This window comes from Oncorhynchus tshawytscha, linkage group LG22 (assembly GCF_018296145.1).
Source record: "Oncorhynchus tshawytscha isolate Ot180627B linkage group LG22, Otsh_v2.0, whole genome shotgun sequence".
NCBI lineage: Eukaryota > Metazoa > Chordata > Actinopteri > Salmoniformes > Salmonidae > Oncorhynchus > Oncorhynchus tshawytscha.
In genome coordinates this window covers 5,999,001-6,143,179 of record NC_056450.1, presented here as the reverse complement: position 1 = coordinate 6,143,179, position 144,179 = coordinate 5,999,001, and the positions used below count along the sequence as shown (strand labels likewise).

The following is a 144,179-nucleotide window of genomic DNA, read 5'->3' as shown; positions in this document are numbered from 1 at the left end:
CGTGGACTCGAATATGTTCCGGCCAGCCTCAGAGAGCAACATCAACCACTCGGTGAGTGAGTTTACAAAGAAGTGCAATGGAGATGTTGTATCCACTGTGACTATTAAAACCAACCCTAACCAGAAACAGTGGTTGGATGGCGGCATTCGCGCAAAACTGAAAGCGCAATCCACCGCATTTAACCATGGAAAGAGGTCTGGAAATATAGCTGAATATAATCAGTGGTTATCCCTCCAAAAGGCAATCAAACAAGCTAAATGCCGGTACAGGGAAAAAGTGGAGTCGCAATTTTCAACGGCTCAGGCACGTATGGTATGGTAGGGTCTAAGAGGAAATCATGAACTACAAAAAGATGAACGGCCACACATCGACATCAACGTCATGCTTCTAGACAAACTAAACACCTTCTTTGCTCGCTTTGTGGATAATACATTGCCACCGTCGCAGCTCGCTAACAAGGACTGCGTTTAAACGTGTTAACCCTCTCAAGGCTGCTGGCCCCGACCGCATCCCTAGCATCCTCAGAGCATGTGCAGACCAGCTGGCTGATGTGTTTACAGACATATTCAATCACTCCCTATCCTAGTCTGTTGTTCCCACATGGTTCAAGATGGCTACCATTGTTCCTGTACCCAAGAAGGCAAAGATAACTGAACTACATGACCACAGAAGTGAGTGCTACTATGTAGCACTCACTTCTGTCATCATGAAGTGCTTTGTGAGGCTAGTCAAGGATCATATCACCTCCACCTTACTGGCCACCCTAGACCCACTTCAGTTTGCATACTGCCCCAACCTGTCCACAGATGACGCAATCGCCATCACACTGCCTTATCCCATCTGGACAAAAGGAATACCTATGTAAGAATGCTGTTCACGTACTACAGCTCAGCATTCAACACCATAGTACCCTCCAAGCTCATCATCATCAAGCTGGAGGCCCTGGGTCTCAACCCCGCCCTGTGCAATTGGGTCCTCGACTTTGACGGGCCACCCCCAGGTGGTGAAGTTAGGAAACAACATCTCCGCTTCGCTGACCCTCAACACTGGGGCCCCACAAGGGTGCATGCTCAGCCCTCTCCTGTACTCCCACTCTGCGTGTGGTGCCAGGAAAATAACCTCTCACTCAACGTCAACAAAACAAAGGAGATGATTGTGGACTTCAGGAAACAGCAAAGGGAGCACCCTCCTATCCACATCGAAGGGACAGCAGTGGAGAAGGTGGAACGTTTTAAGTTCCTTGGTGTACACATCACTGAAATGGTCCACCCACACAAACAGCGTGGTGAAGAAGGCACAACAGTGCCTCTTCAACCTCAGGAGGCTTAAGAAATGTGGCTTGTCCCCAAAAACCCTGACAAACCGCAAGGCTCTCCAGAAGGTAGTGAGGTCTGCACAACGCATCACCGGGGTCAAACTACCTGCCCTCCAGGACACCTACTCCACCCGATGTCACAGGAAGGACAAAAAGATCATCAAGGACAACAACCACCCGAGCCACTGCTTGTTCACAACACTATCATCCAGAAGGGGAGGTCAGTACAGGTGCATCATAGTGGGGACCGAGAGATTGAAAAACAGCTTCTATTTCAAGGCCATCAGACTGCTAAACAGCAATCACAAACTCAGAGAGGCTGTTGCCTAAATGGAGACCCAATCACTGAACACTTTAATAAATGGATCACTAGTCACTTTAAACAATTCCACTTTAAATAATGCCACTTTATTATTTTTACCTTTATTTAACTAGGCAAGTCAGTTAAGAACAAATTCTTATTTTCAATGATGGCCTAGGAACAGTGGGTTAACTGCCTGTTCAGGGGCAGAACGACAGATTTGTACCTTGTCAGCTCGGGGGTTTGAACTTGCAACCTTCCGGTTACTAGTACAACGCTCTAGGCTACCCTGCCGCCCCAATAGTGTTTACATATTGCTCATATCACATGTATATACTGTATTTTATATAATCTATTGCACCTTGCCTATGCCGCTCGGCCATCGCTCATCCATATACATATTCTCATTCACCAAGCATTTAGCATTCTATGCACCAAGCATTTAGCTAGAATTTTTGCATCACAACCCTGAAGTGTAAGAGTCCTCCAATTTTTTAAATGGACTGGATCTTTATATACAGTTGGGCAAAAAAGTATTTAGTCAGCCACCAATTGTGCAAGTTCTCCCACTTAAAAAGATGAGGCCTGTAATTTTCATCATAGGTGCACTTCAACTGTGACAGACAAAATGAGAAGAAAAAAATCCAGAAAATCACATTGTAGGATTTTATATGAATTTATTTGCAAATTATGGTGGAAAATAAGTATTTGGTCAATAACAAAAGTTTCAATACTTTGTTATATACCCTTTGTTGGCAATGACAGAGGTCAAACGTTTTCTGTAAGTCTTCACAAGGTTTTCACACACTGTTGCTGGTATTTTGAACCATTCCTCCATGTAGATCTCTTCTAGAGCAGTGATGTTTTGGGGCTGTTGCTGGGCAACACGGACTTTCAACTCCCTCCAAAGATTTTATATGGGGTTGAGATCTGGAGACTGGCTAGGCCACTCCAGGACCTTGAAATGCTTCTTACGAAGCCACTCCTTCGTTGCCCGGGCGGTGTGTTTGGGATCATTGTCATGCTGAAAGACCCAGCCACATTTCATCTTCAATGCCCTTGCTGGATGGAGGTTTTCACTCAAAATCTCACTATACATGGCCCCATTCATTCTTTCCTTTACACGGATCAGTCGTCCTGGTCCCTTTGCAGAAAAACAGCCCCAAAGCATGATGTTTCCACCCCCATGCTTCACAGTAGGTATGGTGTTCTTTGGATGCAACTCAGCATTCTTTGTCCTCCAAACACGACGAGTTGAGTTTTACCAAAAAGTTATATTTTGGTTTCATCTGACCATATGACATTCTCCCAATCTTCTTCTGGATCATCCAAATGCTCTCTAGCAAACTTCAGATGGGCCTGGGCATGTACTTGCTTAAGTAGGGGGACACGTCTGGCACTGCAGGATTTGAGTCCCTGGCGGCGTAGTGTGTTACTGATGGTAGGCTTTGTTAATTTGGTCCCAGCTCTCTGCAGGTCATTCACTAGGTCCCCCCGTGTGGTTCTGGCATTTTTGCTCACCGTTCTTGTGATCATTTTGACCCCATGGGGTGAGATCTTGCGTGGAGCCACAGATCGAGGGAGATTATCAGTGGTCTTGTATGTCTTCCATTTCCTAATAATTGCTCCCACAGTTGATTTCTTCAAACCAAGCTGCTTATCTATTGCAGATTCAGTCTTCCCAGCCTGGTGCAGGTCTACAATTTTGTTTCTGGTGTCCTTTGACAGCTCTTTGGTCTTGGCCATAGTGGAGTGTGACTGTTTGAGGTTGTGGACAGGTGTCTTTTATATTGATAACAAGTTCAAACAGGTGCCATTAATACAGGTAATGAGTGGAGGACAGAGGAGCCTCTTAAAGAAGAAGTTACAGGTCTGTGAGAGCCAGAAATCTTGCTTGTTTGTAGGTGACCAAATACTTATTTTCCACCATAATTTGCAAATAAATTTATAATAAATCCTAAAAAAAGGAAATTCTCATTCTGTCTGTCATAGTTGAAGTGTACCTATGATGAAAATTACAGGCCTCTCTCATCTTTTTAAGTGGGAGAACTTGCACATTTGGTGGCTGACTAAATACTTTTCCCCACCGGAGAGACCGGGATCCATCCTTCGAAAAGAGCACACAGTGCCACCACAGAACAGAAGCAGATCAACTGCCAAATGCATTTCCATCGCTCTCACCTTAATTTGTATTATATATATCCATTAAAAAATATATACACTGGCGTTCAGAAGTTTGGGGTCACTTAGAAATGTCCTTGCAATTTTTTTAACATCAAATTGATCAGAACTGCAGTGTGGACATAGTCATTTTCAATATTAACTATTGTTACTGGAAATGGCTGCTTTTTAATGGAATATTTACATAGGCATACAGAGGCCCATTATCAACAACCATCACTCCTGTATTCCAAATGGCACATTGTGTTAGCTAATCCAAATGTATCATTTAACCCTTTTGCAATTAAGTTAGCACAGGAGCACTTTTGCAATTAAGTTAGCACAGTTGAAAACTGTTGTGCTGATTAAAGATCCAATGAAACTGGCCTTCTTTAGACTAGTTGAGTATCTGGAGAATCAGCATTTGTGGCTCAAAATGGCCAGAAACAAATGTTTTTTTCTGAAACTCGTCAGCCTATTCTTGTTCTGAGAAATGAATGCTATTCCATGTGAGAAATTGCCAAGAAACTGAAGATCTCGTACAGCGCTGTGTACTACTCCCTTCACAGAACAGCGCACACTGGCACTAACCAGAATAGAAAGAGGAGTGGGAGGCCCCAGTGCACAACTGAGCAAGAGGACATTAGAGTGTCTAGTATGAGAAACTGACGCCTCACAAGTCCTCAACTGGCAGCTTCATTAAATAGTACCCGCAAAATACCAGTCTCAATGATTACAGTGAAGAGGGATGCTGGCCTTCTAGGCAGAATTTCAAAGAAAAAGCCATATCTTAGACTGGCCAATAAAAAGAAAAGATTAAGATGGGCAAAAGAACAAGAAGGCCAGCATCACGGAGTCGCCTCTTCACTGTTGACGTTGAGACTGGTGTTTTGCGGGTACTATTTAATGACTACTCCATTCTCATAGAGGAGTAGTCTTTGTGTCTTTACAATTGGTTATAAATATGCAGTTTATCTACTATGAGAGCTACGTGTTTCCCTTTGTCTCTTTTCCTTGAAAATTAAATACAGAACTTTGCGCTGTTCCTTAGGGAACTGATCATTCATGCCTATTTTCATGCCAGCAAATCTTTTACCCAGGCTTTTAACCATTATTCTGTCTTTAAAGAAAGCACATTTGGCAATGATTGGGAGTTCATGAATTTGTTTTTTTAGCATAAACTGGGAATATGATATTTTTGACTGATACAATGATTGTCTGTTTCATATCTGCAAAGTAGTTAAAACGCTGTCAGTTCCACTTTAATGCGGCATTTTGAGAATTTTGCGCAATGAGCCATGTGCATTCTTTTAAAATAGACTCTTTATCATCTGGAGTAAAAACAGAGTGTTTTTTCACAGTGCCCATCCACTCAAATGAACCCATTGTGTCTCTAAAATCCCAGCCTCTATGCAGGGAGTTACTAACAGAGAAGTGAAGCGAGTGACTCCAGCTGTGCCTAGCAAATGCTTGTGAAATATGGTGTGTCAACTCCACTGAGACCTGCCAAGAACTGTCTGGGTTTGTTTCGTATGAAACTGGCTATGTGCTTCCAAATGAACCCAAATCTTTGTTTTCTGTTGCCATGGGCACCATGGGATCGTTTTGGAATTTTCCTGTGGTTTCGACGTCAGAGGGAGGATTCCTAATGGTAATTACTGAGAATGTGTGGTGTGGAATAGGGGGAGACGGATAGAGTGGGAATGAGCGTGCAAGAAGGAGAGAAAGTGAAATGAGAAAGAATTTGAGTGAATAAAGAGTTTGTAGAAATAGAAGGAGAAAGACAGAGAGGGGATTGTAATGTATGTGTGTGCCTGCGTGCTGTGCATACTGTATGTCCTTGTCCTTATAGCTTGTCCTCCAGGGCCCAGTGTCTCACTCTCCATCACCACCCTGTCATAGCTCCCACCCTATAGACCTCACCCCAGTTATATGTCTTCACATTACTGACTCATTACGGCAGGACGAAATCGGATGTCATTGTTTACAATAGGACAGTACTGCCAATTCCACCAGGGAAGCGGCAGACGGCATGGGCGCCAAAAGTAAAAATATCTCTTTTGACGTTGACTGTGGCGGCAAAACCAAATCAGATGTTAGCCCCTGTGACTATTCTTAACTAAAACAATACAACAGTGAGTCATTTATATTTAGAAATATCATATAGCATCTAGCTAAGAAATATTGTGGTTCAAAGTGCTGTATTTATTCTGTTTTTAATTTTTTGACACCCACTGTGCACATATGTCAATTCCACATCTATTCCACGTTGATTCAATGTAATTTCATTGAAATGACGCAGAAACAATGTATTCAACCAGTGTGTGCCCACTGGGAAGCTAGCATGTTTTTCAAACTAGCTAGGCCACCAGTTTTCATGCAGCGCTACAAGAGGCTATATCAGTCCAGTAATACAGGACTAGTAAAGGCCCAGTGCACTCCTTTTGTGAATAACTGTTATTTTATTAGGATTTTTCATGGGGTGCTGCAGCACCCTCAGCACCGCTACTTCCCGGGGCTATGATGCCATCTGATCAGACTTAATTTGAGTCTGTAATGTGAGCGCAGCATTAGCACTCAGTTACAGATTCGCGCCACCCGGCATAGGTCACCCCACCTTCTCACACTCATCCCAACCCAGAGACCCCCACCCTCCAACCATCCAGACCTGGACAATAGCTGCTGTAATTTGCTCAACAGGAATCCAGGAGTCATCTTTACAGTCAGCCTGCAAGCTGATGCATTGAGCCCACCACCAGGAAACCTGAAAAAACACCCTTCACACACACACCCACGATGTCAGGTAGGTTTACACGAGGTGAGTGATGTGATGTCTGTGGTGCACCATTCACCCTCAGAGGAATGTTGAGCACACCTGATAATTGTTTGCAGCCATCTGCACAGTCTTATGAATCAGATGAGCTTTTCTTATGTCATGCTACATTACAAGTCCATCCATGTGACATGCACTTTATGTTGTCGTTTATCAACATGACACAGCCTGTTGGAGCTAGTTGATCTAAGGGGCTTTGTGTGGTTCATGGGAGTTTCTGGGAAAGGTCTATTGTCAGTTGTAATTTTCAGGGGTGAGAGATGTCCTGCCAAGTCACATTGAGAGACTGACCCTGGGTCGGCTAGTCTCTCCAGTGGCTGGCTTTAGATATAAGACCCTCTGTGGGTGTTCCTTGAACGGGATGGGCATGGCTAGAACAGAGCCTTACAGACCATCTAACAATCCTGCTCAGTCAGAGCCTAAGAGGAAACTCATTCTTACTCCAGTGAAAAAGGGCTCTCTGAAGATGGGCCAAAGCCAGAACTCAATGGGGCCAATCACGGCCAGATCACAAGGCTCATCTGAGGACAGTCCAAATAACTCTTCCCAGAATTTAAAAGTAAAAGTGCAAACCGGCAAACCCACTCCTCCCTTTAACAGAATGACTCAAATCACCGTAGCCTCGTCTACACCTTGCGCTAAGATGTGAGTTTCGTGATCTGATCAATATAATCCAATCATTATCTGATCAAGGTTTGTTGCGTCTACACATTGTATTAAAATGTGTATCTTGTCTGTCCACTGTGTCCGCATTGTAACAAGATTAGCTGGTGCCTCCCTATATGCAAATTATTTTACAGTTATACTTGTTTATTTTAAGACAATTACTGATGCCATAAGTTAATGGTGCTACCCGTCAATGATTTTAGAGATAGGTATATGTGTCCAAATGTTTATTGATTGAAAGCATTTTAAAAATTGCACAATAAGAACTTGTTGTCTCTCAAATACATCATTACAATTGTTGGCTAGCTGGCTAGTGAATTTGATCCATATTAGCATATATCATGTCTAAGTCCAAACACCTCAAAACACAAAATGGTATCAAGAACAAGATACCACAACAGTAGCTGAAACGAGCCATGTACGATTACCCACGTGGCAGCTTCTTTTCATTGTTGCCAGCTATCTGACCGTTCACAAACACACTGCCTTTTACCCCTGCGTGCACATTGTGGCTCAAAATGATCGTGAAGTTGTCAGGCAACCCTATCTATACCCCTGCTTCCCAAAGTTCTTTTCAAAAGGTATGATTAATTCATAATGTGAAACAATATGGTGCCACAGTAGCCTACAGTTAAGTTATCCTACATTTACCTCACATTTTGGTCATTTAGCTAATGCTTTTATCCAGAGTGACCTAGTCACGAAAGTTGTCCTTTGGTTTCACAGGAACCATTAAGTAGCACTTTTTACATCCTGTTTATGAAGGACCATAAACTATTGAGTTTACTGACGTTATGTTGAGAATAGAGATACCGCTAGTCTTGCATCACCATATTCCCAAGTCCCATCAACCAGGAAGCTTCATACAGAGGCTAAGGCCAGGATTAAATCCGTCTTGCGTTAGATCCTAGTTATAGCATGCTTGACATTGAAAGTTAATTTCCAATTGAGCCGACATTTGCAGCGTTTAGCTTGAAAGCGACCTCTGCGAACGCGGTTACATTGCCTTTAAAAGTTGCACTGTCTACAAGGGCAATCGGATTGACTCCTGGCCTAAGATAACACTGTGTTATCCAAGATTGTGAAAAAGAGGACTCATTTTGAAAGTAGGGTTAGCAGGGTGGTTTGCTTATGAGATGGAACACTGAAGATAAGACAGACAAGCTCCAACAGGATGGGCCACATTGAGACAGTTATCCCTATCTGCATTAGCCCCCATCAACATCTCTGTGTCCCAAGCCGGTGTGGCACCAGGGAGGACCAGGCAAGACTCTGCAGGCACAGCCTTACAACTGGATGAGCTTGGAATGCTAACATTAGCAAACCATACAAATACCATGAGGTCTGGGTGGCTGTGCCTTTGGAAAATATAACTCACATTATGGCTCACTGCATTTGGATCAAACAGTCCATTATTTTATAACCACCACACCAAAAGGGAATATCTACTGTACATAGGGTACTTTCTCAAACGGTCTAAAACAGAGTTTCTCATGGTTCTAACTACACACATGCCTCCAAGAGAGGCAAAGATAGTTGTTTTAAATTTGTAAGGAATTCTTTCTTGACTTAATTTCCTGCCTCATGCTCCTTCCTGATTCTCTGGGACAGAAATACCTTCTACTGGGATGAGAGGAAGAGACAATAATCCCACAGGCAGCATAAAGAAAGTGATCTTTATTTTATCGGCTTTGTAGGAGAGGCTTGTTAGTTCATGGCCTCTTATATTAGGTATATCCAAACACTGCTATACTATTGATGGTACTATGTGTAAATACTGTAGGTGCCTGTGTGTACACTACTAAGATAGCCACAAGGGGAGAGTGTGCGAGAAAGAGAGAGCTAGATAGAGAGAGAGAGCTCACCCTTACCACCCTTATCTTTGCATTGTTCTTATGCTCTGAGAATGAATGGGGCAGTATCAATTTACTACCAAAGGAACGGCATCTGAGAAAAAAAAACACCTTTAAGACTTTTCTCTTGTTGGGAGCCAATTGCAGCTTTCCATATCTCAGTGGGGAATGTCCCGGGTAAAATTACAGGGGGTCTCTTCCGGATATGTTTACAACAAGATTAGAGTTGCCTTTGTTCCTGCATGTCTGCACAGGGCTAGGCTAATTGTTCTTTTGTTTAGCTTGTCTGGAACTCATATCCTCAGATAGGTGGAGGACAATTAGGTCCATGTCCAGTTCTTTACATAATCTCATGTGGTATACTTATAATGAGGGGTTTAACTGGTCTACTCCGTTTCATTTTTCATTATTTTTTTATAAAATAAGTTTATATTTTGGGTTCTGATGTTTAAGACAGTTGAACAAAGCTCATGTGAATAAGTTATATTATTCAAGAATCAATGGCTATAGCTATATATAATTGATTTAAAAAAAGGTCCAAAAATGGAGGTATCAATCCTGAATTGCCCCTTTAACTGTCTGTGTGGTTTGTGATGCGACTCATGCCCCTGCCAGTTTGCATGTGATTCCAGGTTTTCAAGGTATGCCAGTGAGGAAATTGAGAAACCCTGTATATGGAGTGGAACACAAATACATTACAGTTCACACACAAGCAGTTTATATAATATATTTTCATATTTGGGCACAGAATTAATCACAAATATGTAAAAACAGAAAATGTTTCTGATCACCATCTTTCTGTCTTTACCATTCCATACTTATTCTGTGACATTACAATTAAAGAGATGGCAATCTCAAATTACCAAGGGATTTTAAAAGGAAAAGCTACAAACTGAGGCAAACAAAAATAGTACCATCTCACTCACATTTGAAGAAGTGTACTTTAGAGTTTCACTTTTGAGAGAGAAAAGCCAGACATGAGGACAAAGGAGTATGAAAAGTGCTTTTGGGGCATAGAGGAGAGAGGGAGGGAACTTGGGCAGAGGGGAGTTTCTAGTGGGAGGGACTGTGGGGGCCTGCAGGGTTATATAGTTAGAACGGCTTCCTCTCTGCCCCTGCTCTGTGTGTCTGTGTGCTCCGGTTTCTGCTGGCCCACTCTTAACTCTCTGTGCCTCTCTCAGTCTCTCTTGCTCCAACGAAAATGAGTGTCAAACGAAGCAGCGTCAGGGGACCTGGTAGTGGGTACAGCCAATCCATCACTCGCAGCTCTGCTGCTCCTGCCTACCGGGCCGCCAGCACCTATGGTGGAGCTGGGGGTCAGGGGACCCGCATCTCCTCTGTGTCCTACTCAGGTGTGCGCAGCGGGATGGGAGGGATGGGGATGGGAGGCTCCGGGGGCTCCATGTCCAGCAGCATCCAGGTGAGCACCAGCGGGGACACAGCCGACATCATGGGCAATGAGAAGTTTGCCATGCAGAACCTCAACGACCGTCTGGCCTCTTACCTGGAGATGGTGAGGAACCTGGAGCAGGCCAATGGCAAACTGGAGCTGAAGATCAGGGAGGCCATGGAGAAGAGAGGCCCAGACGTCAACGACTACAGCCGCTACAACGCCATCTTGGATGACCTGAGGAAGAAGGTGAGAGGGCTGTGGGAGGAAGGAAGGTACTATTGGCTAATATTAGAAATGCTGGAGAATCTATACTATAGAGCTTTAGGGAAGTAATGTGTCTTTCAAATGCAAGTTCACTGTCCTAGAATGGCTGACCCAATGGATAAGAGTGTAACAGAGTGTCAGAATGTAGTTTGGGAGTGAAAGAGGGAACACAGTGGCCCTACTTCATTTCCTTGTCAGATTATTCCCCTTGGTAGTAAAAACCCAGGTCAGCTGGTTTGTTCATTAGAGCCGTGCTGATCAGTGATGGCAGTGTGCCAGCATCTCCAGGCAGAAGGCCAAAGGCAGACATAAAGCAATAAGAAGGGTAATTCCAAGGGGTTCTGCTGACTTTCGACATGGCCAGAGTTCTGGGTCCAGCTAGCTTTTTTGGGACACAGAGATGGCTAGCAATAAAAGGATTATCGATGATATACTGACAAGTTTCCCCATGAAAGCAAGGATAGTTGTTACAGTTTAAGATAAAGTTCAAGAGGTTGTTTTTATATTGTCTCTCTGCTTTGGTGAGTGTATAAACGTTAAATGGAAATACAATTCACTAGTATCGATGAGAGAGAAGGGAACTCACACCTTATAGTACTATTTGATGGTGTGGTCCTTACTTTTAGGGTGGAGCATGGTAATGAGTTTTGGAGTCAATGTGTGCCATTAAAAAGTTGTCCATCTAACCGTCTAAGTCATTCCAATCCCATTCATCTGATAGTGTTACATTCATATATATCCTGAAAAATTGACATATGGGTTTGTAATGCCTTTATGTGTGTACACTGTGGGGAAATTAAGAACATTCTGTGAGTCATCCAACTGTAAATGAGAGCTGATGATACTTCAAAATAGGCTAATTATCTGGGTGGAAAAACTGTTATAAAACAAATTATAGGCCTAATGCATTTGCAACAAGTTACTGTTGTACTTTAGAGTATACAGCAAATCCTTAATACTATATTTCATTTTTTATAAAAAATGTAAAAAAAGCTCTTTCCATTGGATTCTGGAAGATTCCAGTCATCGGCCATTTGGACCTTGCTGAAGCAACATGCCAAAGTAACAACCCAAAGTGACAGAGTAGCTATGCAAAATATGGAGATTATATGGTAGATGCCAGATACCAATAGCGAAAGACAAAATGCAAATAGGACAGACTATCACCACAGCATTCCTATTACTTTGTCCCTTTGAAAAAAAATCTGAATAAGGACACTGAACTCAGCCTTGAAAAAAATAAATGGTAAAAGCAACATGGTTTAAATATTTGTTTAGTCTCCTGCTCTTGTTTTGGCTCTCATTATGAAGCCTTGCATAAAGGGTTAGGGGAGGAAGGGAGTTAGGGCTGATGTTTGCCTTGCTATTAATGCTTGCCTTTGTTGGCTTTACCAACTGCCCATGGTATCTAATTGACCCCCAACTCCATAGATTAGAGTCCCAACAGGTTTATTTTTCTTTGTCATGATACCAGGATGTGGTTGCTAGTTCAAATGTTCATCCTTCAAAAAACAAGGCTTATCTTGCCAGGAACAACAGGATATCCAACCCAGTAACCATCCCGCCATCCCCCACACACACACGCACCAACCTCCCACCTGATGCAAATCCACTGCCTTCTTCCTGGCACGTCAACTAGCTCACCAGCAGCTTTGCTGTTTGTTAATGATTGCCCAGATTGTGTAACCTGCACGCATCCATCCCCACCCTTATCTACTGTACCATGGAGAGCAAACACTGTGGCTGTGGGGTAGCTGGCCTTCCCTGATCCTGGCTGCCATGGGCTTTCGGAATTCCCACACCTGCCTTTTCACTTTGATACTCATTACAGAAAAGTATTGAAACTGTTGTGAAAAAAATGTAAATAAAAGTGTGTTGACTTTAACTCATTCCTCTCTGTCATTGGTAGGTGTTTGATGCCACAAAAGACAACGCCCGTCTGTGTCTTCAGATCGACAATGCACGCTTGGCTGCTGATGACTTCAGGGTGAAGTAAGTAATGCTTAGTAGAGCACAAAACTATCAGCCAGTTGCTGGCACACCTTAATTAACGACAGCATGATGAACATCCAATGAAAACAAAACAAAGACAGTTGATGTGCCACATTATCTGCATACCCTCCATACTATTAGTGACACTTTAGAGAATATTCCACCGTAGCTCTCCAGGTCACTTTATCGGATGCTATTTTCTGTGTGTCTTGCAGGTTCGAGTCCGAGCTGTCCATCCGGCAGTCTGTTGAAGCTGACATTGTTGGCCTGAGGAAGGTCATTGATGACACCAACATGGGCCGCATGAACCTGGAGAGCGAGATCGAATCTCTAAAGGAGGAGCTCATCTTCCTGAAGAAGAACCACGACAACGTAAGCTCTTGACCCAACCACCAAACCAACATAATACACATGACCCAACCTCACCTCTCTTGCAAACCCAAATGTATATTTACCATATTCCTTGTCAATGGTTTAGCAAGAGTAAGACCTAGCATGCCTACATAGGAGACAAAGTCAACCTTACTGTATAAACAGGGGTGTTGTGTGTGAGATCTTTTGGATTTAGCAATGGAGCGGTAAGTGCGGCGCAACCATAGGATTTACCCAGGGGGCCCTTGAGTACCCAAACAAACGGCCTAAACATGGATGCTGACTTCAGTCTTGAAAACAAATTGCTTAATGAATGTTAACGTTGTTGTCCATTTGGCCAAACAGGAGGTGATGGAGATGCGTAACATGATCTCCCAGTCTGGAGTGCAGGTGGATGTGGATGCTCCTAAGGGACAGGACCTGGCCGCTATCATGGCTGAGGTCCGGGCCAAGTATGAGAAGGAGGCCCTGAAGAACCAGGAGGAGCTCAAAGCATGGCACGAAACACGGGTAACACCTAGCAGCTAAATCATTTGAAAACAGCCACAGAAATGCCCTCTTAACCAATGATTTTTAAACTGACATCTATATCCTCTATCCCTTCCAGATCACAGAGGTGCAGTCTGTGGTGTCACAGAACACAGAGGCCCTGCAGGGCGCACACACAGAGATCAATGACCTCCGCAGACAGCTACAGACACTGGAGATTGAGCTGGACTCACAGAAAAGCTTGGTAAAGATCCCTCAATAACACTATACTCACCCAGCCAGTGTGTACAAAATACATCACGGCATCAATGCCATTGGTTAAGTTCATGTTAATTTACAAGTCCAACCATCTGTCCTGAATGTCTTCCTCTTTCTAACAGAAAGGTTCTCTGGAGGGAACCCTGCGCGACACAGAGATGCGCTACAACATGGAGATGGAATCCTTGAACAACATCCTCGTGGGTCTGGAGTCTGAGCTGACCAACCTCCGCTCCAACATCCAGCAGCAGACACAGGAGTACGAGCACCTGCTCAACATCAAGATGAAGCTGGAGGCGGAGATCGCCACATACAGAAGACTGCTGGACGGAGGAGACTTCAAGTGAGTAAGACAGAGGGTGTACTTCCAACCAATGAAGTAGACCTGAGAAAGATAATGAGGTTTGTTGTCAGCCAAGAGCCTATTAGGGTAAATGGTAATCTAAAGAGCCCTTTTCTATCTTGGAAGCACAAGTAGCCATATTGAAACCAGGTTTCTGTTGGCTGACAGTTGTGAAACTATCTCCCTCTCTCAAGGCTCCAGGATGCTCTGGAGGACCAGCGGACAGTGAAGACCAAGGTGATGACCGTCACACAGACTCTGGTGGATGGGAAAGTTGTCTCCTCCAGCACAGAGACCAAGGAGAGGAAACAGTGAGACCACACCCATCGTTCCCCGTCATCCTTAACGTACAACACCAATCGACACCTCATAAGCATACGATAACATCTAGCTGGATATAAGAAGAAAGCTATCTCATCATTGTATTTATTTCATCATTGTTTCTTTTGCTTTTGGGTCTTGTGTTTTTTTTATCTTACGCATGTAAGAATACATACGTTTAAGTTCAGAATTGAGAAATTTGGGACAAAGTTGGTTTAACCAATGTTTTAGACCTTTAAATTAGCAATTGGATGAAGTAAAATATCTGTATATCTATTAACTTTCTTTTTCTACCATTGTCATCTTACTTTTCTTTCTGTCCAATTGAATTTGCCTGATGTGATGTACCTTCATTGTACAATAAAATTTTACCGGAATCTTGAGTATTGTCTTTCAATGGCTGTGCACTCCTTTGAACATTTTACTCCAAACATGCACTATTGCTGCATAATAGAACAAACAGCTTTTCGAGGTTACCACTTTTCATCATGGATTGTGGTTCATGTCAAAATAGCAACTTTACTACAACAAATTGAAACTAATAACAAATGCATATTGAGCAGAGAAGGACAATTATTTACACAGATCATAAAGGTGGATGTCATATTTGCTCTAATCTTCTTCTATAGGTTAACTACTGATAGTGCTTTACAAAAGATCACATAGATCAAATATTACTTTAACCTATTTTTTTAACCTTTATTTAACTAGGCAAGTCAGTTAAGAACAAATTCTTATTTTCAATGACGGCCTAGGAACAGTGGGTTAACTGCCTGTTCAGGGGCAGAACAACAGATTTGTACCTTGTCAGCTCGGGGATATGAACTTGCAACCTTTCGGTTACTAGTCCAACGCTCGAACCACTATGGGTTAGCTATGATAGTGCATTGCCTCGCCATCGTCCATGGTGGATTCTACGGCTGGCTTGGGTCCACCATGCTCCAGCTTCCATCGGTCCTCAAGGGGTCTTCTGAACCACTCATCTGCTGTTAGCATCGGAAGCTCTATGGTGAGAAACATCTCGGGTCCTGGGGCCATAACCATGTGTTATTCTGGGGCACGAGTACAGGACATTACTAGGCGGCTTCCTACCATACTACAACAACTGCCGTGGGCTGACTGTCATAATCCATGCGGGCTGAAACAACATTAAGAGAACTAGCTCAGAACTGCTGAAACTGGATTTTAAAGAATTGATTCTAGCTCTGAAAGACACCAGAAAGCGGCTGATTATTTCAGAACCTGTGCCAACGCTGGGCCGCTGCAACGAAAGATTCAGAAGGCTACTGGCATTACTGCATGGATTGGTGATAATCCTAGTTGAATTCATGGTGTGTTTTGGTCAAATCAAATCACCATGTGTTCTCAAACTCACTCCAATATTGAAATGTAGTTGATGGTATTTTTTTTTATTTTTACCTTTATTTAACCAGGCAAGTCAGTTAAGAACAAATTCTTATTTTCAATGACGGCCTAGGAACAGTGGGTTAACTGCCTGTTCGGGGGCAGAACGACAGATTTTTACCTTGTCAGCTCGGGGGTTTGAACTTGCAACCTTCCGGTTACTAGTCCAAAGCTCTAACCACTAGGCTACACTGCCGCCCCTATAGTTTTCAAACTCGATAGTACGAATATTTTTAAATAACTGTCTTTTGGGCGGGTGAATAAAGGTTTAAATCTCATTGATCAACATCTCAACCAAATATTACCAACATTTCCACTTTGAAATGACAGTGTGCGCAGTGGGTTGTCAGCAGTAATCATGCTCCTGTGAACCTTACCTAAACTGTTAGCACAGACTGTTCGCCATAGTATGAAGCCCACTGTGAGCAGTCCACCCTTCACTATCAGCTCAAATATATACTGAACAAAAATGTAAATGCAACAATTTCAAATGATCCCTCAGGTGAAGAAGCCGGATGTGGAGATCCTGGGCTGGCGTGGTTACACGTGGTCTGTGGTTGTGAGGCCGGTTGGACGTACTGCCAAATTCTCTAAAACTACATAGGAGGTGGCTTTTGGTAAAGAAATGAACATTTAATTATCTGGCAACAGCTCTGGTGGACATTTCAGCAGTCGGCATTCCAATTGCACGCATCCTCAACTTGAGACATCTGTGGCTATGTGTTGTGTGACAAAACTGCACATTTTGGAGTGGCCTGTTATTGCCCCCAGCACAAGGTGCACCTGTGTAATGATCATGCTGTTTAATCATCTTCTTGATATGCCACACTTGTCATGTGGATGGATTTCTTGGCAAAGGAGAAATGCTAACGAACAGGGACATAAACAAATGTGCTTTTTGTGCATATGGATAATTTCTGGGAACTTTTATTTCAGCTCATGAAACATGGGACCAACACATGTTGCATTTATATTTTTGTTTACGGATGCTACAGAAATCTACAGAAATCTGCTATAAAGTAGCATCCACATCTATTGGATGTAGTGATCATAATATTGGCCCCATATCTAGGAAAACCAAAGTTCCTAAGGCTGAGCCTAACATAGTGTATAGGAGATCATACAAGAGGTTTTGTAGTGATTTCTATGTGGTGTGTAATGAGGATGCTGCACTTCACGCATTTATGAAATTGCTTATACCAGTTACTAATAATGTACCTATTAACCCTATCAGCTTTGAGACCCCAGCAAATAACAAACAAAAAATGTTTTAATTAAAAAATATATATATATATTTCTTTAAATCGGCTTTTTGTATAGAGTGAATTCGGAAAGTATTCAGGCCCCTTGACTTTTTCCACATTTTGTTACGTTACAGCCTTATTATAAAATTGATACAATTATTATTTTCCCTCATCAATCTATGCACAATACCCCATAATGACAAAGTGAAAACAGGTTTTAGACATTTTTGACCATTTGCTATGAGATTCAATATTGAGCTTAGATGCATCCTGTTTCTGTTGATCAACCTTGAGATGTTTCTACAATTTGATTGGAGTCCACATGTGGTAAATTCAATTGATTGGCCATGATGGCCATGATGACAGTGCATGTCAGAGCAAAAACCAAGTCATGAGGTCGAAGGAATTGTCTATACACCGAGACAGAATTGTGTCGAGGCACAGATCTTGGTACGGGTACCAAAAAATGTCTGCAGCATTGAAGCTCCCCAAGAACACAGTGGCCTCCATCATTCTTAAAATGGATGAAGTTTGCAACCACCAAGACTCTTCCTAGAGCTGGCCTACCAGGCCAAACTAAGCAATCAGGGGAGAAGGGCCTTGGTCAAGGAGGTGACCAAGAACCAGATGGTCACTCTGATAAAAGCTCCAGAGTTCATCTGTGGAGATGGGAGAACCTTCCAGAAGGACAACCATCTCTGCAGCACTCCACCAATCATTTGTGGTAGAGTGGCCAGGCTCTTCAGTAAAAAGGCACCTGACAGACAGCCCGCTTGGAATTAGCCAAAAGGCACCTAAAGGACTCTCAGACCATGAGAAACAATATTCTCTATGGACAATTCCGTCGACCTCATGGCTTGGATTTTGCTCTGATCTTACTGTGAAATGCTTACTTAAAAGCCCTTGAACCAATTATGCATATTTTTTTATAGTAGGAAAATATTTTCTGAAAAAATGTGCTAAAACAAAAGTTAAAAAAGTAAACACAATAACATTAACAATGCTATATACAGGGGGTATCGACTCAATGTGCGGGGGTACAGGTTAGTCGAGGTAATTTAAATAATATGTACATGTAGGTAGGGGCAAAGTGACAAATCATAGATAATAAACAGCGAGTAGCAGCAGCGTAAAAAAGGGGGTCAATGCCAATAGTCCGGGTAGCCATTAATTTGATTAACTGTTTAGCAGTCTTATGTCTTGGGGGTAGAAGCTATTAATAAGGAGCCTTTTGGACCTAAACTTGGCGCTCCGGTACCGCTTGCCGTGCGGTAGCAGAAAGAACAGTGTACGACTTGGTTGGCTGGAGTCTGACCATTTGTAGGGCCTTCCTCTGACACCGCCTGGTATGGAGTTCCTGGATGGCAGGAAGCTTGGCCCCAGTGGTGTAATAGACAGTATATAGGGGTTTGGTCCATCTACCCCTACCTCTCCAGTATCCCTGCACATTGTAAGTATGGTATTAACACTGACCCGGGAACTGACCCTCATGTCTTTTTGTTCTACTTTACTTTATTTTATAGAACTACTGATATTGACTACTGCATTGTTGAGAAAGCGCTTGCAAGAAAGGCATTTCATTGTGTACTTGTGAACGTGACAATAAAACATGAAATTTAAGAACTGTCAGGTCCTGTTCAACATCAAGATAGGGCCGGAGAGTGAGATCGCACTGTACAGGAGGCTGCTGGATGGAGGGTAAAACATGGAGAGATGACAGGTGGAGCTTCATGACCAGCTGGGTATTGATATTTTGTTTGCTTGCTTTTTTATGAGGCATAGGAAGCATCATATTTGCTACTTAGATACAAGGGCTCAGGTCTGGGCCCGTCTGGGCCTGTACAAGGGCTCAGGTCTGGGCCCGGTTCCGCGATAGCGCCTGAATTTAGGCTTGCAAGTGTTTTAACAATGCATCTTTCCTACGACGGCTGAATATACGTTTCTCAAAACATCATGCCGAGAGAACGTTCGCTAAGTGCGTCGTTGAGGCATGTGTCGAACAGTAGCAATGCGTGGGTAAAAAGCACTGGGGAAACCAGGGAAAAAAAGCTATTTTACAACCCGTGTTGTGATAATTGTGTTGTTTGCTTTGTAACCTGTTAGTTCATATACCTTGCAACTGTGATATACTGTAATAGGCCTAAGGCAGAGAGAATAAAAAGACAGTGGCAGAATTCAACCACACCTCTTTGTTACATCACAAAACAACATTATCTAGTTTAGTCCACAAAGCATATTGCATGTAACAAACAGTTACATGACCTACAGCATGGTCAATCTTATGAATTTTTCAGACGACTAAACAACTATTGATTTAGAACACTGGAGAGTTAACAGGATCTCATAACTTTTGGGGAAAAAATATTTATTTTTGATTTCGTATTCTATCATATATGTTTGGCTTTCAGAAAAACATATTGGTCAAGTGTTTTTTTTTTTTGCATTTCCAACATGTTAGGTGCATAATCCAAACAGGGTGGAACCTAACAAGGTGAACATTTGGAGCCTGAATTAGCCATAGTGCTGTGAGTGAACAAGATTGAGCTAGTATAATGGTGAACATTTTTAACAGGATTTTAACTTCACTAACATTTTGAAATTTGGTTAATTTTCTTTACTAAAAAATAAAACAAATTTAATTTGAGTGGGACATACTGACTGACAACATGAAACATGGAAAATTAGATGTGTTAATACTGAAAAATAATATAAACTCAACATGTAAATTGTTGGTCCCATGTTTCATGACCTGAAATAAAAGATCCCAGAATTTTTTCCATATGCACAAAAATATGATTTCTCTAAAATGTGTTTACATCCCTGTTAGTGAACATTTCTCATTTGCCAAGATAATCCAGCCACCTGACAGGTGTGGCATATCAAGAAGTTGATTAAACAGCATGATCATTACACGGGAGCACCTTGTGGGGACAATAAAAGGCTACTCTAAAATGTGCAGTTTTGTCACACAATACAATGCCACAGATGTCATGACTCAAGTTTTGAGGAAGTGTGCAATTGGCATGCTGACTGCAGGAATGCCCACCAGAGCTGTTGCCAGATAATTTAATGTTAATTTCTCTACCATAAGCCGCATCCAAAGTCATTTCGAGAATTTGGCAGTAAGTCCAACTGGCCTCACCATGCCAGCCCAGGACATCCACATCCGGCCTCTTCAACTGTGTGATCGTCTGAGACCAGCCAACAGCTGATGAAACTGAGGAGTATTTCGGTCTGGAATAAAGCGCTTTTGTGGGGAAAAACTCATTCTGATTGGCTGGGCCTGGCTCCCCAGTGGGTGGGCCTAGCTCCCAAGTGGGTGGGCCTATTCCCTCCTCGGCCCACCCAAAGCGATGCACCTGCCCAGTCATGTGAAATCCATAGATTAGGGCCTAATGTATTTATTTCAATTGACCGATTTCCTTTTATGTGACCGACCACCTTGATTCGGTCTTATGTAGCAACATTTGAAATGGTGTTTTTTACATTGGATAAAAGCAGAGACACAGAGTTACAAACGGGTACAGTATATTATATACTGCATTTGAGGAACAATGGGAAATTAATTCTGCTTTGAAAGTTGACAAACTTGTAACCTCACTTTTGAGAAAATTTCCTAGTTTCCTGAAAAGGATCACATATGAACTGTAACGCAGTAAAATTGTTGAAATTGTTGCATGTTGTATTTATATTTTTGTTCAGTATATGTATGTACCTTTGCACCATTGTTTTCCCACCAAAGAAATTATGACACTTCTTGACTGTGGTGACATTTTTGAAAGGGGTAGTTTTCTTAAATAAATCTTAAATAAAATAATAAATACAATAATCATGAAAAAAATAACTTAAATGTAATAATTTCACTATAAAATAATAACAAATTTGAAATATTATTTTAAGGCGTATATTTCTCATGGAATAACACCCAGGGACATGGCAAAAATGCCTACATCCACTGAAAAAAATGCACATTTTCCTTGCAAGATCTATATTTTGTATTTTTAAGGTAAAAGGACAGCCTTTTGGAATACACATTTTACACTAAATAAGAAGAGATATTTCCTGGGGACAGAAAAGGCACCACATTGTAGGAATGACCCAGCTGCCTCCACTATTCCTGCGTCATTTCAACTTCAACATTTTAAACATCATCAAAACACTTATGCTTAGTCTAATACAGTGACAACTAAAATATTCCAAAAACAATTTAGTCCGATCAATGTACGCTAAATATAATGTGGCTTTCCATTGTTCTGATTTCTGTGAGTGTGTGTAAGTAGAAAAAAACATGTTGACTCACCCTACTTGCAGAGAAACACCAATGACATCCTCCTTTTTTTCATGTTGTTGAAATGATCTATGACTGTCATACAGTACACACTATTAGTTTTTGTTGTCCTGGACTACCTGGCTATAATGCTTGCCTAACTTACTTTCATTTGCAGCTAGTTAACATTAGTGTCACGCCCTGACCTTGGAAAGCCTTTTAATGTCTCTATTTGGTTTGGTCAGGGTCAGGGTGTGATTTGGGGTGGGCATTCTATGTTTTGTTTTTCTATGATTGTATTTCAATGTTTTGGCCGGGTATGGTTCTCAATCAGGGACAGCCGTCTATCGTTGTAGCCCTAAGGGGTAGCCCTTTACCCTCCTTTTTGTGGGAAGTTGTCTTTGTTTGTTGGCACTATAGCCTTTAGCTTCATGGCCGTTTTTTGTGTGGTTTATTGTTTTTTTGTCGCCGTCATTCTTAAATAAAGTAAAATGTACGCTCACCACGCTGCACCTTGGTCCTCATCATTCGACAGCCGTGACAATTAGCCTATTGGCCCTTCCCTAAATTAGCCATTGATGGAGATAGGGATTTGGACTTGTAGTTTTACTTCAATTCTCCGTACTAGCTAATGATTATAACGGTAAATCTGATTCAACCATGAATTCCTACATTGTGTGCCCGGCCTGAGAGGATGGAAGTTCAATATGTAGCTATACGTAGTATTTTTCTCTTGGTACATTTTTGGGGGAAGCCTGGCTTCCCTTGGCATCCATCAGTGGCGGTCGGTGCCATTTTGAGATGAGGGAGGACAATTCTTTTTTTAATGTGTATGGCCTTTATTTCTATTACAGCATTTGGATGACTGTCATTCATATTCCATTCACCTAGTTCAATGTAACGTTGATAGGTTCAGACTACTACATTATACTCAAATTTTCCCTATACCCATTATGAGGTTGCTACGTAGAACCTAGCCTATGAATGAAAGTTGACAACGTAGGTGCACAGGTCGAGAGAAAGATTTGAGGTGATAGACAGTGACACGTGGACAGACAGTTACACAATCAATACCGCCTTGCACACACTTGTCTGCATCTAGCTGATCTAAGGTGTAATCATTAGTTACAAACAAAAGTTTTCTATTGGACAAATTCAGGTATGTTTATCCCCATTTTGTTCCATTTAAGAAACGTTTTTTAACAGAATCGGTGGAATGAATACATCTCCTGATCACATGCAAACAGTTCACTTCCGTAGGCACATACAAACAGCTCATTATATTTCTTCTCCTCTCACCTTTTCCCTTTACTTGTGGACTTCCCTGTAGAACACATCAGCTGTCTGTGACCAGGCAAAAAAACCTTTCCAAGCCAAACCATCATATCATAACCGCTACATCGTCGTCGCCATATTAGCTTAAGTAATGTCATAGTAAACATAGCGAATAGAACTAACGTAGCTAATAGTGCAGCATACAGTCAGTAAGCAGTTACTAACGATCCACTTAGCTGTTCAACGAGTGGTCTGAGGCAGGCGTTAGATTCCAAACATTTTCAAGTGCAATGTTAATAACGATGGTCTTGGGAAACGGCTCTGAGATTAAATGATGCGCCTACAAAGGTTATTTTGGAAAACTGAGCCCTGATATGGAAAGTGATATGACTGTTTTAGTTACAGTATCCAATGGATCTTTGTTTTCATCTGTGCTTTAAAAATTACGTTTTTGTTGAGAAAAAAACTACAAAATATTTCTGAACAAAGACTGTGGTTGTCACCCAGACACTGATGGATGGAAAAGATAACTACCCAGTCAAGAAACATCTTCTCTCTCATCATTATCATCCTCATCATGACACACCATAACACTCGTAGAATAACAGTTCATTGTTCAAAAATGATAAGAGACAATTACAATAAACAATGCACTGGCTGTCTGTGTGTGTGTGTGTCATATTTCATTTAGTGTAACATGTATAGTACATTATGAAAAGTCTGTTTGTTTCCTCTAAATGCATACAGAAGACCTGCAAAGTTGATGTGAGGTGAAAAGCGATATTACTCAAGCAACAAACTTAAAATCTCACAAAATTTTATAGAGCTGCATAAATAATTGTCCCCATGTCACTTCATCTAGCTCTGTTCCCAGTCTAGACAAAAAAAAAAAATTCTCATGAAATCTCTGTTTATTCTTCATTTTGACCCAAAGTTCTCTATATAACCCCCGACTGCTGGCCTGGGCCTCAATTCCCATGCCATTTCACATTATTACTCACAGTGCACTCTTGCTTTGGTTTATTTTCCTTCACATTAGCTAGTCTGCATATTGTTTGTTTTAAGTACCATTGACCTCATTTGGTCTCTATGGTGATCCCCTTGTATTGGTTAGTTCGAATATTGTTCAAATAAGAAGAAAAAAAACTAGACCAAAATATCAAGCAAAGGTTGAGAGGTTATTACACCTAAAATATTGTTGCCCAAATCATGATTATCTTATCTCTTCCTGCATTCCAGTTATGTAAAAGATGTGTAAAAGTCAGTCTGCTGATGGTGGTTCCTCCTCTCTACCTGACCATGCGCTGGCTAGTGTTGTATAGCTGTCCTCCACACACATACAGATATATTTTGTTAGAGCCAGAGATCTCCAGCCGCCTTGCATTAGAGGGATGAAAGCAAAGCAGCGGGTGTATCAGGGAGACAGAGCATTCCAAACTGATTCCAGATGGGGCGTGCAGAATATCTATACTGCATACCTGCCATTCCTCTGCATCGCTGGGCTCCACTGGACTCTCTGGCCAGGAGATTAGCCATGCAGTTTATCACAAGTGAGCCCTTTAGGTCCAAATAGATCATCCACACTATTATTCTGTCTCTCATCCCATCCAATTCAAAGGAATACACAGGAATGTTTCATGGAGTTTTTCCTTGGAGGAAGTAGGCCAAATATATTCATACATCAAATTGTGTTTTTACAGAATTCTATTATAGCGTAGGAGGGAGAATGTCTTTGGCTTCACTCTGGGTGGAACAAACAGCAAACTTATCGAAAAGGGAGAGACAGGCAAAGACTAAACAGCGCAAAGTAATTGGCCAGTTATTTCAGCCTATTTTATAACTTCATTCAGAGTACATAAACAACCCTGCAGCACCAGATGACAAACAGTCACTTCAGAATAACAGACTTCAAGCATGAGTCATATACATTTTTGGTCAAAGGTTGCTAATAACCACTCTTCTCTACCAGACACATCTGTAGGGTGTGGCCTCTGCTCAGAGTCAGAATGGGCAGCGTTTCCTCCCAGACTGCTCAGAGAGAGGGGAAAGACGGGGAAGGAAACGGGTGGATTAAGTAAGAACAGAACTGGGAAAGAGGCCACTGCCCAGCTAGCTGCCGGTCTCTTCCTCCATTTCATTTTTCTATTTCTAATGCATGGAGAGCTGGAAATGTCAGGCGAACCGCACAAAGACGTGTTTTGGCTGCTTTGTTAGTGCATGAGTCACTCAGTCTGGTCACAGTGGTCTGTCCCAGTGGAAAGTCCAACCAGGGAAGTCAACGACCAGTCACAGACAGCCACACAGTATAGTACAACTAACATGATTACCCCTTTTGGCTAAAAATACAAAGAATCCAAACTTCTACTTCTTGCTGTAAGATGTCAATGTGCATGATCTCTTCCAGTAAATCTGTGAGGAGTTACCATGAAAACAGATCTGGTAGTAAAATTCATTTTGAAATAAACTCAGAAATGATTCACAAACTATCACGAAATGAAACTAAAGAAATGTGAACTTGTTATTCTATGCCAGTACCAATGTAAGCACGGAATCTAAATCCCAACCTTGGCATTCGTTGAATGAGTAACTACCACAGCTTCCAGAATTGAAGGTAAATGATTAAAACATGTGGTAATGGTGTCTGGCTACAGTAGCTCAGGGTCCTTTAGTTCCTTGTGTGCAACAAATACTATACTTTTCCATGTGAATACCATGTAGAGAAAGGAAATTTATAACAGGAAGGGAGAGTCGATATTTACAGTGAACAAAGGTCCACCCACCCACACCTTCACACCTGCTGAGTTCATCAACAGATCTTTCCACCAACATGAAAGGCCCATGGACACGACAGGTTCACTGTGTCAACCTGTTCTGGACAAGACATTGGAAAACAAATTCCAGCTAGTTTCCGTTATGAGTGGAAAACATAGTCTTGGGTAGTCCTGTCCACCCCATTTACATTCCTTTGTATCTGGGCACTGAGACAGAGGTACAAGTCAGACCACAGGAATGTAGGGAGTGGAGACCAAGTCATGGGGTTAAATGTCAACAGTACTTTGATGATTAGGTCAGACATTCCCTCAGAGTCCTGTCCACAGCCCTGTCTGAGTGCTAATGGTCTAGGAATCCATCTTAGAGACAACTCTCCCCCCTATTTGTTATATGGGTATATTTGTTGTGAAGGTCCTTGGTCTTCAGGACATTATGTCAATACTTTGTCTTGACATCACTCTAGTAACATGTTGGATGTTAAGTGAGCTCTTCTTTCATGGAGCTCCATTACCAAAGGCATTTGTTACAGACCAATGTTTTCCAGTCAGTACCCCCAACAGCACACTTTTGTTGTAACCCCAGACAAACAAACTCATTGGGGGTCTTGATGATTAGTTGACATATTGAATCAGATCTGGGGCTACAACAGAAATGGAGGACTGGTGTTCAGAGGATAGGGTTTGTGTTTATTGACTGACTTTACTGACGACATTAGTGTACATCCATCAGGTTGGCATGAGGTTTGATTTACTCAGAGGCAATGGGGTCATTTAAGGCATAACAATCCTGTTTTTGCCCAGTTGCTGTGGCAACCATCACAGAAAACTTGCTTTGTAACAAATATTAAGTCAAAGTTGTCATACACATGGGATACATTATTTGTTTACAGAGCAAGTTTTTTGGGAATGTTGCCAGAGAAACAGGGCAAACACACTCATGGCTTCTGAGTAAACCATCTTTATGCTATAAAATAGATAAGTAGCATTCTACATAAGCATTAGCTGTGAGAAATGGCCGCCATCTCTGGCCTGGAAACCTGTCATCAAGGTGTGCGACTGTCACCACACAGCTTTAACGGAGACCACAGTGAGGACAGGATCATCAAGGGACTGTCACCATCATCACACCCCTCTACTGGCCAGGCCCTAGACATGGCTGGTCACAGCACTTTACACAGCAGTCATGCAGAACTGCTGCTTTAATCCTAGCTACTTCCCACTCCTCAGGAATGGTGACCCACATAGGATTCCCCGTTACCAATCCACAACAAAACATATTGCTGTTGGAATGCCTTGGCTTATATCCTGGTTATAATTTCAGATCACTTCCCGTATTTGCTGATAACAGCCATTGGACCATTTCAGAATACCACGGGAAAAAAGTGTTTAATTACATACATAATTACCAGCAGGCTATGTATAAATATAATTTCATGCTTGCTTAATCACTTTTCTTATCTGAGTATTAAATCAGAAATTCCCAGCATGACAGCTCTGACTATGAAACAAGACAGGAGCAGCCCAGGCCAAGTTGCAATCGTGCAACTGTGTTCCCCCCCTTTGGACTAGTTGGCTTTTGGCCTCCCATTCCAGTCAGATATGACCAAAAAAGGGTACTTTCTGCTACTGCTGGGAATCAGGCAATATCTCTCGCCTACACAGCAGTGGAAAAATGACTCAGTAGTTGTGGGGCAGAGTGGAGGAATGTTGCAAACTGCTACTTGACATTAGCACTAAAACGCTTGAAATATTATACCAAGGGTCTCACAGAAGCCAGGAATGATTTACCTGACTGTAAGAAACATGTTATCTGACAGTGATATCTGTTGAATTATCATATTGTTTTACACTGTATTATCTGCTTGATCATTATGCATTTTGATGGGCCAGATTACTGTAGCGTCTGAGGTGTCTCGGTGTGGAGCTTTGCAACTCACTGCCTTCAGGATTGTCTGAAGGCGCAACAGGAAAATATCATAGCTCTGTCCTTGTTGTTGAATGCTCTTTGGTCTGGCATCTGTCTGGAGATAATACTGTATGTCTGAGCCAGGAGACGTGGGTGTGTGTGTGTGTGTGTGTTTCTCACAGGTAAGACTGACTCACAGATGAAAGATATTGTTGCGTAGAAACCTGAAGTGGGTGGTCAGCAGAGATAGATGGGATGGGCTGAGGGAAACTGAGGGTTGGTATGTGGAATTGGAGACAAGTGGAAGTAATAAGAATAAAAAGTACATTTGAATGACACTAAGTGGCAGTGTTTTCACAACTAATGCCGGCTTGCCTGAGGTTGATGCCGTGCAGGTGTTTGTACACATGCATATACACACACACTGTCATTCAAATAAACACATACAAGAACACACACATACATATAATAGTGCCAGACATGCACACAAATATATATTTTTAGTTCACCTTTATTTAACAAGGTAAGCTAGTTGAGAACAAGTTCTCATTTACAACTGCGACCTGGCCAAGAAAGCAAAGCAGTGCAACACAAACACAAACACCGAGTTACATGGAATAAACACGCGTACAGTCAATTACACAATATTTTTTAAAAAGTCTATATACAGTGTGTGCAAATGGCATGAGGTGGTATGGCAATAAATAGGCCACAGTAGCAAAGTAATTACAATTTAACAGATTAACACTGGAGGGATAGATGAGTAGATGATGGTGTGTAAGTAGTGATATTGGTGTGCAAAAGAGCAGCAAAGTAAATAAAAACAATATGGGGATGAGGTAGGTAGATTGGGTGGGCTATTTACAGATGGACTGTGTACAGCTGCAGCAATCGGTTAGCAGATGTTTAAAGTTAGTGAGGGAAATGTAAGTCTCCAGCTTCAGTGATTTTTGCAATTCGTTCCAGTCACTAGCAGCAGAGAACTGGAAGGAAAGGCGGCCAAATACACCTGTTGGAGCGTGTGCTACGGGTGGGTGTTGTTATTGTGACCAGTGAGCTGAGATAAGGTGGAGATTTACCTAGCATAGAATTGTAGATGACCTGGAACAAGTGGGTCTGCCGATGAATATGTTTATTATTTTAAATGTTATTTTACCTTTATTTAACTAGGCAAGATCAGTTAAGAACAAATTCTTATTTTCAATGACGGCCTAGGAACAGTGGGTTAACTGCCTGTTCAGGGGCAGAACGACAGATTTGTACCTTGTCAGCTAGGCTACCCTGCCGCCCCAATATGTAGTGAGGGCCAGCCGACTAGAGCATACAGGTCGCAATGGTGGGTGGTATAAGGCACTTTGGTAACAAAACGGATGGCACGGTGATAGACTGCATCCAAGTAGAGTATTGGAAGCTATTTTGTAGATGATGTCGCCAAAGTCGAGGATCGGTAGGATAGTCAGTTTTTGTTTGGCGGCATGAGTGAAGGAGGCCTTGTTGCAAAATAGAAAGCCGATTCTAGATTTGATATGAGTCTGGAAGGAGAGTTTACAGTCTAGCCAGACACCTAGGCATTTGTAGTTGTCCACGTATTCTAGGTCAGAACCGTCCAGAGTAGTGATGCTAGTCAGGCGGGCGGGTGCGGGCAGAGAACGGTTGAAAAGCATGCATTTGGTTTTGCTAGCGTTTAAGAGCAGTTGGAGGCCACGGAAGGAGTGTTGTATGGCATTGAAACTCATTTGGAGGTTAGTTAACACAGTGTCCAAAGAAGGGCCAGATGTATACAGAATGGTGTTGTCTGCGTAGAGGTGGATCAGGGAATCACCCACAGCAAGAGTGATATCGTTGATAAATATACAGAGAAAAGAGTCAGCCCGATAATTGAACCCTCCGATTTTACACACTGAACTGATTTTACACACTGAAGTAGTTGGTGAACCAGGCGAGGCAGTCATTTGAGAAACCAAGGCTATTGAGTCTGCCAATAAGAATACGGTGATTGACAGAGTCGAAAGCCTTGGCCAGGATGATGAAGATGGCTGCACAGTACTGTCTTTTATCGATGACGGTTATGATATCGTTTAGTACCTTGAGCGTGGCTGAGGTGCACCCGTGACCAGCTCAGAAAATGGATTGCACAGCGGAGAAGGTACGGTGGGATCTGAAATGGTCAGTTTATTAACTTGGCTTTTAAGGACTTTAGAAAGGCAGGGCAGGATGGATATAAGTCTGTAACAGTTTGGGTCGAGAGTGTCACCTCGTTTGAAGAGGGGGATGACCGCGGCAGCTTTCCAATCTTTAGGGATCTCGGACGAAATGAAAGAGAGAGGTTGAACAGACTGGTAAATAGGGGTTGCAACAATGGCGGCAGATCATTTTAGAAAGAGAGGGTCCAGATTGTCTAGCCCAGCTGATTTGTACAGGTCCAGGTTTTCCTGCTCTTTCAGAACATCTGCGATCTGGATTTGGGTGAAGGAGAAGCTGGGGAGGCTCGGGCAAGTAGCTAAGAGGGGTGCGGAGCTGTTGGGCGGGGTAGCCAGCAGGAAAGCATGCCAGCCATAAAGAAATGCTTATTGAAATCATGGATTTATCGGTGGTGACCGTGTCGCCTAGCCTCAGTGCAGTAGGCAGCTGGGAGGAGGTGCTCTTGTTCTTCATGGACTTCACAGTGTCCCAAAACGTTTTGGCGTTAGAGCTACAGGATGCAAATTTCTGTTTGAAAAAGCTAGCCTTTGCTTTCCTGACTGACTGTGTGTATTGGTTCCTGACATCCCTGAAAAGTTGCATATCGCGGGGAATATTCGATGCTAGTGCAGTCCGCCACAGGATGTTTTTGTGCTGGTCAAGGGCAGTCAGATCTGGAATGAACCAAGGGCTATAGCTGTTCTGAATTCTACATTTTTTGAAAGGGGCATGCTTATTTAAGATGGTGAGGAAATTACTTTTAAAGAACGACCAGGCATCCTCTACTGACGGGATGAGGTCAATATCCTTCCAGGATATCTGGGCCAGGTCGATTAGAGAGGCCTGCTCGCAGAAGTGTTTTAGGGAGCGTTTGACAGTGATGAGGGGTGGTCGTTTGACCGCGGACCCATAGTGGATGCAGAATGAGGCAGTGATCGCTGAGATCCTGATTGAAAACAGCAGAGGTGTATTTGGAGGGCAAGTTGGTCAGGATAATATCTATGAGGGTGCCCATGTTTACAGATTTAGGGTTGTACCTGGTGGATTCCTTGATAATTTGTATGAGATTGAGAGCATCTAGCTTAGATTGTAGGACTGCTGGGGTGTTAAGCATATCCCAGTTTAGGTCACCTAACAGAACGAACACTGAAGATAGATGGGGGGGCAATCAATTCACATATGGTGTCCAGTGCACAGCTAGGAGCTGAGGGGGTTCTATAACAGGCGGCAACAGTGAGAGACTTATTTCTGGAGAGATTCATTTTTTAAATTAGAAGCTCGAACTGTTTGGGTATAGACCTGGAAAGTATGACGGCACTTTGCAAGCTAACTCCTCCCCCTTTGGCAGTTCTATCTTGACAGAAAATGTTGTAGTTGGCTATGGAAATATCAGCATTTTTGGTGGCCTTCCTAAGCCAGGATTCAGACACGGCAAGGACATCGGGGTTGGCGGAGTATGCTAAAGCAGTGAGTAAAACAAATTAGGAGGCTTCTGATGTTAACATGCATGAAACCAAGGCTTTTTCAATTACAGAAGTCAACAAATGAGAGTGCCTGGGGATACGCAGGGCCTGGGTTAGCCTCCACATCACCACAAGAACAGAGGAGGAGAAGGATGAGGTTACGGCTAAAGGATAGCAAAACTGGTTGGGTACAGAGAATAAAAGGAGCAGATGGGTGTGGTAGAATAGATTCAGGGTATAATGTGCAGACAGGGGTATGGTGGGGTGCGGTGGAGGTAAGCCCAGGCACAGAGTGATGATAGAGGTTGCATCTTTGGACATGCTGGTTATACTGGGTGAGGTCACCGCATGTGTGGGAGGTGGGACAAAGGAGGTATCTAAGGCATGTACAGTGGGACTAGAGGCTCCGCAGTAAACTAAAACAATGATAATTATCCTAAACAACAGTATACAAGGCATATTGACATTTGAGAGCGACATAAAGTGAGGCATAAAGCAATCACAGGTGTTGATTGGGAGAGCTAGCTAAGTCAGCAACGGGTAAGACAACAACAGCTAATGAGCTAAGTCAACAACAACAGGTAAAATGGCGATGAATGGGCAGGGAGGGTCGGTTAACTACACACAGGGCCTGAGTTCAGGGCTATGGCGACAGATAAACAAAGGTAAACAAAGTGGAGTACCGTGATAAATGAACAGTCCAGCAGGCATCAGCTATGTAGCTAAGTGATCATAGGGTCCAGTGTACAGCAACAGATGAAACAGGGAAACCGCTAGGTAGTCGTTACTACGCTAGCACGCGGGAAACACAGCGTTTAAAGTTAGCAGTCCGGGGTAAGTAGAAGCGTCTGCTCCGTCATCCGGCAAAGGCTGGTTGAAGGCACAGCTGATGGAATTACGTCCGCGGACCAGTCGTGGTGGTACAGCGGGGCGCCGTGTCGACAAAGGGACTGGGCCAGATGGCGAAAGAGGTATTGTAGTTGTGGGAATTTTGTTTGCTAGCCAGGAGATGTGCCTGGCTCAGGGCTAGCGTCAGGGCTTGGTCACTCAGTTGAAGATAGCTAGCTGTAATGATCAATGGTCCAGGGGTTTACGGCAGGAATCTGGCATTGTCATGGAGAAAAACAGTCCGAGGCTTGCAGGTATTATCCAGGCTAAAAAAACGTCTGGTGCATGAGCAGAGGGTAAAGGCCGCTAGCAGTGGCTAACAATGACTAAAAGGCTAGTAACTTAGCTAATTAACTGGCTACCTTCTGATGAAAGTTTTGGCTATAGGGTCTAAAAAAAAACAGCGGACCCGTGTCATATTGAGGTAGGGTTACCGGAAGGTATATTTAAATTTAAAAATAGAAAAGAGAGATTGAAAAATAAATTGGAATATATACAAAAAATACAAAAATACAAAAAGTAAACGAGAGGACAACAAACCACGTCTGCACTGCTACGCCATCTTGGATTGGAATACAGTTGGCATTGCTGTTATGATTTTAGTTGTCATTGATGTCCTTTGTTTTAAATGTATTATTTAATTTAAAAAAAATGGCATTATTGTTTGCTGGTTTCTTCTGTCTTTTCCTTTTTTTCATTATCTTGGTTGCTGATGCTTTGGGGGGGGTGGAGAATGTAATTAATTGTATATTTTTTTCTACCTGGGGGCGGGGGACTGTGGGAGGGGTCTCGAATGTTTGAGGGACAGCTATTGGGGAACTGTGGGGGGGATCTTGGAGGGTTCGGGTTAACGTTTTTTGGCCTGGTGGTAGATCGGTCAACATGCCCTTGAGCAGGGCATTGACCCTGGATGCTTCTGTGTGTCGCTCTGAATGGGAATCTGTTGGATGACTGGTATGATGTAGTTATTGAGCGGCTTCACTGCAAGTATATTGTATGTTTCGAATATTCAATAAATATTTTTTTTTAAAGGCTGCCTCACAGAAGACAGGACACACAGACATAACAGGAGGGCTTTCTCACACTCACACATATTATGTGCACGCAGCACAGGACAAACAGTCATAGTGAAGGAATATGAGAATGCTGCTAAGGCTTAAACCTGGACATGACAGAACAGTGTCAACTGACACGGTACGAATTCAACCGATACCATTTCAGTTGCACTTTCACTGCTCACTTAACCCTGATGTTACGTAAGAGGACTAGACCTCCTCCCAGGGCTTCTCCGGCTAACTTATCAAACGCCAGCCCAGCTAAACGCTCTTATGAAAACCGGAAAAAGAGACTTGACAGTTTGGTAGGATCAGGATGTTTAAACCATATCTGGTCTGTTTATACAAAACATGCCCTGTGGGAACAAAACAGGTCATTTTTTTAGAGCTGACATCAGGTATTTAATTAAATGCACAACAGTAACATGAACCATTGTTCCATTTTCATTTCCCCACCTATAAGAATCAGAGGATATTTGCCAATCATCAGGACCCAGTTTTTCATAAGTTATCTGATCGGATTTCAGCAATATAATACAGTATATACATATGAGATGAGTAAAGCAGTATGTAAACATTATTTAAACATTATTAAAGTGGCCAGTGATTCCAAGTCCGTATATAGTGCAGCAGCCTCTAAGGTGCAGGGTTGTGTAACCGGCTGGAAGCCGGCTAGTGATGGGTATTTAACAGTCTGATGGCCTTGAGATAAAAGTCTCTCGGGTGCTGTAGGTGTCCTGCAGGGCAGGTAGTTTGCTCCCGGTGATGCGTTGGGCAGACCGCACCACCCTCTAGAGAGCCCTGCGGTTGCGGGTGGTGCAGGTGCCAGGCAGTGATACAGACCGACAGGATGCTCTCAATTGTGCATCTGTAAAAGTTTGAGAGGGATTTTGGGGCCAAGCCAAATTTCTTGAGACTCCTCATTCTATGCATTTAATTCTATCCGATAGACGAAATCCAGATCTAATTTATTTAAATTTGCCCCTGGATAGGGATAAGGATTTGGTAATCCAATCTGACATTTAACAATTGTGGTCAGTTGTTATATATATATATATTGTGTTAAATAAATGCATCTACTTACTTATAAGAAGTGACATACAGTGCCTTGCGAAAGTATTCGGCCCCCTTGAACTTTGCGACCTTTTGCCACATTTCAGGCTTCAAACATAAAGATATAAAACTGTATTTTTTTGTGAAGAATCAACAACAAGTGGGACACAATCATGAAGTGGAACGACATTTATTGGATATTTCAAACTTTTTTAACAAATCAAAAACTGAAAAATTGGGCGGGCAAAATTATTCAGCCCCCTTAAGTTAATACTTTGTAGCGCCACCTTTTGCTGCGATTACAGCTGTAAGTCGCTTGGGGTATGTCTCTATCAGTTTTGCACATCGAGAGACTGAAATTTTTTCCCATTCCTCCTTGCAAAACAGCTCGAGCTCAGTGAGGTTGGATGGAGAGCATTTGTGAACAGCAGTTTTCAGTTCTTTCCACAGATTCTCGATTGGATTCAGGTCTGGACTTTGACTTGGCCATTCTAACACCTGGATATGTTTATTTTTGAACCATTCCATTGTAGATTTTGCTTTATGTTTTGGATCATTGTCTTGTTGGAAGACAAATCTCCGTCCCAGTCTCAGGTCTTTTGCAGACTCCATCAGGTTTTCTTCCAGAATGGTCCTGTATTTGGCTCCATCCATCTTCCCATCAATTTTAACCATCTTCCCTGTCCCTGCTGAAGAAAAGCAGGCCCAAACCATGATGCTGCCAGCGCCATGTTTGACAGTGGGGATGGTGTGTTCAGGGTGATGAGCTGTGTTGCTTTTACGCCAAACATAACGTTTTGCATTGTTGCCAAAAAGTTCAATTTTGGTTTCATCTGACCAGAGCACCTTCTTCTACATGTTTGGTGTGTCTCCCATGTTGCTTGTGGCAAACTTTAAACAACACTTTTTATGGATATCTTTAAGAAATGGCTTTCTTCTTGCCACTCTTCCATAAAGGCCAGATTTGTGCAATATACGACTGATTGTTGTCCTATGGACAGTCTCCCACCTCAGCTGTAGATCTCTGCAGTTCATCCAGAGTGATCATGGGCCTCTTGGCTGCATCTCTGATCAGTCTTCTCCTTGTATGAGCTGAAAGTTTAGAGGGACGGCCAGGTCTTGGTAGATTTGCAGTGGTCTGATACTCCTTCCATTTCAATATTATCGCTTGCACAGTGCTCCTTGGGATGTTTAAAGCTTGGGAAATCTTTTTGTATCCAAATCCGGCTTTAAACTTCTTCACAACAGTATCTCGGACCTGCCTGGTGTGTTCCTTGTTCTTCATGATGCTCTCTGCGCTTTTAACGGACCTCTGAGACTATCACAGTGCAGGTGCATTTATACGGAGACTTGATTACACACAGGTGGATTGTATTTATCATCATTAGTCATTTAGGTCAACATTGGATCATTCAGAGATCCTCACTGAACTTCTGGAGAGAGTTTGCTGCACTGAAAGTAAAGGGGCTGAATAATTTTGCACGCCCAATTTTTCAGTTTTTGATTTGTTAAAAAGTTTGAAATATCCAATAAATGTCGTTCCACTTCATGATTGTGTCCCACTTGTTGTTGATTCTTCACAAAAAAATACAGTTTTATATCTTTATGTTTGAAGCCTGAAATGTGGCAAAAGGTCGCAAAGTTCAAGGGGGCCGAATACTTTCGCAAGGCACTGTATATTATATATATATATATATATTCAGGCTCTACTATTAATCAAGGTACGTTTATTCATATAGTATACTCATCACTGTTTCCTTATGACAGTGTAGAAGTAGTACCACTACCTGTCCAGTAGATGAAAAGGTGTAGGCCTGTTCAAACCACTGAAAATCCTGATTCTGTGATCTTGATATTGTGGTATCTGGATCAGAATGATCCTATTAGATTATGTTTTGGGGGAATAAAATGCTAAAAACAAAAAAACAGCCAGATTAATCTGATCTGATCCTGGATCACAAAAAAGAAGATTACAAAATATTCTGATCCAGATTTAATAAATGGAAAAACTGGGCTCCAGATGATGATGATGCATAAAATATACCATGAGGGTGATATTATGACCTTAAGTGGGCCCTACATTTTGAAGCCTGCTATGTATCTGGCACAACAGGCACATATTATCTCCTGAATGTAGACATTACTGCTGAGATAACACATTCATCATCAAGGCCCAGACAGGCCAGGCAGACACACCAAGAAATACTAGCTACCTTGAGCTGAGCATTGTGTAATTTAAAAGTTGGCTCAATGCTCATTGAGTTGGCTCTGTGCCCATCAACACAGACTGGGATGAATTCTCAAGGATTCAGATAATTAAGAGAATTGACTCAAACTACCAAAGCTGACAAAACTACTAACAACAAAATAATGAAAACTGGCTGCAGTTTTGAATGGACCCAGATCACTATTCCCTCACATGGTATTGGTGAGGATATCAGCCAACAACACTCTCTCAACAAAACAATACTTCATCATAGTGATGTCATTTTCAGGGTTCACATGTGAACATGTATGGATGGCTCCTACAAGTAGTCTTAAGACTTCAACTACTGTTCAATGTAATAATACTTTGCTCAAAGACCCTCCTGTGCTGTAGCCTATGTTGCTACAGTAGCAACGAATGGGGGAATGACAGCCACTTCTCTTGGGAGAGTTTGAGATAGTCCGTATCAATCACGTGTGAGTGACAAAAACAAACCCAGGACAGTAATGGAGTCCTGTATCTTAGATTCCCAACCTAGATTCCTCTGTCTCCCCTCATCGGTGTTCATCAGTGAGGATGAGGGGAGTTAAGATTTCTGTGAGCCAGGCATCTGTAAAACCTCAAGAGACTAGTTTGCCTGCCAAGAGTAACAGTGGGAGAAGGGAGGGTGTCATTAAAACTGAGCTTAAATATTGTGATTAACTGCCACTCCTGCACACGCTTGAACAGTTTCAGATGGAGCGTGATCCACAGCAAACATCCAACTTAGCTCTGTAAAATCATATTCAACTCAATCACCAGGCTTTTACTCAACTCTTGTTTACAGAGCAAGGGGTGTGAGAGAACAGATCTTTACTCAATCATGCGGTTCGTCTGCACACCTTTTGCGATGTTGACAGGCCTGCCTTTTGTGGTGCTCGAGCGGTGATGTTAGTGCAAATAGCAGAGTCCAATTCAGTACAGCTGCACGGCCGCTGCAGTTATGGCTTTACCGATCTTCCCCAGGTTTAGTGCATCTTCTGGCCTATCCAATGTCTTCTTACAGGTCACTCTGACATCTGCGATTGCATATTTTCTCAAGACAACACAAACACAGCTTGACAAGTCATAAGGATAAATTGTTTTTAACTTGACTTCTCTCAATTAAATAGTACAATAAACAAATTGTGTGCTCTTCCAAACCTCTAAAAGCACTTAACTAAGTCCAGCAAATCCAGCATGGTCAGTGTGGTTCTTTCTAAAGAGACAGTGTTCAAGTCAATCTTTTGATGATGTAATGAACTTGAGCCACATTCCTTCTGATTTCTGTGCAAAAACATCTAATAAAATGATCCTGTCAATAACCACTGAATAATCTTGAGTGAACCTGGCCACGCTGTTCCCGAGGAAGATCATCTTGGATGCACAATTATGACTTGTTAAGCTTTTAGTGGAATTCATTCATTTTGGCTATTACATGCCAATTACACATTTAGAGTGAAACACAGCCTCCTTTACAAATAGTTGATTCTACAGGCTCATTGCTAAAAATATTGATATTACTGATATGGCTTAATATTAAAATAACATCTGGAAACTGATAAGGTGAGACTATAACAACTGAGCTGGTGGTGTTGCACTGTGAAGCCAATCAGCAGAACCCATGGACCGTAATAAATATCATAATATAATGTCATTGCTAAAGGGCGTCGGAACTGTGCGGAATACACATATATCTGGAGGGCTTTAGAGCACCTTTAGAGGTGGAGGTGAGAGCGAAATGAGACATCTGTTTTACTACCAAATCTATGGAACTGTGCACTCAATGTCCTTGAACAAGTCCAATTTGTTATTATTAATAGTTTGAGAAGTGTTCGATTGTCCATGGTACTGTATCTGTCTGTACACACAGGCAACACATTGATAGAGTACGACTAATCATAATGAGATGCTGTTGAAACATGCAAACAAAGTACTTACAGTAGTCAATTGGCAGGTGCTGTCTGTTGCTTTTCAGTGGACCAAGAGAACAATCCAAAAACAAAAAGGACAAGAACACACTTGCACTGACAAGAATCTAAAACCAAAAATGATTTTCCAATATGAAGAATGTTCTGAAATATTTGTCTATTATCCCATCTAGCCTATTCTTTAGAAATGGTACCCACATGTTGTACACAATACAGTATACTGCTGGTAGTATACAAAAACAAATCTGTCATCAATTATCCCCTCCTCCCCCCGATCTCTCTCACACACACACACACAAAGAAACCACATTGAAAATATTTCCAGGAAGACAGGTCAGCACCAGAAAAACTATCTAAAGGAGCAGGCAACACAGAGCAAAGAAGCAATGCTCCACTAGCTTAGCTCAACCAACCACTGACTGACTGGCATCCATGTCCCTGTGCTGGAACAAGGACCCTGTGATAGAAGAGAGAGCATGAGCTCGACTCACTGGTTTTCCACTCTGTCATACACCAGCAGCTTCTAGCTTAGCAACATACAATGGTGCAGTCAAACTAAATCAGCCCAATAATTAGTCGGACCTCACAATGTTGCATTGACTTATGATTTAATAAGCAACACTCACATAGACACCCATTCACAATCAGACCAGGATTTCCTGTCTTGTCATTGAGTAGAAACTCTGACGTTCACCAGTGTTTTCCACAGTAATGGAGATCAAGGCATAAACAAATACAGTACATTTGATATACTGTACACATATGTTTAAAATACTTTGGCCTTGGACAAACATAACAAATATCGATAAACACACATAAAGACGTCAATAATGCAGTTTTGCAAGGGAGGGTTAAAAATGAGCTTTCCTCATTTTGTCTTCTACTACAACAGCTGTATCTTTTCACTTGACAGAAAGAAAGTACATCATGAGATATTTGTCCAGCACAACCTAATGGCCATATGTCAAACTAGCACGTTAAGTCAAACAAAATTAGATAACCTTAGTCTTCCATTTATTTCATTACAAAGTCATATCACAGTTACATTGTACTCCAATGTCTAAAGGCTACTGTGTGGAATGCATGTGGGAGCCACTGGTTTCAAAACACTGATTGAAGTGTTTTGGAGATACTAAGTATTTCAGGCCTTGGTGACCAAGGAAATGAGAGAGGGAGTTAAGACCGCACCTTGGCCCTAACAACTGGCTTGTGTGACACTCTACACCCGCTGTCACCCACCCAACAGGGCCGGCCCTATAGCCTTTTGTGGGCCCTAGGCGAGATTTGATATTGGACATTTTAGTGCCCCCCCTCCCCATTTTGACGGCAAAGAGAAAATGTTTTATGTTAAAGTTAATTTCCTGTAATTCGACACATGTTGCTATGGGGAATAGAGAAGTTTTGCAATTTTGAAACAAATTTCATGTAATTCTACTAAGTTTGCCACGGGGCAGAGAAAACATTGAAATGAAATTGTGAGCCTTAACAAAAACATTTATCACAAAACAAATGTTTTATAGCCTAACTAGATGATAGGCTATAAAGGCCAGGGGGAAGTTGTGTAATTTAAAAGTAAACTCAGCGATATGATGTAGATGCAAAAAGCAAACAGTATAGTGGGGTCAATCTCCGCAACAACTAAGAGTGTTGCAGTGCAAGGTTCAACTTGTCCTCTGTTTAGGTGCCTTGGCTACCACGCTGTGATGATAGGCCCTGCTTTACTTAAGTTGCAAGACATTGCAAGCCAAGAAATTGCGAGACACAGCATTCCATTGCGAGATACAGCTTTTGATTGCTGATAGATGGGCCTAGTGCACGGTTCTGACTGTCTGCCTGATGGCCGGCCTGCCTATACTGTCCCCCTCCCCCTCTCTAGCGTGTGTTTGTGTTCTCCTAAGTACAGCAACTAATCAGTCTCCTCCGTTCCAAAAATAGTGAATCTTACCAGTCTAATCTTGACACTCAGAAATGGGCGCTGACATCGGGCGGCGAATTGCAAGGATTTGAGGAATCAATTATTTTGGAGTCGACTTCACCACTACGTCCTCGTTGTTAACAGAAAAAACTAATGTCAGAGAAAGGCAAGCGACAGCAGTGAAGTCCTGTATGGCAATACTTTGAGTAGTTAATTGAGAAGGAAATGCAAACTTTGCGAGCTGGAAGTGAGGTACAGTAATGGTAGTACAGGTGCAATGCTTAACCATCTGAAAGGGAAGCACCGTGAGACCAAACCGTTGCTGGCAGCAGCTGCATTGTGAATTCATGTGGGATTTTATGCATTTTATGCTGTTTAATCATTAAGAAAAATGTTCAATTTGTCACATCCCTACCCTGGGCACACAAGTTTAGATCGCTGGCTAGACTCATTTACCAATCTTAATTGTTAGCTGACATAACTAATTGAGTGACTGACATAACAAGAGAGAATGTCTGCTGATGCACAGCCACATTTTTAAATTGCACCTTGTGTATTCTACTATTCTAACTCTCAACAGTAAGCGGAGACCCCACTGAGTTCCTAAAACAGATATTTGTAAAAAAGTTTTATAACTTTTTGGTCGGGGGCCAGGGGCCCTAAGCGACCATCAATATTAGTGTCATCGTGCAATGGAATTAACAGTGAACATGCGTACAAAATGTTAAATTGGACAACAGATCCCCTTCTCATAATTTAATTTTGAGAACCTCGCTTCAATTCCGTTAACTAGGCTTACACCTCCCCCCAGTGGTGATTAGTGACCTACACCATTGCAATGCAGCCCTGTAGGTGGACACGTTGCGAAACATGCACGCGGAAACTTGCGTGCCCACGTCTCCGGGATCCAGGGCAGGCTGTCGATCTCCAACATGGCGGCGTTAGGTGAGGATTATGTTAGCTAAATTCTGCATGGGCCGGGTGTGGCAAGCATGGAGATATGCATTGAGTAGCATCGACTAAACATTTTAGAAAGGGATGGACTCACCTTTTGAAATACATACTTTCTCCGGGTGTTTCAGAATTACGTGCTCTGTGTCAGGGCTGTATCACGATCGACGCTGCAGGGTGGGAGTGGGCATGGGACGGAGGGACCGAGTAAACATCGCACTTACAGTTTTTTTTCCCTCCAGGAAGAGGATCTGGTCATAGACCACAGGAATGACCATGCGTCTTCATAGATATTATTTGTTTGAGACTACGATAGTTGCTACTGTGCCGACAGTGCGTTATCTGCAGGTAGTTAGTTACCTGTAGACGCTTGACATCTACACTATATATAACGAAGTATGCGGACACACCTTCAAATTAGTGGATTCGGCTATTTTAGCCACACCCGTTGCTGACAGGTGTATAACATCGCGCTTACAGCCATGCATTCTCCATAGACATTGATAGTAGAATGGTCTTACTGGAGAGCTCAGTGACTTCAAACGTAGCACTGTCATAGAATGCCACCTTGCCAAAAAAGTCAGTTTGTCAAAAGTCTGCCCTGCTAGAGCTGCTCCGTCAACTGTAAGTGTAGTTATGGTGAAGGGGAAACGTCTAGGAGCAACAAAGGCTCAACTGCAAAGTGGTAGGCCACAGAAGCTCACAGAACGGGACCGCCGAGTGCTGAAGCACGTAGCGCAATTTTTTTTGTCTGTCCTTCGTTGCAACACTCACAACCAAATTTCAAACTGTCTCTGGAAGCAACGTCAGAACAAGAACTGTTCTTTGGGAGCTTCATGAAATGGGTTTCCATGGCCAAAATTACCATGCGTGTAATGCCAAGCATCGGCTGGAGTGGCGTAAAGCTCGCCGCCATAGGACTCTGGAGCAGTGGAAATGCGTTCTCTGGAGTGATAAATCATGCTGCACCATCTGGCAGAGAACACTACCTGCCCGAATGCATAGTGCCCACTGTAAAGTTTGGTGGAGGAGGAGTAATGGTCTGGTGCTGTTTTTCATGGTTCGGGTTAGGCCCCTTAGTTCCAGTGACGTTAAATATTAACGCTACAGCATACAATGACATTCTAGACGATTCTGTGCTTCCAACTTTGTGGCAACAGTTTGGGGAAGGCCCTTTCCTGTTTCAGTATGCCCCTGTGCACAGAGCGAGGTCCATACAGAAATTGTTTGTTGAGATTGGTGTGGAAGAAGTTGACTGGCCTGCACAGAGCCCTGACCTGAACCCCACCGAACACTTTTGGGATGAATTGGAATGCCGACTGCGATCCAGGCCTAATCGCCCAATATCGGTACCCGACTTCACTAATGCTCTTGTGGCTGAATGGAAGCAAGTCCCCGCAGCAATGTTCCAACATCTAGTGGAAAGCCTTCCCAGAAGAGTGGAGGCTGTTATAGCAACAAAGGGGGATCAACTCCATGTTAATGCTCATGATTTTGGAATGAGATGTTCAACGAGTAGGTGTACACATACTTTTGGTCATGTAGTATATGTAAACAAGGGAGTTGACAGCTGACCTACGTTGACAGTGTCTGGGGCATGCACAGTAGACCAGGGTGAGGTATTTATGTTTTGTGGGGTGTGTCAACATCTGATGGAGGAGGGGAAGGGGATGTCGGTATGGTAAATCAAATGGGGACCCTTGTGCATCATGGCCTCATTTCATGCCATTGTGAGCTCTCTGCAAGTCTGTAAAGGGAACATCCACACAGCACTGAAATGGTCTGACTGTGAACCATATGGCCGGCTTGGAATGACCCTTAAAAATCAGGGAAATGTTAGTCTTGCAGGCTTATAATTTTTCCTTCACTGACTCACTACTAAGGGACCGTCATCGACCCAGTGCAACATCCCCAAACACTTTTGCCTGATTCACACTATAGGCACAAAAGCAAGCCGGCTTGGTTACGCAGCCACCGTCGTTGCTGGAATCATATTGGAAAGGACAGTGTGACTGTGAAAATAAAATATCCAAGCCAGCACAGTAAGGTTTTGGTTCGGCCCTTTGGTATGAATCAGGCAATTGAACCAGGAGAGTGTGCATATATGATGCATTAGGTCTATGTTGGTCTGTTAGGCTATGAAGCAGGCACTCTGATAGCAGTAATACAATTTTCCCATCACAGTCAGTCTTGTCAGAGGCTTGTCAGAGAGCTGTTTGACCATGATGGTAAATGTTTCCCTCTACTCACAGCAGCTAAGAAGAAGGGGAATAAGAAGGTGAAGACCCTATCTCTGACTGACTTCCTTGCTGATGACAAGGGGGGCAATGCTCCCACAAGTTACGCTCCCACCAAGCCCGCTAGCAGCTGGGCAGACGAGACCGATGACCTGGAAACAGAGGGTGAGATACTTCAGAAAAATAAACAATCGCCATACATATTTTCTCCTATTTAGGCCTATATGTTGAGTGTTTATTCAACCAGGATAATGTTGGCTACTGTAATTATTTTAGGCCCAATCCTGTTTTGTGATATTCACTTCTGGTGTCAGTGCACTTGTGTTTGGTATTCATAGTCAACGTGTCAACAGCTGCTGACACATCTTATTGTTAGGATCCGTACATACAGTACCGAGCAGGGTGACCTTAAAGAGGCAATTTGCAGTTCAAACAACAACAAAAGGGACACCCTGCCACTGTTTTGTTAAATAGCTACGGGATGGGGCTGGATAAATGTAACCACTCTTAAATTCATAGACTGCTATGGATGCAAGGACTCATCATCCATGAGATCAAAATTATAGATCAAATCTAATTTTATGTCACATGCGCTGAATACAACAGTGAAATGATTACTTACAAGCCCTTAACTAACAATGCAGTTTTAAGAAAAAAAAGTGTTAATTGAAAAATAGCAGCAGTTAAACAACAATAGCGAGGCTATATACAGGGGGTATCAGTACAGAGTCAATGAGCAGGGACACCGTTTAATTGAGGTAATATGTACACTACCGTTCAAAAGTTTGGGGTCTCTTATTAATGTCTTTGTTTTCCATGAAAACATACATGAAATTAGTTGCAAAAGGATAGGAAATAGTCAAGACGATGACAAGGTCATAAATAATGATTTTTAATTGAAATAATAGTGTCCTTCAAACTTTGCTTTTGTCAAAGAATCCTCCATTTACAGCAATTACAGCCTTGCAGAGACCTTTGGCATTCTACAGTGGCTTGCGAAAATATTCACCCCCCTTGGCATTTTCCTATTTTGTTGCCTTTACAATCTGGAATTAAAATTGATTTTTGGGGGGTTTATATCATTTGATTTACACAACATGCCTACCACTTTGAAGATGCTGCAAGTCCTTTGGGGTATGTCTCTATAAGCTTGGCACATCTAGCCACTGGGATTTTTGCCTATTCTTCAAGGCAAAATTGTTCCAGCTTCAAGTTGGACAGGTTCCGCTGGTGTACAGCAATCTTTAAATCATACCACAGATTCTCAATTGGATTGAGGTCTGGGCTTTGACTAGGCCATTCCAAGGCATTTAAATGTTTCTCCTTAAACCACAAGTGTTGTTTTAGCACTATGCTTAGGGTCATTGTCCTGCTGGAAGGTGAACCTCTGGTCTTAGTCTCAAATCTCTGGAAGACTGAAACAGGTCTCCCTCAAGAATTTCCCTGTATTTAGCGCCATCCATCATTCCTTCAATTCTGACCAGTTTCCCAGGCCCTGCCGATGAAAAACATCCCCACAACATGATGCTGCCACCACGATGCTTCACTGTGGGGATGGTGTTCTCGGGTTGATGAGAGGTGTTGGGTTTGCACCAGACATAGCATTTTCCTTGATGGCCAAAACGCTACATTTTTGTCTCATCTGACTAGAGTACCTTCTGCCATATGTTTGGGGAGTCTCCCACATGCCTTTTGGCGAACACCAAACATGTTTGCTTATTTTTTTCTTTAAGCAATGGCTTTTTTCTAGCCACTCTCCCGTAAAGCTCAGCTCTGTGGCGTGTACGGCGTAAAGTGGTCCTATGGACAGATACTCCAATCTCTGCTGTGGAGCTTTGCAGCTCCTTCAGGGTTATCTTTGGTCTCTTTGTTGCCTCTGATTATGGCCTCCTTGCCTGGTCCATGAGTTTTGGTGGGCGGCCCTCTCTTGGCAGGTTTGTTCTTTTTTGTGCCTTATTCTTTCCATTTTTTTATAATGGATTTAGTGGTCCTCCGTGGGATGTTCGCAGGTTTGGATATTTTTTTATAAACCAACCCTTGTCTGTACTTATCCACAACTTTGTGCCTGACCTGTTTGGAGAGCTCCTTGGTCTTCATGGTGCCACTTTCTTGGTGTTGCAGACTCTGGGGCCTTTCAGAACAGGTGTGTGTATATATACTGAGATCATGTGACAGATCATGTGACACTTAGATTGCACACAGGTGGACTTTATTTAACTAATTATGTGACTTCTGAAGGTAATCGGTTGCACCAGATCTTATTTAGGGGTTTCATAGCAGAGAGGGTGAGTACATATGCACGCACCACTTTTCCATTTAAAAAAATAAATGAAACAAATTGAAACATTATTTTTTAAATTTCACTTCACCAATTTGGTCTATTTTGTGTATGTCTATTACATGAATCCAAATAAAAATCAATTTAAATTACAGGTTGTAATGCAACAAAATAGGAAAAATGCCAAGGGCGATGAGTACTTTAGCAAGGCACTGTAGTTTTCAATTTGTTGAGGTAATCTGAAGAGATTTCACCCCATGCTTTCTGAAGCACCACCCACAAGTTGGATTGACTTGATGGGCACTTCTTACGTACCATACGATCAAGCTGCTCCCACAACAGCTCAATAGGGTTGAGATCCGGTGACTGTGCTGGCCAATACATTATAGACAGAATACCAGCTGACTGCTTCTTCCCTAAATAGTTCTTGCTTAGTTTGGAGCTGTGCTTTGGGTCATTGTCCTGTTGTAGGAGGAAATTGGCTCCAATTAAGCGCCGTCCACATGGTATGGCATTGCGTTGCAAAATGGAGTGATAGCCTTCCTTTTTCAAGTTCCCTTTTACCCTGTACAAATATCCCACTTTACCACCACCAAAGCATTTCAGACCATCACATTGCCTCCACCATGCTCGACAGTGTTTACAATGGAGTAAAATAAACTTATATTTGGGGTTCTGGTCGGGTATGATAGTTGAACTAAGCTCAATTCTTAATTAAGAATCAATGGGTATATATGTGGACATCCCTTCAAATTAGTGGATTTGGCTATTTCAGCCACACCTGTTGCTGACCGGTGTATAAAATCTAGCACACCGCCATGCAATTGCTATAGACAAACATTGACAGTAGAATGGCCCGTACTGAAGAGCTCAGTGACTTTTAACGTGGCACCGTCATAGGATTCTACCTTTCCAACAGTCAGTTTGTAAAAATTCTGCCCTGCTAGAGCTGTCCGGTCAACTGTAAGTGCTGTTTTTGTGAAGTGGAAGTGTATAGGAGCCTCGTCTAGGAGCTGCCACACAAGCTCACAGAACTAGAATGCCGATTGCTGAAGTGCATAGCACGTACAAATCATCTGTCCTCAGTTGCAACACTCACTACCGAGTTCCAAACTGCCTCTGGAAGCAACGCCAGCACAGAACTGTTCTTCAGGAGCTTCATGAAATGGGTTTCCATGGCCTAGCAGCCGCACAATGCCAAGTGTCGGCTTGAGTGGTGTAAAGCTCACCTCCATGGCAGCCAATCAGTCTGTCCATTTGTATGTCTGATTCTTGAGATCAGAGATTTAAGAGTTTTTATGTATTAATGACCCTTATCCTGTTTAGAAGCAAACCCTTTTGATGTGAAGGTGGATGCTGTATATAACTATTTTTAGTTCTGTCTTTTTGACTAAATGTACTTTTTGAGAAGGCTTTTTTTTCTGCCTCGGGCCGCTCGTAAACTGTAGCCTACACCTTTTTGCCGAGTCAGGAGCGTCTGTCTGCACGCTAGGCCTGCTACGCGAGCGCAGGTGCGCACTGAAGGCTAGGATAGGAGAAGCGGTTGCCAGATTGGAAAATCTGATGCACTTTGGGAAAATCTACGTCGTTCTGCACAACGTCTACTGGTTGTTGCACACCTGTGCTGAAAGAGCAATAAAAATCTGGCATTATGTATCTGTTACTGTACTTGCTCTTTACTTAATGACATCCTGGATTAAATAGGATGAATGATCAATGGGTGAGTGACGGGACCATCATGTCAATACCACCAGGTTCTCTCTCTGCTATTGCATTTGTACACATTTTTTTTTTTAGAAAGGATTGGATGAGTAAAGGAGGACGGGTTGCAATTTTTGTGAAATCCAAGTTTAACACTTGAAATTCTGTCGATTACCAAACCCAAACATTTGGAATTTCTTTGGGTTAAAGTGAACGTTTACAAGGACTCCCACATCTCTGTACTCGGCTGCTACAGACTGCCCTCGGCTTTGGGAGATGCAAGTAACTCTCTTTCTGATGTCCTACACAAGCTAAATGACTCTGAATTCATTCTTTTAGGAGGTTTGCACTTTTGAACTGGGACATGATTACATCTGTATCGGACTCTTTTAAAGAACTGTGTGACTCTCTGAATCGCAATCAATTAATCAATGCGCCTACAAGACCGAGTCCCAGAGCACCTAACAAATTAACGCTATTGGACATTCTTCTAACGAATACCCCTCACAAATACACATCGACTGGGATATTCTGTAATGATGTCAGTGATCACCGTGCAATTGTTAGAAACACAAAAATGACCAAAGCCAAACCGCCTTATATTTTACAAGACATTTTAGACAGTTTGATGAGCAAGCGTTCTTACATGATCTCTACCATAATATTGACAGAGGGATAAGCACACCCCTGTGAAGACATTTAGAATCAGTGGTTTTCAGATAACTTAGCAGAATTAATTAGAAAGAGAAATGTATCTTGGGCTCAAGCTAGACATACATATGCTCCTGTTGACTGGGCCTCCTTCAGTGCACTAAGAAATAAATGCACAGGATTGATCAGGAAGTCCAAATCAGATTTCTATCTAAATGCTGTCACAGAGAACCTAAACAACCCTACCAAGTTCTGGAAGCTAATCAAATCAGTGTCAGGTTCTAATGTCTCCCCTGGCCTTCCTGACCATTTAATTATGGACTCTAATGAAGTGAAGGATAAAGCCAATAGTGTAGGGGTTTTTAACAAGCACTTCATATCTGCTGGTTCTGTTTTTGATAATGGTGGGGCACAGGCCTCTAATGTAAGCTCTGTTACAGTAAACTATGATATAGGCCCTTGTGAACCATTTGAACTTTTAGCCTGTTTCTTATGCTGAGGTCTATAAAGCATTAAAGGCAATAGAGACTAAAAGGTCTGCAGGTCCAAACCACCTGGATCCCTACCTCTTAAAGATAGCAGCTGTGGTTCACATGTTCAACTTGAGTCTCTTGACTAATTCCATACCCAGCATTTGTAAATCAGTTTATGTCTTCCCCTTGCTAAAGGGTGGAGATCCCTCAGATGCTAATATATATCGTCCTATTTCCAAACTCCCTATCTTGGCCAAAGTCTATGAATCCCTTGTGAAACTTTTTTGGGTTTTTTTTGTGCATTTTAATTGAAAATAACAAACTGAGCAGGGTTCAGTCTGGCTTTAGATCGGGACACAGACCACAGCGGCAGCTATAGCAGTGAAAATTACATCATAAATGCACTTGATAAAAAGCAACATTGTGCTGCTCTGTTTTTGATTTATCAAAGGCATTTGATTCAGTTGACCATGAATTGTTGGTAGCTAGACTCAGTAACAGTGGTCTCAGTGAAGAGACAGAACTCAATGTGTATATACTGACAATCAAAAGTCTAGCTTTCTTGCCATTAATAGAGGTGTGCCTCAGGGTTTTGCATTAGCTCCTGTGTTCTCAATTTTATCAATGATTTGGGAAATGGGATGCAACCAGCAAAGTTACATCTAAATGCAGATGATACAGTCATATTCATTTGCTGCTTCTCTGGTTCAGGCAGTTGAAGAGCTCCAGGCTGCTTTTCAGTCACTGCAGGCCACCCTTTATGGTCTCAAGTTGGTCTTGAATGTACAAAACTAAATTCATGACCTTTACCAGAGCTCACACTCAGCCAGAGAAGGTTAGTAATTGTCACATCTGGCGGCTTATCCATTGAAAAAGTGTCATCCTACACATACCTAGGTATATAGTTGGATGACAAGTTGTCCTTTAAAGTTCATATGAATGATCTTTGTAATAAGGCCTGCTTCCCACTTATGGCTAGAAAGAACCTTGTTCATGCCACTTTTCTCTCTGTAATTGATTATGGTGACTTGTTTTAAATGCATGCAGCCTCCTCCATTTTACAGAGACTGGACTCTGTTTATCATGCATCCTTGTGCTTTATTACAAATGCCAAGTCACTCATCCACCATTGCACCTTGTACCAAATGATAGGTTGGACTTCACTTTATATGTGCAGGAAGCTACATTTGTATGTGTTCATCTACAAAGCCCTTTTTTGTAAACTCCCACTTTACCTCTATTCTGGTCTCCTTCACCACCAGCAGATACCATACCCAGTCTGCTAGGTGGGTGCTACTTAAAGTCCCCAGGATATATACAGTATTAGGCGAGACTGCCTTCTCGTCTTGAGCAGACTATGGAATAGTCTACAATCCATGCTTCATCTAGATATGTTAGTACCCCTGAATTAATTTAAAATATTGATGGGAGATTCTGTTACAGAGGAGTGTAAAATTCTTTTTTTAGGCTGGATCATGTTTTAATTGTATGTATTGATTGTTGCTGCTGCCTTAGCCAAGTCTCCCTTGAAAAAGAGTCTCTGGGTCTCAATGGGCTTTTCCTGGTTAAATAAAGGTAGAAGAGCAGTGCTAACAGGTTCTCTGGAGTTATGAATTACGCTTCACCATCTGGTAGTTCAAATGACGAATCTGGATTTGGCTGATGCCAGGAGAACACTACCTGCCCGAATGCGTAGTGCCAACTGTAAAGTTTGGTGGAGGAGGAATATTTGTCTGGGACTGTTTTCCATGGTTCGGCCTAGGCCCCGTAGTTCCAGTGAAAGGAAATCTTGACTTTACAACATACAATGACGTTGTAGACGATTCTGTGCTTCCAACTTTGTGGCAACAGTTTGGGGAAGGCCTTTTCCTGTTTCAGCATGACAATGCTCCCCGTGCACAAAGCGAGGTCTATACAGAAATTGTTTGTCGAGATTGGTGTGGAAGAAGTTGCCTGGCCTGCACACCGCCCTTACCTCAACTCCATCGAAAACCTTTGGGATGAATTGAAATGCCGACTGCGAGCCAGGCCTAATCGCCCAACATCGGTGCCCGACCTCACTAATGCGCTTGTGGCTGAATGGAAAAAGTCCCCGCAGCAATGTTCCAACATCTAGTGGAAAGCCTTCCCAGTAGAGTGGAGGCTGTTATAGCAACAAAGGGGGGACCCAACTCTATATTAATGCCCATGATTTTGGAATGCGAGTATGTCCACATACTTAAAATTCCAAAAATAGATTGACCCTTTAACCGCCAATCTCTCTCAATTCTCTCCCGTCTCCTTCGTCCAGTGTCCACCTCCTGGCATACAGAGGAGGATATGTACAGGGCCCCGGCCATCGACCGCTCCATCCTGCCCACAGCACCCCGTTCAGCCCGGGAGCCAAATGTTGACCGCTCCCGTATCCCACGTGGTCCCCCTTACACCGCCTTCCTGGGCAACTTGCCCTACGACGTCACTGAGGACTCAATCAAGGACTTCTTCAGGGGTGTGGGGGTAAGTGCACTACGAATGTAAAAACATGAAACCGTATGTAAAATGTATACACGCGTGACTGTAAAATTCGCTTTGGACAAAATAATCTGCTAAATGGCACATTGTTTTATATTATTATATTATAATGCCCTCAAATTCAAGTCTGGACCTCGAAACCAGTTCCACTGCTCTTTTTCATTATTTCCCTAGAGTCAGGGACTGATTTAGACCAGGGACACCAGGTGGTAATTAATGATCAGGTAGAACAGAAAACCAACAGTAGTCTGGACCTCGTAGGGTAAGATTTGAATACCCCTTTTATAAAGTATTTGTCAAGTTGCTGCTAGTATTTGTTCATCCAAACCCATACATATCTCTTTCTCTCTCTGTGTAGATCAGTGCAGTGCGTCTTCCTAGAGAGCCCAGTAACCCAGAGAGGCTGAAGGGTTTTGGCTATGCTGAGTTTGATGATGTGGAATCCCTCCTGAGTGCCTTGAGTCTAAATGAAGAGGTGAGTCAATTTTACAAAGTCAGCTACAAGGGAAAGAGTCAGTGAAAACACCATTCTCACCATTCATAGGTTTAGCCACTAGATGGCATCCATTTGTTTTTTAAAGGCCCGGTGCTTTCAAAAAACAGATTTTTTTCTGTATTTTATATATATTTCCACACTGAGGTTGGAATAATATTGTGAAAATTCTGATAATGCCTTTCTACTGTAAGAGCTGTTTGAAAAGACTGCCTGTAATGACAGCCTGTTTTGGTGGGATGGAGTTTTGTCCTGCCTGGTGACGCCACCAAGTTGTAAATGGGTTAATAGGCCAATAAGAGAGTTCCAAACCTCTGCCAATAACAGCTAGTTTTTAATTCCCCCTCCCCCTTAGACCATTGCCAGACAGTCCTAGGAAAATTCTTGCTTGAGAAATTGCTCTTTGCAATCTTAAAAAATAACTGATATTGGCCCAAGATGGAAGGAATGTTGAAACATAATTAACTAAATTACAGTTAACGAAAATGAATGCTTAATCCATTATAAACGAATGTATAGAATTGATTATACAAGTGACAAGTCACAAGTTCTACAGCACAACGGCAAAGTCATGTCTTAAGTGTAAAACTAACCTTTTTATGCCTGTAAAGTACATGTTGGATAAAACATTTCACTACAGGCCTGATGGAAACAGAACATTTGTTGATAAACTTTACAAATGTCGATAAAGTATGCTAGACAAGGAGGCATCTTTTCCTGTCTGTAAAATGAATTATGCGAGAAATGTCGGTGGATAGCTTTTATGGGCAAATATTGATATATATATATATATATATATATATATATATATATATATATATATACTGAACAAAAATATAAATGCAACATTTTCAATGATTTTACTGCGTTACAGTTTGTATAAGGAAGGCCCTAATTAGGCCCTAATCTATGGATTTCACAATTTGGCAGGGGCACAGGCATTTGGGACCCAGGCCCACCCACTAGGGAGCCAGGCTCAGCCAATCCGAGTTTTTCCTCACAAAAGGTCTTTATTACAGACAGAAACACTCCACTTATCCAGCGTGCCAGTGGCCATTGAAAGTGAGCAATTTCCCACTGAAGTCAGTTACGATGCCAAACTGCAGTCAAGTCAAGACCCTGGTGAGGGCAACGTGCACGCAGATGAGCTTCACTGAGATTTATTCTGACAGTTTGTGCAGAAATTATTGGATTGTGCAAATCCACAGTTTCATCGGCTGTCCAGGTGGCTAGTCTTAGACAATCCCGCAGGTGAAGAAGCCGGATGTGGAAGTCCTGGGCTGGCGTGGTTACATGTGATCGGCAGTTGTGAGGCCAGTTGGACGTATTGCTAGCTCTGAAGGACGCTCCTGCAGTCAGCATGCCAATTGCACGCGCCCTCAGCTTGAGACATCTGTGGCATTGTGTTGTATGACACAACTGCACATTTGAGAGTGGCCTTTTATTGTTCCCAGCACCTGTGTAATGATCATGCTGTTTAATCAGCTTCTTGATATGCCACACCTGTCAGGGGGATGGATTATCTGGGAAAGAATAAATGCTCACTAACAGGGATGCAAACAAATTTGTGCACAAAATTTGAGAGAAATGTGTTTTTTGTGCGAATGGAACATTTCTGGCATCTTTTCTGCTCATGAAACATGGGACCAACACTTTACATGTTGCGTTTATATTTTTGTTCAGTATAATAACCATCATATCGACGTAGACTTGTAGTCACGCAATGACATGTTGTGTGGTACTCCCACTACGATTCATCGGGAAAGCATGGAGTTTTAGGCTATAGATGAATACATTTGTGATGAACTTCACAGGGTGGTGAAAGTGCAAGGTGATGAGCTTGATGCACCATTCCAATAAGTATCGAGGGTCTTCTTCCAGTGACAGGATGACCGATGCTTGACTGCTGTTTGACAACAACAAAAAGATTCTCGCTCTTATCCATAATTATCTCATCATGTAGACTAGACTACCTGCACAGCCTAACTACACTACGTCTGTTGTTTGCTAGAGCGCACGTGCCAAGACCAAAGCAGGCCTTTGCTATTTAACTCAGCAGTTTTTGTGACAAACTATCGGTAGAGTGGAAAATGCGATGGACACACTGATTTTTATACGGTACATGACAATGTAACCGAAAAAGTCATTTTTGTGTGCGCTACATCACGCACAGATGTTTTTAATACGCAACCAGTCCGTTTGGGTGCCAGATGGGTTGGATTGATACTTTTCTCATCAATCATCTTGAAAAAACTTATACTTAACTGGAAAATCAACCAATCTTCCATCGTTAACACAATGAAAAGGTCAAATGCTTTATTATCTCAATTTGGAAAGTGTGCGGGCGATGGAGAGAAACGAAACAGTGCAGTTTGAGGCCATGTGTCAGAGAGTGATGTGGGTGCAAAGATGGGGGTGTGAGCGGGGGGGGGGGTTCTGGGCAGGTGTGACGCTATCGTTTGTATGTGTGCGTTTTGTCAAGTAGGAAATAAATATATATACTTTTTTATGCTCTTTGCTAAGCTATTTTTGTTTTCAATTAAAATAAAACAATCACAGTAAGGTACTTACCCAGAAAGGATTTCTCTATGCAGAACTTGGGAAATAGAAGAATCCGTGTGGACATTGCAGACCAGTCTAATGACAAAGGTGTGTATCTTATCTTGAAGCTTCAGTACTACCATACACATTTTTGCAGCTGTGCATTCTACATACACTTTCGCAGTTCAGATGAACTTGATTTAAGCATCAGAAGAGTTTTGTCTCCACTTCCTTTCTGACTCATCTGTGTCTCTCTTAGGGAGGGATAATCACTCCATGGGTGGCCGGGACAGGGACCGGGGGGGAGACTTTGGCCCAGACAAGACAGACTGTGATGACTGGAGGGCACCTCGGCCCAGTGGAGGAGAGAGTGACGACGGGCCGCCTCGGAGAGACGACGCCTTTGGAGACCGTGAGTACAGTACAGGTCAGAAACCTCATGTCCTCTATGTGGGGTAGATTGACCCCCTAATAAACCCCCCTGCCCCCTCTCTGTCTGCCGTTTGCTGCAGGGTCACGGGACCGCTACGAGTCAGACAGGCCCAGAGGAGATGATCGCTACGGAGGGGGCCAGGACAGGTTCAGGGATCGCTATGATGACCGGGATCGCAGAGATGACAGAGGAGGTCAGTTGGAATGCCTGGTCTTACCCCAGTACACCTATACACATTCAGCATTTTAGTGAGAAGGCTTACTAATATAGTATTTCTGCCGCTTCCCTCAGGTGGTTTTGGTGGTGGTGGTCGCAGGGCATTTGGCACTGGTTACAGGCGCGATGAGGGAGGACAGGATAGCTACCGGCAGGATAGCTACCGACGGGATGACTACCGGGTTAGTGGGGATCGTTATGGTGACCGTGGTAGTGATCGATACGAGAGACGGGAGGAAAGCCGGGATGACAGAGGTGAGAAAGTTTATTAAAATACATTATCTCATTCTTCATGTGCACCGGCCCAGTGAAACCTGTACTGTACCAGGGTGTACTTTTTGGTCATTCTTAGGTGCTGTCGAGAGGCCCAAGTTGATCCTGAAGCCCCGTAGTGTACCCAAAGAGATGGAGCAGAGCAACACCCCGTTTGCCCCCTCAGGCAGGGCTGCCTCCATCTTCGGCGGGGCTAAGCCAGTGGACACGGCCGCCAAGGAGAGAGAGGTTGAGGAGAGGCTGAAGAGGGAACAGGAGAAACTGCAGCGACAGCTAGAGGACAGGATCCCAGACCGCAAGCCCAGAGAGAGGTATGTTACGAAGGGCAGAAGAGCATAGGCTAAAATGAGGAAATGGAGTAAGGAATAAACTTCATGTATAGGATGTTACCCTTGACTCATTGATCCTGGTCATCCCTCAGGCACCCCAGCTGGCGCAGTGAGGACCAACCTGCAGAACGCTCTCGGACGGGCAGCGAGTCTTCCCAACCAGGCAGCCAGTCTGGCAGAGGTGAGAATTTGACTGGCTATGATGGGTAATGCAGTCAGCTGTTATATCAGTACTGTAGTCACTGAGATGTCTTTGGAGGGTAATATTGTGATTTCAGCTGACTTCTTTGGGAGAGTTGGTCTAAAATAATAGAATACACATTTCCTGTTGGACATTTGTGGACGTTGGACAATAAAGTCCTATTTTCTTCTTCCTGTCCCATTGCCAGCCTCCAAGCGCAGGGAGAGCGAGCGCTCGGTGGACAGTGGTCGTGAAGAGGAGCCCTCCTCCCCTGTGACCCTGCCCCCTCCCAGACTGGACGGGCAGCCCCTGAAGGTGGTGTTTGCCCCACCCCCCAAGGAGAACGCCTGGGCCAAGAGGACCACGCCCGTTGGGGGCTCCAGTGAGGGCTCGGCTGGGCAACCTGTCGCCCCCAGCAGTGACACAGCCCCACAGCTCACCAGGTTAGAGGTCATCCCATAGATTGATTCTATGAGTCACCCCACCCTACAATCCACATGCCCCTAACACCTACAGTGGTTCCTCAATTAAAAGTTTTGAGATTATGCCGCAGGACATTGAGGTAATTTCTGGATTTGTATGTTACCCTGCATCACTGCTTCATGTGCTCCAGACCAGGCAGTGTTAGAGCGCTGATTATGCTTTTGGGTACATTGTAAAATGTTGGTCCCATGGCACTAATGTGTCTCTACCTGAGTGAATGCTGTCAATGAATGGGCAATATGACCAAATAAATTCTTCACAGAGTTCAAGTAACAGACACATCTCAACATCAACTGATCAGAGGAGACTGTGTGAATCAGGCCTTCATTGTTGAATTGCTGCAAAGAAATCACTACTAAAGTACACCAATAAGAAGAAGAGACTCTCTTTGGCCAAGAACTACGAGCAATGGACATTAGACCGGTAGAAATCTGTCCTTAGTTCTGGGGTACAAATTTAAGATTTTTGTTTCCAACCTCCGTGTCTTTGTGAGACGCAGAGTAGGTGAACAGATGATCTCCGCATGTCTGGTTCCCTTCATGAAGCATGGAGGAGGAGGTGTGATGGTGTATTAGTGCTTTGCTGGTGACACTGTATGTGATTTACTTAGAATTCAAGGCACACTTAACCAGCATGGCTACCACAGCATTCTGCAACGATACGCCATCCCATCTGGTTTGCGCTTAGTGGGACTATCATTTGTTTTTCAACAGGACAATGACCCAAAACACACCTCCAGGCTGTAAGGGCTATTTGACCAAGAAGGAGAGTGATGTCGTGCTGCATCATATGACCTGGCCTCCACAATCACCCGACCTCAACCCAATTGAGATGTTTTGGGATGAGTTGGACCACAGAGTGAAGGAAAAGCAACCAACAATTGCTCAACATATGTTGGAACTCCTTCAAGACTGTTGTAAAAGCATTCCTCATGAAGCTGGTAAAAAAGGAAGAACAACCCTTGAATGAGTAGTTGTGTCCAAACTTTTGACTGGTACTGTATATTGAAGTAGCAATTGAGAGAGAGCCCTTTGGAGATTAGGGGGAAATTATCAGACCAAATGTGAGGGCACTTCACCTGACACGAGACTAAAGTTATAAATGTATCAATATCACAGACCTGATTTGCCCGAACGAAAAATGCATCAACACCCAACAAATATGTACATTTATTATAACCCACATAATAATCAAATCAACCTTATAATTGGCAAAGATTTATATATTTCCAAAAGAAAGACTCGTATCCATATACAATATTTGTTCATCAACATCTTTGTTTTCATTAATAAAATGATGATAGACTCAGATGTTTGTTTCAGTTACATTTTAGTTACACCCCCAGCTCCACGACCACGGGTAAAACCTTGCTGAGATGATTAATGTATTTGTTGCGTTGTTTTATCGTCAGTTTCTCAAGCCAATACGTCTTGATGCCCTTCACCAGTTCATCTTTGCTTGTAGGCTTGACAGAGTTTACAGATTGTTTTCAGTTGATGCCAATCAAGTTTTGATCAGGAGACCTACATTAACATATTTTTTAGATATACTGTAGGCCTACCATAGGCGAGGTGAGTCTCACTAGTGTTGAGTAATGTGCTGTGAAAAAGTGTTTTAGGTCTACATACTCTGCTGGCGTCTTGACCCAGATTATTATACAACAAATACAATAATCATTCACAAACAAATGATAATCAATCCCATATAGTCTGTTCTAACAAAAAAGGTTTTAAAGTCTTTAGTACAGTCAAGATTAAAAACAGTTGAATGAATTCCTGAATTCAGTTGCTTGAGCCGACCACGTTGCGGTTGATTTATTGTTTAATTATTCAAGGCTCCTTTCTCTTCTCTTTGCTGGTTCTTTTAAGAACTTGATGGTATAGCAATAGCCTAATAAACTTTACATTAACTTGAATCATCTCTCTTCATTTTACCCACAAGAAAAATCACTAATAGTCTAGTATAGTCCCATGTAAGCTCAGCTGGTAGAGCATAGCGCTTGCAATGCCAGGATTGAGGGTTTGATTCCCATGAGGGACAAGTATGAAGAAAAAAAAGTATGAAAACGTATGCAATCACTACTAGAAGTCATGTCTGGGGCATCAGGTAGCCTAGTGGTTAGAGCATTGGACTAGTAACCGAAAGGTTGCTAAATCAAATCCCCGAGCTGACACGGTAAAAATCTGTCATTCTGCCAACTGTTCCTAGGCCATCATTGTAAATAAGAATTTGTTCTTAACTGACTTGGTGAAATAAGGTAAAAACAATAAATAAACAAAAAAAATGAATATATCGTTTTTAATTTTATTATTGCCAGTATAATTTAGCCACTTTGACATGCATCATCCAAACAGCGACTGAAGGGAAAATGCGATCTAATGCCAAAGTCTCGGCGACTTCTTGCCAATGTTCAAACGCTCTCCATACTACATTGGCCTGATGTATCATGTATACATCATGTATACATCGGGCAGATGTACCAGTCAAAAGTTTGGACACACCTACTCATTCTAGTTTTTTTTTTTAAATCTTTACTATTTTTACTATTTTTTACATTGTAGATTAAGACATAACACATATAGAATCATGTAGTAACCAAAAAGTGTTAAACAAATCTAAATATTTTAGATTCTTCAAAGTAGCCACCATTTGCTTTGACAGCTCTTGGCATTCTCTCAACCAGCTTCACCTGGAATACTTTTCCAAAAGTATTGGATTTCCCACATATGCTGAGCAATTGTTGGCCGCTTTTCCTTCACTCTGCGGTCCAACCCATCCCAAATCATCTCAATTGGGCTGAGGTTGGGTGATTGTGGAGGCCAGGTCATCTGATGCAGCACTCCATCACTCTCCTTGGTCAAATAGCCCTTACACAGCCTGGAGGTGTGTTTGGTCATTGTCCTATTGAAAAACAAATGATAGTCCCAGTAAGCTCAAACCAGAAGAGATGGCGTATTGCTGCAGAATGATGTGGTAGCCATGCTGGTTAAAGTGTGCCTTGAATTCTAAATAAATCACTGACAGTGTCAACAGCAAAGCACCATCACAACACCACCTCTATGCTTCACGGAGGGAACCACACACACGTAGATCATCCATTCACCTAACACTGCCTGTTCACCCCGCTATCATCCAGAAGGTGAAGATAGTACAGGTGCATCAAAGCTGGGACCAAGAGACTGAAAAACAGCTTCTATCTCAAGGCCATCAGATTGTTAAATCAAATGTTTTTGTCACATGCGCCGAATACAACCGGTGTAGACCTTACAGTGAAATGCTTACTTACAAGCCCTAAACCAACAATGCAGTTTTAAGAAAATACCTTTAAAAATAATAATAAGTAAGAGATAAGAAAAAATAATAATTAAAGAGCAGCAGTAACAGCCATCACTAGGTAGCTTCCACCCAGTTACATAACTCTGCACCTATGTATGAGGCTGCTGCCTCATACATAGACTTTAAATCACTGGCCACTTTTAATAATGGAACACTAGTCACTTTAATAATGTTTACATATTTTTGCTTTACTCATTTCATATGTATATACCATATTCTATTCTACTGTATTTAGTCTATACCACTCTGACATTTCTCATCCTAATATTTATATGTTCCTTAATTCTGTTCTTTTACTTTTAGGTTGTGTGTACTGTTGTGAATTGTTAGATATTACTGCACTATTGAAACAAGTCCAAATCAATGTAATATACCCAATCACGAAGAAATCCATTAATATTTTGTTTAGGAAGGTCATAAAAAAAACATGATACTAAGACAATTTATTTTAAAAGAACAGAATAGCGTTTTAAGATGTGTTTCTCTGTGCTATAGTATGGTTGCTTCATGTCAACAAAATTAATTTACTTGCTATGCTTTTTAAGATGGGTGTATAGCAATCACAACCTCTGGCCTGCACGGACCTCTAGGATTATTTGAGAAAGTAAGCAAGCACCAATGAGCTTCATGAAGACACCCTCAAAGATGCCCTCTGGTGGTTTCAACAAGCATTAACGGCAACAATGTCTGACAGTGAAATACTATGACTCATGCACTGTAACATGCTGTACCATACCGCAGCATTCTGCAAGCTGTGCTGCAGTATGATCCAACTTTTAAATGAGGACCCACTGTATGAACAGGGATGCCCTACCCTGTTTGATATTCTAGCAATGCACCTAACTGAGGAGAGTTTAATCAACCATGTTTCAGCAGTACATTTCTCCATGGACATATTCCATTGACATGTGTATTTTTTTTCAGCTCCTCAAGCTTAGCTGAGGCAAATAAAAAAGGTAAAGATTGGTTGCTGACACTGAATTTACTGCTATATTGAGATTTTAGCAATGTTCAGACTTTTCAATTAAACTCATACTTTTTCCGCAATTCTGTTCAGAGGTCGAGCTCAGCGAATAAGTACAGTATGCAGCCTTGCTATAATGGACGCAGACCCACATGACAATATGGAGGACAATGCAGACAGAGGTGGAATGAAAGAAGTGAAGATGTTTGATGCCAAAAGAGTGAGATCTCTGCTCTGCACCACAACCTGGCTGGAGCAGCACTACAGCTCCCTTCCTGCTAACCTGCTTCAATAGAAACCCACCCCACAGTGCTGACTGGCTGCACCATCAGGACTGTACCTAAACATAGAGAAATAATGACTGGTTTTAAGTAAAAGAGACTGGAGGTTGAAGTTTTAATCATTATAACAATTTTGAAAGGTGGGGTTGAGAAAACATGTATTGCTACGGGCGTCGTCGCCACCCACCACCAGTCTAAATGCTGGACTATGTAAGCTGTCTGAGCTCTGTAAGCCTGGTTATGCTAATGATGGAGCGCCTGTGTCCAAGAGGGACAGACAAGAGTTTTAATAAAAGAAAACAGACAGTCTCCTTATTTTAGGGGGCTTTGCTGACATACCTTAACTTCTTTTTGACTATGAGGGAAGCAATGTTTGTGTTCCTCTGATCATCATGTATAGCAGTCATTAGCTGCTTCTTTCCAGGGTCTTTCCCAATACACAGTCAATGGCTTCCTGCTTCCTTCACAGAAAGGAACCGCTTCCTTGTCTCATCCGGACCTGCCTGGAGGTCAATGCCAAGGCAACCATGTCATGGAAAATCATATGAGCTGTGTGATAAATGTTTTGGAGGCATGCTCTTCACTCACTCTTATCCATGTGCCAAGTGTTGACTGGCATTTAATGCAGAGGATGTTTCAGCATTGTCGTATGTAACCCCACTATCACATGTAACTGAAGGAGATCTCATTAAATGTTTCTGGATGTTTCTGTTTCTCTATCTGTTACGTGCATGACTGTAGAACCAGACTCTTACGGTTCTTTAAGCCATGGGAATGTCAAGTCACCCTTAACTCACTATGGGGAGCTTTTAAGAGTGGGAGAGCTTGATATAAGGATTTTTTTTATATAGATATACCCCAAGGGTAATGGTACGCCACTGCTAAATTATGCCGTTTTGATTGTCGAATCTAACCCCTCATTTCCCACCTTAAAACAATATTCACCCAGATTTTGGTTTCTAGGTGTATTTTTGTCACAGGTGGGAAAGGTTCACAGGTCACAGGTTCACTTCAAACAGATGAAAATTTGATATTTATCTTGTAATATCCTGTCTATACAAACCACCTCTTCACATCCCTGACCTGTATGACCCTCAGGTTGTGACCTCTAACTTTGTGTGACAGGACTCATTAAGCACAGCATATTTTGGGTGGGTTCTCTGCTTCGGAACGCTGATAGTAAACAGGCATTTCTGTGTAATTTTGAGGGGGGGAGAGAGAGCAGGGAACAAGACTCAGTGTGTCTGAGGAGTATACTGTAGCCTGAAGCTGGTCCAGCTGCATGTGCTCCGAGTCACTGTTAAACTCTTGACATTTTCCCAGCATCTTTTCCTGCTTGTCTCCCATATGGTCTATTCCTGGATACCAAGGCAGGCGCCTCCGCCCCCAGGGGAAGTCTAGATGTCCTATCCTGGGAGGGAGAGACAAAGCCCCTGGCTGTGTTCAGTCAAGGTTAAGGGGGGCCAGTAATGGGAAATGTGTGGAACACTGCCTCAGATCTGAATTCAAGGTTGAATTAAAGGAATTTTACAAGGTAATACCCTCACCACAGCTTTGAGGAGTCACAGTTGAACTTTCTTCCCAAAAGCAGCTTTTATTGGTCACTTTTGAATGTGAATCTATTCAATTTCCTACCTAACCGCCTATTATTTGTCATTCTCATACATTGTTATAAAAATGTTTTTTAAACTACTATATTGTATCCTCAACATCATGAAGATGGTTCCTATTTGGCACATTTCCATCACATCGCTTGTTCTGTACCTGTTTTCCATAACTACAACCTTTTGCCACTACTACGTTTCATATCTGGCCTTTTGTATCAGGTCAAATAATATATTTCTTTAAATGTCTCAAGTTACCTACTGACAATTCCCAATCCTAACATGAGGATTGATTGATATTTGGTCCTTTACTTCCTGTCTTGCTAACTCCTTGACACTATAGGGATAGTTCACCCAAATGACCTATTGCTTTCCTTACCCTGTAAGCAGTCCATGCGTTGGTTGTTTTACTTTTTGGGATTTTGTGGCACAAATCCAACATAAGTCAATGGTACCTTTGGTATATTAGCATTTTTGCACTTCATTTCCAAATCATCTACTGTATATGTAACGTCAATGACACAATCAATTTTTAGATACTTTAGGATGATTTAGACATGATGTACATTTTGTACTGTCATTTTGTAATTTGGGTGAACTATCCCTTTAAATATAGCCAGCTTTCACTTAGCCTTTTTTCCAGGAGCAACCTCCCTAAAGGGAAGAAGTTTGTAAGTCCCACATATTGTACTTGAATATACAGCACTTCATTTTGGTTACTTTCCCTTTTTGTCTTGTGGTCTGTGATTTGGCCCATGTTTTGTTCTTTCCTGTTTATGGATTATGCCCACACTTGGCACAAATCTGTCCTTGGTCAAATGGCATTTTTTTTTTAGGTTTACCATATGCAGACAACTATGTTCTATTTGAGTTCATGCTAATGTGTGTTTGCATGTAGAAAGACAAAGTGGTAGGCTAAAGGAGGGTGCCCCTTAACACTTATAATCATTTGAAAAATACTAGCTTTGAGAATGTGGCTCATTCATTTACATCGTTGAAACAATTCACAAAGACAACCGGTGTAAAATATAGTGTTTATTAATATATCATATTGTAGTATAATAAATCTTTATCACAGAAATCTGTGATGTTGATTTGCAACATTTGAAATTTGAAAAGGAGCATAAGAGTAGACATAAGGAAACAAATTGACATGAATTTATCATACAAATTTTGCAATGGCCTTCTCAATCTCCAGCCTCAAACTCCATTGAAAATCTATGGTTGGAATTGAAGAGGGCAGCCCATAGGCACAGATATCATGGAACGTATTTTTTTTAAATAGGGGTGTCAATTTTTACATCTATCTTTTTTAGATTGTTTATTATTACCTGTAAATAAATGCAAATATTGAGCAATTGTATTAGTATAAAATAATAGAATTGCCCCCTTTTTTTGCATACAATATACTATAGCTCAGTATTTGTATTATGTATCTCATATAGTCTTTTTTTAATGAAGTGTGACAATTTTGGTCGTGACTATCTTTCTCACTCTCCTCGCACTTTCTCAGTGTTTCTCTCATCACATATTTGGTCTCTATGATCTCTGTCTGTCGTCTCTGTCATATTTTTTCAATGTATAGAAACCCATGGTGAGTGTTTTTTTAGTATGGTTATATGTCACTGTGTCTGGTATGCTTTGATAACTAGTACTGTCTGGAAGCCCAACTACAGATCCTCAGTTTCATCCAAACCCTCTCCCTGTGATCAGTCTACTTCACACAGGACCTAAGTAAGTTGATTAAAAGGAGTAAATTGTACTGTGGTTAAAGCAGGAGGGGTTCAGTTGTAAACACACAAACGGGGATCTGGAAACAGACACAACTAGAGGGGTGGAAAGAGAGGGTTAGGGAAAGAGAGTTGGGGGTGAATACCTGCAAGGGCCGTCTGGAGGGAGCAACACATTTACAACAACAAGACAGCCTGGCCTGCTGTTTTCAGTCTACCGAGGTAGGAGGGGAAAGAGAAAGAGAGGAAAAGGGGGTTGGAGTAAGGGAGTGAGAGACTGGGTTTGGAGGCACATCAAGAATTTGCCTTTTAAGGGGTACGGTCTCCAAGTCCTGCGAGTTCACATGCAGCAGCCAAAACACTGAACAGGATAAACAAAGAACACCGAAAATACAGAGGAAAAAACAAAGCAAGAATAATACTAATGTTATTCTCACTCTAGTATAAAGGGCCTATTTTGGGAGCAGTAGCAAAGTGTGAGAATAGGTAAGAGTAAGTGAACTTTGTCTACTCTAAGGTCTAGACAAAATTATAGAGGTTTAGAGTAGATGGATGGCCATAGCAGCACTTCTGACCACTTCAACTCTGCTGGAAGTATTTGGAATTGATGTTGCAAGTTCCACGTTTGTAAGTAGCATAGGGAGAGGAGACTGCCTCCACGCTAAGTGGTCTGTGTCTTTTAGAGCATCTAAACTGCAACTATTGTGGTTTTGTTGCTTTGTGAACCCATTTCTAGACAATACATGCAATGTCTGGCAAAATGACTGTGTATGTGTGAGCAGGAAACAGAGACGGTTTCAGAGCGAGAGAGTGAGGGAGAAACAGAGCGGTATTGTATATGCGTATGAGAGAAGAGAGTTAGTTAGAGGGAAAGAGAGAGGGTAACCATTTGTGCCTGGGAGAGAGGGAACGAAGGAGAGAGACCATATATGTACTGTATGTCTATATGTGAGTATTTGAAATGGGGGGATGCATATGTCTGTGTGAGACAGAAGGAGAGGAGGGAGAGAACGTATATCCTCTGGCCCTTGGCGAGTGTGCGTGAGGCTGAATGGGAGCCAGGAAAAGGGGAAGGGCCTCGTGTCCGCTGACAAAAACAGCTGCCTGAGAGTACGCAGGAAAACAGTGTCTGGTAGAGTATAGGGAGCAGGGGACAGGGAAAGAGAGGACAGGAGAGAAAGAGAGCACCAGGGCCCACATCTCTATATGGGTTGCGCCCTGAGTGCGGAGCCTTGCTGTGGGGAGGAAGTGAAGCCTGTGCCCTTAGTGAGAGGGTCACTGAAGCGCCGAGGTCCAGAGAGATCCAACAGCGTCAAGATGAAGCTGACCAAGGTGAGTGTCTGGGTGGGCTTGTCTAGGGGTCACAGCTGGTCCAATACAAAAGAGCTGTATTTTAGGAAACCTTGCACATCATGCATGATATACTCATACATTTGAGTGCATGTGTTTGGTCTGTGTATATTAGCGTGCTTGTTTCTTTGAGTTGTGTCTGGTGTCTGTCCCCATGTTTGGGTGCAGGGTTTGAATTACTTGGGGCTATAGAGGGATGGCTACCCCCATAAAAAATCATGGCCCCCTCATCAGAATGGAAATTGTCAACGAAAGAGATGTCAGCACCCCCAAGAGTCTGTGTATAATTGGAACCCTGTTTGGGTACATGGGTGTTATTGTAAGTCTCCATGGTTACAGCACATGCTGTGGAGCGTGGGAATGCTTAGCCCCCGGGACGACGTCAGTCTATTGCATCCAACTGACCCGTCAGTATGGGTGTGGTCAAAAGGGATCATCCTCTTTTCATGCTCTCAAGCTATTCAATTAAATTATTATTTACCTATCACAGAGCTGATGTACAGTATTGGTGGCCTATGTGGAATTGATTTAATTTTGACTGGTTTGGCTGCAGCTGTGAATGTAAAAAATGCTCCATGAACAGATAAGTATGGAAGAGATATCATTGACTTCTTAATAAATACACTTCACAACAGTGTCCTTCTGGCCGATGCCTGTTTTCCTGTTGCTAGAATGGCAATGCTTTTTATTGGGTGCCAAAGGCAAGGTGGTGGTTATACTGGTGATTGTTTTTAAGCCTCACAGGTTATGTGCTATGAGTCATGATGCGTCACAGCTTTGTTATACTGCTGGCTACAGTACATCCTATGAGTGGGCTGGCTGTGTTATCTTAGAGAAGCTCCATTAATGGCTTATAGTATTCAATTACTTGGCAACCAAAAGAAAAACACAATTTGCTGTAGCCGAATGCACAACAGGGATCAAAGCCAGAGGTGTAATTTCTGCGATTGAATCTATCATGATATGATACTCACTCTTTCAAAGCCTATCTTGATCACCAGAGAACATTGTGATATTGGCTTATGATCCCCTCACCCTAAGCCAGAGCTGGGCAGCTCTCCATCTCTTGAATGTGAAGATAGAGTACAACAACACTGTAGTGACTTGATTGGAATAGATGACTAGATATTCCTCTTCTTCCACCTGTTACAGCTGTAACACACAACGGCAGGCTCAGATTACTCATCCCTTCAAAGGTCAAAAGAAAATGGTTTGAATTCCTTAAAGAACCAACGACGCTTTAAACTGGCACTGCCTTACAGCGACCATATTCCACAGGCATTTTCTACACACCCAACACAGAAAAGAGCATTGGAGGATCAAGGGTAAAAATAGCCTCTACGATCCATAATGCTCACTCAGACACAGACACAAATACACACCGTTCCACTGGCACACATAACCACAAACTCACTCACATGGAAACTCACTCACTTCCTGTTATCTGTGGTCAAACTTTAGTCAAACCCCAGGGAAGCTTTGACTAGACATGACTCCTCTGGTTTAGAACAAAACTGTTACCAGTCCTTGAGGAATGTTTGTGTGTATGGGGCAGCGTATGAGATGAAAGTAGAGAAATGGGAAAAGGAAATGTCTTTCCTTTCTCCAAAACCTGCCACCCCAATAAATCCCAGACCCACCCATTTAAATAACAGAACCTCTGAAGATAATATTGTATGCGAAAGAGTGTTTTGAAAGAGTAGGAAATGTTTTGGGAATGAGCTGGAATTTGGCAGGGAGAGTAGGGAGGGCACATAGAGTAAGTGGGATATGATTCAGCATTGTATTACTCTCATGGAAAATGAATGTAAATATTCCCAAGATAAATACAACCCCAAAGAGACCCTAGCTTTGTTTACTCTTGTGCGTATGTGTTCATAGTCTCTCTCTCTCTCTCTTTCTCTCTCTTTCTCTTTCCGTCTGTACAGCTGTACCTTATCAACATTTGGCTTAGCGCTGACTTACACAATCATTCCTCAAGCAATACAGCTCCCCCTTCACTCCCTTTTCCCCCACCCCATTTCCTCTTGGCCAATGTTCCCACTCTCAAAACCTTTTTCATTTACCTCCATGTTGCTCCATGCATTTCCCCTATTCCCCAAAGTGTTATATCCTTTGTATTTAGAGAGAGAGGGTAACCAACCAGCTAAAAGCAGTATTTTATTTTAGAGGTATCATTCTATATGTTCAGTACTGATGAGGATCAGTGAGGCTCATTCGGACTTAGTTTCTCAGTATCTCTGCACAGTTAAAGTTGTAATGATGGGAGGCAGTTCTGCCTGATTTGCTCTCGGCACAGGCTTATTCGACCCCCTATTTGAGGTTCAAAAGCTGTTGCTCCCCCCTCTCTATTGTAGTTGTCTCTGTCCATATATCCTTCTTTGTAAATAACTACACATGTCCATCCGCAGGTTAACGTTTTTCATCGTGAATCTTCCTCGGGAGGCAGCTCTGCAGAGTGGTCACTTGCTGGCACATTTTGAAAGTCATAAAATCTGATTTGAAACCTAACCCTAACCTTAAACATGGTGCTGACCCAAATGCCTATCCCTAACATATTTTTCTTTTCATGAATGTTTACAATTTTGCAGCTGCTATCTAAGGGGAAATCTCTCAGTTCTGCCTCCAGGACAAGACTCATGACAATAAACATCAACCTGTTGTCCATCCATGTCTATGTGTATTTGAGTATGTGACAATAAAATTTGTTCTAGGGCCAATTCAACAGCTGTAATCAAATCCCCATCCCTCATCTATCCCCCAACCCTACCCTCCTCTCCAGGTCCCAGACTCCAAGCATCTTGTCAGCTCGAGGAAGTACCCCTGTATTTTGTTAAACTCTCCTGTGGCCTTCCTGCCCCTCCCTCCCCCTCTCCTCCACTCCTCTCCAATAGAAAAAAGCTACAGACAAATAAACGTCCCTGGTCCCTCCGTTTTCACATGAGCCGGAAATTCCATGGCGCTTAGGCCTTTTTTACGGCTGGACTGAATTACCCTATGTGTTGTTCTGGGATTCCTGTGAGTTACACTCAAATTATGTAGTGGTTAGATAAACGTAGGTCCCGAACGCAGATATACTCAGTCATTATAGTCATGTTTCTAATAATGTATTTACTCTCCTATTTAGGAATAGTCCTAAATCCTGTCAAGGTCACAGATTATTGGTATTTATCACTATTCTCTTGAGCATTATGGCATTTAATAGTTTCATCTTGGCTTCTAGTTGGCTGGGTAGAAATATCTACATAATGCTTCCATCTATCCCATCCTCTCAGATCAACAGAGGTGGCTGGGGAATAGGGGCTAGGAGTTGATTTGGAACTCACCAGACCACCTCTGGATTGTGTGAAAATGTGCTACGCCACAGAACTGACGCACTTGCACACTACCTGTTGCACCTCTCTCTTCCCCCCACGTGGTGTAGCTCTTGTGCTATTGGTAACATGACACAAGTTTAGCCCACCTTTATTATGTCAATGTCTAATCTTGCAACCTGTGTGCATGCATTAAAACGTGTGTGTGCGTGCCTGAGAGAGAGTCAGAGAGGGCTCCAAAACCACACGAGGTGGCTTTTGGTGGGATTGTGTCTGGAGAGTATTTACAAGATTGGATCTATAATTGTCTACCACAATTATACATAAACAACCATAACAGTTTAGAAAATTCGTGATGGTTAACATGCAATGTTAGGACCATTTTGACTTGCCCCCAGAAAATACATATCTAATTCCCAATCCTGGGGAAATTTCTTCACTCTCCCCTCCCAGATCTGACCAATCAGAGTGGAATTCCAGTCATTCAATTCCACAATAGCCTTTCCTTTAATGGCTCCACCCACAGCGACAGAGCAGAGGGCGACTAAAAGAAACAAGGCAACCTTTAGTTGCAAACTATGTTTTGAGGACTTTTTGGAGATGTAAGAGAACTTTTGAACTAAAAGGTCTAACTCGGACCTATGCCTCGAGGCGTAGATTTAAAGGAAAAAGAAATGAATAAGGTAAGAAAATAATGGGAAAGTAATTATTATTGAAATGTATTTTTTATTGCAGGACTAGTATTACATAGTACTACTTATGGTCAATCAAATAATGCAAATTCGTGAGGGAATCAAAGTGTTACATTGAGGTGTGGGGGACTGTGCAAGCATCCTCTTTGCCAGTTTTCATCCCATTAATTTGCGCACGCTGCGCTTGCCATCTCCCTCGAAATGTTGTCATGTTGACATCAATAGCTATAGTCTCTTGTCGAATGTTCCAGTGCTGTTAGTTTTTTTTATAAACAATTATCTTTTTCTGTAAATGTTTTTGCGCGGTTAGATTAGTGGATTAAGTCATCATTCCAAACTCGCTTGTTCTTTGACAGTACACCATAGTCGAAAGTTACACAGCAGCACATTGGACAGGGTTATTTTATCCGACTGAATGAGATATTCGAGACTCTTCCACGGGGTAATCATCCTCTGGTAAACTATACTCAATTGAAATGATAAAGTACTAATATTGTCGTTTTACTATGTGATTAATATCCTCGCCTTAGTGGAGTCTATTTGCCCAATTACAGTATAATCCGATGTCATAGCAGGCTAATTGTGAAGTATTCTTGCAGGTCTGATACAGAAAGCCTAAAAGGAAAGTGGTTAAAGGATCATATGACTCCATGCGCACCCCTCCCCTCCCGTCACACCCCTCCCCTCCCATCCCCAATGTGTTCTGTGTTCATTACTGCGTCATAGCAATTTCCCAATCCTTTACCATTATTATGATTTTGTGAAAGTGTATTTTGATCTCCTTAGGTGTGTGTGTTTGTGTGTCTGTCTGTGTTTGCGGGTGTGTGAACTTAATGACAAATGTCAATTTGAATAACCAGGTGGTGATAGTAAACCAGGTAGTGTGTGTGTGTGTGTGTGTGTGTGTGTGTGTGTGTGTGTGTGTGTGTGTGTGTGTGTGTGTGTGTGTGTGTGTGTGTGTGTGTGTGCTTTCTTGCATGTGTTGTGTACAATGCGTGTGTGTGTGAGGGGAGATGTGGATGTGTGCTTTAATCTCCTCCAATATCATATTCTCATGTCAAAAGTTTCTTCCCTAGGGTCTGAACATAATAACATGAGGGAAACCACAGTGGATAGGTAACACGATAACATTGTCCAATCTTTCCTTTGGCAGTGATAACCGTGTTACTGCTAATAGACTGGCGCTGCTGTGTACTGCAGTGACCCGAGCATGTCATTTATCAGTTGATAGATAGGGCCCACTCCAGCAGCAGTGTTGTGGTTCAGACTCTGAGGGAGAAAGGAGCAGAGACACAGTAGAACCAGCCCAAGTCTCATCATAGGATTACCTATCTAGGATCAGTTTTGCATTTGAGATCAAAATGAATAAGAATACAACAGAAAGGGGGGACCTGATCCTATATCAGCAGTCCTACTCTGAGAGAAATGAATACGGCCCCTGAACAACAGGATTGGGAATGTGAGAGGAGAGGACCCTAGCCAGCGACAGCAGCATTGTGGCTGACCACCAGAGGTTAAAACAGTGAGGAGGGCTACACAGGAAGTGTGTCATGGCGCAGCGCTGACCTCACCACTGGAACAAGCTGTCTCTGTTCCCTCCGCTGCCTGTCCCACCCTTTTGAGACACACTGGCCTTCTGTGGAGGAAAGGACGGAGGCTGCACAGAGAACACACACACACACGTGTACACACACAAACATGTACACACACACGCGTGCACATAAACACGTGCACACACATTCAAAGACAGACACACACACATCCGCATCTTTAGACTTTCTATTAAGGGAAGGGGAATACAAAGAGAACACACACACAATTATGCACACACACACTTGATCTCCATCTGTGACACACTGGCTTTAAATCGAGGGAGGGGGACTGTACTGCAGACCCACACATATACACAAACAACCCCTGTAACAATATGAGTCACAAAGACTCATAGTGGAGAGATGATGGCATATTACAAATGTTATTATGCTACCGTAATAATTTTACCAGATGGCACATAAAGTATGATGCTCTTGCACTGAACAGTGAACACTCTAAGCTGCTCTGCAGCTCTTCTCCTTCAACTCTTCTCCCTCAGCTGCTAGTGGCCCTCATCCAGCCAGTGCGCCACAACATCAGAGGAGTTGACATTCAGGTCCAAATACAGCTTCAGTTGTTTAGATATTGGAGTCTAAAGGGAAACCCAAGAGAAGACCTACCCTTATAGAGTATCTCTCTAGTCCAGCAGCCTCGGGCCTCTGGCCTCGCTTTAGCCTGGGGTCAGTGGGTCCAGTCCGGTAGAGAGAGTGCCACACAATAACCATCATTGTGTAAACTAAATATCAAGCTATTTTTGGAGGGGAAGAGGGAGTCAGAGCATCCAGGGGGTCTGTAGGGATGGATGTGTGTAGCATCTGTGTGTATGGGTTGGCTCCTCCCTTCAATCACGCTTCTGTTCTGGGGGCTTCTGGTAGACAGGGAGAAGGAAAGGGAGGGATTTATTTTCAAAAAGCGGTTCTTTGACTAAGGAACTTCTGGTTTTCTGAGCTGGACGACATAAAAACAAGAGAACAGAACCCTTTTGTGTGCTGAACTGCTGTTGATGCCTGGGGGATGATGGGGGGTGGGGGAAGGGGGGCTGTCCCAGAGCAGACGGGAGACACAGGGACTTGGCGATAAAGGTTGTCCCATTACACTGACTGACTACACAAACAGTCAGGTTTGTGAGGTAGCAACTCACTGGTGTGCACTTGAAGGGTGTTTTTAGGAGAGGAGGGGTTGTAACAGAGAACTGTCTGCAATTTTTTTTAACCCAGAGTCTGAAGTTCTGATTTGGGCGGCTAACGAGGTAAGATGTTATGCATGCCCATTTTAGACATACTTTGCCATGAAGGTGAATGGGATATATAGCCTGTTGGTGAACATTGCGAACTTGTAATAATAAATAATGTTTGTATAAATAAAGTACAGTATGAGGAGAATGTTAGCATGTTTTTGAACAAATATGTAAACCAATGGCTGGAGAGCGAAAGATCATGAAAACCACAGACAAACTTTGTAAAGACGGAGGGAAAACCAAGATATTTGGTTTGAATCAACTCAACCAGTCTAAGTTTTCAAGTTGCTGTGTACACTTTGAAAAAGGGGTTTTCGGCTGGCCCCATAGGATAACCCTTGGTTATAGATACAACCCTTTTTAGTTACAGGTAAAAAAAACAACTTTTGGGTAGAACCCTCTGTGGAAAAGGTTCTGCATGGAACCCACAAGGGTTCTACCTGGAACCAAAAAGCAAATAGGTTCTACATAGCACCTTTTTTACTAAGAGTGTAGCAGTTTCACTCGATACCTTTATCTATCTTTTCTCCCCATCTCTCTTTCCATCCATCCTGTCCTCACAGCTCTCATTTGGCAGCTGATTATCCAAAGAGAGCCAATCATTCCTTTTATGTCATACAGAAGGATCCATGAGACACATGTCTCACATGGGGGACATTTTCATTTGTTACACCTAATTGTTATTGTAAGGCCCCAACTTGCACATTGTTTCAACTGAGTGTTTACCGTGTGGCCGGCTGCTTGTGCTTATGTCAGTATCCAGGTCCGTGTTCAGTATTGCACAATGTTGTGAAGTGTTCTCAATGACTGAAGTGCCTCTCTGACAAGTAAAGTAAGGAGTCATGTCAGCTCTTTATCTCTGCAACATTCAGTCCATTGCACCTTTTCTGAACGCATCCCAGGGTATGCGGGCGCTGCAGTCTGTCCGTCTGTTTCTCTGTCTGTCTGTGGTCTGTAAATGCAGAGTGATCTGTCTTTAGCAAAAATGTTGTGAAACCATGCCCAGTATGTGTGAAACTGCTTACAATATTTTACTCACACACAACAGTAGGCTTGCGGTGAAGTTCATTTTAATTTTAATTTAAAGTCTCTATTTAAACTTTGTTCCCGGTCCACTCCATGGCTGCAGACAGGTAGAACGTTTCAGAGAGACAGTTGTTTAGTGTCATGCCTGGTATGCTTGGGGTCAGTGGTGAGGTGGGGCCATGGGTGGGCAGGGAGAGGGGGGTGCCAGCCCTGGGTGTCCACACAGTTGCGTAGTGAACATGGTAAGCACAGTCTCCTGCCAGCTGTCCAAATAGTGCCCAGTCGTAGCGGGAGAGGAGAATGGAAAAGTGTGCAAACAGCCCCTTTACTGAAGAGGAAAAGCACACACTGCCGTAACAAAGGTTCATTATATGTTTCAGTTTGATTTCCGGACCAATGAAAACAGACAGGCTTTGAGGCAGTAGATAGATTGTACTGTACACAAACGAATATGGACACACGGCCATGCATGGACACTTCTGAGGGCTTACATTAACTGGTGGATTTGCCCTCAGTATATCTGAGTGGGTGTTTCTATGCCTTCATTTTTTCCACAAACATTCTCCATCCTTTCTTTCCTTAGTTCACGACATAGGGAGAGAGAGTGTGTGAATGTGTGTCTGTGTGTAAGAGCAGAGCAACCATTTGTTTACATTGGCTTAGTTACCATGCCATGAAACGTGTAACTCCCATCCCCCTGCAGTCTCATGTTCAAAGCCAATTTCATGTTGTGAAACAAAGTAGGATCATGGGCGTGTTACTAGAAGATTACCTCCGTTATAGGACCAACCATCCAGAGGTTCTGGAGCAGAAATAAGGATCAGCAACACCTGACTGCAAAACTCCTTTCACTCAAACACGCCAACAACCTACTAGTGTGTGTGCTACTCCCTAAGTACTGAGTTTCTGAATGTGTGTGTATCTGTGTGTTGACAGACAGGCAAGGAAGAGCCCCATGTCTTCAAGGAGAAGACCTTTAGGAAGAGGCGTCAGTGTGGGGTGTGTCGTCAGAGTGTGGACAGCACAGGGTCCTTCTGTCGAGGTGAGTGTCTCTCTGTCTTTCTCAGACTCTCTCTCTCCCACTTCTCTCCCTCTCTCTCCACCCTCCTCCATGGAGGATCCTGTTCAGCTGGCACTCCTGTCAGCTCTAGCTAGCTGTCTCTCTCAGAGCCAACATCCTCCTGACTGTAAGCTGATTATTGTCTAGGGAGCTAGGCTCAGTTAGATCATGTTTTTAACAATCAAATACACAAAATTAACCTGGATGATGGAAGCTGACTAATTGCTCCATTCTCTGTCTCCCTTTGTTCCATTCTCATCCTTCTCTCTCCAGTGTGTAAAACAGCCACTCACAAGAAATGCGAGGCAAAGGTAAGACTCCAAACTGATTCACTCCTGCGTATCTTGCCCAACTCTGGAATTGTCCTCCCTGTCCCTACCCTATGAGCTAGATGCCACCTCTGAGTTGAGCTGCAGCGGGTTAAGGAAGGCTACAGTTTCTTTCCACTGATGTGAAGGCTTCACTGTTCCATTCCCAGAACGGGGACCGGCCGCACCCAAGCCCCACGCTGCTCCATGTGAAAGGGTCATTGATGGAGGAGTGAATGCCAACTTTGGCCTGGGGCAGGGAGAGACTTGGCAGACTGTGGCGGCGGGCGCCATGCATTATGGAAGAAAGCATGTGGCAGAGATTGCCTTCCAATCGTCGTAGCATCTTTTCCATCTGATGAGAGAGCATTAGAAGATAAAAGTAGCAAATAGAAGATAAAAGTGGAAAGTAGCAAATCAATAAAAGTCCAAAGCCGGTTGTTTTTTCAATATAATTTTCATATTTGATGATTTCTATCTAGGAATGGGCACAAACTCGTCTGCAGTAGACCTGGAATAGTATGTAGGCCACTCTTGTCCTGTGGATTGTAAAGGTCTGGCTGTTTCCTCAAATTAATGCTTTTCGTCAGAGGGATATTATTTCCACATTGTTGTGTTGTTTGTGGCCTGGATGTGTTTGGGTTTGGAGATGATAGCTGCTTAGCTGAGGCTGTCCTGTTGACTGGGGGTGGTCGGTGCCCAGGCAGCGATAGACATCGGTCCTGCCCAGGAAGGGAGAGGCCAGGCCAGCCTCCGGCCATCTCAACTGTTATCTGGCCTTAAGAGCCAGCGCTGAGGGCTAAAGGGGCTCGCCCATGAAAGCTTGGGATTCAGGAAGCTCTGATCGAAGGAAGCTGCCTGGGGTTTTATTGAAACCACATACAGAAGAGCAAACACAAACCCCAAATACACATGGTACAACATCCGTCTGGCCCTGAGGGTTTTATAAGTTATTGTCCACGAAAATCTGTCTGATTTCAATAAAAAAAGACCAGCCTCTGTGTTATGCTAGTGTAATAACCTTAGCTTTATCACAGTCATTGAGAATGAAAGAGAGAGCGAGAGATCGACAGATGGTCAGGTCAGTGTCAGGCCAGGGCCCATTTCCACAAAGCAGGTCCCAACCTGTCCATATACAGATGTATGATCTTAAATTAAGCCAGTTTGCTACAGCAGGAAAACAGTCCTGCAGCAAGAGGAAATGTGAATTATTATGGGTATTATAATTCATGGAAATAGTTTGAGGTGTTGATACATTTTTTGTTAGGGCAAATCAAGTCTGACATTTGAAAGTGGAAATTACAAACTTTAGAAGCCTTTTTAAAATCTTGAATACACTACAAGTTTGCATTTCCTGCTGTGCAGAAAATTCTCAGCAACGAGTGATCAAATTAAGATCCTACATCTTTACTCTTCTTCATTATGATCTAAAAGGTAAAACTGATCCTAGATCAGCACTCCTACTCTGAGAGGCTTTGTGGATAAGGCCCAGATCTGTATTATCACTTGTCACTTTGCATGATGACGAGTTTCTCACACGACTGGCCTATCTGAGTGATGTTTTTTCTCGCCTGAATCTAGGAGTACAGGGACTCTGCGCAACTATATTCAATGTGCGGGACAAAATTGAGGCTATGATTAAGAAGTTAGAGCTCTTCTCTATCTGCATTAACAAGGGCAACACACAGGTCTTTCCATCATTGTATGATTTTTTTGTGTGCAAATGAAGCTTACGGACAATGTCAAATGTGATATAGCGAAGCACCGGAGTGAGTCTGGTGCACAATTACGCAGGTACTTTCCAGACACGGATGACACAAACAACTGGATTCATTATCCCTTTCATGCCCTGCCTCCAGTCCACTTACCGATATCTGAACAAGAGAGCCTCATCGAAATTGCAACAAGTGGTTCTGTGAAACTTTGCGTGGCAAATCGCGCTGTTAAGACACTGATGCCCTTTGCAACCATGTACCTATGTGAGAGTGGATTCTCGGCCCTCACTAGCATGAAAACTAAATACAGGCACAGACTGTGTGTGGAAAATTATTTAAGACTGAGCCTCTCTCCAATACAACCCAACACTGCAGAGTTATGAGCATCCTTTCAAGCACACCCTTCTCATTAACCTGTTTTTTTCGATGAACAATAAGGTTTTATATGTAAGATGGTTAAATAAAGAGCAAAATTAGTTATTATTATTATATTATTATTTGTGCCCTGGTCCTATAAGAGCTCTGTCACGTCCCACGAGCCGGGTTGTGACAAAAACTCACACTCATTCTTATGTTTAATAAATGTATCGTATAGTGTGTGTGTGGCAGGGTTACAATAATGGCAACAACAAAAAAAAAACATTTGAGAGTGAGCTGACCCTGGTGCTAGATGGGGTACACAGCTGGAGGTTGAATGTTTGAAAGGGTATGGGACTATAAAAAGTTTGGGAACCATTGACATAGACTGACCAAATGAATCCAGGTGAAAACAATGATCCCTTATTGATGTCACTTGTTAAATCCACTTCAATCAGTGTAGATGAAGGGGAGGAGCCAGGTTAAAGAAGGATTTTTAAGCCTTGAGACAATTGAGACATGGATTGTGTAAGTGTACCATTCAGAGGGTAACTGGGCAAGACAAAAGATTGAAGTGCCTTTGAACAGGGTATGGTAGTAGGTGCCAGGTGCACCGGTTTGTGTCAAGAACTGCAACGCTGCTGGGTTTTTCTCGCTCAACAGTTTCCTGTGTGTATCAAGAATGGTCCACCACCCAATGGACATCCAGCCAACTTGACACAACTGTTTGAAGCATTGGAGTCAAAATGGGCCACCATCCTTGTGGAACGCTTTCGACACCTTGTAGAGTCCATGCCCTGACGAATTGGGGCTTTTCTGAGGGCAAAAGGGGGGTGCAACTCAATATTAGGAAGGTGTTCCTAATGTTTGGTATACTCAGTGTGTATCTTATTACCATAGGAACACGTTTAAGGTTAACAAATAATGTGACAAATATTAGTGTGATGAAATCTTACCTGCTTCGATGACATCTGCTTTGTCAGTCCAAGAGATTTTTAACTTTGGCAGAAGGATTGCAGCAGCAATAAGTTAGGGATCTTCCTTCATTCCTCCAAAGCGCTTTCAGAGACCCTCTCATGAGTGGTAGGGACATCTTGCACTATTCTAACAGGTGTTCAAAGCCTCCACCTGCCGTCACCACAGGCCTCATCACGGTTAAGAAGGCTATTTCTGTAGGACTCAGCCTGTAAGACATAAGTGCATTTTAACACCTGTTAGAATAGTCATAGTTCATGGACAATAATTTTTTTATAAATAAATTACATACATTTATATGTTATCATGGCAGATATATCTTTGCTTGTTTGATGGTTCCTTGGTCTGCCTGTTTTTGCGTGCTGAGGTGAGGTTATTGTAGACCGTCATCTTTGATGGAGGTTCCCTCTGAACAAAAATATTCCATCTAAGTATGCAAAATTTATGTCACATGACCTCATGAAACACACAGAGATTGGTTTTATACAAATTAATGTAAACAAACCCATCTGCTGTTCTCTCTCACTTCACATACACACTCAATAAAATTATAATGATGTGTAGACAAAACATTTCTTGTGAGAGACACTGATGAAAGAATACATTAATCATGAAGGTTAATGTAATACATTATAGGCCTACTGAAACACTCATTAAGGTGTCATGAATGGCTTCATAAAGGTGTTTTGAATGCTTATGTAAAGTTTAAGCCCCAGTTATAGTAAATATTTAATTGTGTGATATTTGGCTATTCTATGCTTTCATCATCTGAGTGATGTGGCATATCAAGAAGCTGATTAAACAGCATGTTCATTACACAGGTGCAACTTGTGCTGGGCACAATAAAAGGCCTCTTTTAAATGTGCTGTTTTGTCATACAACACAATGCCACAGATGTCTTAAGTTTTGAGGGAACATGCAATTGGCATGCTGACAGCATGAATGTCCACCAGAGCTGTTGCCAGAGAATTGAATGTTAATTTTTCTACCATAAGTCGCCTCCAACGTCGTTTTAGACAATTTGGCAACTGGCCTCACAACCTCAGACCAATTTGGCAACCGGCCTCACAACCGCAGACCATGTGTAACCATGCCAGCCCAGGACCTCCACATCCGACTTCTTCACCTGCGGGATCGTTTGAGACCAGCCACCTGGACAGCTGATGAAGTTGTGGATTTGCACAACCAAAGAATGACTGCACAAAAAAAATGTCTGCACAGAAAAAGTTTCAATGCAGCTCATATGTGTGCTCGTCGTCCTCACCAGGGTCTTGACTTGACTGCAGTTCGCCATCGTAGCCAACTTCAGGTGGCAAATGCTCATCTTTGATGGCCACTGGCACGCTGGAGAAGTGTGCTCTTCACAGATGAATCGCAGTTTCAACTGTACCAGGCAGATGGCAGACAGTGTGGCGTCGTGTGGGTGAGCGGTTTACTGATGTCAACGTTGTGAACATCAGCAAACATCAGAGTGCCCCACGGTGGCGGTGGGGTTATGGTATGGGCAGGAATAAGCTACGGACAACGAACACAATTGCATTTTATCGATGGCAATTTGAATGCACAGAGATACCGTGACGAGATCCTGAGGCCCATTGTCGTGCCATTTATCCACCGCCATCACCTCATGTTTTAGCATGATAATGCATGGCCCCATGTCTCAAGCATCTGTACACAATTCCTGGAATGTCCCAGTTCTTCCATGGCCTGCATACTCAGCAGACATGTCACCCATTGGGCATGTTCTGGATTGACGTGTACGACAGTGTGTTCCAGTTCCCGCCAATATCCAGCAACTTCGCACAGCCATTGAAGAGGAGTGGGACAACAGGTGTCCACAGGACCCAGTCAACAACTCTATACGAAGGAGATGTGTTGTGCTGCATGAGGCAAATGGTGGTCACACCAGATACTGACCGGTTTTCTGATCCACTCCCCTACCTTTTTTTTAAGGTATCTGTGACCAACAGATGCATATCTGTTTTCTCAGTCATGTGAAATCCATAGATTAGGACCTAATTTATTTATTTAATTTGACTGATTTCCTTATATGAACTGTAACTCAGTAAAATCTTTGAAATTGTTGCATGTTGCGTTTATATTTTTGTTCAGTATATTAAGCCTCACAACTACGTTTTTTTTTTACCATTTTCTTGGTAGTGTACAGTAAGTAGCTAGCTAAAAGAAGAATGCAATTTGACCCATTCTATGAGACTTAGCTACAGAGTATGGCTTTTATGTTATCCAAATTTACACAGAGAAAGTACATACAGTGGGGAGAACAAGTATTTGATACACTGCCGATTTTTCAGGTTTTCCTACTTACAAAGCATGTAGAGGTCTGTAATTTTTTATCATAGGTACACTTCAACTGTGAGAGATGGAATCTAAAACAAAAATCTAGAAAATCACATTGTATGATTTTTAAGTCATTCATTTGCATTTTATTGCATGACATAAGTATTTGATACACCAGAAAAACATAACTTAATATTTGGTACAGAAACCTTTGTTTGCAATTACAGAGATCATACGTTTCCTGTAGTTCTTGACCAGGTTTGCACACACTGCAGCAGGGATTTTGGCCCACTCCTCCATACAGACCTTCTCCAGGTCCTTCAGGTTTTGGGGCTGTCGCTGGGCAATACAGACTTTCAGCTCCCTCCAAAGATTTTCTATTGGGTTCAGTTCTGGAGACTGGCTAGGCCACTCCAGGACCTTGAGATGCTTCTTATGGAGCCACTCCTTAGTTGCCCTGGCTGTGTGTTTCGGGTCATTGTCATGCTGGAAGACCCAGCCACGACCCATCTTCAATGCTCTTACTGAGGGAAGGAGGTTATTGGCCAAGATCTCGCGATACATGGCCCCATCCATCCTCCCCTCAATACGGTGCAGTCGTCCTGTCCCCTTTGCAGAAAAGCATCCCCAAAGAATGTTTCCATCTCCATGCTTCACGGTTGGGATGGTGTTCTTGGGGTTGTACTCATCCTTCTTCTTCCTCCAAACACGGCGAGAGGAGTTTAGACCAAAAAGTTTAGACCTATTTTTGTCTCATCAGACCACATGAACTTCTCCTCTGGATCATCCAGATGGTCATTGGCAAACTTCAGACGGGCCTGGACATGCGCTGGCTTGAGCAGGGGGACCTTGCGTGCGCTGCAGGATTTTAATCCATGACGGAGTAGTGTGTTACTAATGGTTTTCTTTGAGACTGTGGTCCCAGCTCTCTTCAGGTCATTGACCAGGTCCTGCCGTGTAGTTCTGGGCTGATCCCTCACCTTCCTCATGATCATTGATGCCCCACGAGGTGAGATCTTGCATGGAGCCCCAGACCGAGGGTGATTGACTGTCATTTTGAGCTTCTTCCATTTTCTAATAATTGCGCCAACAGTTGTTGCCTTCTCACCAAGTCGTATGCCTATTGTCCTGTAGCCCATCCCAGCCTTGTGCAGGTCTACAATTTTATCCCTGATGTCCTTACACAGCTCTCTAGTCTTGGCCATTGTGGAGAGGTTGGAGTGTGTTTGATTGAGTGTGTGGACAGGTGTCTTTTATACAGGTAACAAGTTCAAACAGGTGCATTTAATACAGGTAATGAGTGGAGAACAGGTGGGCTTCTTAAAGAAAAACTAACAGGTCTGTGAGAGCTGGAATTCTTACTAGTTGGTAGGTGATCAAATACTTATGTCATGCAATAAAATGCAAATTAATTACTTAAAAATCATACAATGTGATTTTCTGGATTTTTGTTTTAGATTCCGTCTCTCACCATTGAAGTGTACCTATGATAAAACATTACAGACCTCTACATGCTTTGTAAGTAGGAAAACCTGCAAAATCGGCAGTGTATCAAATACTTGTTCTCCCCACTGTATCTAAAATTCCTAGGTCCCACTGGGCACAGCCACCACCACATGTAGTGACAATGACGTGCTAGGCACAATAACGGCTATCATCATTGGATGGTGGTTAGCCATGTAGCTAACTAGCTAAATTAGCAGCCACCTCCATCATCCTGGGTAAGCAAAGCTTGCATTGCATGATTACACTCTCCCCTCTCCTGTGCTTAAAGGAGAACTGGTCACTGAGATTAGGCCAGGGATTTTCCTCCTCGCCTTTAACACTGGGTCTGTCTGTGTCTGGATTGTCTCATCTCCTCAGTCTCCTCTGTCTCCACTGTTTTTTCACACACACCTCTATGATAAAAAAAATATTTTCCTCTGGGGACCGATGCCAAATCAGCTTGATTTGGCATGGGTCCCCAGATCCTCAAAAAGTTCTACAGCTGCACCATCGAGAGCATCTTGACCGGTAGCATCACCGCCTGGTATGGCAACTGCTCAGCATCTGACTGTAAGGCTCTACAGAGGGTAGTGCGTACGGCCCAGTACATCACTGGGGCCAAATATCCTGCCATCCAGGATCTATATACCAGGCGTTGTCAGAGGAAGGCCCAGAAAATTGTAAGAGACTCCAGTCACCCAGGTCAAAGACAGTTTTTTTTGCTATTGCACGGCAAGCGGTACCGGAGCACCAAGTCTAGGACCAAAAGGCTCCGTAACAGCTTCTACCTCCAAGCCATAAGACTTCTGAACAATTCATCAAATGGCCATCGGACTATTCACAGGATTTTTGCTATTGCACGGCAAGCGGTACCGGAGCACCAAGTCTAGGACCAAAAGGCTCCATAACAGCTTCTACCTCCAAGCCATAAGACTCCTGAACAATTCATCAAATGGCCATCGGACTATTTACACCCCTCCCCCCCTCCATTTGTTTTGTACACTGCTGTTACTCGCTGTTTATTATCTATGCATTTTTTATTTTATTTAACTAGGCAAGTCAGTTAAGACCAAATTCTTATTTTCAATGACCAGCTGGCCGGTGTGTTTACGGACATATTCAATCAATCCCTATACCAGTCTGCTGTTCCCACATGCTTCAAGAGGGCCACCATTGTTCCTGTTCCCAAGAAAGCTAAGGTAACTGAGCTAAACGACTACCGCCCGTAGCACTCACATCCGTCATCATGAAGTGCTTTGAGAGACTAGTCAAGGACCATATCACCTCCACCCTACCTGACACCCTTGACCCACTCCAATTTGCTTACCGCCCAAATAGGTCCACAGACGATGCAATCTCAACCACACTGCACACTGCCCTAACCCATCTGGACAAGAGGAATACCTATGTGAGAATGCTGTTCATCGACTACAGCTCGGCATTCAACACCATAGTACCCTCCAAGCTCGTCATCAAGCTCGAGACCCTGGGTCTCGACCCCGCCCTGTGCAACTGGGTACTGGACTTCCTGACGGGCCGCCCCCAGGTGGTGAGGGTAGGCAACAACATCTCCTCCCCGCTGATCCTCAACACTGGGGCCCCACAAGGGTGCGTTCTGAGCCCTCTCCTGTACTCCCTGTTCACCCACGACTGCGTGGCCATGCACGCCTCCAACTCAATCATCAAGTTTGCGGACGACACAACAGTGGTAGGCTTGATTACCAACAACGACGAGACGGCCTACAGGGAGGAGGTGAGGGCCCTCGGAGTGTGGTGTCAGGAAAATAACCTCACACTCAACGTCAACAAAACTAAGGAGATGATTGTGGACTTCAGGAAACAGCAGAGGGAACACCCCCATCCACATCGATGGAACAGTAGTGGAGAGGGTAGCAAGTTTTAAGTTCCTCGGCATACACATCACAGACAAACTGAATTGGTCCACTCACACAGACAGCATCGTGAGGAAGGCGCAGCAGCGCCTCTTCAACCTCAGGAGGCTGAAGAAATTCGGCTTGTCACCAAAAGCACTCACAAACTTCTACAGATGCACAATCGAGAGCATCCTGGCGGGCTGTATCACCGCCTGGTATGGCAACTGCACCGCCCTCAACCGTAAGGCTCTCCAGAGGGTAGTGAGGTCTGCACAACGCATCACCGGGGGCAAACTACCTGCCCTCCAGGACACCTACACCACCCGATGCTACAGGAAGGCCATAAAGATCATCAAGGACATCAACCACCCGAGCCACTGCCTGTTCACCCCGCTGCCATCCAGAAGGCGAGGTCAGTACAGGTGCATCAAAGCTGGGACCGAGAGACTGAAAAACAGCTTCTATCTCAAGGCCATCAGACTGTTAAACAGCCACCACTAACATTGAGTGGCTACTGCCAACACACTGTCAATGACACTGACTCTACTCCAGCCACTTTAATCATGGGAATCGATGGGAAATGATGTAAATATATCACTAGCCACTTTAAACAATGCTACCTTATATAATGTTACTTACCCTACATTGTTCATCTCATATGCATACGTTGATACTGTACTCTATATCATCGACTGCATCCTTATGTAATACAGGTATCACTAGCCACTTTAACTATGCCACTTGGTTTACATACTTATCTCATATGTATATACTGTACTCGATATCATCTACTGTATCTTGCCTATGCTGCTCTGTACCATCACTCATTCATATATCCTTATGTACATATTCTTTATCCCCTTACACTGTGTATGACAGTAGTTTTTTTTGGAATTGTTAGTTAGATTACTTGCTCGTTATTACTGCATTGTCGGAACTAGAAGCACAAGCATTTCGCTACACTCGCATTAACATCTGCTAACCATGTGTATGTGACAAATAAAATTTGATTTGATTTGATTTGGCCTAGGAACAGTGGGTTAACTGCCTGTTCAGGGGCAGAACGACAGATTTGTACCTTGTCAGCTCGGGGGTTTGAACTTGCAACCTTCCGGTTACTAGTCTAACGCTCTAACCACTAGGCTATGCTGCCGCATAGTCACTTCACCCCTACCTCCATGTACAAATTACCTCGACTAACCTGTACCCCCACACATTGACTCTGTACCGGTACCCCCTGTATATAGCCTCGTTATTGTTATTCTATTGTGTTACTTTTTATTATTTTTTACATTCGTTTTTTGGTAAATATTTTCTTAACTCTTTCTTGAACAGCACTGTTGGTTAAGGGCTTGTAAAGTAAGCATTTCACGGTAAGGTCTACACTTGTTGTATTCGACACATGTGACATATAATGTTTGATTTGATTTGATTGGCCTGTTTTGGCGTGATGTGTGAAATTTGATTTGATTGGTCACAACAACATGAGCAGTTTTATGGCTCCGCAAACTTTCCGTGCCATTATGATCTACTATTATGTATAGCCTACAAAATTGTGCTCTGTAACAGATGGTTTTAAAAAGGTAGCAGAGTACAATACTTCAAAACATACTTACAGTGTAAGTAAAAGTACAGTTACTGACTTTGAAAAATACCAAAAAAAAGTAACTACTTGGAAAAGCAACTCAATTACAGTAACAAGAGTATTTGTAATTTGTTACTTCCACCTCTGAACAAGACCTTTGGCTGATCTTCATGTTAACCCTAAATGTCTGAGTAGGGTATGTAACAACTCAGTTCCTCATTTAAGAGTTTAAGTCACATAGTTTCTACCATGCATCTGGAGACATCCTAATTCACTAGCCATCTGTGAACCATTGTGCTCTCATTATGACTGAATTTACAACCTTTTACAGACAAGTGTTTGCCATGAGCCTGGTGACAAACTGTCCCATAAGTTACTGTCAATGCTCCCTTGGGAAAACCCCCTGGTCTCCTCTTCCCAGAATAAAGCATTTCCTGGAAAAGAGGGGGACTAGAAAAAAGAATCGTCTGTGTGCTTCTCCCTATGGCTTCTACTCTTGTACTTGTCTTGTGGAGTTGCGGTTATCCAACCACGACGTCAACAACCTACAGCTGGCTCATCTCTTGTCTTTCATGAGCGATCCCACGTCAAAAATACATCAATATGCCAAAACAGTGTTTAATTTCTGCTTGTTCTCTGTAGAGAGAACAGTTCCTCCTTATCTGTGAGCTGGAGTGGAACATGTGGTCCACAGGGAGCGAAGGGGGACCAGGGGTAGGGGAGGGTGTCCAGGATTAAGGGTCAGGGAATGTTGCCCATGATGAGCTACCCAATAAGGCAGGAAGAGACATTTCCGCTATTTCGGGAGGAATAGCAACCCCCGCCCAGCTGGATATTGGTTGTAATTTACGGGAAATCAGTTGAAGGTGTGTGTGTGGGGGGTGGGGGGGGCACAGTAGTGTAGATAGGAAGTGGTGAAGGGACAGCAGACAACTGTAAGAGGAAGGCCTGTAGATCCGGTTAACCTCTACTGTTTTTCTAACCCTGTCAACAACACAGAGCTGACCCAGCATCCTCTCTGCTCATCTTCTATTTCCTGTCAGACCCGAGCTCATAATAACAGAAAAAATCTTCCTGGTAATCATTACTAGGGATGTGTCACTGGTAAATAATCTTGTTAAAATCCAGTTGTTATATATTTATCTCTTAATTAGTTTATATAGAAATGTACTACAGGAAGTGTAGAATATAAATAGAATGAATGTGTCTCATCATCATCGTTAGGGACTCTGAGTCGCCACCCCGTCACAGAGTCATGGTAATTGCCGGGGTAGATAGCGTGGCTTGTTGTGAATGTGGGCAGACTAGTGAGTGAGTCAGTGTGATGCTGATCAGCGTTAAAACCATAAGCGTGACAGTTGGCTTAACAGGTCTGGGACTCTGCCAGATGACCTTTGGTAGAGGGGAAATAAGCCAGGCTAATTGGCCACTGTTTTGCTCTATTCTGACTGCACAACGCTGAAGGCTGCAAAGTCTCCCTATCATCTCAAGAATGTCTTTCCACTTTCTCCACTACAGGGCAGACCATGGTAATGTGTCTGGTGTCATATTCAGTAGTCATTACATCCAGGTTATTGCCATTTGTAGATACATACATGCATTGATTTGTACACAGTTTGTTGCTGTGTACATGGGGCAATGGCTCCTTACCACAAAACATTTATCTTAGAACTAGAGAAAGAGACATCGCCATCTGAGGAATGTATCTGTTCAGATTTCAGCAATATTAGTGGGACAGAAAAGAGACTAGCTCTAGCTAGAATGGTCAGGACGAACCCATTTTAAACAACAGAGAGAACAGGGAGGAAGAGGAAACCATTTAGACACAATATAAAAATGGCTCATGTTGGTTAGTTCACAGGGGATTTTTCCAGTGTTGATCTCTCACAATCTCGCCTTGCTGACTTTTTCGAATCTGTTTATTTACCACTGTTTATTTTTGTCCAGCATTGCTCTTTGAATACTTCTTGCACTTGGAGGAGGCGGGGGGGAGGAGGAGGGGAGGGGGGTTGTTGTGGTCACTGTTGACTCTGGCTCTATGACTGGGAGTCCCACACAGTAATTACAGATACCAAAGGGACACATGTGACCTCTGTCCTATCTGTTCTGTTCTGTTCTGTACCCACCCTCAGCTGTTTGGTGAGAAAGATGGAGCGAGCGAGAGAGAGAGAGAGAGAGTGATAGGGAGAGGGAGATACAGAGAGATGAAGAGAAAGAGAGATGAGAAAAGAGGGGGGAAATGAAGGAAAAAGTAAAGAGAGGGAGAAAGAGACAAAGTAAGAGAGCGAGGAAGAGAGAATGAGAAAGGGAAGGAATTAGGGAAAGAGAGAGGAAGAAAGATAGAGAGGGAGACAAATATAATGGACAGAGTTTAAGCCAGATCGATAAAGAGATCATTCCCTACAGCAGTGTATCCCAGTCCTGGCTTTCGAGGCCCCCAACGTTAGCTGGGGGCCTTTTCTCGCATGATTCACTTTCAGGGACTTTCAGAGACAGCACACCTTGCAATGATTAAGGGGCATTAGGTCTGCTTCAGACTCCTCATACCAGCGTAGTAAAAATGATTGAATGGGGGTTGGGGATGGGGTGTTTGAATAATGAAACCTAGCTCAGAGATATACAGTCAGGTACCTCCACTGGGACTTGAACCTTTGACCTTAGTCACACCCCACTATCCTCTATATCAGGAGGGTCTATGAGAATGGACAGCTGCCTGAGGGACACTAACCAGCCTTATGCCTGTTGGGCACTATGACATCACCAGCCCTCTGAAAATACCCTTTGTGATGAAAGCACAAGGCTATCTGGCATCAGCTTTCAATTCTGATTGGCTTCCCTTTCATCACTGCCCTCTGATTGGCTGTCCCACAGGGGAAGCAGTTGGCTAATAAGCATCAAATATAATTGTCTTGGACAAATGCTATGTCAAGACAACAATTGGTTACAGTAAGACAAAGGACAAATACACTGAGTGTGCTCTTTCCATGACATAGACTAGACAGGTGAATCCAGGTGAAAGGTATGATCCCTTATTGATGTCACTTGTTAAATCCACTTCAATCAGTGTAGATGAAGGGAAGGAGACAGGTTAAGGAGGATTTTTATGCTTTGAGAAAATTGAGACATGGATTGTGCATGTTTGCCATTCAGAAGACAAAATGTTTTAACTCCCTTTGAACAGGGTATGGTAGTAGATGCCAGTGAGTGTGACAGGAACTGCAACACTGCTGTTTTTCACACGCAACAGCCAACCAACTTGACACAACTGTGGGTAACATTGGAGTCAACATGGGGGACCATCCCAGTGGAACGCTTTCGACACCATTCCCGATGAATTGAGGCTTTTCTGAGGTGTTCCTAATGTTTTGTACACTCTTTGTGCATACCATGTCAGTGAAGTCATAGAAATGCCATTTCTGTGTGTGATTTTCTCCTATGCTAATTGAAAGCTGAGAAGAACCAGATGGTTGGGGCTGGTGATTAGACAACCAGAATATTGTTGTGAAATTCCTGCCATGTGGGTTTCAATCACCACTCTATTAGACCGCAGTCTGTTTTGATATGTCATGAGGTTTTGTGACTCAATGTGGAACAGGGTTACCACAGAGTTATGGCGGATACAAAGTGTACAAATCCAGTGAAGTTTCCATGAGCCTTAGCATGCTCATTTTCAGTTTTCAAAAACTGTTTTTGAATTCTGTTTAGTGATAGGCTTGATGGAATAAAAGAGACTGTTGAGAGACTCAACTCTTGAACAAAACATGAATCGGACTTGACAGAGAAAGGCTGAAGGAATTATCATTGGGGTGGGGCAGAATCAAAGTTGATGAAGTCCAATTGGCCCCAGTTCTGCTCACTAATGATATTGTTTACATGATGTCCGTATCCCCATTACTCCTCCCTGTCACCTCCCCTGTTATCCAGTCTATTTACCCTGTACTCCACTTACAAAAACACCTTTCGGTGTCAGTGGACATGAAGCAGACCCCTTTGTTCTCTTATGCACCCTAGGATTTCCCCTATACCCACACACTCACTTACTCATACGTATAACATACCAGTAGGGCTACCTCATCATCAGTTCTCTCCCATAGCTAGTCTTGCATAGCACTGAAGAGATGCATTCACAGTGAGTGCATTAGCCATGGTCCCTGGCTTTAATGGATCAAGGACATTGGTTGAACCAGTGGCCCATCTAGAAGAGGCAGAGAGGGGTTAGCACCATGAGCCTTACCAGCTGGGCCTGTTTGGAGAGTGATATAGTGGGAGAGGTACATGGAGGGAGAGCAGGAGTGAGGGAGAGGGGAGGGGAGGGGGAGAGCACTTGCAGGAAGCGCGTGCGTAAGTGTTGGCCCAGGAGATGGAATCTGGTGTGTTTGTTCTGGCGTAATGCTCCCCTGCTGCAGGCCCCATCGCTCGCTCTGAGAGGGGAGGACAGCAGGCTGGGAGAGAGAGAGAGAGAGAGGGTGAATGCTGCTGGAGAGAGGGAAAGTTTGACAGGGAGTGAGAGGGGAAAAGAGAGGAGGGAGGGAGAATGCTGGATAGAGGGATTATTAGAGAAATAAAATGTTAGAGGGAGAGAGTCAGTTTGGAAGAGAACGAGGGAAAGAGAGGATGTGGCCAGAGAGAATTGATTAGAGGAGAGGAGAGGGACAGTTGGACAGAAAGAGAGTGGACAGTGTGCTGTCTGGTTCACCTTCTGGCCATCAATCAATCAATCAAATGTGTTTACAAAGCCCTTTTTTTACATCAGCAGATGTCACAACGTGCTATACAGAAACCCAGCCTAAAACCCCAAACAGCAAACAATGCAATGCCATGTTGTTCTTGTGTTAGCAGCAGTACCCTAATGCATCCTTTTAACATGGTTCTTGTTATTTTCATAGTTATGTGGTCGCAGTTTCACAAGCCCAACTGGCAGTCAGGACAGAAGATAAGATCTGCAATGATTCTTAGAGAACAGAAGTATTATCCGTCATGGGGACGAATTGTTCCACTGCTTGGCAGAATAGAGCAGTGGTGGTTCCATGAACTTTATTGTAATCAATCAGAAACAAGCTCTGTGATGTAGTCATGTGTCTCATTACAGCACATTGTCTGTTGACACCACCCTGCTTAGCCTATAGCCACCTACTGTATGAGGAGGAGAGGTTTGAGGCCCACACATTTTCTTAGAAATGCACACAAGCACACTAGCTATATCTGGCTCACACACACTCAAACACAAACATACTCCCACCCAAGGGGTCTGTAACTTCCCTCTGTACACAATGAGATATACAAGCCTTTGCCCTTTCCTGTGTCCAAACAAACAGGCGTAACAGGGTTGGGGAGTGGAAATGCTAGGACATACTCTGGCCCGCAGTGTGCTTGGCCTTTACGTAAGCATGACTGTGGTCCTCAACCCTACCTCAAATCTACCAGTGCTTCCTTCCACTTGCTCCGGAACATAGGTCTGGGTTCACGATCTACAGACCATTGCACATGGGAAATTACATTGTGTGTGTGTGTGTGCATGCGTGCCTGAGTGCGTACGAGACAGCAAAGACTGTAATGTTGTCAAAGCAAATGTTTCTAATAAATGCTTTTCACCAGCATATTAGTTGTACTTTTTAGTGCTTTGTGTTTATATGAATCAGTGTGAACATGACCAACATGATTATGTGCACATGTTCCCTGGCTACCAACTGTGCCATTGTGTGAGTGACACCAAAATGGAGTGGGTTAGCAAGATAAATTATGCAACCTCTGGTTTTTCTCAGACCGTCCCACCAAGCGCCCCCAGAGAATGTTGGGACTTGCATACCATACTTCCCTTGTCCTGGTATTTCTACTGTAATCATGTCTACATGGGATGACAGGGCTCTCGTATCTGGCTTAGATGTGTTTTTCTCTCTTTCTTTATCTCTCCGTCTGTCTGAGGGAGCATTGCCTCTGGCCCATCTTCCCCGGCCTCGCCAGCCTCACCACTCCCTTCCTTCTTTCCTGGAGAAAAATACAAGAAGAAAAAAAACAGACAGCGGAAAGCGAGACTAAGCGGATAGCCTCGGAACGTGTAATGTGTATGTTTGACTGTATGTTTTGGTTCGATCATGTTTCTCGTTGGAAAAATGGTCTGTTGTTCTGTTTCAGGTGACCACAGCATGCATCCCAGCTCCATCTGATCTGGTAAGTTGACCCCTCTGTCTCTCACTCTTTAAATAGTCCTTCATTCCTTCACTTTATGATATAAACAACAAGCTGTAGCCATCCATAAATCTGCAGTGCTGTTGGAAAATGGCAGATGCCCCTCTTTTCCTTGGCTAGTAGAGTGGGCTTGGTTTGTTCTTGGATGAGAGTGTTGTCTAGAAGTCAGGTTGCTACAATAAGTAGTATAGGTGGGCCTTCAGGAAGGAAGCCTGTTTGTTGAATCACCATATATCTCCCCTGGTTGCCTACAGCAGCGCAGAGGGACAGCTCCATCCCGACACGTCCAACACCTGGTGAGAAGACTTTTCCAGACACATTTTTCTCACTTCCCCTCCACAAGTGAATGTTCATGCTGTTCTTCTCATGAGTGTGAGAAATGGTTCTAATTTCTAATGGTTCTAATTTAACTTCTCTCTGTCTTCAGGGTTCCACAAAGTCTCTGACTTACACCAAACAGAGGACCACCCTCCCCAGGTAACACAGCTCCCTATGATAACCTAATTAAATTCATTATTTAACATGTCTCTCTATGGAGGAGGAGGAGAAGAAGGAAGAGGAGGATGATGAAAAGGAGGATTTCACACTGACTCCTCCTATCTCCTCCTCTTCATTCTCTTCTTCTCTTTCCCAGTCTCTCTCTTTTTATCACTCCTCCTTCATTCCCTCTTTTTATTTGTCATTCTACACCTCCTCTCATATCCAACTACACTTCCTCCTGTTTTTCTCTCGACCCCATTGTCAAATCAGGCAACACCACATGGGGTCGCGACCCCGAGTTTGGGAAACGCTGAGTAATGTAAGGGAGGCTGCAAATGAAAGGTTTCAGTGTTTCTGTTTTAGAGCTCAATGGAGTAACACAACATCCATCTGTAGACCACCTCATAACCCCTTGCGTTTTCCCTCTGGTCAGGAGTTTCAGTGTGGACCGTGTGATGGAAAGAGTCATGGAGGGCCACTATGACTTTGACCTGACCTACATCACTGAGAGGATTATCTCCGTGTTCTTCCCCCCTCTGCTGGACGAGCAGCGCTACCGTCTCAACCTCAAGGAGGTGACTGCCATGCTCAGGTCCAAGCACCAGGACAAGTTCCTGGTGAGTACATTATATCCTGCCGCTGTCGACATGGGCTGGGTTCAAATATCTACTCTACTATCATACCACTCCAAATTAAGGATTGTGTTGGGCATGTATTATAAGTGGTAGGCTGGTATGGATTTTGGAATGTAGCCATACACTCAGTGATGCTTTCATATGTGCTTTCATAGCCACCCAGAAAAGGTTAAAAAATAGCCCACATGAACATATGTAGCCTGAGAAACAAGGTTCATGAAATCAATAACTTACTAACATCAGATAACATTCATATACTGGCTATCTCAGAAACTCACTTAGACAATTCCTTTGATGATACAGTGGTAGAAATACATGGTTATAACATCTATAAAAGAGATAGGAATGCCAATGGGGGAGGTGTCCTTTATGTATTCAGAATCCTATTCCTGTAAAAAAGTGGTCAAACCTTTTCTGAGCGGAGATCACTTTCTGAATCAAAATGGAGGCAGATTTCTGTTTTTTTAACATGACTTAAAAGCTGTAAGCCTATGCAACATTAACCTACTAAAAACAGTACTGTAGCAATGAGGTTTGTGCAGTAGGCTCAATCCATTATCACTACATATTGGTTATTCTTGAATTGCCCTGCCATTGTTGTTCTTCTCAGACCATTTAAAAATTATATATAATCAGAATGTTAATACAGGGCATTCGGAAAGTATTCAGACCCCTTGACTTTTTCCACATTTTGTTACTTTACAGCCTAATTCTAAAATGGATTAAAATCAATTTTTTTCACTCATCAATCTATACACAATACCCCATAATGGCAAAGCAAAAACAGGTTTTTAGACATTTTTGAAAATGTAAAGTCGGAAGTTAACATACACTTAGGTTGGAGTCATTAAAACTTGTTTTTCAACCACTCCACAAATGTCTTGTTAACAAACTATAGTTCTGGCAAGTCGGTGAGGACATCTACTTTGTGCATGACAGAAGTCATTTTTCCAACAATTGTTTACAGACAGATTATTTCACTGTATCACAAATCCAGGGGGTCAGAAGTTTACATACACTAAGTTGACTGTGCCTTTAAACAGCTTGGACAATTCCTGAAAATGATGGCTTTAGAAGCTTCTGATAGGCTAATTGACATAATTTTAGTCAATTGGAGGTGTACCTGTGGATGTATTTCAAGGCCTACCTTCAAACTCAGTGCTTTTTTGTTTGACATCATGGGAAAATCAAAAGAAATCAGCCAAGACCTCAGAAAAAATTGTAGACCTCGTCTGGTTCATCCTTGGGAGCAATTTCCAAAGGCCTGAAGGTACTACATTCATCTGTACAAACAATAGTACGCAAGTATAAACACCATGGGACCACGCAGCTGTCTTACCGCTCAGGAAGGAGACGCATTCTGTCAACTAGAGATGGACGTACTTTGGTGCGAAAAGTGCAAATCAATCCCAGAACAACAACAAAGGACCTTGTGAAGCTGCTGGACCTATATTGACATAACCTGAAAAGGGAAGAAGCCACTGCTCCAAAACCGCCATAAAAAAAGCCAGACTATGGTTTGCAACTACACATGGGGACAAAGATTGTACTTTTTGAAGAAATGTCCTCTGGTCTGATGAAACATAAATAGAACTGTTTGGCCATAATGACCATTGTTATGTTTGGAAGAAAAAGGGGGAGGCTTGCAAGCTGAAGAACATCATCCCAAACGTGAAGCACTGGGGTGGCAGCATCATGCTGTGTGGTTGCTTTGCTGCAGGAGGGACTGGTACACTTCACAAAATAGATGGCATCATGAGGAAAGAAAATGATGTGGCTATATTGAAGCAACATCTCAAGACATCCGTCAGGAAGTTAAAGCTTAGTCGCAATTGGGTCTTCCGAATGGACAATGACCCCAAGCATACTTCCAAAGTTGTAGCAAAATGGCTTAAGGACAACAAAATCAAGGTATTGGAGTGGCCATCACAAGCCTTGACCTCAATCCTATAGAAAATGTGTTGGCAGAACTGAAATGTGTGTGCGAGCAAGAGGGCCTACAAACCTGACTCAGTTACACCAGCTCTGTCAGGAGGAATGGGCCAAAATTCACCCAACTTATTGTGGGAAGCTTGTGGAAGGCTACCTGAAATGTTTGACCCAAGTTAAACAATTTAAAGGCAATGCTACCAAATACTAATTGAGTGTATATGTAAACTTCTGACCCACTGGGAATGTGATGAAAGAAATAAAAACTGAAATAAAAAATTCTCTACTATTATTCTGACATTTCACATTCTTAAAATAAAGTGGTGATCCTAACTGACCTTAGACATGGAATTCTTACTAGGATTAAATGTCGGGAATTGTGAAAAACTGAGTTTAAATGTATTTGGCTAAGGTGTATGTAAACTTCAGACTTCAACTGTATATATAACAGAAACGTAAAAAAAGTTTGGAACTGCCAAGACTCTTCCTAGAGCTGGCCGCCCGGCCAAATTGAGCAATTGGGGGAGAAGGGCCACTCCTCAGTAAAAGACACATGACAGCCCATTTGCCAAAAGGCACCTGAAGGACTCTCAGACCATGAGAAATAAGATTCTTTGGTCTGATGAAACCAAGATTGAACCCTTTGTCCTGAATGCCAAGCGTCACATCTGGAGGAAACCTGACACTATCCCTACGATAAAGCATGGTGGTGGCAGCATCATGCTATGGGGATGTTTCTCAGCGGCAGGGAATGGGAGACTAATCAGGATAGAGGGAAAGATGAACGGAGCAAAGTTACAGAGAGCCTTGATGAAAACCTGCTCCAGAATGCTATGGACCTCAGACCGGGGTAACGGTTCACCTTCCAACAGGACAACGACCCTAAGCACACAGCCAAGACAACGCAGAGGTGGCTTCGGGACAAGTCTCTGAATGTCCTTGAGTGTCCCAGCCAGAGCCCAGACTTGAACCCGATCGAACATCTCTGGAGAGACCTGAAAATAGCTGTGCAGCGACGCTCCCCTATAACCTGAAAGAGCTTGAGAGGATCTGCAGAGAAGAATGGGAGAAACTCTCCAAATACAGGTTTGCCAAGCTTGTAGCGTCATACCCAAGAAGACTCAAGTCTGTAATCGCAGCCAAAGGTGCTTCAATAAAATACTGAGTATAGGGTCTGAATACTTATGTAAATAAAGTATTTTCTGTTTGTTTTTTAAAATAAATTTGATAAAATGTCTTAACCTGTTTTCACTTTGTCATTATGGGGTATTGTATCTAGACTGATGAGTGCACTGAATACTTCCCGAATGCACTGTATTTCAGACCAGTTTATTGTTAATTACCCATTCTGACACTGACTGTGACTCCTTGCTAAGAGTTTCAGTGAGCTCACTAGCTGTAGGTGCTGATGTGTAGAGTGTGCAATCATCAACATACATAGTCATTTTAGCTGGTGGCTTATCATTATTGATGGATGGCAATTGTTTTTCCACCTCTTCCACACAAACTTGACCAAATTCAAAACAGCAGTTCTTCTCTTTCAATATTGTATATTCAATACACACAGAGATGGGCAGTATTTCTGTTACTTTTTAGTGTTTGTCATTTGTATTTCACTGGCCTAAACTAAACTAATGTATTTTCAAAATACTAAATACTTTTCAACAGTCCTGATACAAAATTATTTAGGGCCTTTTCGAAAATAAATTGAAATTGAAACAACTTTCCTTTTTACATTTACATTGCATTTTAGTAATTTATCACGGGGCTCTAACAGTTTTCACAGATAGTTTCTTAACAGGTGAATGTTTGTCAACAATTTGCAAGAATAATTGTGCAAAAACTCAAAGTGCTGCATCTGGATTCACCTCCTTATACACATCAGACCAACATCTTCGACAAACGCGTTCTGAGAAAACATTTTGTATGATTTCTTATGAATAACTTTAGGCCCTGCCTTTGGTACTTTGGCTTTCCTTGTTATTGCCACAATCTTATGATCACTACAGCCAATGGGAACTGATATTGCTTTGGAGCAAAGTACTGCAGCATTAGTGAAGCCGACTGCTGATCAATACAAGAAGATGTCACAGATCCAACACTATTGGAGTACACTAGTTGGCTGAGTGATAACATGGTTCATGTTACATGCATTAGTCACAGTAAGAAGCTTCCTCTTGAGAGGACAACTAGATCAATGTTCAAGTCACCTAGAAAATACATTTATCTCTTAGCATCAGAGACCTTGTCTAACATCACACACACATTCTCCTAGAGAGAGAGAGAGACTCATGCACCAATTCATGTTGTTACTCGTATGACCAGAGAATGTGAAATACTCCTCGATATTAGAAAGACACAAGCCATTAACCTGTAGTGACACCCCATCCCGTGAACGGGACCGTTGTCATTATCTGACACTAATTAGCATAACGCAACGGACATAAATCTTCCTAGAAAATATTCCTATTCATGAAAATCACAAGTGAAATATATTGGAACACAGCTTAGCCTTTTGTTAATCACCCTGTCATCTCATATTTTCAAAATATGCTTTACAACCAACTCTAGACAAGCATTTGTGTAAGTTTATCATAGCCTAGCATAGCATTATGCCTCGCTAGCAGCAGGCAACCTTGTCACGGAAATCAAAAAAGCAATCAAATGAAATCGTTTACCTTTGATGAACTTCAGATGTTTTCACTCACGAGACTCCCAAGTAGACAGCCAAGGTTCATTTTTTCCCAAAAGATTATTTTTGTAGGCGAAATAGCTCCGTTTGCTCTTCACGTTTGGCTGAGAAATCGCCCGGAAATTGCAGTCACCACAACCCAAAAAATATTCCAAATTAGCTCCATAATATCAACAGAAACATGGCAAATGTTGTTTAGAATCCATCCTCAAGGTGTTTTTCTAATATCTATTCGATAATATATCCGTCGGGACAATTCGTTTTTCACTAGGACCGATTGGAGTAATGGCTACCTCTGTATTTTACACGAGAATCTCTCTCGGAGCCACCATGTGACCACTTACGCAGTGTGGCCGCCTACGGTTATTCTTCAACAGAAATGCGTAAAACTACGTCACAATGCTGTAGACACCTTGGGGAATACGTAGAAAGCGTAAGCTCGTTGATGGTACATTCACAGCTGAATAGGGAGTCATTGGAACGCAGCGCTTTCAAAACCTGGGGCACTTCCGGATTGGATTTTTTTCAGGCTTTCGCCTGCAACATCAGTTCTGTTATACTCACAGACAATATCTTTACAGTTTTGGAAACGTTAGAGTGTTTTCTATCCAAAGCTGCTGTGAATTATATGCATATTCTAGCATCTTTTCCTGACAAAATATCCCGTTTAAAACGGGAATGTTTTTTCCAAAAATGAAAATACTGCTCCCTAACACCAAGAGGTTTTAATAACGACGCAAGTCTATCGATACATGAACTCACTCATAAAAACAGCAGCTCTTTGCTGTATTCATTGACAGCCTCTCTCTTGTCATGGTTTAATTTTTTCAATGTTTTATCTCACACGGTAGTTGACTATCAACTTTGCTGTGGGCTCATGGAAGCTGCAGACACAGTGATCTGAGCTATCTGATTGGCCAGCGGTAGGCCTCTAGGTGCACTTGATTTGCTGTCTTTTCCTGCTGGGTAGGGGAGTTTGTTCATTCAGACACATCAAATGGTTCAAAATGGGAGCACTTCGACTACCCGGAGTGCAGGGCAGCTGAATCAAGTGGGCAAAAAGGCAAACTCATCTCCATCCACTGAATCAGATGGCTCATTTATCACAAAACCCTCTGATACTGCCAACAACTTTAATTACTTTTTCATTGGCGAGATTAGAACACTTAAGCATGACATGCCAACAAAAAACTCTGAACATTCATATCCAATCATAACTGACCAAATAATGAAAGACAAGCAATGTAATTTTGAATTCTGTAGTGAGTGTGGAAAACGTGAAAAAATGATTGCTGTCTATCAATAATGACAAACCACCTGGTACTGACGAGCATGGAAAATTACTAAGGATAGTAGCCGACTATATCTCCAGTCCTATTTGCAATCTCTTCAATCTAAGCCTACAGTAAATTGTGTGACCTCAGGCCTGGAGGGAAGCAAAAGTCATTCCATTATCCAAGAATAGCAAAGCACCCTTTACTGAATCAAACAGCTGACCAATCAGCCTGCTACCGACTGGTGTTTGATCAGATACAATGCTATTTCACAGTAAACAAATTAACAACAGACTTCCAGCCTGCTTATTATAGGGAAGGGCACTCAACATGTACAGCACTGACATAAATGACTGATGATTGGTTGGTTGAAAGAAATTTATAATAAAAAGATTGTGGGAGCTGTTTTGTTAGGCTTCAGTGCAGCTTTTGACATCATCAATCATAGTCTGATGCTGAAAATACGTATGTGTCATGGCTTTACATCCTCTGCCATATCTTGAACCTGTCTAATAGAACACAGAGGGTTTTCTTTAATGGAATCCTTTCTAACCTAAACCAGGTAGTGTGGTATACCTCAAGGCAGCGGTCTTGATCCTTTACTGTTTTCTAGCCTTGAGCAAAGCCTGTGTGTCTACTGTATGTATGCTGATGACTCAATGTTATACACATCAGCTACCACAGCAAGTGAAATCACTGCAGCCCTTAACAAAGAGCTGCAGTCAGTTTTAGAATGAGTGGCTGGTAATAAGTTAGTCCTAAATATATCAAAAACTAAAAGCATTGTATTTGGGACAAATCACTCGCTAAACCGTAAACCTCATCTAAATACTGTTATTAAAAATGTGGCAATTGAACATGTTGAGGAGACTAAACTGCTTGGTTTAACCCTATACTGTAAACTGACATGGTCAAAACATATTGATGCAACGGTTGCTAAAATGGGGAGAGGTCTGTCAGTGATACAGCGCTGCTTTGCTTTCTTGGCATCACAATCAACCAAACAAGTCCTACAGGCCCTAGTTTTATCATACCTGGACTACTGCCCAGTTATATGGTCAAGTGCTGCAAAGAAGGACATAGGCTAATTACAGTTGGCCCAGAACAGAGCAGCACAGCTGGCCCTTAAATGTACACGGAGGGCTAATATCATGAACATGCAGGTCAATCTCTCCTGGCTCAAAGTAGAGGAGAGATTGACTGCATCACTTCTTGTCTTCGTGAGAGCTATTGACGTATTGAAAGCACCGAACTGTCTGTTCAAACAGCTAACACAGCTCAGACACCCATACGTACCCCACAAGACATGCCATCAGGGTTCTCTTCACAGTCCAGAACTGAGGCTGGGAAACGCACAGTATTACATAGAGCCATGACTACATGGAACTCTCTTCCACATCAGGTAACTCAAGCTAACAGTAAATTCAGATAAATAAAACAGATAAAACACCATCTCACGGCACAACACAGACTGTGAAGAGACACACACACACACACACACAAATTGTAATATTGAATTGTTGAAATATTGTACATTTTATATTGTGGATGTGTAATGGGGGAGCAGTGTAAACTTGTATAGTGCACAATGTCTTGTGTGATGTATTGTTTTATTTATGATGTAGACTTGTTTTGTTGTGATGTGTTGTTTTGTTCCTGTTTGGACCCCATGAAGAGTAGCGGATGCTTTGGCAGCAGCTAATGGGGATCTTAATAAAATACTAATATGTGCTTTTATATGTGTAGCGTGAGTACACACATCATTCATCTCAAATATGAATTTTGCTTTCAGCTCTTCAATCTCTCTGAACGACGCCATGACATCACCCGCATGAATCCAAAGGTGTACATGTTTTTATTTTCTGTATCAATTCTGTATCAGTTCCACTTTCTGTGACTTATTATATTAACATAATTTTCCTATCTTCCTCACTATTTTCCCATGACATTCAGGTCCATGACTTCGGGTGGCCTGATCTCCATGCCCCTCCCCTGGACAAGATCTGTGCCATGTGTAAGGCCATGGAGACCTGGCTGACCTCCGACCCCCAGCATGTGGTAGTCTTGCACTGCAAGGTCAGGGTTCGCCCTGCTTTTGACTGGGTTTTAAACGCCAGTTTTGTTGTTTTAGGGGCTTTTAAAGAAAACACAAAAAAACAGAATGCTGGGTTTACCCAGATGACTTGCATTGACTTTACAGAAGCTCTTTGATATATTTAAGGGCAATATGTAATCTCATCTTTGTATCTTTTCACTGTGAAGTTTTGAAATCGCTGTGAAGTTAGTGGTCAGAATGTTCTTATAAGGGTAGTGACGTCCATATCTTTACAGCAGTAATAATCAGTTTAATGCCTCAAGCCTTAGGCTAAAAACAGTTGGTACTTTATGTCCTGATGGCACGGATCTTCCTCTTCCAGGGCAACAAGGGCAAGACAGGAGTGATTATTGCAGCCTACATGCACTACAGCAAGATCTCTGCAGGGTAAGTGTCCTGTCCTGCATCCAAAGCCACAGTTTCCATGCTGAGCATGGTTTAAGGCTGTAGTAATGGAAACTGGCTTGTTCATTGGCTCAAGCCTGCTGCATTCATGTACTTCTGTTTCTTAAGAGAGCCCATAATGGGAAAGTTATGTAAATGTTGTATAATTCTCTCTATGAAGTATGTATTCTTCTTGTGCAGTGTGTCGGTTTGATTCTGTGTTTCTGTGTTTGAGCAGGGCAGACCAGGCCCTTAGCACACTGGCCATGAGGAAGTTCTGTGAGGATAAAGTCTCGTCCTCCCTCCAACCGTCCCAAAACAGGTAAGGACTATCTACAGACATTTTGTCTGTATCACGAACCCCATCTTTAAATTTTTTGTCTGAAGTGATGTGGGCTTACTAACCCCCCCCGCCCTCTCTCAGGTATATCTACTACTTTGGGGGCTCCTCTCTGGGGCGATCAAGATGAACAGCAACCCACTGTTCCTCCACCAGGTCCTCATTCCCACACTCCCTAACTTCCAGGGCGAAGGAGGTGAGGCCATGCGATGGGCACTACGCATTTGTTCACTGACTGACCTCATCAGATAAGACCACTCATTCTCCTACCTCAGGGAGCTGAGTCGGTTTTGAGTCTATGTTTACAGTAGACTGTGGTGTGTGTGTGTGCGTGCATGTGTGTGCGTGTGCCAGGTGTGTGTGTGTGTGTGTCTATGAGTGCATGTCTCTGCACAAGGCTCTGAGATATGGCCCTGTGAATGACAACAGTGTTTTCACATGGTCAAGTTCACCCTCCACCCACACACTGGCCTGTTTATCCTTAATCGTATGACAAAGGACAGGGGGAGAGACAGTCAGCACATTCCACTGTGTAACACTGAACACCGCCTCTCTTTATCGTTGCCCAGGTTACTTTCCCTTCCTGAAGATCTACCAGTCCATGCAGCTGGTCTACACCTCAGGGATATAGTGAGTCTGCATTACTTTATGTCCTACAGTATTATTAACCAACACAACTGACAGAAAAGCCATAGCTCTAACATACTGGACAGGATGTGCCTTTACTTTTCCTTGTCTGTGTGCGCCTATCTGTTTGTATTCATATGTTGTGTGTTGTTCACAGTGACTTGCAGGGTTCCGGGGGCCGAAGACTGTGTGTGACCATTGAGCCTGCATTGCTGCTGAAGGGAGACATCATGGTAAGTCTGAGTCAGACAGACAGTCTGACAGATTATTCCACTGTTTCTCAAGTTAAGTCACTGCCTTGCCAATGCCTGTTCAGAAAGTAGATTGATTCTCCTCTCCTGCATCTCATCTGTTGTTCTGCTCCCTTCCCACATCTCTGTCTCCCCTTGCAGGTGAAGTGTTACCACAGACGGGCCCAGAGTGCAGAGAGGGACACAGTGTTCAGACTGCAGTTCCACACCTGCACCATCCACGGGGCACAGCTGTGGTTCGGCAAGGGGGAGCTGGATGAGGCCTGTACTGGTATGGAGGGGGAGGGTCTGGGAAGAGGGCTTCTTGAGACATGTATGGAAAGGGTTTATTATCAATACAAGGCCTTCTTGGCAGTAACGGTTAAGCCAGTGTGGAACAATAAAACTTGTTGGTTCATTGTGGTGGTTAAGAGAAGTGGAAATTACTATATAGAACCGATGTGTCAAAATGAATCCCTCCGGGTTCATTGCTTAATTGTATAATGAACACACTAATTTCCTAATTCCCCTGTTTTTACTTTCTGTTAAATTACTTCCAGCTGAAATGTTGTGGCCTGTATTGTAAAAGCACCAGGGGATTATGTGGAAGTAATTAGCCCAATTGAACCAACCAAGCCACTCTAAAGGAAAACATTAAAACGCACCCGATAGATGTGGTCATTTCTTTTCTCAGATGAACGATTTCCCTCGGATGCAACTGTAGAGTTTGTCTTTTCATCTGGACCAGAGAAGATCAAAGGTTTGTTCTTACTATATGACTCATCTTCAGCTCTCTCATTTCAGGAGAATTTACAATGTAACAGTACCAGTGAACACAATAGCAGTTTGTATTAATGTGCTTGTGCTTAATCATATGTCTAATTATACACACTATCCCCTCAGGGCGTGAGTACCAGAGGAATGACCCTGCTGTCACAGTGGACTACAACACAGCTGACCCAGTGGTGCGCTGGGACTCCTATGAGAACTTCAACCAGCGCTACCAGGACAGTCTAGAAGGTACAGAAAGCCTCCCTGAATTTCTGGTGGGCTCTATCTCAATCATACAGCTTAAAGTAACTGCCCAGTGAAAATGTCACTTTTAAAAGTTAATATTTGATTAACTCATATCCAAAATAATGTTGTTGACTTGTCCTATACACTTCAAAATCCCTGCCTCAAACTTGTATCTCAAGCCAGAGAGGGATAACTAGGCCCAAAATCTGTCTTTCACCACCAATTTTTTTGCACACCGAGCGAAAGGTGTGTCAAATTTGGTCCCAAAAAATGTTTAATGGCTTATTTGCTACGTTAGGTTTATTTGATTGAATAGAAGTTTTGTAATGCTTAGGTAAGGTGAGTGTACTGATGAGTGTACTGATATAAGTAGGGCACGTGACATCCCGGCACCTTTAATAAAAAAAAATCTTTATATCAGAGTTGTGCTTGTTAATGCTATGAAGTATGCTTGGGACGTCCCAATCCCTAACCCCTAACCTTAACTGGTACCTTAACCATTTTAAACATCAACTTCAATGGGGGGTAGGGACATACCAAGGATCCCGGATAGCAAGGACTGTTGTGGTTGGTCACACATTTATCTGCCCTCTCATTGGCTAGAATTGTCCCAACTTAACATTGCCTCCTCCTGACTGCCTACCATTTTTTAAGACATTTATTTGTATTGTTAGAGTGGCCAATGGAGTATCTGTATAATATAATGGAACATCTGTACGCAAACAGACCATTTAAAAAATGCTTGCTATTTCCTCATAGAACATGATGCCATCTCCATGAGGAGGATAAGTTGGCCAATCAGCGGTCTAGAGGATGAGCTGGCCAATCAGCGGCCTACTTCTGTGAATATGTTTTATGACTGAGATACAGCCACACCATTTTGTTGTTGGGGTACACCCACCATTCCAACACAGCTGATCTTTAAGATACATAATCATTTAAACCATTTGGAAATAAAACCATTTCACTCATATCGTAAATAATTATAGGTCATATTTCATAGAAATATGGAAACACTGGGCAATTACTTTATGGCTATACTGTCGATACTGTACTCTGAAGGTACAGTATGTTAAATCTCTACTCTCTCTCAGACATAGCCCACACCAGGGGTCCAGTGGATGGCAGTCTGTACGCCCAGATAAAGAAACGTCGTTCAGGCCCAGGTTCAGGCTCCCTGACCTCCACCAATGGGAGTCCAGCAGGCACCAGTGAGGAGAGGCCGAGTCAGAACCAGCTCCTCTCCCCTAGCTCTGACTCTCTCAATCACTCCGGCCTCACTAGCCACTCCGGCCACTCTTCCCACTCTACGGCCCATCCAGAAGAGCCCAGAAGGCCCCCGCCCCCCACTCGGCAGGAGAGGGAGGAGCTGGAGCGCCTGCTGGGGGGCATCGAGGGGGAAAGGGACGACCGAGACAGGGAGAGGGAGACTGCCATCCTGGATGACGGGGACTCGTCCTCTCCCTCTGAGCGTACAGGTACCCTGAGGCTGGGCCGCTCCTGTTCCTGCCGGGTGGGCTACCGCTCCCAGCACTGTGCCGAGCCCGGTTGTGACCGACTCCACCTCATGCCCAACAGCTACTGCCTGGACAGAGCCCCGGGCACCAATGGTCATCCTGGGGCACCGCCCTCGGCTAACCCTGCCACCGCCCCCTCACACATGGACCTGTGCCAGCACTACAGTCCGCACCCTCACCCGGCCCTGCCTCCCCCTGATCTGGTGTGGGACCGCCAGCAGGGCCCGCCACATTACCTGCACCGCTCCTGCTCTGAGGGACCCTCTTATCACCCCTCTCTGTGCCCCTATCCATCCCAGGAGCTGACCCCTCACCCCCACTCCCACACCCTTCCTCCCGGGCGCCTGCTCTGTAGAAGTGATGACTATGGTCCATACCATCACCCTCCCTCACACACCCATCACCACCCTCACCACACCAAGTCCTCCGGCCCCTACCACGACATGCTGCTGCTGGACGGTCTGCCGCCCCCTGGCTGCCCCTGCCGGGACTGCCTCATCAGGAGGGAGGACTCAGCCTTCCGCGGTCTGCGGCTGGAGCGAGGAGAGAGCTTCCACTGGGACAGAGAGGCAGAGCTGCAGCATCGCGAAGCAGGGCTGAGGAGGGGGAGGGAGTCTGAGCTGCCCAGGGGGGTAGAGATGCACTGGGAGAGGGAGGCAGTGGGACTGAGAAGAGGCAGGGAGATGTCACTGCATTGGGACAGGGAGGCAGAGCTCCAATGGGAGAGAGAGAGAGAGGCAGACTATTGGCACAGGAGGGCCACAGTGTCTTCCTATGGGCCCCAGGGACACGAGCTCCCTGCCTTCACTTTTGACCCCCTGCCGTCAGGCCACCCTGCGTACCCAGAGCCGTCTCGCTCCCACGCCCACTCCCACCTGGATCTGAAGTACAGCAGCAGCAGCAGTGGCTACCAGACCCCCCACCAGGCCTACCCCTGCTCCCCCTACCAGCCTTCCCCCTCTGAAAGTAGGGGCTATGCCTCAGGCTACCAGTCTGAGTCTACCTCCCCTTTGCCCCCTCCTTCCACCCTGTCAGGCCCCTGCAGCCACACCACAGGGCCAGCAGACCACCACCCTGAAGCCCACCCTCAGCAGTACCTCTCCGACAGCCAGACAGGTGAGACAACCTCGACTGACAACAATTTAATGAAATTACATTTAAACCAATGTAGGAAATAATTGGTCAATTGTCAGTTCGGTGTCACATAAAATAATTCCCTATTTTCTCTGTCTTCCATAAGATGGAAGGGGGATGAGTGAGAATGTGGGTTGGAGAGACCACATCTCCCAGGGTTCCTTCAAGAGGATGCATCGAGATGTCCATGTCCCGTGTTCCACGCCTTATGACCGCTCTGGGCCACCCACTCCTGTTCATACCAGCAGCCCTCTGCGCACACAAGAAAGGTATTGTCTTCTTTTTAACATCTGCATGTCACATGTCAGTCGTGTGTGTCGATTGAAGACATGCTCCAGAACTTTGGCAACTACTAAGTATTTTTTTTATTTCCCACTTTGGGCTGGATGTGTCAATGTGCAGTTCATACATGCATAATCTGTAATTACTGTTTTACCTCAATTAGACACGAAATCCCTAATTTGAAAGCAACTGTTTTTCTCAAAGCTCTGCTGCCCCATTTTCCCTACATTTTCCCCCACGTGGGCCAGCCCCCTAGCAATTTGAGTTCTAGCCAATGAGCTTTAGCCCCTCACCATTTGAGTGACAGCTAGCAAGATGCACATACAGAAGAGCGAGTAATGACGTGGTGCACATATCTGCACATATGTGATGTAGTAGCAATTTTCGGGGACCACTTTTGGCTTATAAGCGCTACTTTCAGAACTACTGGCTAAATAAACTCAGCAAAAAAGAAAAAGTCCTCTCACTGTCAACTGCGTTTATTTTCAGCAAACTTAACATGTGTAAATGTTTGTATGAACATTACAAGATTCAACAACTGCGACATAAACCGAAGAAGTTCCACAGACATGTGACTAACAGAAATGGAATAATGTGTCCCTGAACAAAGGGGGGGGTCAAAATCAAAATTAACAGTCAGTATCTGGTGTGGCCACCAACTGCATTAAGTACTGCAGTGCATCTCCTCCTCATGGATTTGCCAGTTCTTGCTGTGTTATCCCACTCTTCCACCAAGGCACCTGCAACTTCCCAGACATTTCTGGGGGGAAATCGCCATAGCCCTCACCCTCCGATCCAACAGGTCCCAGACGTGCTCAATGGGATTGAGATCTGGGCTCTCTGCTGGCCATGGCAGAACACTGACATTCCTGTCTTCCAGGAAATCACGAACAGAATGAGCAGTATGGCTGGTGGCTGTCATTCTGGAGGGTCATGTCAGGATGAGCCTGCAGGAAGGGTGCCACATGAGGGAGGAGGATGTCTTCCCTGTAACGTGAGATTGCCTGCAATGACAACAAGCTCAGTCCGATGATGCTGTGACACACCGCCCCAGACCATGACGGACCCTCCACCTCCAAATCGATCCCGCTCTAGAGTACAGGCCTCTGTGTAACGCTCATTCCTTCGATGATAAACGCGAATCCGACCATCACCCCTGGTGAGACAAAACTGTGACTCGTCAGTGAAGAGCACTTTTTTCCAGTCCTGCCTGGTCCAGCGACAGTGGGTTTGTGCCCATAGGTGACGTTGTTGCCGGTGATGTCTGGTGAAGACCTGCCTTACAACAGGCCTACAAGCACTCAGTCCTGCCTCTCTCAGCCTATTGCGGACAGTCTGAGCCCTGATGGAGGGATTGTGCCTTCCTGGTGTAACTCGGGCAGTTGTTGTTGCCATCCTGCACCTGTCCCGCAGGTGTGATGTTCGGATGTACCGATCCTGTGCAGGTGTTGTTACAAATGGTTCTCCCATTGCGAGGACAATCAGCTGTCCATCCTGTCTCCCTGTAGCTCTGTCTTAGGCGTCTCACAGTACAGACATGGCAATTTATTGCCCTGGCCACATCTGCAGTCCTCATGCCTCCTTGCAGCATGCCTAAGGCACATTCACACAGATGAGCAGGGACCCTGGGCATCTTACTTTTGGTGTTTTTCAGAGTCAGTAGAAAGGCCTCTTTAGTGTCCTAAGTTTTCATAACTGTGACCTTAATTGCCTACCGTCTGTAAGCTGTTAGTGTCTTAACGACCGTTCCACAGGTGCATGTTCATTAATTGTTTATTGTTCATTGAACAAGCATGGGAAACGGTGTTTAAACCCTTTACAATGAAGATCTGTGAAGTTATTTGGATTCATACGAATTATCTTTGAAGGACAGGTTCCTGAAAAAGGGACGTTTCTTTTTTTAGTTTATAGTATGCAGAAGTACCAGACAATTTCCTTAAATAAAGGTTTCAAAATGTCATGTAAGAATATATTGCATATCTCTTTTAATGACTTTCAATTTTTTTTAGGCCCAGTCTAGGTGTACAAGGGAATGAAGTTCGATCGACTGACATAGTCAACAGTGACTTTGAATCTGCCCAGTCCCAGGATAGGCCCGATGGTACTGCTGCTCAAGTATCTCAGCTCAACCAGCAACACATCCCTGACCCCTCACAGTCTTCATCCGTGACACCCACACCTTCCCCTACCCAACTCAACAGCCACTGCACCACACCGACACATCCACCCTCACCCAACCAGCCCCAGCCCCAGAACGACTGTACCACACTCTCACCTACAACCAGCCAACCCAGCAACCACTGCCTCCCCGTATCACCCACTCAGGCCCCCCCTGAGAAAGTTAGCCCACCTGGTCCAGAGACAACCCTTCCTACAGAGACTGCTGCACTGCCTCCTCTTGCCCAGCACCAGCCACCCCTTGCCCAGCACCAGCCACCCAACCCCAACTCTGCAGCTGGCACAACGGGACCCTGCCCAGCTCAGGGCCAGCTGAATGGAGCATGTCCACCCAGGGAGCTGAACCCAGAGGTCCCTAAATCCATCTCCACCCCCACTAAGGCCCCTTCCTCCCCCCAGCCTCTCATCAGCAGTCTGGAGGGCTCCCCCTCCTCAGAACCTCCTGTGCCTGGCTTCGCCACCCTGGGCCGGAGGCTTATGCTGGGCACTGAGTCCCCAGGACCCCTGCAGCATTACCCTGGCATGGAGGGCAGTGCCAGTGGGCACTCTTCAGCCCCTGAGGGACATGACACCCCCACCTTCCCCACCGGCTGCTGTGCCCAATCTGCCCCCCATGTGCCATACTCAGGCTACACTGCTGTCACCATCCCCCAGCCCCCACTCCCAGAGAAACGGCGGCAGTCTGCCCGGCCAGGATCACCTAACGGCGGGGTGGGTACACTGAGGCCCTCCCTCTCACAGCACCATGTCACCTTCTCTCCAATGGTGGGGGAGATGGCACCTCCTGCAGGCCAAGGAGAAGGAATTATATCTCTGGAAGGAGAGATGGCAGGCAGAGTCAGTGTTAAGTTTGTCCAGGACAGCTCACGCTTCTGGTACAAGCCTGGCATCTCCAGGGACCAAGGTAACTTAAGTTACTTTTTAACTCGTCATAAAGAAAGCCGTTTGACTGTTATGCAATCAATATGCATGAAACTTTTTTTATGTCTATTTTCTGTTTGCCTGTAGCCATAGCTGCGCTGAAGGAGAGAGAACCAGGGGCGTTTCTTATCCGGGACAGCAACTCCTTCCAGGGTGCCTATGGCCTGGCACTGAAGGTGGCCATCCCGCCCGCTAACGTCAACAACCACAGCAGCAAAGGTATGACTCAACAACTGCCCAAGCCTTTTGCCTTCATCTCAACACCCTACATTTCCTCGACACAAAGCACTTCAATTTCGGCTAGCTAATTAGTGTTCTTCATGTTCTCTCCCTAACACACACATGGTAGCCAATCCATTAGAGCAGCTGGTGCGACACTTCCTGATTGAGACGGGGCCCCGTGGAGTGAAGATTAAAGGGTGTCAGAATGAGCCCCATTTTGGTGAGATGTTCACATTAAGAATAGTATACTCTCAGTTTTGGGCTATATTGTTTTAGTTTTTTCAGTATTCAGCTATTTAGGCATTCATTCATTATGTTCCATAGTTGTTGTTCCCAATGGATCATTTAGTCTAAGGGCTCTATTCAGTCCGTATCGCAGAAGTTCAGCATTACAGCGAGATTGAAATTTAAAGGCAATGTTCCCACGTTAGTGGACACTGCATTCACAGTAAACGCTGAATATGTCGGCTCAATCAAAAATTACCTTTACATTTCTATCGTGCAATCGGTAACAATTCAACGATACAGATTGAATAGAGCCCTAAATGTCTGTGTTCCACAGGGAGTTTGTCTGCATTGGTGTACCAGCACTCCATCACCCCCATTTCTCTACCCTGTTCCCTACGGATCCCAGAAAAAGGTCTGCAGTCACTCACATTATGGGCTATTATTAGCTAGCCGGCTGGAGTCATTTTAATGGGAACCAGTCCCCACCGAAGTAAACATAAGCTGTTTTATAACCATTGATGCTAAGTACCCTCTCACAATCCCTAGGCAATTTGTGTAATAATAGTACATAGACATTTTATGTTTGTAGCACTTTTCACTGATACATAATGCATAGAATTATAACCTTCTGGCGAGGTTGAAATATTTCCAGCAATTTCCTCCAGATGGAGACAGAGTATAGATATTGATTCAAATACCTTTATCTAATTTGTACATCCCTGTGTTGCAGATCCCATTGGAGAAATGCAGGCGCTGCAGTCGACTGCCAGTAACATGAGCACTGCTGCCGACCTGCTGAAACAGGGTGCAGGTGAGTTCCCTAGCCTAGTCAACTACAAATGGCAGCATTCCTGCTGTTGTTGGTGAGAGACCCTGGTGTGTGTGACATATATGAACACCGTGGTGCTTTATAATGTAATACATCTTATTTTCCACAGTATATAGGGCGTAAAATATGTTGTAGTCCATGCAACTGATAATGATGGAGCAAGTCACGTTTTATACATTTGTATAATATACCAGTTTTTATCATATTCGTTATTCATTATGGGGAATCATATTCATTCAACAGTGACCTGCCAATTGCTAATGAAAATGCTTCTAAGCCTACCTCCACTTGTAAATTAAATCCATTTGTCTATCCTTCTGGATGAATGGAAAAATGTTTGCATGCATAATATGCATTTTGTCAGGTTATTGTTTTTGCTAGCTGACACTCAGGGGATGCCAGCACCAAACTATGTAGACGCCCCAAATAAGCACTGTTTATCCATTTATTTCAAAGGCAATACGCATGTGCAAACTATGAAATCCGCTCAATTAAATGAATGAAGCTAGCATCATGGAGAAGGCAGCAAAGCCCTATGCCTGTAACGTCCATCAACAGTGACTGGAGCGCATTTCAGTTAACGGGAAGGAAGGCACTGCATAAGACGATCGCGAAGCATACCCTGGCGACTTGAGGTTTTGATGCAGTTTTAGTACATTTGGGGATTTGAGCGAATTTTTTTTGAGAGAGAAAACAAATATTAGATAACAAAAAAATACTTAAATATAATTGTCTTTTCAATTTGACTTTCATGATAGCTATTTTGATTAGATTGTCATTAGAGTAAGCACTGCCTACCGACTGCACATCACTGACACACAGATGTGTTTGAGCAGTAATGCTAACAAAGCCCACAGTAAATTTAGTCGGTGAGTGAAGGCGGGGGAGGTGCATCTGCAACAGTCAAAAGTTAGGACACTGTGGGGGTTTTCCAGCAGTAAGGCTCAGGTCAATATGGCAGTGTCAACATAGCTGCTATTGTTTATAAAAGGTTTTCTTTAGAAATTGTTGAAATAAACTTATGTACCACCATATCACACTCACAAACTGAAAACATAACATGTGTACAATTAATTGATTAGATCTTAAATATCACTTATTTTTTATTCCCTGTAGCTTTAGATTCATGGCAAAGGTGGTTCCTGTTTCAGTCACGTTCACGTGGGTCAAGCAAAAACACCCTAATGATTGCTTAACTCAAATCAAATTTATAAAGCCCTTTTTACATCAGTAGATGTCACAAAGTGGTTATACAGAAACCCAGCCTAAAACGCCTAGACAGCAAGCAATGCTGATTTAGAAGCACAAATGAAGAAGCAATTTTAAAAAACATTTGTAGAGTTCATGCAATCGATATGTAGGCACATGTCGAACTATGTTTATCCCCATAATGCAACAAACTTTGAAAGGCGGTGACCGACTAGACAAAATGTATCTGCTTGAACGCGCCCAGCATAAGTAGTGTTGTGGTAATTTCAGTTCTTGAGGACAGTGAGCAGATGATTGCGGAAGAGTGCGCCTCTACATCGGTGTGGCCTGTGTCTGGCCCTGGGATGTCACCAGCTGCAGCAGAGTTCCGGAGGCCGGTCGGTTCTCTCCTGTCGACCAGCCGTAGAACATTCTGGAACAACACAATTGAACATTCCATAGATCACAGCATGGTAGAATACAACCCAGTATAACATTCTAAAACATCACATCAGACAGCACTGAATTACAGTACTGTGTTAAAGCAGTGCTTCTTAATCCTGGTGCTAGGGATCCAATAGGGTGCACATTTTAGTTTTTGCCCTAGCACTGCACACATCTGATTCCATAGCTAAATACGGTATATTACATCATTATAGTACATTTTGTGTGGTGTGTGTATGGACAGCACTGTCGCACACTCACTCTGCCACATATTCCAGTGGTGTCCAGGAAGTGACATCAGCGTCAGGCATGAACTTCCTGTTCATAGGCGTATCCAAGGTAATGCTGTCAGAGAGTGCAAAAGATGATTACAGACTGGTGTGAACGTGTGTCTGTTCGTCTGTGTGTGCGTCTGTCTTACGGTAGTATAGTGACAGCAGCAGCTTGTGGAGGGAGGCCACTGTTGGTTCCCGCTAGAGACTGACACAGCTGGTGGACCGCTGCCTTCGCCATACCATAACCCAACATACCTACACACACATGCAGAGGAGGGAGAGAACAATATATGTAATCTACTGCTCACATTCTTAATGGATGCCAATCATAAAAGCCAGGCAGTGTGTGTCTACCTGGGGTTCCGGTCAGGGCAGCCTGAGCTCCAGACAGTGTGAGCAGCCCCCCTTCTCTCAGGTGTCTGGTTGCTAGGTGACTGGAAATGGTAGACGTCCACACACTCTGCTTCCACATCAGATCACTGTTCTTATAGAGAGCTACACACACACACACACGATCATTGTTTTATACAGGGCTGAAGAGAGGGAAAGAGAGATCAGTTGTTGTGTGGGTGTCTGTCTGTGTCGAGCCCTGACCTTTAGCCTTGGCGCTGCCGCCGGCCCATCCTCCCGCCACACACAGGATGGCATCCACCTTCTGGTCGCCTAGCAATGACAACACATCCGCTGTCACCTAGGCAACACACACACACTCTCCATGATCAACATGGGCATACATACAGCACGTTAACACACACAGCCTGGCTTAATGTCCTCTTCTTCCCTCATCTCCTTCCCTTCACTCTGTGGTGTTGAAGAAAATAGCTGAGGGAAAGAGACGAGACAAGGAGAGGAGGAGCGGGGAGGGTCTCACCTGTTCTGCCTGGTCAGTAAAGGAGTCGGTTGGTTTGACTAGGATGTTGGCACTTGCCTCCTCATTGGCATTGATGTCAATACAAGCCACCCACTGGAGAAACACACACAGTACTGTAGGCAGGGCTGCAATTTGAGTATGGCTTCAGCTCGTCATATTCTATTTATTTAACCTTAGTTCGGTTAAAAGATCCTTGAGGTTAGAGTGCTCTTTAGCGAGGGGTACCTGGCCAGTTAAGACAGTTCCTAATTCTACTCCTACTGGCACCAACGTTACACCTTAAACCTGGGGGTATATTAATTCCGCCGATTTTGTTTCAAAACGTTTCTTAAACGGAAGCAAATATAACAAAACGATGAGCGACTTACCGGAATTTGTCCAATAGAAACTCGTTTTAGGGGTATATCATTAGTGCACACAAAGTAGCAAACCGTTTCAAAACGTTTGGCAACGAAAACGTGCGTTTCAATTAGACAAATTCCGTTCCGTTTGCTTTTGTTTGGTTACGTTTCTTCCTAGTGAATACTCCTTACAAGAGCTACCATAATAACAACACTAGAAATCTGACAGTCGGCCTCAGTTATATTTCTATACTGTTCATATACCTGCCGTTGTTGAAGCTAATATCGTTCATTGTAGCTTTACAAAGAACAACAGTTTGTCTGTCTGTCAATTCTCACCCAGTTTTTAGACTTGAAGTATTGGACACAAGTGGCTCCTAGTGCTCCTTTCCCGCCGTAGATGATGACTTTTCGTGCCTCTCCCGCCGCCATACCTATAGCTTCTTCGTCTGGTACGTTAACTAATCTCCAGTAGTCTGTCCGCGGACAGAAGGGGCTGTTGTAAGTTCTAGAACTAGACTATAAACTCCTCCGTTCAGACTTGGCTCTTCCACCTGATTGTGACTAGTTACCGCAGCCACAAAGTCATAATTATGGCTAAACCCCTCCTATTTCTACAATTGATCTTCTTAAAATCTGATTTTAAACCTTACTCTTAACCCTAATAACACTGATAACATTATGCGTAACCGTAAATTAAGAAGAAGAAAAAAAGTTGATTCATTAATGTTTACGATAATAGGCATTTTTGACTTTCTGGCTGTGGTAACTAGTGACCACCCTTCCACCTCAATGATCAGTTCACCCGGAACTAGTTACTAACCAAATACCGCCCGGAGGACCAATGGAGATTCTCCAAAGTGAAATCTGGCCAATCACTAAAAGAGTGTGAGCTCGTTTGCCCAGCAGGGGGAGTTGGGACGTCAGAGTACTAACTTTCCGTGTTGACTTAGCTGTTCCGATACCGTACAAAAAAAAACAGAACAGAATGAATTAATCACTAATGTGAGCTGATATAATTCCCATGTGATGCATAATGCATTATTATACAGTACTATGTAATGCCGAAAAACTTGCCTAGTTAAATAAAGGTTAAATATATACAAATGTCGAATTTGAAACTAAATCATTCTCTCACAGTTCCCTTCCTGAATGTTCTGACTTTTTCCTGTCCCACCCCTCTCCCGTCCAGCCTGCAACGTGCTCTACCTGAATTCTGTGGAGACTGAGTCACTGACAGGACCACAGGCCATCTCCAAGGCAACCGGAGCCACGCTGGCACGAAACCCCCAGCCAGCGGCCACAGTGGTCCACTTTAAAGTGTCTTCACAGGGTATCACACTGACTGACAGCCAGCGCAGGTAACATTACCACTGACAAAATCATATGGTCTAAATGTCACCCACATAAGTCATTAGTGATTAGGAAAGAAAACAGGAAGAAAGGTTGTATGGATGTATTGTGGTAGATTAGTACATATGATAGTGATATCAATGGTCACACTAAATGGTCTTTCTGTCTGTCTGTCTATAGGGTGTTCTTCAGGAGACACTACCCAGTCAACAGTGTGACTTTCAGCAGTATCGACCCCCAGGACAGGAGGTGGGCACTGGAGTAGCACAATAACACAAACCATTCACAAACAATTGAAATGTCAGTCAGCCATGACATATAACATGAATTACATGAAGACTGTGCCCTTATGCAATCTAATACACCTCGACCACCCTGTTTATAAACCATCTCAGCTAACCATCTAAACAAGAGAAAACATTGAGGCATATCCATTCTGTCATCACCATATTTAATTCATCCTTTGCTGTAAACCTGCGCATGGATCTGTGTGTGTGAGCTTGAAATATGTGTTTCTGAGTGTGTGTGTTTGTGGGAGAGAGAATGTGATGTGTTTATGCCTGGGCAATGCAGGCCGTGGCTGTGACTGCACCTGTACCCATGCCTGTGCTTGTTTGTGAGCTCTGTCTGTCAGTGTGGGTCTTGAGTCCGGTCTGTCTTTCTCTTTGCTTCAGGTGGACTAATTCAGACAGAACAACATCTAAGTAAGTGCTCTATGTGTGTTTGTGCATATGTTTGTTTGGGAGTGTGATGTGTTTGTATGTGTATTGATCGGTGTGACACGATGTTTGATTACCTGCATGGCATCATATTGCTTTTGTGCCTTTGCCATCATCCCAGTAAATACAGTGTCTGTTGATCACGGTCACCAATTCATGTTCACCAATATTCATGCTCACAGCTTCTGTTTTGTGCCAGTTCATAGGCTTTATGTACATTTGTGTAGTTCGATTATTATTTATTTTTATTGTATATTAGCTTAGGAGATATTATGATAGCCTGATCCACCATCCTGACCGCTACGCACTTCACTGAATCCGAGTAGCGGAACATAATGTACTATAAGCTCGCGAGATCAGGATAATCAGATGAGGCTAATATTATCCTTCCAGGTTCTACCTTCTACTACGGTAACTTTGTTTGGTTACCTGGCTCATATGTTAGTCTCAGCCTGTTCCTGTCTAAAGAGTTAGGCCTAGATTTGATTCAATCAGATCAAGCATTAACCTGCGATAGCAGACACAGATACAGCGGTTTTCGGAGGTGGAACTGCTTTGGAGCAACTGCTCCGCTTGACTCGTGTTAGAAGTTCAGAAACAGAAAGTGTAGGCTATAATAAAAGTAATTATGCTCAAAATGAAAAATCATTTCTACGAAATAATGAGGATTGCTATCATCATAATCGAGGTGTAGATTGCATCTCACATTCCAGTGTTCATACTTGTATACAAGGTTGCATAGAATTTCTCTTAATATGATTCCGTTCAGCCAATGGCAATGTCCGCTTTAGGTATAATGCCGGGTAGAGGTCGACTGATTATGATTTTTCAACACCGATACCGATTATTGGAGGACGGAAAAAGCCGATGCCGATTACCCGGCCGATTAAAAAATGATATGATTACGTAACATTCTGGCAAATTAGTTCGCAATGAGCCAGGCAGCCCAAACTGTTGCATATACCCTGACTCTGCGTGCAATGAACGCAAGAGAAATGACACAATTTCACCTGGTTAATATTGCCTGCTAAACTGGGTCAGTAGTTATAACTAGTGATTATGATTGCTTGTTTTTTATAAGATAAGTTTAATGCTAGCTAGCAATTTACCTTGGCTTCTACTGCATTTGTGTAACAGGCAGGCTACTCGTGGAGTTAGAGCGTTGGACTAGTTAACTGTGCGGTTGTAAGATTGGATCCCCTGAGCTGACAAGGTGAAAATCTGTCGTTCTGCCCCTGAACAAGGCAGTTAACCCACAGCTCCTAGGCAGTCATTGAAAATAAGAATGTGTTCTTAACTGACTTGCCTAGCTAAATAAAAGTTTTTTAAATTTGTATTATTATTATTATTTTTTTAATAATCGGAAATCGGCGCCCAAAAATATCGATTTCCGATTGTTATGTAAACTTGAAATCGGCCCTAATTAATCAGCCATTCCGATTAATCGGCCGACCTCTAATGCCGGGAGCCACTTAAGAATTTGACATCTCTGACACTGCCAAAACAGATCTGATTGAATTGAGCGTTTAGTAACAGAAGTCTCACTCATAGTATTAAACCAGTAAGAATGGGCATCAATATGTCTAAATAGGGGCTTGATTCAATCCGGAACGCAGAATAATTGCAATATAGTGCAATTTATATTTAAAGGTAATTTCCGATTGAGCCGACATATGCAATGTTTACCATGAATGCAGTTTCCGCAAACGCAAGAAACCTTGTTTTTAAATGTCAATTGCGTTATAATGCGGATATTTTGCAGTCAGGTTCAAATCTAGCCCTAGGTGTGTATTTCTAACCCTCTAATATCTATTTCCTCTCTCCCCCTCCTCCTTTTGTTCAATAGGGTGTTTGGGTTTGTAGCCAAGAAGCCAGGCAGCATGGCAGAAAACGTGTGTCATCTGTTTGCTGAGCTCGACCCGGAGCAGCCAGCCTCTGCCATTGTCAACTTCATCAACAAGGTGATGTTAGGGCCGCAGCGCAGGTAGAGAACCAAGCCAAAGACCCGTCACCAGTGTTACACTGTCAACAGTGTTACAACTCCCAAAGAGGAGGCTTCAAAACAAATGCTTTACAGACCCACAAAGCACCATTGGCGGTGGCCTCTTCTTAAAGACTGAGTTTTGGAACCAAAAGGCTCAACATTTCAAACATGACTGGCATTTTGAATTACCGTAATTGCTGGACTATTAAGCGCAACTGAATATAAACCGCACCCACTGAATTATTAAAAAATATGTATTTTGTACATAAATAAGCCGCATATGTCTATAAGCCGCAGGTGCCTACCGGTACATTGAAACAAATGAACTTTACACAGCCTTTAAACGAAACACGGCTTGTAACAAAAATTAAACAGTGGCCTACCAAGAAAGTCATTGGTCACTATCTTCCTCCTCCTGTGCACTGAAACCACTGAAGCCAACTCCTTCGGTGTCGGAGTTGAATAGCCTCAGAATTGCTTCATCCGATGTTGGATCGTTTTCATTGTCGCTCTCGTCACTTTCATCCGGAGGCAAATACCCCGCTGAGCTCATGCTGCCCCTTCAACACGCAGCAGTCCAGCCTTTCGAAACCCGTTGATGATAGTGGATTTTTTGACAATGCTCCACGCTGTCAGGACCCACTGGCAGACTTGACCATAAGTTGCTCTTCGCATGCGGCCCGTTTTAGTGAAGGATTTCTCCCCACTTGTCATCCAAGGAGCGCCACCTTAAATGCACGATTTACACTGACGTCGAGTGGCTGCAAATACTTTGGGCCATCTGCTTTTTCTTCCCTCTGAAAGCTGTTGTTGTCTTTTTGCACTGAGTCAGTTCCTCACGCTGCTTTCCAACGTCTTATCATCGACTCATTAAGGCCAAGCTCCCGTGCAGCAGCTCTATTTCCTTTTCCAACAGCCAGATCGATCGCCTTCAACTTGAAAGCTGCATCATATGCATTTCTCCGTGTCTTTGCCATGATGAGGGTGACAAAATTACTACCGTAATCAGAATGATGGGAAGTTTGAGCGCGCTCGATTTACGTCACATTATGTGACGGTGCTCAGTTTTTTGGCGGCATGAATCTTGTGAAAGCGGGAAAAATCCATAAATTAGCCGCGTCATTGTATAAACCGCGAGGTTCAAAGCGTGGGAATAAAGTAGCGGCTTATAGTCCGGAAATTACGGTATAGTCCAAATGTATTAGTTGTTTAAATGTCTAATGTCTAAAAATGCCTTAAAGGTCCAATGCAGCCATTTTTTAAAATCTCAATATCAAATAATTTCTGGGTAACAATTAAGTACCTTATTGTAATTGTTTTCAATTAAAATTGTAAAAAAAAAAAAAAAATTCAGCAAAGAGCAATTTCTCAAGCAACAATTTTGCTAGAACTGTCTGTGAGTGGTCTAAGCTGAAAACTGAAAAACTCTCTTATTTGTCCATTAACAAATTAATCGCCTTGTGATGTCACCAGGCAGGCCAAAACTCGATCCCACCATAACAGGCGGATATTTCAGGCGGTCCTTTCAAACAGCTCTTAAACTAAAAAGGCATTTATCATTTTCACAGTATTATTCCAACCTCAGTGTGGAAATACATATAAAACACAGGAAACCTAGTTTTTAACAGCACTGGGCCTTTAATTTCCTATTACCTTAAAGTTACCAAAGCCTTGTCGTCACTTGCTAGTAGGCTACAGTAGAAAGTAAAAGTGAATGTGAGAAACGTCTATTTGTAATGTGCAAGGGAGAGAGGGTATGTTGTTAGGGTATCAGTGTGTGTAGAGGCTAGGGCACAGATATGGTCAGTACTAGAGATAATGGGGTATTGTTATGTTTTGTTCACATGTACGTTCGTATGAATTGTACTCTAGAAAGAAAAGTTTGTAGTAACCAAGGAATAATGGTGTGCCGCACCAATGCCGTCTCTAATGTATTGTATTTATACCTATGGCTTTTCCTGTTAAGAGCAATACACAATATTGCTGCAAATAGTCATTTTGTTCTATTCCACAATTTTTTTGTGGGTCAATTATCTAGAATATGGGGCAAATACTAGTCCTTATTATACTGTATAACATTGAGAAATGTATTCAAACGTTCAAGACAAGAATAAGTCACAATATCAATGTAACTGCCACATATATTTTTACCTGTATGACTTTATGTACAAAGTTAACACACAAAGCAGACAGTTGTCTAAGGTCCTATGTCCTTAACCAAAGACAGAGCACTCCTGTATTAAGATTTAATCGTTCATATTTTTAAGCTTCATGTATTTGTATTCTTAGTGTTTTGCATTGTTTTTGTAAGAAATAGAAAGACACTACTTTGTATGACAGCGGTAATATATTGTGGTCTGTTTTCTTATTGATCTTTATATGTAGTAATATATTTTCTCACATGCAGCTAGGAAAGGGAGGACAAAAGGAAACATTTGTAAGAAAATCTATGTTATATGCTATTTTTTAAGAAAGCTTTGTATGCACAAATGAAGAATATAATAAAACATTTAAAAAAGTTAAAATTCTGGTACCAAGTCTGACTTCTGCTCATTGGATTTATTATCACTAGGTTTCTAAACTGTACTCCAGAATTTGTGTTTTGCTTAATTTTTTCAAGAGCAAGAATCAGGCCTGAAACAAAGATGTCACAAACAGAGGAGACATACAGACAGGTCCCAAAAAATAACCATCTTTATTAGTTTAATTATTTTTCGCCATTTTAGAATTCTGCATTTGAAAAATATACATTTATTCAAAAATATCTAAAAAGCAAGATCCATCAAGTTATTTTTTTACATCGCACATCATCTGTTTTAATTTCACCTTTCTCCATTGTAGCCTCGTCCCATGATCTTTGTGCTCTTGTCAACTCATTGCTGTCATTTTCATGCCAACTCCCTGTCAGTCATTGTCAAACAGACAGGCACTCAGGCCATCTCTATTGCCATTTAGTGCAATAATACTCTTCAAATTAAACAGCCAATCCACAAACTTGGAAATACCACACAAACGTAACATTTTAACTTTCTCGAAAAACAACTCTGAAACTACATTTCAAGCCATTTCATTAGCTTATTCTATGTAGGTCTATGACAACAAGAGGGTGTGCTTTGGAATGTAAACAACATTAGCAAGATGCTCAACATAATAGGACAGTGAGTGAGTTAATGTAATTAAAGTTATCCTGACCTGGTTAATACCACAGCAGTTGCCATTACAAAGATCCCTTTTACAAGCCACTACGGAGTTATGTCCAAGCTGGGCCTCCAGACAAACGTCCATACATCACACTGTGCTAGTGCTGTGTACTTGGCAAGACTATGCTTTTAGTATTTACAATCTTGTCAACAACTTGGACTTAAGGGTTGGATTTACTATAGCTAATTGTGCTCAACTAAAACATTTGCAGTTTCCCCCATAATCTAGGGCAGTAAAATGAACAATCCCAACAACATAAAACCTTATGAACATTGCATTTACCCTCTTATCTTACTTTTAAATTTAATCTTCAACTGTTGCACATAGTGCCTTCAGAAATAATTCATACCCATTGACGTTTTGTTGCGTTACAGCCTGAATTTAAAATGGATTAAATTCCCCCCCTCACACAACACCCCATAATGACAAAGTGAAAATATGTTTACATTTTTATTTTTGCAAATCAAATGTATATAAGTATTCACACCATGAGTCAATACTTTGTTGAAGCACGTTTGAGGCGATTACTTTGAGTAATTTAGGGTTTTCTGCATCAGCTTTGCACATCTAGAGTTGGGGATTTTCTCTCATTCTTCCTCGCAGATTTTCCCAAGCTTTGCTACGTTAGATGGGGTACGGCGGTGAACAGCAATCTTGAAGTCTTTCCACAGATTTTCAAAGGGACTCAAGTCTGGGCTTTGGCTGGGTAACTCAAGGACTTTAACATTCTTGTTCTGAAGCCATTCTTGTGTTGCTTTGGCTGTATCTTTGGGGTCATTATCCTGTTGGAATGTAAATCTTCACCCTAGTCTAAGGTTGTTTGCACTCTGAAGTAGGTTTTCATCAAGGATTTGCCTGTATTTGGCTCCATTCATTGTTCCCTCTATCCTTATCAGTCTCCCAGTCCCTGCCACCGAAAAGCATCCCAATAGCATGATGCTACCACCATCATCCTTCACAGTAGGGATGATGTTAGATGGTTGATGAGCTGTGCCTGGTTTTCTCCAGACATCATGCTTTGCATTCAGGCCAAAAAGTTACATTTTTGTCTCATCAGACCACATAATCGTTTGCCTTATGATCTCAGTCTTTCACTTGCCTTTTTGCAAACTCCAGGTGTGCTGTTATGTGGCTTCTTCTCAGGAGTGGCTTTATGTGACCACTCTCCCATAAACCCCCATTGGTGAAACTCTGTAGAGACAGTTGTCCTTCTGGCAGGTTCTCCCATCTCAGTTAAGGCACTCTGTAATTCTGTCAGAATGGCCATCGGGTTATTGGTCACCTCCCTGACTAAGATCCTTTTTGCCCGGTTGCTCAGTTTGGTTCAAACAGTCAGCTCTAAGGTAGTTCCATATTTTTTTTAACATTTTCCAATTATTGAGACCAAACTTTCTACATTCTAGAAATTGTTTCAACTGTGATACCTTATATAGACAGGTGTGTTTCTTTCTAAATCATGTCCAAACAATTGAATTGGCCACAGGTGGACTCCAATGAAGTAGTAGTGGCATCTCAAGGATGATCAAAGGAAATTGGATGCACCTGAGCTCATTGCAAAGGGGTGAGAATACTTACGTAAATTAGATATTTATGTATTTGATAAAACCTTTTTTTTCTTCACTTTGTCATTACGGAGTATTGTGTGTAGATTGGTGAGAAAATTCAGGCTGTAACAACAAAATATATTCCATATTCAAGTCAAGGGGTATGAATAGTTTCTGAAGGCCCTGTAGCTGCTTTGTTGCTTGCATGCTGTGGTCTTGTGGGTGGCTACAGCCTGGGAGACAGGCTCAAATGCCCCACGATGGCTTAGATGCCCCAAGAGAGATCTTAGCTCAAGGTAAAGGACATTTAGCTTGCTAACATTCTAACATATAAACTGATAATGTGCTCCAAATACAAATTAAATCATGATGTTAGCATGAAATGTACCATCCATTAGTGTAACAATCAATAAAAACATATGCGCTGATCCACCATGGGCTCTGCCGCCTCAGCCATACTGTCCACTCCTATTTATCTCGTGATCTCAACAATACAACTTTTTTTCATGTTGTGATCATGAGATAAATACGTTGTGATTATTTATTTATTTGTATGTCCTCTCTGGACTTCAGCATTTGTGGGTTCGATTACACGCTCAAAATGGCCAGAAAAAAATTACTTTCTTACGAAACTCACCAGTCTATTCTTGTTCTGAGAAATGAAGGCTATTCCTTGCAAGAAATTGCCAAGAAACTGAAGATCTCATACAACGCTGTGTACTACTCCCTTCACAGAACAGGGAAAACTGGCTCTAACCAGAATAGAAAGAGGAGTGGGAGGCCCCAGTGCACAACTGAGCAAAACACCAGTCTCAACGTCCACAGTGAAGAGGCGACTCCAGGATCCTGGCGTTCTAGGCAGAGTTCCTCTGTCCAGTGTCTGTGTTCTTTTTCCCATCTTAATCTTTTCTTTTTATTGGCCAGTCTGAGATATGTCTTTTTCTTTCCAACTCTGCCTAGAAGGCCAGCATCCCAGAGTCGCCTCTTCACTGTGGACGTTGCGACTGGTGTTTTTCTGGTACTATTTAATGAAGTACCAGAGGAATTGTGAGGTGTCTGTTTTTCAAACTAGACACTCTAACGTACTTGTCCTCTTGCTCAGTTGTGCACCAGGGCCTCCCACTCCTCTTTCTATTCTGGTTAGAGCCAGTTTGCGCTGTTCTGTGAATGGAATAGTATACAGCGTTGTACAAGAACTTCAGTTTCTTGGCAATTGCTCGCATGGAATAGCTGACGATTTTCAGAAGAAAGTACTTTGGCCATTTTGAGTCTGTAATCGACTCCACAAATGCTGGTGCTCCAGATACTCAACTAGTCAAAAGAAGGCCAGTTTTATTGCTTCTTTAATCAGGACAACAGTTTTCAGCTGTGCTAACATAATTGCAAAAGGGTTTCTAATGATCAATTGCCCTTTTAAAATGATAAACTTGGATTAGCTAACACAACACTCCATTGGAACACAGGAATGATGGTTGCTGATAATGGGCCTCTGTACGCCTATGTAGATATTCCATAAAAAATCTGCCATTTCCAGGTACAATAGTCATTTTCAACATTAACATATATATACACACACACATATACACACACACAGTACCAGTCAAAAGACTGGACAAACCAACACATTCAAAAGGTTTTTCTTTATTTTTACTATTTTCTACATTGTAGAATAGTGAAGACATCAAAACTATGAAATAACACATGAAATCATGTAGTAACCAAAAAGTGGTAAACAAATCAAAATATATTTTATATTTGAGATTCTTCAAAGTAGCCACCCTTTGCCTTTGACAGCTTTGCACACTCTTGGCATTCTCTCAACCAGCTTCATGAGGTAGTCACCTGGAATTGCCAATAACAGCTGTGCCATGTTAAAGGTTAATTTGTGGAATTTCTTTCCTTCTTCATGCGTTTGAGCCAATCAGTTGTGTTGTGACAAGGCATGGGTGGTATACAGAAGTTAGCCCTATTTGGTAAAAGACCAAGTCTATATTATGGCAAGAACAGCTCAAATAAGCAAGAGAAAAGACAGTCCATCATTACTTTAAGACACGAAGGTCATTCAATACAGAAAACTTCAAGAACTTTTAAAGTTTCTTCAACTGCAGTCACAAAAACCATCATGTGCTATGATGAAACTGGCTCTCATGAGGACCGCCACAGGAAAGGAAGACCCAGACTTAACTCTGCTGCAGAAGATAAGTTCATCAGAGTTAACTGCACCTCAGATTGCAGCCCAAATAAATGCTTCACAGAGTTCAAGTAACAGACACATCTCAACATCAACTGTTCAGAGGAGACTGCGTGAATCAGGCCTTCATGGTCGAAATGGCTAGACTGTAAACTCTCATTCCAGACTCACATTAAGCATCTCCAATCCAAAGTTAAATATAGAATTGGCTTCCTATTTTGCAACAAAGCCTCCACTCATGCTGCCAAACATACCCTCGTAAAACTGACTATCCTACCGATCCTTGACTTCAGCAATATAATTTACAAAATAGCCTCAAGCAAATTGGATGCAGTCTATCACAGTGCCATTCATTTGGTCACCAAAGCCCCATACACTACCCACCACTGCGACCTGTATGCTCTCATTGGCTGGTCCTCGCTACATATTCGTCGCCAAACCCACTGGCTCCAGATCATCTATAAGTCTTTGCTAGGTAAAGCTCCGCCTTATCTCAGCTCACTGGTCACCATAGCAACACCCAACCGTAGCACGCGCTCCAGCAGGTATATTTCACTGGTCATCCCCAAAGCCAACACCTCCTTTGGCCCTTTCCTTCCAGTTCTCTGCTGCCAATGACTGGAACAAATTGTAAAAATCACTGAATTTGGAGTCTCACTAACTTTAAGCATCAGCTGTCAGAACAGCTGCAGCTGTACACAGCTCATCTGTAAATAGCCCATCCAACCAACTACCTACCTCATCCCCATATTTGTTTTTGTTTTTCTGCTCTTTTGCACACCAGTTTTTCTACTTGCACATCCTCATCTGCACATATATATGACTCCAGTGTAAATTGCTAAATTGTAATTACTTCGCCACTATTGGCCTATTTATTGCCTTTACCTCCTTACTTCATTTGCACACACTGTATACAGATTTTTCTATTGTGTTATTGATTGTACGTTTTTTTATCCCATGTGTAAATCTGTGTCGTTGTTTTTGTCGCACTGCTTTGCTTTATCAACTTGGCGAACTCTTAAAGATCGGGTGCATTTGTTCAACTTTTTGATAAGAAGCGTGCAAAATCTCAACGTCCTGCTACTCATGCCAGGAATATAGTATATGCATATGATTAGTATGTGTGGATAGAAAACACTCTGAAGTTTCTAAAACTGGTTAAATCATGTCTGTGACTATAACAGAATGTGTGTAGCAGGCAAAACCCCAAGGAAAAACTGTTCACAAAAAAAAATATATATATCCCTCCGCCAGTTCCCTGTATTGTCTATGGCAAGGGAAAATAGATAGCGCCCAGTTTACAGTTCCTACAGCTTCCCACACGATGTCGCCAGTCTTGGGAATTGAGTTGAAGTTCATCTTTGGTGAAATGAGGAATAGGCACTTCCTGTCAGAGGGTACACCTTGGGAAGTTATGAAAGAGAGAAAATCGTCCATGATTTCAAGACTTGCTGCTATTGAATACAGATCGCCCCGTGATCAATTTGATCGATTATTAACGTTTACAAATACCTAAAGTTGGATTACAAAAGTAGTTTGAAGTGTTTTGGCAAAGTTTATAGGCAACTTTTTTAATTTAAAAAAAAGACGTTGCGTTTTGGAAAGCTGTTTTTTTCTGGATCAGACGGGCTTCATAAATGGACATTTTGGGTATACATGGACGGAATTAATCGAAAAAAAGAACCAATTGTGATGTTTATGGGACATATTGGAGTGCCAACAAAGAAGCTCGTCAAAGGTAATGCATGTTTTATATTTTATTTCTGCGTTTTGTGTAGCGCCGGCTACGCTAATTCTTTTGTTTACGTCTCGTTCAGGTATTTCGGGGGGGGGTGCATGCTATCAGATAATAGCTTCTCATGCTTTCGCCGAAAAGCATTTTTAAAATCTGACATGTTGGCTAGATTCACAACGAGTGTAGCTTTAATTGAGTACCCTGCATGTGTGTTTTAATGAAAGTTTGAGTTTTATCGGCTACTATTAGCATTTGGCGTTGCGCATTTCTATTTCCTGTTGGAGGGTGAGACGCTGGCGTCTCAGTGGCTCTAAGGTGAAATATATATATTTTTAATTGCTGCAAAGAAACCACTGCTAAAGGACACCAATAATAAGAATGGACTTGCTTGGGCCAAGAGGCACGAGCAATGGACATTAGACTGGTGAAAATCTGTCTTTTGGTCTGATGAGTTCAAATCTGAGATTTTTGGTTCCATCCGCCATGTCATTGTGAGACGCAGAGTAGGTGAACAGATGATCTCCGCATATGTGGTTCCCACGTGAATCATGGAGGAGGTGTGATGGTGCTTTGCTGGTGACACTGTCAGTGATTTATTTAGAATTCAAGGCACATTTTACCGGCATGGCTACCAATGCATTCTGCAGCGATACGCCATCCCTTCTTGGTTTGCGCTTAGTGGGACTATCATTTGCTTTTCAGCAGGACAATGACCCAACATACCTCCAGGCTGTGTAAGAGCTATTTGACCAAGAAGGAGAGTGATGGAGTGCTGCATCAGATGACATGGCCTCGACAATCACCCAACCTCAACACAATTTTTTATTTCATAAATGTTTTATTTCACCTTCATTTAACCAGGTAGGCCAGTTGAGAACTAGTTCTCATTTACAACTGCGACCTGGCCAAGATAAAGCAAAGCAGTGCGACACAAACAACAACACAGAGTTACACATGGAATAAACAAACGTACATTCAATAACACAATAGAAAAATATATATACAGTGTGCGCAAATGTTAAGAGATTAGGGAGGTAAGGCAATAGTTGAGATGGTTTGGGATGAGTTGGACCGCAGAGTGAAGGAAAAGCAGACAACAAGTGCTCAACATGTGGGAACTCCTTCAAGACTGTTGGAAAAGCATTCCAGGTGAAACTGGTTGAGAGAATACCAAGAGTGTGTAAAGCTGTCATCAAGGCAAAGGGTGGCTACTTTGAAGAATCTCAAATATAAAATATATTTTTTGAAAAAGAAAGAAAGAAAAACACTGGAATGAGTAGGTGTGTCCAAACTTTGGACAGGTACTGTGTATATATACAGTCAATGGCCAAAAGTTTTGAGAATTACACAAATATTAATTTTCACAAAGTCTGCTGCCTCAGTTTGTATGATGGCAATTTGCATATACTCCAGAATGTTATGAAGAGTGATCATATAAATTGCAGTAATTGCAAAGTCCCTGTTTGCTATCCAAATTAACTGAATTCCAAAAAAAACATATCCACTGCATTTCAGCCCTGCCACAAAAGGACCAGCTGACATCATGTCAGTGATTCTCTCGTTAACACAGGTGTGAGTGTTGACGAGGACAAGGATGAAGATCACTCTGTCATGCTGATTGAGTTCGAATAACAGACTGGAAGCTTCAAAATGAGGATGGTGTTTGGAATCATTGTTCTTACTCTGTCAACCATGGTTACCTGCAAGGAAACACATGCCGTCATCATTGCTTTGCACAAAAAGCCTGGTGTCAAGAAGAGCAGCAAAGAAGCCACTTCTCTCAAGGAAAAACATCAGGGATAGACTGATATTCTGCAAAAGGTACAGGGATTGGACTGCTGAGGACTGGGGTAAAGTCATTTTCTCTGATGAATCCCCTTTCCCAATTGTTTGGGGCATCTGGAAAAAAGCTTGTCCGGAGAAGACAAGGTGATCAGTCCTGTGTCATGCCAACAGTAAAGCATCCTGAGACCATTCATGTGTGGGGTTGCTTCTCAACCAAGGGAGTGGGCTCACTCACAATTTTGCCTAAGAACACAACTATGAATACAGAATGGTACCAACAAAATATTGATATTTTGGGTCCATGGCCAGGAAACTCCCCAGACCTTAATCCCATTGAGAACTTGTTGGCAATCCTCAAGAGGCGGGTGGACAAACAAAAACCCACAACTTCTGACCCACTCCAAGCATTGATTATGCAAGAATGGGCTGCCATCAGTCAGAATGTGACCCAGAAGTTAATTGGCAGCATGCCAGGGCGGATCACAGAGGTCTTGAAAAAGAAGGGTGAAAACAAATCTTGACTCTTTGCAAATATTTACTCTTTGAATCAACTTCATGTAATTGTCAATAAAAGCCTTTGACACTTATGAAATTGCTTGTAATTATTCTTAATCATTCCATAGTTACATCTGACAAAAATATCTAAAGGCACTGAAGCAGCAAACTTTGTGGAAATTAATATTTGTGTCATTTTCAACTTTTGGCCACGACTGTACATACTGTATATACACACATACACTGTGTGTGTGTGTGTGTGTGTATATATATATATAGTGTTCAAAACATTAATAACAACTGCTCTTTCCATGACATAGACTGACCAGGTTAATCTAGGCTACGATCCCTTATTGATGTCACTTGTTAAATCCACTTCAATCAGTGTAGATGAAGGGGAGAAGACAGGTTAAATAAGGGTTGTTTTGCCTTGAGACAATTGAGACATGGATTGTGTGTGTGCCATTGAAATAAAATCAAATGATATTAGTCACATGCGCCGAATTCAACAGGTGTAGACCTTACAGTGAAATGCTTACTTACGGAACCCCTAACCAACAGTGCACTTAAAAAAAAAATACAGATAAGAATAAGAGATAAAAGTACAAATGAATTAAAGAGCAGCATTAAAAATAACGATATATACAGGGGTGCTGGTACAGAGTCAATGTGTGGGGGCACCGGTTAGTTGAGGTAGTACATACATGTAGGTAGGGTTACTAAAGTGACTATGCATAGATGACAACAGAGAGTGGCAGTGGTGTGGAGAGGGGATGGGGGGGCAATGCAAATAGTCCAGGTAGCCATTTGACTAGATGTTCAGGAGTCTTATGGCTTGGGGGTGAATGGGCAAGACAACATTTTTAAATGCCTTTGAGCAGGCTATGGTAGTAGGTGCTAGGCGTAATGGTTTGTGTCAAAAACTGCAACGCTGCAGGGTTTTTCATACTCAACAGTTTCCCGTGTGCATCAACAATGGTCCACAACCCAAAGGACAACCAGCCAACTTGACACAACTGTGGGAAGCATTGGAGTCAATAAATTGCCTTAAGCACATCCCTCAACTAGTCTTGTCATGCCCCCCATATAAATTGCAAAGAACAAATCTCCCTTCTTGCGCAATACAATGTCAGTCGCTTTATACATTGTTACTATGCCAAGCACCTTAAATCACATGAACCCACGCTAAAGGACCTTCCTAAAATGTTATAGGATGCTCTCAATGTTACAAATAAAACGACTAGCACAGCAGGATACAGTCATAATTCAGTAGTAACACCAGTTACTATGATCAAGTCAAGGTTAACTAATTAACTCCTAAAATCAAGGATGTTGAAGCTACAGGAGGCTGTAAATTAGTCATATCCTGAACATCAGTCAAATGCACAACAGCTGAAAATATAATTTACTGAGGAGCTAATGTTTTATGCATTTACGTAGGCAAGTGACCAAGCCTAATAATCCTGCAGTCGAAACAAATGCTCGGAGTGAATTGGTTCTTGTGGTCTGGCTACCAGCACCTTGGCGAGCACCAATGGTCCCTGTGACCCTGGCACTCATCACTGTGGCTGGTGGTGACTGTAGTGGGTGGGGGAGGGAGGTTTACTGCCACGGTCACCGTGGGGACTGGTGAACCGTGGAGTTGGAACCACAGTCAATGTAGCGGTAGGCTTCCAGGGTATTCTGGGTCGTGCGCACAATGTAGGAGGTTTTCACAGACGTCCTGGGAACAAAACAGTTCTGATGAACAATTGAATTAAAAAATAAGTCAATATCAGATAAGGTAAATATATGAGGACATAAAGGCAAGAAGTAAAGGCAAGATGGAAGGAGGTAGGATATGCTTAATGCATGAAAACCACAGTATTGTGAACCTTGATGCTTGCCATGGTGCAGAAGGCACTGAAGGGTGAAAAAGGTGGTTAGGACCTGTTCAATTTTCATCTAATTTTACATTGGCGCGTTACGTTCAGTAGTTTTAAAACGTGCAGAGATTGTGCAGAGAGCCACATGAATTCACAGAAATACTCATTATAAATGTTGATGAAAATTCAAGTGTTATCCATGGAACTTTAGATACACTTCCCCTTAATGCAACTGCTGTGTCAGATTTCAAAAAAACTTTACGGAAAAAGCATAATCTGAGAACGGCGCTCAGAGCCCAAACCAGCCAGAGAAATATCCGCCATGTTGGGTAGTCAACATTAGTCATAAATAGCATTATAAATATTCACTTACCTTTGATGATCTTCATCAGAATGCACTCCCAGCACTCGCAGTTCCACAATAAATGCTTGTTTTGTTCGATAATGTCCATCATTTATGTCCATTTATGTCCAAATAGCTTCTTTTGTTAGGGCGTTTGGTAAACAAATCCGTTCTGGTCCAGTCGGACGAAAGTTCAAAAATTTATATTATAGGTCGAAGACACTTGTCAAACTAAGTATAGAATGTTTTTAGCATAAATGTTCAATAATGTTCCAACCAGAGAATTCCATTGTCTGTAGAAAAGCAATGGAACCAGAGGTACCTCTCATGAGAAATGTGCATGACTGAGAACGAGGCTGCAGGCAGATCCCTTAGTCAAACAGCTCTCATCCGGCCCCCCTTCAGAGGAGCAGCCTGAAACAACGTTCTAAAGTCGGTTGACATCTAGTGGAAGCCTTAGGAAGTGCAAAATAACCCTTATCCCACTGTGTATTCGATAGGGGTGAGTTCAAAAACTACAAACCTCAGATTTCCCACTTCCTGTTTGGATTTTTTCTCAGGTTTTTGCCTGCCATATGAGTTCTGTTATACTCACAGACATCATTCAAACAGTTTTAGAAACTTCAGAGTGTTTTCTATAAAATACTAATAGTAATATCCATATATTAGCATCTGGAACAGAGTAGCAGGCAGTTCACCCTGGGCACACTATTCATCCAAAAGTGAAAATGCTGCCCCCTATACAAAAGTTCAAATGAACTCCACAAATTCTTGTGAGCTTTCTCGATTACCTGTGAGATAATGACAAACAAAAAATATAACTTTCAAACCTGATTTTCATCATTATATACATTTTTTATTTTACATTTTATTAGGTACATATATCTAGTACTGCGTAGGGCCCCCTTTTGCCTCCACAAAAGAGGTGCCCTTCTGCACACCATTGTTATAAACAGCTGTTATTTGAGCATTTGTGGCCTTTCTGTTAGCTTGAATGAGTCTGGGCATTCTTCTCTGACCTGTCTCATTAACAAGGTGTTTTTGCCCACAGAACTGCCACTCACTTCTTATCGCACCATTCTCTGTATACTCTAGAGGCTGTAGTGCGTAAAAATCCCAGGAGGGCAGCTGTTTCTGAGATGCTGGAACCACCATGTGCCACACCAACAATCATACCACGGTCAAAGTTGCTTAGATTACACATCTTGCCCGTTCTAATATTTTTGTTGAACAACAACTAAAGCTCTTTACTCTATAGATTGAGTTGCAGGCAGCCACATTATTCTCTGTTCGAAGGAGCAGGCTATTTGCGTTAACATGCAGCTGTACCTAATAAAGTGGCCGGTGACAGTACATCTAACTGTCAGGACCTTCAAAATGGTGTGATATCTGGGCCAGCTGTCCAGCTTCTTGCACTATGGTGCAGATCTATGATCATGTTTCCCCTGTCTATATTCTATCCTTATTCTTTGCTTCATAGCAAAACTGACCCTAGCTCAACACCCATACTCTGAGAAGCTTGATAACTACATGCCCAGATTAGTTTAAATGACATGAGTAGGATTTAACATTTAATAGCCATAGAAGTTCAAGCTTATCAGAGTACAGGTGCTGATCTAGGGTCAGTATTATACACTATGCAAATTGAATTCAAACATGCAAGAATCTCTCATAATTCAACAAGAAACTCCCTATACATTCAAGTTATATGTTCTAAAATGTAAGATTTCTGCATGCCTATGTACATCACAAAACAAATTGTCACAATATTGCACAAAACAATTTGGTTCACTGTTGATTGACTTTAAATGTCTGGTTGAGGGCTCCCTTTTGTCCATCAAGTGATGATCAAGTGATGATTCTTTGATTTCAAAAATACATTCCTAACCAATAGATCAGCTTAGCTTGAGTCATGTTGTCTAATATTTTTAGTACACTATGCTTATGGCAAGTAAGTCAGGCTATATAATAGAAAATGAAGTGATATGTCAGTCGTTGGAGGCACATTCTTACTTTACACTTGGTTATAAATTATATAATATTAATTATAATACATTCGTTGTATGATAGCTAACTCACCATCAACAGGGTGTAGGCCTACTTGACCCCCTGAAGTGCCAGATGAAGTGCCAGATGAAGTGCTAGATGCAGTGCCAGATGAGGTTCCAGATGAACTTGCTGTTGACAATGAAATTGTACAATACAAATGATCAGCATGCACCATTAGGCCTAGATATCCACAGCATAAAATATGTAGCTATAAACTTTAGTTCAAACTGCAGAGGAGTATATTGCTAAGTTACTCATGCTTATTTATTAACTTGACCGCACCATTTCAGTGATATCTGGCAATATACCTAGGGAAATCTTCTAATATTCTCTTTGTGGACTGCTAGACAATTCACCGTGCTTGCTAGCTAACTAATGCTACAACATTTGAGTGAAAAGCAAATGATTAGAGCTAGCTTTGGCCAGTCTGCACTCTTCCCTTTGGTGAACATGTGTTCCTTTGGCCAGTCTTCTTGCTAAGTTAACATTAGCAGTCTGAACATGTGGTTTCTATGTGTGCAAAAAGTACACATCAAGTAATGTTCAACTGATGCCCAGCAATACTTACAGTGCTCTATTTCTTCAAGACGATCAGCTTCCTCTCGAAGAAGCTCAGACACCGACACTCGTCGTGTAGACATGCTCAGTGACAGAAATAGATAAATAAATCAAAGTTGGCAAAAATAAATAAATAGGGAAATAAATAAATACAGGAATAAATGGTCAAGGAAATAAATAGGGAAATAAATCAATACAGAAATTAATCATTAGGAAAATAGATATTTTGGAAAAATAAGTAAATGCAAAAGTACTCATTTATATCAAATTGTGTTTATTTATTTATTGATTTCCGTGTATATTCTTTTTTTTTACATTTATGTGCATATATATACTTATTTATTTATTTTTGATTTTGGCCGTCTTGGTCCTCCATAGGGGTGAGGTAGATGGTGAAAAAACAACTATTTAATCCATTTTGAAATCAGGCTTGTTGTGACGTGACTATCATTCATGTGATGACATGCTATTTTTAGAATAATTAACTATGTTTAATTATTACACGATTAAATTACTGTAACAATTAACTCATTAGTAACTTGGGGCACCACCGGAAAAGTGTGTTTAATGAGTTACTGTTTCCCGAATTATCTCTAGAGTATACCCGAATATCTCGATATCATAACAGACAATAATCAATCATTTCCTCAAATCATTCTCATTCTGAAAGTTGTAGACTCTCCACAAACCCGGGTCTCACCCGGGTCTTACTGAATTTCCTGGGTCTCACTAAATCTCCACAAACCCGGGTCTCACTAATCATTCCATACCACACAAATTTAGTTGATTATTCATTTACTAACAAGCTAAATGATAACATAAGATGCACACAGTCTAGGTTATTGCTTAGAACTTAATACAATGACAACAGGTCCCTAGCGGACCAACACATTATGACACATGTTTTGAGAGAGAGAGAGACTTGGATACATTTGTAAACTACGCTTAGTTTAGCCCTAATACCTTGCCCCGAACTGCCGCTCTTATGGGTAAGAAGTGCAATGCATGTATTTACATGTTGAAGGTCTCCATTGGGTATCTCTGTTGGGCCCACTTCAGATGGCCTGGTCTTTCGTCCTCAGGGTGTAAGTCTCTAGATTGTCCACAAGATGTCACAATGTCCTTTCTCTTAGTTGTCTGTTTCCTTGCACTCGTTCTATAAGAGTGATCTATGTCGACACCGTTTCAAATGAGAGGATTTGGCTATTTCAACCATGTATGTATAAAATCAAGCACACCGCCATGCAATCTCCATAGACAAACATTGGCAGTAGAATGGCCCATACTGAAGAGCTCAGTGACTTTCAACATGGTAGTCATAGGATGCAACCTTTCCAACAAGTTAGTCAAATTTCTGCCCTGCTAGAGCTGCACTACATAACATACTTTTAGTTATGTAGTGTACTTACACCAATCGGTGCGCCCTTCGTGGTAAGGTATTACCTCGAAATATAAACAAAAAAAACAAAACCTGTAACATCAATTACATAAGTATTCACACCCCTGAGTCAATGCATGTTAGAATCACCTTTGGAAGTGATTACAGCTGTGTCTTTCTGAGTAAGTCTAAGAGCTTTGTACACCTGGATTGCACAATATTTGCACATTATTATTTAAAAAAATTCTTCATGCTCTGTCAAGTTGGTTGATCATTGATCAAGCCATTTAAGTCTTGCCATATATTTTCATTCCAATTTAGGTCAAAATTAGGCCACATTCAATGTCGTCTTGGTAAGCAACCAGTGTATATTTGGCCTTATGTTTTAGATTTTTTCCTGCTGAAAGATGAATGTGTCTCCCAGTGTATGTTGGAAAGGAGACTGAATCAAGTTTTCCTCTAAGATTTTGCCTGCTCTTAGCTCTATTCCATTTATTTTTATCTTAAAAAACCTGTCTAGTCCTTGCCGATGACAAGCACACTAATAACATGATACCACCACCACCATGTTTGAAAATATCAGTGATCTGTTGATTTGCCCCAAACATAACACTTTGTATTAGTGCCTTATTGGAAACAGGATACATGTTTTGGAATATTTTTGTTCTGTACAAGCTTCCGTTTCACTCAGTAATTTAGGTTAATATTATGGAGTAACTATAATGTCAGTTTTCTCCTATCACAGCTATTAAACTCTAACTGTTTTGAAGTCACCTTTGGCCTCAGTGAAATCACTGAGCGGTTTCCTTACTTTCCGGCAACTGAGTTAGGAAGGCCGCCTGTATCTTTGTAGTGATTGGGTGTATTGATACATCATCAAAATTATTAATTAATAACCTCACCTTGCTCAAAGAGATATTCAATACCTGCTTTTTTACCCATCTACCAATAGGTGCCATTCTTTGCGAGGCATTGGGATAAATTAAAACAAACAAATTACTAAATATATGTCTCTGGTTATTGGTATTGCCAATAGCCGGCTAGCTACCTATCTAGCTAGCATGCTAATTGGCATCAAATCATCAATCTAGCCAACTAACCTGTAAGCCTAGCTAGCTTCTTAGGGATAGGGGGCAGTATTCCAAAGTTTGGATGACTGAGGTGCCCAAAGTAAACTGCCTGTTACTCAGGCCCAGAAGCTAGAATATGTATATAATTGGTAGTATTGGATAGAAACACTATAAAAGTTTCCAAAACTGTTAAAATAATGTCTGTGAGTATAACAGAACTTATATAGCAGGCAAAAACCCGAGGAGAATCCATACAGATTTTTGTTTTTGGAGCTCACCACTCATTGGAATACCTTCCAGATTGCAGTTACTGGGGCTTCCAGTAGATGTCAACAGTCTTTAGAAAGAGTTAAGCTAGTTTTTCTAGGTGGCTCCCATTTTGGCTGTAGTATTGTGGCGCGCACTTCGTTATTTATTTATCTCCGGTAATGAACATACCATTCTCCATCTTAAATTGTATCGTTTATTTACATAATTACAGTACCGGAGGACTGATTAGAAACATTGTTTGACTTGTTTAGACAAAGTTTATTGGTAACTTTTGGAATTAATTTGTATGCATTTTGAACTAGGGAAACCGGTGGATTACTGAATCAAGCGCGCCAACTAAACTGACTTTTTTTGGGATATAAAGGACTTTTTCGAACAAAAGGACCATTTGTTATGTAGCTGGGACCCTTTGAATTTCAAACAGAGGAAGATCTTCATAAGGTAAGTGATTTATTTTATCGCCATTTCTGACTTGTGACGCCTTTGTACGCGGGGCGCTGTCCTCAGTTAATCGCATGGTATGCTTTCGCCGTAAAACCTTTTTGAAATCTGACAAAGCGGCTGGATAACCAAGAAGTTAAGCTTTTAAATGATGTATGACACATGTATTTTCATGAATGATTAATATTACGAATGTTGTATTTTGAATTTCGCTCTCTGCAAATTCACCGGATGTTGTCGAGGTGGGGCGCTAGCGGCACGCCTAGCCCAACTAACTAATATATTTAAAGATTGGTTAGTTTCTTACCATAAATCGCACTAATCCAATTTAAATTCAGGCTGTAACAAGACAAAATGTGGAAAAAGTAAATGGGTGTGACTACTACTGAGGGCACTGTATTTACGAAATTAGCAGTCTCATTAAAGTTTGGTTACATTTTCTAGCGCCTCCCTCATGTCAGCATCGGTGTGGACATGAGAGGCTGTAGCCATATCACCTAGATTACACTTTGACATGTAGGCTGATTATTTATCTACATTTTTACTAAATGAACTCAGCAAAAAAAGAAACATCCTCTCACTGTCAACTGCATTTATTTTCAGCAAACTTAACATGTGTAAATATTTGAATGAACATAACAAGATTCAACAACAGATATAAACTGAACAAGTTCCACAGACATGTGACTAACAGAAATGGAATAATATGTCCCTAACCAAAGGGGGGGGTTCAAAATCAAAAGTAACAGTCAGTATCTGGTGTGGCCACCAGCTGCATTAAGTACTGCAGTGCATCTCCTCATGGGCTGCACCAGATTTGCTGTGAGATGTTACCCCACTCTTCCACAAAGGCACCTGCAAGTTCCTGGACATTTCTGGGGGGAATGGCCCTAGTCCTCACCCTCAGATCCAACAGGTCCCAGACGTTCTCAATGGGATTGAGATCCGGGCCCTTCACTGGCCATGGCAAAACACTGACATTCCTGTCTTCCAGGAAATCACACACAGAACAGGCAGTATGGCTGGTGGCATCGTCATGCTGTCAGGATGAGCCTGCAAGGAAGGGTACCACATGAGGGAGGAGGATGTCTTCCCTGTAACGTGAGATTGCCTGCAATGAAAACAAGCTCAGTCCGATGATGCTGTGACACACCGCCCCAGACCATGACGGACCCTCCACCTCCAAATCGATTCCGCTCCGAGTACAGGCCTCGGTGTAACGTTCATTCCTTCGGCGATAAACGCGAATCCGACCATCAGCCCTGGTGAGACAAAACCGCGATTCATAAGTGAAGAGCACTTTTTGCCAGTCCTGTCTGGTCCAGCGATGGTGGGTTTGTGACCATAGGCGACGCTGTTGCCAGTTATGTCTGGTGAGGACCTGCCTTACTACAACAGGCCTACAAGCTCTCAGTCCAGCCTCTCTCAGCCTATTGTGGACAGTCTGAGCACAGGATTGTGCATTCCTGGTGTAACTCGGGCAGTTGTTGTTGCCATGTTGTACCTGTCCCGCAGGTGTGATTTTTGGATGTACCGATCCTGTGCAGGTGTTGTTACACGTGGTCTGCCACTGCGAAGACGATCAGCTGTCCATCCCGTCTCCCTGTAGCGCGGTCTTTGGCGTTTCACAGTACGGACATTGCAATTTATTGCCCTGGCCACATCTGCAGTCCTCATACCGCCTTGCAGCATGCCTAAGGCACGTTCACGCAGATGAGCAGGGACCCTGGGCATATTTATTTTGGTGTTTTTCCAGGGTCAGTAGGAAGGCCTCTTTAGTGTCCTAAGTTTTCATAACTGTGACCTTAATTGCCTACCGTCTGTAAGATGTTAGTGTCTTAACGACCGTTCCACGGGTGCATGTTCATTAATTGTTTATTGAACAAGCATGGGAAACAGTGTTTAAGCCCTTTATAATGAAGATCTGTGAAGTTATTCGGATTTTTACGAATTATCTTTGAAAGACAGGGTCCTGAAAAAGGGATGTTTCTTTTTTTGCTGAGTTTATATTTGAAAACATTATTCATTACAGTATAAACCTAGTATTTACTTGAAATGAGCCGCAATGTTTTTGCCTTGTGTCCCAGTCTGTTTTACGTCGTCCTGTTGTGATGAAAATACAAGTATCACAGATAGAAAGGACATAACACAGAATTTAATTACAATATTCAATGACTGTCATAGAACATTTGGCTGCATGTAGGTTAATTTAATTATTAACTAGACATGAGTTACTGTAAATTGTTATTTCCTTATAACTTTAGATGCTAGACTTTAAAACAGCACTTAAATGAAATGAACATACCACAAAACAAATGAAAAATTGGAAAGAAAATAATCATAATATAACTACAGTATACAATTGTAAAATATTAAGTTATGGATCATAAAAGCTCAATTTATACAGTTATCATAGAACAGCTACAACAAGTTGTCTTGGGTCTTAAAGGGTTCTGGGGCATTATTGTGGTGCTGCTTGTTCAAAGTTCAAATGATTTTAAGTTTCAAACACTAATTCAAATTAAGCAAGAGCCTTGTTGCCATCATTGTGAAATTAGTCTAAGCTTCTCTTGGTGAGAGATGCAGAGCTGCACACCGGTACATGACCTCCTGACAATAATGGTATAGATGGTCATGTTGTGTCTGTCCGGCCTACAGGCTTTGACACACAACAACAACTTTTTGCAATATTCTCTATGGTAAATAACCAAGTGATTTTGAGTCACCTTTATATTGACCTTACATAACAATATTTCCTTTATTTATTAAATTGTGTTTCATATTTCAAGATGCCAAACATATAGGCTTACAACACACAGTTAACACAAACAGTTGAGCTGATGTAATCATCTTAGTACAAAACTTTGCAGTGTGTGCCCCCTATTTCTATAGCCATTTTCTTTCCCCTTCACTGTTTCTAATAAAATGTAGGTGATCTTCACTTTAAGAACATATGCAGTAATTTGCAATTTTGCTTTCAAAACGGTCTCCAGAATCTCAGAAAATTAACATTGTCCAATATTGTCTACACTGAGTGTATAAAACATTTCCATAAGACTGACCAGGTGAACGCAATGCTTCCTTTTTGATGGCACTTGCTAAATCCACTTCAATCAGTGTAGATGAAGGGGAGGAGACAGGTTAAAGAAGAATGTTTAAGCATTGAAACAATTGAGACAAGGATTGTGTATGTGTGCTAATCAAAGGGTGAGTGTCTTTGAACAGGATATTGTTTGTGTCAAGAACTTTAACGCTGCTGGGTTTTTCACGCTCAACAGTTTCCCGTGTGTGTCAAGAATGGTCCACCACCCAAAGGACATCCAGCCAACATGACAACTGTGGTACGCATTGGAGTCAACATTGGTCAGAATCCCTGTGGCACGCATTCGACACCTTGTTGAGTCCATGCCCTGACGAATTGAGGCTGTTATGAGGGTCAAAAGGGGTAAATGAAACTATTAGGAAGGTGTTCTTAATGTTTTGTATACTCAGTGTAAATAATGATTATAAAATTACATTGTCCAGGTCATGCTAGTTGGTGACCTCAGGTTTCCTGTTTGTTCAGTATAGAGTCCAGGATTTTCTCGCACATATAAAGGCACCGAGGCACATGGAAGAAACCTGAAATAAAACAAAAGGAAGACTAATAGTCAGTGTAATCACAGACGTACACAAGGTCAAAACACTTCATCTGATGCATTTATTTTGGGCAAAGAAACCAGTCTGATGAAGGTCCACCATGACTGAAACGTCTGTTTTTAATTCATTCATAATAAAATAGAAGTGTCGCGCCTCCACCACTTTTTGGTTGGGGGAAAGGAAGCCTTGCAATCACTGTAATCAAATACAACCACATTGTATTTACTATATCCACTAGAGTGGGTGATATGGACATATAGAAACAAGGGCAAAACATAAAATATTACAGATTGAGCATATCAAACAAATGTATACATTACTTGTATTGTCTCAAACAGGAGGTACAATTATTTGTGCCTGTCATGTTTCTGACTAACCCCTTCTCTGGCCTGTTAACATTCTCACCTTTGAAAGGCCCTCCTTTAAAATCCAGTGTCACTTTCCCTTGCTGGGTCAAATATCCAAACCACTCGCCATTCTCAGCATCAGAAAACTGCATACACAGGAAGACAAACAGCACACCATATTGCAAAAGGTTAGCTCCTCAAAGCAGTTTAGCTTAATTTGAGCTGCAGTACCAAATATTTGTGTTACTTATTCTCTACATATAAAATGACACCCATATTTCATGTCATTTCCATGTATTGTATTTTTAGCAGAACGATAGCAAAAAAATGTATAAAATTAAAACACAATTAGACTGGAGTTCACTCACATGGCTGAAGGTGTAGTCGTACACTTGAGAGAATCGCTCCAGCAGGGCTGGCTCTTTGGTATGGCTGTAGGCCATCAGGTATGCGATGAGAGCCTCACAGTGCGGCCACCATAGTTTCATACTCCACTCCAACTGTGAAAACAGAACACATTGGCCCTGGTTCACATTTCTATAGTACTTTGTTCCCTTATTTAGTCAATTAATAAAAAGGCAATGAAAGGGTTGGACAAGCAAAAGGTTTGGTCCCCTCAGTTGCCATTTCATCCATATTACTTTCACCCATTCAACCCTTTGTGATGTGTGGGTTTGAGCTGCCAAATGACTCCTACACTGATTTTTATGCTTGGTTGAACGACTCGTGCATTTGCAGCAAGCGCAGTGTTGTATTGATGGGTTCGGACTTTAAACTTAAAAATATGAAATATACTTATTCATGTTACTGGGGGAGAGAGGGAAATGTAGAACGTTTACATTCTGTCAGGATATGTTAATGTTAGCCATCAGGGAACCAATGTGGAAAAGTGAGGAGTTGGGGACGAGGTCAAGTATTTGTATTTATTATGAACCTCCATTAGCTGCTGCCAAAGCAGCAACATTAGGGCAGTTTATACAATTTTAAAAACATTACAATACATTCACAGATTTCACAACACACTGTGTGCTCCCAGGCCCCTACTCCACCACTAACACACATCTACAGTACTAAATCCATGTGTATGTATAGTGCGTATATTATTGTGTTACAGTGCGTATGTTACCATGACTACATGGAACTCCATTCCACATCAAGTAACCGACGCAAGCAGTAAATTTAGATTTCAAAAACGGATTAAAAAAAAAATCATGGAACAGCGGGGACTGTGAAGCAACAAACATTGTGTGTGTGTTTTTGTGCATATCTGTCTGTGCCAATGTTTGTTGCTTCACAGTCCCCGCTGTTCCATAAGATTTTTTTTTAATCCGTTTTTGAAATCTAAATTTACTGCTTGCGTCGGATACTTGATGTGGAATAGAGTTCCATGTAGTCGTGGCTCTATGTAATACTGTCAGATGACGTGAGGAAGAACAGAAATCACTAAGGTTCTGTCTAGCAACAGACTGGTAAAAGGGAAAGGGGATACCTTGTCAGTTGTACAACAATGCTGAGTGTCTTCAGCATTTAACCCAACCCCCCTGAATCAGAGAGGTGCGGGGGGCTGCCTTAATCGACATCCACGTCTTCGGCACCCGGGGAACAGTGGGTTAACTGACTTGCTCAGGGGCAGATTTTTACCTTGTCAGCTCAGGGATTCAAATCCAGCAATTTGCTGTCCAGATGTGTAAGGAGGGGCTCAGCATTGGAGAAAGGGTTACATACCAGTGCTTGTGTGAATGTTTTTTGTCTTATGCAGCTGTATGACCCAGTGGGTGAATCAACTTGCGTTTTTTAACTCTATTTTACTCTATTTAGAAAACTAGTATGCAGGGGTGAAAGTAAGGCGTTATGGTCCGGTACGGCATCCCAGAAAAATAAATAGTGGGGGTACGCCGTATCGGTAAAACATTGACAATCAAATAAAAATACATGACTGGTTATGTTTATGCCAAAAGGAAAAATAAAAGTTAAATGACACATCTTTTAAGACTTAGGCCCACAGACAACATACTGAATTAATAGGGATTCTATATATTTCTATGATTAGGCCCATAAAATGTTTTGGTGCACACATAGGAGGCCCATACCGGAAATAAATTAAGTCTACTTTCACAGGATGTACCTGTGTGGGGCAGTAACCGTCCACATCCAGGAAGTAGAGGAGCCCTCCGTGCTCCTTGTCCCAGCCTGTCAGAAAGGGGATCTCCATGAACTTGTCCACTGCTGTCCTTTGGAGCTCCTGGTCCCCATTCTCCAAACCGTACTGAAGCAGGAACCAGCCTGCTTCCAGTGCATGGCCTATGGCAAATGTATATATAAAAGAAATAAGGAAGCCAGAAAGGAAAGAAACAGGCAGGCAATACAATGGTAACACAGTCATCTTAGATATCACTACATGTGCAGTATCCAGTCTAACTAAGTAACTAGTGTTATTACACAAAACAGAAAACATAGTGTTAGGGATAATAAGGTAATACACTAATATATACCACTATGTTAGATGACTTGACAAGTAATATGGAGCCTATCAAACATTATCTACAGCAGGGCTGTCAATGTCGTTCCTGGAGGGCCAAAACCCTTCTGGTTTTCATCCTCTCCTAATAAGGGACTAATTCAGACCTGGGACACTAGGTGAGTCCAATTAAAAACCAGGGAGAAACAAAAACCAGAAGTGTTTTGGCCCTCCAGGACTGGAATTGAAAAGCCCTGATCTAGAGAAATCTCATTTAGTTGAGTACAAAGGGTATCACCTGGGTTTTGCAGTCGCCCCTCGCAACCAGGAAGTTCCTTTCCTTCTGATGAGACACTTTCCAAAATGGCTGTACCACCTCTCTGTACAAAGACAGTCATAGACAATTCAATGGAGCCAATGGAAATGCCCCGAAAAGTGCAAACGCTTTCCATCTGACACTCCAAACGGGCTCAGACACACACACACACCTGGTTGTTTCATATTTGTAGGCCTACAGTTCTTTACCTGAAGGTGTTGGAGGATCTGCTTTACGCACCAGCCTCCAACCTCCCTGTACTTGTCTACCTCCTCCCCGCTGCGGGCCTCCGTGAGCTGCTGCACCAGACACAGCAGCATCATGGGGACAGCCATGCTGCAGACCGGGGTGTCTCCAGAAAGCTGGGGCTTGCCCAGGCCTGATGGGTCCACCCTGACCCAGTGGACCAGCTGGTCCATCATTTGTGCTGCTTCCGCCTAGTAACAACGAGGGCATATGAGAAATAAAATAGGCCATAATACAGGCAAAACCCACTAAGGGTTCTGTGTTCTGATTGGCTAGCAGATATTAGCCCCCATTCTGCTCAAATTTGATTGGGTCTTTGATGCATGGCCCTTTTCAACAAACCGGAAGTGTCCCTGTGGATGGAAGGTTCATTCCATGATTTCAAAATTATAGTTTTAACCATGTAAAAAAAGCTTAAATTTTGGGTTCTCATGGGCTCAACAGTTAAACTAATTATTAATAATGAATTAAAACATGGCTGTATTGATCACAGATTGCCAGTTTAACAACAGAACTTTATTGTGGAAGTGTTTAGTGCCCCGGGCTGTTTTACCTGCATGTCTTTGTCTCCTGTGACCCTAGCCAGCTCATCCATGGCCATTACATAGAAACACTCGCTGAAGATGGTCCTCTGCACTTTCAGGGCTTTACCGTCCCTGGTCAAACAAAAGGCACACTTCCATGGGCTGCCACTATTGGGAATGCGAGCGAAGCGTCGCAAGAATGCACCTCCTAAGAAAACAGAAAAAAAACATTAACAAAGTTTGCTCATCACAAGTAGAATTGTGTACCAAAATCCCTATTGAGACCACACTCCTGTTTGTTTTTCTGCAGCAAATAAAAAAATGTGGTATACATTTTTAAGTTCCGATGACACATTGAATAGCAAACCGGAAAAACAAAGAGGATCACCACTCAATGTTTACCATCTTTGGCGAGTGTGGGTGTCAGGTAGCCTAGTGGTTAGAGTGTTGGGCTGGATCGAATCTCCGCGCTGACAAGGTAAAAAAATCTGTTGTTCTGCCCCTGAACCCACTGTTCCCCGGTAGGCAGTCATTGTAAATATGAATTTGTTCTTAACTGACTTGCCTAGTTAAATAAAAAAAATATATATATAAAATATTAAAAGCAGTACGAGTTTGTTTTTTATAGGCAAATAAGCTGTTGCATGCCCAGACTAGTTTCATAGGAGAAGGTTGT

At 42.7% G+C, this 144,179-nt stretch overlaps 5 protein-coding genes across 7 annotated transcripts in view; 3 read left to right on the top strand and 2 right to left on the bottom strand.

Moving 5' to 3' along the window:
- Positions 1-10,234: 10,234 nt before the first annotated feature.
- Positions 10,235-14,944, top strand: LOC112221628 (keratin, type I cytoskeletal 18). Its single transcript, XM_024383804.2, has 7 exons — positions 10,235-10,768; positions 12,696-12,778; positions 12,994-13,150; positions 13,496-13,660; positions 13,758-13,883; positions 14,020-14,240; positions 14,435-14,944. Exons 1-7 carry the CDS (start codon positions 10,331-10,333, stop codon positions 14,553-14,555), a joined length of 1,311 nt encoding a protein of 436 aa, XP_024239572.1. The 5' UTR covers positions 10,235-10,330; the 3' UTR covers positions 14,556-14,944.
- A 26,038-nt stretch (positions 14,945-40,982) lies between these two features.
- On the top strand, positions 40,983-61,177 carry eif4ba (eukaryotic translation initiation factor 4Ba). Of its 2 annotated transcripts, none has more exons than XM_024383800.2 (13): positions 40,983-41,083; positions 43,342-43,491; positions 50,720-50,925; positions 51,299-51,415; positions 54,028-54,082; positions 54,234-54,386; positions 54,487-54,600; positions 54,699-54,878; positions 54,976-55,207; positions 55,318-55,406; positions 55,615-55,849; positions 60,150-60,181; positions 60,283-61,177. In XM_024383800.2, exons 1-13 carry the CDS (start codon positions 41,071-41,073, stop codon positions 60,300-60,302), a joined length of 1,596 nt encoding a protein of 531 aa, XP_024239568.1. In that variant the 5' UTR covers positions 40,983-41,070; the 3' UTR covers positions 60,303-61,177. The 2 variants fall into 2 exon arrangements, with proteins under 2 accessions (XP_024239568.1, XP_024239569.1); XM_024383801.2 differs by having other exon boundaries at positions 40,987-41,083; positions 43,345-43,491.
- Positions 61,178-64,147: 2,970 nt separating this feature from the next.
- LOC112221624 (tensin-2) lies at positions 64,148-117,360 on the top strand. Its single transcript, XM_024383797.2, is given in 29 exon segments — positions 64,148-65,136; positions 73,953-74,058; positions 74,350-74,387; positions 90,806-90,841; positions 91,114-91,155; positions 91,287-91,336; positions 91,773-91,956; positions 99,662-99,712; positions 99,823-99,945; positions 100,287-100,351; positions 100,587-100,670; positions 100,773-100,792; positions 100,795-100,884; positions 101,258-101,318; positions 101,473-101,548; positions 101,708-101,837; positions 102,240-102,305; positions 102,449-102,565; positions 103,657-105,195; positions 105,320-105,482; positions 107,505-108,577; positions 108,682-108,813; positions 108,944-109,036; positions 109,379-109,456; positions 109,775-109,855; positions 114,185-114,353; positions 114,526-114,594; positions 115,020-115,049; positions 116,911-117,360. Coding segments are annotated over 29 exon segments (5,034 nt in total). The 5' UTR covers positions 64,148-65,010; the 3' UTR covers positions 117,053-117,360.
- Positions 110,948-114,110, bottom strand: LOC112221627 (dihydropteridine reductase). Of its 2 annotated transcripts, XM_024383802.2 has the most exons (7): positions 113,332-114,097; positions 112,652-112,744; positions 112,375-112,471; positions 112,135-112,275; positions 111,927-112,035; positions 111,767-111,850; positions 110,948-111,494 (listed from the first exon to the last, which is right to left on the bottom strand). In XM_024383802.2, the coding sequence occupies exons 1-7, from the start codon at positions 113,422-113,424 to the stop codon at positions 111,395-111,397; spliced, it is 717 nt and encodes a 238-aa protein (XP_024239570.1). In that variant the 5' UTR covers positions 113,425-114,097; the 3' UTR covers positions 110,948-111,394. The 2 variants fall into 2 exon arrangements, with proteins under 2 accessions (XP_024239570.1, XP_024239571.1); XM_024383803.2 differs by lacking the exon at positions 112,652-112,744 and having other exon boundaries at positions 113,332-114,110.
- Positions 117,361-138,108: 20,748 nt separating the features above from the next.
- Positions 138,109-144,179, bottom strand: part of LOC112221623 (renin binding protein) — a 14,875-nt gene continuing 8,804 nt past the window's right edge. Inside the window, exons 5-11 of the mRNA XM_024383796.2 lie at positions 143,533-143,711; positions 142,943-143,170; positions 142,716-142,797; positions 142,085-142,260; positions 140,328-140,459; positions 140,018-140,105; positions 138,109-139,594 (exon numbers count right to left, since the gene is read on the bottom strand). Of these exons, the coding sequence (XP_024239564.1) occupies positions 139,518-139,594; positions 140,018-140,105; positions 140,328-140,459; positions 142,085-142,260; positions 142,716-142,797; positions 142,943-143,170; positions 143,533-143,711 (962 nt within the window). The 3' untranslated portion in view covers positions 138,109-139,517. The remainder of the gene's footprint in view (positions 139,595-140,017; positions 140,106-140,327; positions 140,460-142,084; positions 142,261-142,715; positions 142,798-142,942; positions 143,171-143,532; positions 143,712-144,179) is intronic.

What these genes read in the sequence shown, in the direction of transcription:
- LOC112221628 (XM_024383804.2), top strand. Translation starts at nt 10,331, where the DNA reads ATGAGTGTCAAACGAAGCAGCGTCAGGGGACCTGGTAGTGGGTACAGC. An exon ending in GCTGATGACTTCAGGGTGAA is followed by an intron (nt 12,779 to 12,993) that starts GTAAGTAATGCT and finishes TGTGTCTTGCAG; the next exon opens with GTTCGAGTCCGAGCTGTCCA. An exon ending in AAGCATGGCACGAAACACGG is followed by an intron (nt 13,661 to 13,757) that starts GTAACACCTAGC and finishes TATCCCTTCCAG; the next exon opens with ATCACAGAGGTGCAGTCTGT.
- LOC112221627 (XM_024383802.2), bottom strand. Translation starts at nt 113,424, where the DNA reads ATGGCGGCGGGAGAGGCACGAAAAGTCATCATCTACGGCGGGAAAGGA. An exon ending in ACTTCAAGTCTAAAAACTGG is followed by an intron (nt 112,745 to 113,331) that starts GTGAGAATTGAC and finishes GTGTTTCTCCAG; the next exon opens with TGGGTGGCTTGTATTGACAT. An exon ending in TGCCCTGACCGGAACCCCAG is followed by an intron (nt 112,036 to 112,134) that starts GTAGACACACAC and finishes ATGTGTGTGTAG; the next exon opens with GTATGTTGGGTTATGGTATG.
- eif4ba (XM_024383800.2), top strand. An exon ending in CCTTGAGTCTAAATGAAGAG is followed by an intron (nt 51,416 to 54,027) that starts GTGAGTCAATTT and finishes TTCTCTATGCAG; the next exon opens with AACTTGGGAAATAGAAGAAT. An exon ending in AGGCAGCCAGTCTGGCAGAG is followed by an intron (nt 55,407 to 55,614) that starts GTGAGAATTTGA and finishes TCCCATTGCCAG; the next exon opens with CCTCCAAGCGCAGGGAGAGC.